We start from the raw sequence: 102,487 nt of genomic DNA on the forward strand, positions 1-102,487 counted from the left end.
AATATTCTACAGGAGCAATCGAGACGCAACCCAGTGGATAATCCCAAACACTTCTTTACTTCCTCTATTGCTTCCTGGTGGTCTCAGAGATCACTCCAGCCACTTCAAAGGGCCATCTAAACACTGATTTGGGAATCTGATCCTACCTGGTGATATGTATCAATAAGGATGCATTGGGTGACTGATCATAGAAAGCTCAAGTCAACTATTTTAAACAATAAAGACATTCTGCTGTCTCATTTGATAAGAAGTCCAGAGGTAGAACATTTCCAGAGCTAGTTAATTCAGTGGCTCAGTGACACCACCATGGATTCAGGTTCTTTTCTTCATGCAAGTTGGCCAACCACAGTGTGTCGGCATTTGTCCTCGGTGTGACTCTTTTGGTTGCAAGTACATCAAGCACCCTGTCCTCATCCAGCAAACTCTAAAACCATAGAGACCAAGATTGTGCAGCCCTTACTGTCACTGCTCTTTAAGATGGAGGAAAACTTTCCCCAAAGTACCCCACTTCATGTTTCATTGGTTAGAATTCAACCACATGCTCATCCCAAACCAGTCACTGGCAAAGAGGATAAAATGATTATGATTGGCTCAAACTAACCAAGATTTATTCTCTAGGGACAGAGAGGGGTAAGGTCTTCCATCAAACCATGGATGCCCAATATCAATCAAAACTGGGGTTCTGCTGGGAAGGAATAAGGAGCAAGAAATGGCTATTGAATATGCAATGAACATTCCACCAAGCCATGTGGCCTTGGGTCATTCATTTTCCCTCTCTATGCCTCAATTTCCTAATCTATAAAATGGGAAGAATAGACTAGAAAATCTCCAGGGCCCTCTAAATTACCTTCCCAATTGATTATGAGTGCCCAGTTCTAGTGGCACAAGATGCTCCCTCACTGACTGACATTTAGTGATCACAGCAGCATCAATAATAGCTTAAAACCTAGAAGTGGAGGTGGTAAGGTTAAGGTGTCCTTGGTGGCTGTAGCCTCCTCCTCCAGGTAGCCCTTCACAATAAAAAGCCCCACCTTGGCTTCTCTCAGGCCATTGGCCTTTCCAAGGGGATGCTGATGCCCGTCACTGACCAGACTTCATCCATCCACTCAGTTATTCATTCATTTATTTGCCACTGACAACCTCATATATTCCAAGCTCTGTACTGAGCCACCACTCTGCTCTACCATTACCAAGGGATAAAGTGTGAACAGATTTGGGGTAAGGAGCGGGGAATGCATGGAAGAAGAGCTGTAAGATCCAGGTCCCAGTTTTCCCTCTGCCAGCCAGTTAAATTCTAGTTTAAGGAAGCTTCCCAGGTTCCCCCAGCCCCATGTTCAACCTAGAATGCGCATGTCTCTGGTGGTCTGCCAGGAGAATGGGAAGCCACAGGACAAACATGGTGCATCTTTCTGAAGCATCAAGATAACACAAAGATTGGGGGAGAGCATGATTTAAGTAATGAAACTTGTCAATGGCTTCAAACATTAATTTAGATTGAATTAACCATAGATATAGTAGAAAGCTAAGGTGGCACAATTTTTTTTTAAGAAATAAGAATCTAAGAAATAGTAAGCTTCAAGCTATGGCCCACAGATAACCTAGAGAATGACAGACACTCATCTCCTCTGGTCACTATGGGAACCATCAGAGGAGATTCTGATAACCCATTCACTTAAACCCCTGGCTCTGCCACTTACCAGCTTGACAGCTCGGTATCCTAAGTATTTAACCTCCATATGCCTGTTTTTCCTTCCGTTAAAGGAAATCATATTGCTAAATGGGGTTATTAACCACAACTTCATTGAATGAGTGTAAGGGGCAGAAGTGATACTGTCTTGAAATGTTTAGCATGGAACATTGATAGTCATTTTTATTAAGTACTAAGTGCTACTAGTAAAAAAAAAAACTATATGTATTAAGCACCTACTACGTGCCAAGCACTGTGTTAGGCATTAGGGAAATAAAGGTACAGATGAGAGTATCTTACAATTAAGTGCCTACTTTTTGCCAGGCACTGAGCCAGTATATTTTTTATATTTTTTTATTTAATTGAATACAAATAATGCAATGCATGCTTTTCAGGTGCAAGGTGGTATGAGCACAGAACACTTATTGCTTGGAAATTCACTTCATTGGATTGTCATGGCTATGGCAATCATTTATGCTGCCCCAGGTGTCTTCTTGTAAAACCCATTCTCTTTCGTCTGTGACAATATTCTTACTAGACATGTGTTGTCTATATCTGGTTAACAAAACAAAGGGGCTAGAGACAACACGAGACTGACAGTCACCAAAACTCCACCACCTCTAATTTATTTAGCCCTCACGTCCAGCCTCCTGAGAGGCAGTACAGGAAGTATTTTCACACCTGAGCTCTGGAGTCAGATCACATGCCACAGCTGGAATTCTGGCTGTGCCCCTTACCGGCTAAGTAACCTTGGGCAAGCCACTTGACCACTCCAAGTTTCGTTTTTTCCTTTGTAAAACAGGAGTAAAAATAGTTCCTTTCTCATAGGATTGAATGGTTGTTTCTTATCTGTTAAGCAAGACAAAAATAGTTCCAACCTCATACAAATGACTGAGGTAACACACCTAAGCTTTTAGCCCATTGGCTGGGACATAAAAAGTGTAAATTAAGTGAAGCAGTAGCTGTTATAATAATTATTATTATTAGCTCCTTACTGCCCCACACAACGTTTTACCGGAGCCAGCATGCTGGCTCTTTTTGCTACTTGGTATGAGTCATCTCCTGTCATCTCCCATGAGATAAATATGAGAAAACTAGTGGGAGTCAGTGAAACAGAGAAGCAAATAAGTCCTCAGCCAGAATCATCCATCTTTAGGGATGAAAACAGAACTACCCCTTACTGGGCAGGTACCGTGCTGAACCCTTTATGCATCTCTTCATAGTTAATCCTCAAATTACTCTATGAAGAAGCCTCCCAGCCCACTGCTCCCTATGACTCATCACGGCCCTCTTATTCTTCCCCCAGAATCTAGAGGGGAAACATCTCCCCCGACACCAATAGTCATGACCCAGTTATGGGTTTCCCTGGCTAGCTGACATCCAACAGGATGACATCACATTATGCAATCAATCCTTACCCACAAGTGGGTCCATGTTAAATTCTTTTCAGCGTGTTTTATGTACATCTGTGTGTTTTCCATTTTCAGCCCCAATGAGCAAACTGTCCATTGGCTTATTAGGGTGCCTGTCAGATACATTTTTGCACTGTAACTCTTCAGAGACACAAAATCGTCCTCCTTCATGAATAGAAAAGCAGACCATTACATGTTGGTTCCAGAGGCCCTTCAGAATTGAGGAAGAATATCCTGGAGAAAGAGCTCATGGCAGAGGGCTCTGCACAAGAGAATTGACACTAGGTTTCTTAAGCTTTCTGGGTCTGAGCTCCCTTGTCTGCAAAATGAAGACTTTGAACCTCCATGGTCTTCAGGTTGCTTCACTTATCCATAAATTAATAATTACTGTGTTCCAGCTATATGCATGCCAGGCACTGGGATACCAGTGACCACGACAAGAAACGTCCTGCTCTCATGGTGTCTGCTTTGTAGTCACAAAGACAATAAGCAAAGAAATAACTTCAGACAGTAAGAAGTAGCATGAAAAAAAAATGATGAGATAGTGCCTTGGGTGGGGCAAGAGGAGTCACTTTCAATGGGATGGTTAGACAGGCCCTTAAGGAAGCAACAATGAGCCTGAGAATTCTAAGGGAAGAGGGCAGAGGAAACAGTTATAAAAGTTGTTGAGTTTTCATTAGGGAAACAATCTGGGTCTATGACAAAGGAGCCACTGAGCTGACCAAGATGAGAAAATGCTGTTTTTCCATACGCTGTCATAACATAGACCCTCCAGGCCCTGGCAAGGGCAGGACCTGACTCCTCCTCTACAAACATTCATAAGTGCCGACTGCATGCAAGGCTCAGCCTCCAAGTCTAATCACAGCCCAGAGCCAAGTGTCTGGAGGCAATGAGAGGAATGCGCTCTGACCTTTCAGAGTGGCAATGACAATGATAAATGAAGGGGCATTTGGATGCTCGCCCTTGACTATAAGAGGAAACAGGCAGACTGTGAACTGGGGCTCATGTTCTGAAGCTTAAGTTTCACCCATTATGCAGTTTCTAGGGTCACTTGTTGCCACAGAGTAGGGCAACTTAAGGACTGCCCTGGTGGACTTACAGACCCCTCAGCTGTCAGCATAGATCTCTGAGCTGAAAGCACATGGGCAACCTCAAAGCTTGCAATATCTTCTGCTGGGGGAGTGTGGGGGAGAAGGAAGGAGGGGGAAGTGAGGAGGTGAGAGGGACAAGGGACAGAGTAAGGAGTGGCCTGGTGGACATGGGGGTGACTGAGGCAATATAAAAGGCTGTGCTGAAAGTCAAAACACTTGGGTCACAGTTCCAGCAGTACCCAGAGGAGTCAGGTAACCTGTCCAGCCATTACAATAGAACCAGGGCAGCACCTGCTAGGGCCAGGCATGGAGCGGGCTCCTCGCTCACAGTATCTCATTTAACCCTCAACACAACCCTGGGGAAAGTACTATTATTATCCCTAATAGAGAGAGGGGGCTGCAAGAGATTTCACGCCTTGCCCAAGGTCACATAATGGCAGAGATGGAATTCTAACTTGGGTCAAGCCAATTTCAAGTTGTTAACTCATTGGTTATATGGGAAGGGTAATCACATGTGCTCTACCTGTCTCATGCATTTGTTGGGAGATCAAATGAGATGAGAAGGTGCTTTGTCAACATTAATGAGCTGTTCCAGGGTCTGCTGGTGCCAGCATGGTTCCTAGCAGTGCTGCTGTCTGCATAGGTTCCTGCCCCCAACCAACTACACACCTATTTCCCACTCTCCCACTATCTCCTGAAATTCTGGCCCATGCTTCTCCCCTGGGGTGGTGGCACATTCCGCCATGGCCGCCCTTCCCCGGAGCAGCAGCAGCCTTATCCCCAGCCAAGTCTTGGCACTGGACCCGCAGGATGGGGAGGGCATGTGGAAAATCTGAGGAGATGTTTTTCTTCCTTGGGAAGGATGCCAAACTGCAGTTTGCTGGCGTTCTGTAAATTATGCACCCAGAGAAGATTTAGTTTAGGAAGAAATGGGGGAAAGAATCCCTCGCTATTTGCTTAGTGAGCTGGGTTGGCCAAGCCAAAGCCAAACCCCACATATTTGGGCTGACTTGCTATGTTTACAAAACAGGCCCATGTTCCAGGAGATGACTGGGGAGGCAGCAAAACAGTCAGGAAGGAGGGCTCTGTAGGCCTCTCTCTGGCCTCCTTTCCATCCCCCCTCTCCAGCCCACATCTGTGGCTTGCTTTCTTGGGCCTGGAAGGCTGGGGGTGGGTCAAGGGAAAGGTGGGCCACCATGACCTCTTTTGCATGGTGGCTTTCTCACTCCCTACCCCTTCAACTCCATGAAGCCCACTGTCAGAACTGACCAGAGGACACCACCTCCAGGGAGGCTTCCTAAGCCCTGAGGCTAGGTCTGGGCTCTTTCCCAAGGGCTTCCTCAGGCTCCTTGAGGGCAGAGACCCCTCCAGTTTTGCTCACTGCAGTATCCCCAGGATGGTACTTCAATGAATAAATAAATGACTAACAGCTCTGGCCTCCTATATCCCACGCTGGGGCTTTTCCCTAGTTCAGATCCAGAATTCCTTGGATCTGAACAGCGACATCCTGGGTGTTGGGTTGTGTTTGTTTTGTGTTGCATTGTTCTCCCTTGCTTTCCAGTCGTATCTCCTATGCTTCTCAGCCTTTCATTAAATGCCGCATCAACAATGAACTGCTTGCAATTCCTCACCTGTTTCTGCCTCATGCCTTTGCTCAACCTGACCCCTCTGCGCCCACCCCTCCCTGCCACTCCTAGTCAGCCTTGAAGATTCAGTCCCAACCTTTTTTCATCCGGAAGTCTCCCCTAACCCTCCCCACCCTACCCTCTCTGTCTCCCCCTTTGGTTAGAGGTCTCTTATCTCAGATCCCATAAAAACCTTGCCACGCTTATCACTGTTTACATAGCTGTCCCTGCTCCCAGACTCCAGGCTACTTGGGAGCAGGGAACGTGTCCTAATTGCATCTATCCCTTGCCCTTAGCACAGTGCCTGACATGCAGCAGCTGTTCAATACATGCTTGCTGAATTAATTCATTAACTAACATATGCAGAAGCTAATAATAGCATGCAATGTCATGGGGCCGAGTGTGCATGAGATCCCAGCAAATGCTGTGAGCAAAGAGGAAGAAGCCATTGCCGTGGGCCCGAGTGACTTGGGTTGGGGAAGAAATGGTGTGGAAAGAGAAACCGACGGGGCATATAGTGCAGAAGGCAGAATGGAGGCAGGATGGAGAACGGTCATCGGGTAGCAGGGTGAAATGAGAAAAAGTCCAGGCTTTTAAAAACATAAATCAATCACGGCCTACTCCTGCTTAAAACTCCAGTGGCTTCTCTCTGTGTTTTGGGAAAAATCCAAACATCTTGTCAAAGCCTGCAAGGCCCCTAGATCTAGCCCAGACCTCAAACTTTGGAAAAGGGGAAACTATGTCCCAGAATAACAGTTACAGGGATGCTATGATCATAGTGTTTTTATTTAAAACGCTGGTTTTTGTCTAAAAAATTTTAGCAAATCATGTGTAATATTTTTTCACCACAGATGTATTTGCCTTCGGTTTGAAATCCCAAGTACAATTTTCCAGAGCTTTTTTCTTATGTGAACCAAGTCCTGTGAGCCTTTTACATAACACAGTTGAAATTTTTGTTTTTTCCATCATGACCCATTTGAAAGTTGCCCTATTTAATGCCGTAGGAGCCTATTTCGGGTTTGTTTATCTTTTAAATTGCTACGGGACTTTAATGTTACAGCCTTCAAACAGGGTCTTCTGAGAACTAGGGAGAGACAAGTTATTTGTTTGATCCGTTGCTAGCTGCTGAGGCCTCTCGTCATGCCAGTCACTGAGCCAGGAGTGACACCGACATGTTCCTTCCCACAAAGAACTTATGATCTGAGAGGAGAGGGCACACCCAGTATCAGGTGGTGATTTTCAAGGCAGGCACTGAACTGCCCACTTTACATACCTTATCTCCTACTCTTCCAATAATCAGGGGGTTGGAAAATATTACCCTCGTTTTATAAATAAGAAAACTGCAGCTGAGAGAGACCAGAGACTTACCCAAGGGTGGCATCAACTGAGTGGCAGAATGGGAACCTGAGCCCAGGTGTGCCTCCACCGCTGCACTTTGCCTTGGTCTAAAACAAAACCAGACTAGCCATACAAAGGAAGAGAAGCAATGGCTACAAACATTCTGAGTAGAAGCAGCTGTCCCACATTTCACCTAACCCACCCCTGCCCCCACGGAATGAGGTAATAGTTAACAGCTAACAGGTGTTGAAGATCTGTGCCTGCCCGGCCCTTTTGTCTAACTCTATTCCCTGTAATAACCTCCAAGGTAGGTAATGCAATTCCATTTTACAGTGGAGTCTCTGGAGATTCTCAGAGAGGCTAAAGAATTTGTGCTGGGTGACACAACTAGAGGCAGGGTCAATATTCAAATGCTGTCTTAAGGCAAAGCCTTATTCCCCTACTTCTCCCAGCTTAGATAAATCAATGAGCATCAGACAACTTGGTTTATTATAGCTCCAGGAAGATTACTGAGAAAGGATGTCCAAAATTGTGCTTAGCAGAGAAACACTTGTCCTGAGGCAGGAACTTATGGAAATACAGAGAAAAGACTTAGTTTCTAAAAAGGCCAGTAAGAACAGGCCCAGGACACTGGGAAGGAAGATCTCCTGCAGCATCACAGCAGAGCAGGGGAGTCTGTGGCTATCATCATCAATTCTAAAATAGCATGGCTCTCAACAGAGCCTGGGCCAAAGCCAGATTACCCCAAGGCCTAACTGATCAATAAACACGTTCTACAGTGAAAGGTATATAGTCAACTTTAGGAATCAAAAAAACAGCAAGAGCCACCAAGGACAATCAGAGATGAGAGCCCAGAGAAAGTGCCGACAGAAAGGTCGGAGAGGACAGGAATTGATACTGACAGAGCAGGACTTGTTCGACGCCCCCAGGGCTTGGCACAGAGCAGGCAGGTGTTTATAGCACAGTGGAGTTCCTTCCTATTCCAAGCAAACTGTATGCACCTGGGGGAGTGGAGCTGGAGACAGAGAAAAGAGAGGGAAGAAGAGAGACTTTAAAACGATGCTTTGACTCCACCAAACATTATACTCCATTATGAACGCATGCCCCTGAGTAAATATGAGAAGGGAGACGGGCCAGGTCCCCTGGGGATCTCTTAGTGAGAGCTTCACATGACATTAAAGGTGACTGTTGTGTTCAAAGGTATCTTTCATTCATCGTGACTTCTAAATGCAAGCCAATCAATTCATCTTGTGCTCATCCAAAGACAGTGAAATGTTTGAATGCTGAAAAATAAGATCTCTGTGACGGCCTGAGTGAAATACTGCAAAGGGTCACTTTCCAATGCAGAGTCATGGGGAATTTTGACTGCATAAGCTTTTAATCTTTTGTGCTGACTTTGGAACCATCCCCAGGTCCATAAGACTCCACTGTCTGGATGCCTGATACTCTGAAGGCCCAGGGCCCAGAGCCTGAAGTCTGACATGAACTGATATGTGTTTCATGAAAATTGGTATTGTTTTTAAAATAAAGACAGCTAAGTTTCTCACCACTAGCAATTACAGTGTGGCTGGATAACCCCACTGGGGAATGTATTTGGGGAGGATTTTCAGGAAAGAAAGAAAGGCATTTTCTTTTCCCCTATTGCTTCCTCCTATATTCCTTTACTCCAGGAAATCTGAGGTTCTCTTGCACCAATGGAGAGCTTAGGGGCTTTTGTTTTCCAAAGCTAGCCCTACTGGGCTGATACAAGATGGAATGGAAGTAGCTAAGGAAAGTAAAGGAGAGTTTCTGGAGGGAGAGAATGGTGGATAGAGGAGCAAGGGTAGCTGAGAGGCAGGGTCCTATACCCTGTTCCCATGCAGTGTCCCACAGAGCCCGGATTTTGGGTATGAGGTGACTGCCAGATGGCCGAGACTAAGCACAATGGCCTTGAGCCATGGAAATGGTCCCTGTGGCTGAGCCTGTGGTCAATAGGCTTAAAATCTGCAAGGGAGAGCAAGACTAGTACAATACTCTTCCAATAAGTTGTGTTGGGCAGATGGTGGAAGATCACAGCACCAGACACCATCAGGGAAGCAAAAGGAGCAAGGCAACAATGGAGTTACCATGAGCTATAGCTTGGGTGCCTCCCACATTTTCCCAGAACCAGGAATCTGGTACACTCCAATGCAAGAGAGGGAAGAAGCCCCACTAGTGGCTGACGTTGGATTTCTCCTTTACCTGAAGAATAGGGTCAGGGTGTTTGAGCTGTGTTACTTTCATTTAGAAAAAGCCATAAATGTATTGCTTCTTAAGCCTGAGTTCTGCTCCCAGTTTCTCCCTGGATATAATTATTGTGTCTAACAGTAGCAGAGTCCTCCTCCCTTTATATTTCCATGTGCAAAAGCTTCTGAGCTCTGAATATCATTAGGAATGGATTATGGAAAGGTCTCATGGCCTTTGGCTTTATCCTCAAAGGCTGAGACCTCTTCCACAGTCCCCTCTGGGTGTTCATTGATGTTTGCCATTATCCATTTCAACCTTGTGGAGAACTGAGTTTCTTTAAAAAAACAACATTGGTACACCCTCTAAATGCCATAGGTGACCTCAAGTGTGTGGGCTGTGTAGTGACCAGCATGACTGACACCTTTTAGGTGCTCAATAAATGTTTCTTGAAAATAAAAAATGAATAAGTGAATAAATGAATTAAGCTGGGTTTCTTACTTAATAGACTATTTCTCAGAGAAGTTTTGGATTTACAGAAAAAGTGAACAGAAAGTACAGAACATTCTCATATACCACCTCCTGCCCCCCACTACCCACCCCACCTCAGCTACATACAGTTTCCCCTATTTTTGTTTGTTTGTTTGTTTGAGACAGAGTCTCACTCTGTTACCCAGGCTGGAGTGCAGTGGCAGATCTCAGCTCACTGCAACCTCCGCTTCCCAGATTCAAGCAATTCTCCCACCTTAGCCTCCAGAGTAGCTGGGATTACAGGCATCCACCACCACGCCCAGATAATTTTTGTATTTTTAGCGGAGACAGGGTTTCACCATGGTGGTCAGGCTGGTCTCGAACTCCTGACTTCAAGTGATTCGCCCACCTCGGCCTCCCAAAGTGCTGGGATTATAGGCGTGAGCCACACCATCTGGCCAGTTTCCTCTATTATTAACATCTTGCATTGGTGTGGTACATTTCTTACAACTGATCGATCAATATTGATACATTACTATTTGTTAAAGCCTGCAGTTTACTATCAAGTTTACTCTTTGTGTTGTATAGTTCTGTGGGTTTTGCCAAACCCATGGTGTCATGTATTCACCATCACCATAACATAATAAAGAATAGTTTCACTGCCCTGAACACCTTCTGTGCTCTGCCTATTCATCCCCACCTCCCTGCTAACTCTTCACAACCATGCATCTTACTTTCTTTACAGTTTTGCCTTTCCCAGAATGTCATATAGTTGGAATCATACAGCACATAGCCTCTTTAGACTGGCTTCTTTCCTTAGCAATATGCAGTTAAGCTTCTCCCATGTCATTTTGTGGCTTGATGGTTCTTTCTGTGCAATATTTCTTTGTCTGAACTTACAAGTTTATTTACCCATTCACCTATTAAAGGACATCTTAGTTGCTTCCAGTTTTTGGCAATAATGCATTAAGCTGCTATGAACATTTGTGTGCAGATTTTATGTAGGAAAAATGTTTTCAACTCATTTGGACACATACCAGGGAGCACGGTTGATGGATTGTATGAGAAAGACTGTGTTCAGCTTTGTAAAGCCCGATTTTTTAAAAAACCAATTTCTAACTAGCATTATCTAATAAAATAGGGGGAGAGTGGTAAGTTATGAGTTTACTTCCCACAGTGTAGAACTATAAAGCAGGCCCTACTTTTATTGGTACTAAACAAACTGTTCAGACTTCCAAGTGTAATCCTAAATTGTAGTATACTTGGATTTGGTGACTAATATGCTACATAATTGCCCTTTGATTTCATTTTTGCCTTTTCAATTTGACTGCCAAGTCAGACTATCTGAGAAGGCCCCTACCCACAGGAATAATATATTCTAGTGGGAGAGACAGTGAATAAGTATACAATTAAAACCTATAATCAGGGGAAAGTTGCTGGATAGAAAAATATCACAAATAAGCAGGCAAGAAAACAAATGAGTTTTCCCATTAACTTATAGTAGTGAGTCTGCTTGGGGAGCTAAACTAGAATTTGGGGAGGAGGATGGAAGAGGGAGGGTAACTCAGAGACAATTTGGCTTCAGGAAGGTACAGTTAGAAGCTGCCAACGATTCAAGTTGCCCTCCAACAGGGGAAGGCAAGTATTTTAAGGGAAATGATTCATGTGTTGGGCAAAGAACTTTAAAACATGAAGACAGAAAACAGGATGTCTTTACATCTTCTGTCTCCAAAGTCAGCAGCCTTTTGCTTCACCTTACGTCATACTCACTTCACCTCCTCCAACTAGAAGAAGCTTGCCTTTTTCTTACCACCCCACACACGGCTGTTTTGCACAGTCAGTGCTCAAGAAGAGTTTACTGCATTCAGAGGGGAAGCTTTTAACAAAACACATATGCAAAAAAGGACTTCACTTTTGCCTTCAAAGTTTAACTACACAAAAATCAAACAAAACCAGAAATACTGTCCTCTTGGCAATTAAGGTTTTTTTTCCTTTTAGTGGTATTGGAATGAAACCAGCATATACATTTTCAGAGCTTTATAATCATTAACTATTCTCCACCATCCTGGGAATTGTGAACTTGGATGAAGTCCAAGAATCTTAGCAACAAGAGAGCAGCTCCCAAGCACAACCCCAGTCCTCCGATGGGGCCAGAATCTCCGAGACAAAGCACTATTTATCGACATGAACTGTCTTGCTTGCAGAGCTGGAATCCCAAGGACCGAGCTAATGAGAAGACTCAGAGCCAGGGTGTCATATGGAGTTAGGAAGGCCAAACCATTAACAGTCTGTATCTCTGTGCTCTGCCCAGATTGGAGGAGATGCAGAACAAACATGTACGGTGGCTTCTGAAGGGTTCCAACACTTGACACTTGAACACCAGGACAACCACTGTGTTTAACTCGGAGTGTGGGAAAGGACGCAGACCAGGCAATGTTTTCTGATTAGATGGGCAGGGCCCCGCCCGCATGGAGCAGCAGAGGCAGCCAACTGTAGGTCCAGGGGGCAGGAATGTTCACAAACTCCTAAGCATGATGGTCAGGGCTTTCTGCTTGATGAATCTGAGGGTGAGACCCAACCCCTCTCCTCTCTTTCTAAACATACCTCTTCCAAAGGCATTCTCTAGGGCCCAACTACTGGCGCCAATGAGAGATGCAACCTCAGCATAGCAGTAGGTGTCCCGTGATTTCAGAAGGATAATTTACTTCCCTGAAAACCCCTTGAAAAAAGGAGGTAACATTTTTCTGCCCTCCATCTAGAATTTCCTTTGAATGTTAGCAAGATTTAGCAAGTCAAGCACAGAAGAGGGCTTCAATTTATGTTAATGACAGCCAATGATCACCAACATTTAGCTTCACACAGAGCAATGTGCTAAGCACTTTACATTCATCATCTTACTTTATCCTCACAACTCTATAAATTAGCAACCTCACAAATCCCACTTTACAAATGGAAAAACAGAGGCTTAGAGAAACTAAGGTTGGCAGCTCTCAAAGTGTTAGTCCTAGGACCAGCAGCATAAACATCAGGAAACTTGTTAGAAATGAAATTTCTCAGGCCCCACCCCAGCCACACTGAATCACAATCTCTGGGAGTGGGGCAATCTAGCCTTTAACAAGCCTTGAAGAGAATTCTGATGCACACTCAAGTGTGAGGACCTGTGGACCAGGCAACTTGGCAAAACTACACAGCAAGTAGGATCTAAACACCAGCAGTTCGGCTCCAGAGCCCTGTTTTTAACCCCTGTGCTACAAATTTACCTGGACGCTAGACATAAGAGCTCCCGTCCTACCTACAGTCACAAACTCCAAATGTAGAGCATCAGCAGACATTAGTAAATGGTTGGCCTTTGAAAATGTCTGTCAGATTTATGTGGAGGGATAAAAGGGATAAGCAACCTGACTTTTCTACATTAAGGCTTTGGCATCTCACTGGCGTCATAAGGCACTGTCACATTCCTCATGGAATGAAGATTTCCTGCTTGTGAATCACCACTCTCTGCCCCTGAAAGAGGGCACACCCACAGGCTACACCCAGGCCTTATGGAAGCTTCATTTCACACCCAAGAAGTAAGGCAGATCAACTCAGTGGAACAAGGGAATGATGTGCAGAGAGCTGATATTCAAAACTAAACAATTAATTTCAAGGGCAGAGGGAATGGTAGAGGAAGAGATTTGTTAAAGAATACAATATTACAGCTAGATAGGAGGAATAAGTTCTAGTGTGCTACACAGCATTGTAGGATGATTATAGTTAACAATAACATAGAGTTTCAAATAGCTAGAATGATATCAAATGTTCCCAATACAGAAAAATTATAAATGTTTGAGGTGATGGATATGCTATTACCCTGATCTGATCACTATACATTATTTGTATCAAAACATTACTATGTACCCCATGAATATGTACAATTATTATTTGTCGGCTTAAAAAAATAAAATAATATTGTAAAAAAAACTAAAAAATTATTAGCGTCTGTATTAGAGTCTTGGGACTGCCATCGTAAATTACTACAAACCAGAAGGCCAAGCACAATGGAAATTTATTGTTAAACAGTTCTGGAGGCTAGAAGTCTCAAATCAAAGTATTGGCAGGTCTGTGTTCACCTGAAACCTATAAGAGAAGGATCCTTTCTTGCCTCTTCCAGTTTCTGGTGGTCCCAGATGTTCCTTGGCTTGTGGCTGCATAATTCACATGGCACTTTCCCTGTATCTCTTCATATCATCTTCCCTCTATATGTGTCTGTGTCTGTCTCTGTGTCCAAATTTTTCCCTTTTTATAAGGACATGATTCGTGTTGGATTAGGGGCCCATCCTACTCTAGTAATTATACATCCTAACTAATTATATCAGCAATGAGCCTATTTCCAAATAAGATCAAGTCTTGAGGTACTGGGGGTTAGGACTTCAGCATTCGAATTTGAGAGGGACACAGTTCAATCTATAACAACATCTATGTTGAGGGTAAGAATTAGACTACAGAAATTTTCATGCATGGTGTTTGCTGCAGGACCATTTCAAAGAATCTAAGACTGACATTAATGAGCCACCTACGTGAGGGCAGTTTCCATCATGGCTGATTATCAGAATCACCTGGTACTTGTTAAAACTAGAGTTTCCCAGGCCTCATCCTGTATATCGTGAATGAAAAAGGGATTCATGAATCTGTATGTTAACAAATGCCCCTGTGGTTCTGATGTAGTCAGCACCTCAGTGCCCTCAAATTTGGGAAGCACAGTTCTAGCCTAGTGGGATGTTCAACATTCTACCCCACGGGACAGCCAAGTCTAAGGTGGTACCCAGGCTCCCTGCAACACTCCAGCTCCATGATGTCCACGGTGAGCCCTAAGCTCAGACCAGCTACTCTGGAACACTCAAGGGGGAGTGCCCAAGACCTCCCCAGGTTTTTCTTTATTATGCTTAGGCCCTAGTCTGCCTGATTTTGTCCAAAAGGTTAGGGAAACCTGACTTCTAAGCCAGATGAATTCACTGGATGGGAGCCAAGTTGAACCAGATCCCCTGGGATCCATTTCCACTAATCAAATAACTTCTCCCCTTCAGAGAAACATAGGCAGGGCCATCGCAAACCAGTGCCCAATTCAAGGAGGAAGACACCAGAAGCACCTTCATAACTCTGAGCGGAGCCTGGATGAGCAGCTGCATGGAACATGGGGAAAGCAGGAGTCAGTGAGAGAAAATATCAGGCAGGGTCAGCACCACATCTTCCCTCCTAGGCCACACCTCCTTCCCCAACCTATCTCTACGGACTCCCTATTAGTAGCCCAAGACCAGAGAGAATGGCCATTGTAACAACTGCACTTGCCAGACATGGCGGCCAAGAGCAGGAGCCTTGGCCTGGGCGTCTAGGCTCATCAAGTAATCGTGCCTCTCAGAACCCCCATTTCTTCGTCTTTCTGCTCCTCATTTCTCCTAATGAGGAATAGATACACACTCAAGCCAGATGGCAAAAGGCAGCTGACTCATTATCATACAGGTCCCATGGAATCCAAGGGCAGGAAAGATTCCACCTGGCCTCATGGGAACCAGGAAGCTGTTAAGAACGATGGCTCTATCTTCCAAGGCCTGCATGACCCATCTCTCCTCATTATACCTCTTCTCACATCTCCCATTCTCTCCATCTAAGGGCTTCCCTGCCACTACCTCAGTGTGCACAGTCGTCATCACAGTTGCCTCAGTTCCCAAGACCTTACAACCTTTCAGCTCAGTTCCCAACAGCTCAATGGCTCAGTCCCTCAGTGTCCCCATTCTAAATTCCCAAGAGAGGAATCCAAGTCCATCCTGGTCAAGCAGGCTTCCTTCACCCAGCTAGCTGCAATTAAGGATAGGGCACTCAGTACAAACCAGGAGCCTCAGCAGGGCCAGAGAGGGCTGCTGGGGGGGTGGCAGGCAGCACCCCACAGCATGTCTACTGCAGTCATGATAAAAATACTCAAGGGGGATCCTCAGGACTTCCCCAGGTTTTTCCCCTTGATACATTTTTCCCTAGGAAAAAAAGTTACCCCCACTTGTCAAGCATCTATTGGATGACAGACACTGAGCCATGTGATACAATCCTCACTTCAAACATTCAAGGTCATTACTACAGACACAGAAATTGAGGCTCACAGGGTTCTGGTAACTTGTCCAGGACCACTCAGATAGTAACGGGTGAAGCAGGAATTCCAACTCAAGTCGGCCAGGTTCCACAGCCTTGCACTTGCCTATCTGCCATCCACCTCGAGGCGATTGCACCAGAAGATGGTACCATTTCCTCGAATCAGGATAAAAAGCAGAAGTTAACCATTTGCACTGCCTGTCCCACCAGGCTATACTGAAAACGACATGAAATCATGGACTGGAAAGTGCCCGGGGACACCTGAATAAAGACAAATGTGAAGTCTCAGATGTGCCTGTTACTGCCCTCCCATGGCATGGCGTTTGCTCACTGGACATTTCCCTGAGGACCACAGAGCATTTTTCGCCCCTTTTCTCTGTCGTCAGAATTAGTCAAGACCACAGCAGGGGACTTAGAAGCTCTCCAAGACCCCTTGGAAAGAACTGCCTGCTGCTTACAATCCAGTGGTGTGGCCCCCAGTAAACAGGATCTGAATTTTCAGCCCTGTGCTTGGCACTCCAAGGTAGGTAGCTGTTTGAATTGGAGTGACCTTCTTGTTTTTCACTAAAAAACTTAGCCAAAGGAGTTCATTAATTAGGCCCAAGTTGGGCATAACAGAGCACAAACCACCTCAAATGCAACTCTCAAATGCTAATGCCACCCTTCAAATCCCAAGGTGGGGGCCAACCCCTTAGAATATCTGCCCCAGAAGGGAGGTGGCTTTCCAGGGGTTCATCCACATCCTGACATGGAAGGGATGAAAGGTATGATCTGAGGCCATGGAACAGGCCATGTTCTTTGGCCCTCGTGTTGGTTAATTTTATGTGTCATCTTGGCAAGGCTATGCTGTCCCAGTGTTTGATCCAATACTAGTCTAGATGTTGTTGTGATGGTATTTTTCAGATGTGATTAACATTTACAATTACATTGACTTTAAGGAAAGCAGAAGGTACTCTATAATGTAGGCAGGCCTCATTCCATCAGTTGAAGGCCTCAAAAGCTAAAATAATGGCTTTCTGGGAAGGAAGGAATTCTGCCTCGAGAAATTCTGCCTGAGTTTCCAGCTTGCCAGCCTGCCCTACAAATCTCAGACTAGAGATTTCAATATCAACTCTTCTCTGAATTTACAGCATGCCAGTCTGCCCTACAGTCCCTTAAAATAAATCTCCCTCATTTCCTCTCTCACTGTTGCTCTCTAGTCATCTCTGAAGAATCTTGACTAAAGTCCTCAAACACTAGACCACCAATGGCAGCTGATGACATTCACCTCACACTGACTGAACAGCTTCTGCAGGTGAAAAGCAGATCATGCCGTGCAGTGCCTGGGTGCAGGTGTTATAGACCGAGTCCCCTCCTCCTCCCATGGGCCCCTGTCTTTCCTCCAGAGACAGGTTCTCACTTTGAAGCTTAGTGATTATACTATGCAGAAATGACCCCGGGGATTATTCCAATTTTTGGACACTCGGTGTGTGCCCCACAGACCAGCTGCATGAGCATCGCCTGGGAGCTTATTGGAAATACAGGTCAGGCCCCATCTCAGACCAGCTGAATCAGAATCTGCATCTTAACAAGATTCCTAGGTTATTCAGGCACACATAAAGTTTGAGAGGCACTGTGATTGAAAGCAGCCCCATATTCCAGGATGTACACTAGACAAGATGTTAATAGATATGGGTGGAGTTCCTCATTAAACTCTTGCCAGATCTGAGCACTTGGCAAAACTAATCAGGAAATAGACATTTCTCAGAACTAAATAACAACAGGTTACATTAATGAGGTTTCACTAAGTGCCAAGCACTGAACTAAGGACTTTGTATGTATTAACTCTCCCAGCAAACCTGAGGAAAGTACCATTAACATGCTCATTTTACAAAGGGCAAAACAGAAATACAAAAGATGTTAAGCAACGTGCCCAAGGTCACACAGCAAATAAATAGCTGAGTCAGTATTTGAACTCAGGGAGCCCAGCTCCATAGGCTTATTCTGCCTCTCAAATTCAAAACACAGGGTCCTGTCAATGTTATATCAGGTATATAAAAGAAGATCTAGCATGAAAATAATCGCATCTGACTGTGGGGTTTGAGGAATGCTTCATAAAGGAGTCAACTTTTGAAATGGTCTTTGGACAACAGGTAGGAGTTTGGTAGGTGTTATAAGCTGTGGTGTCTTCCATGGGTAAGAAGGCTGTTCCCATGAAACAAGATGGAGTTTTCTACACAGCCAGGTACTCCTACGTGGATGCTGTTCCCTCTAACTGGAAAATCCCCAGCATCACCCCTTCCTGCTTCATCTGGTTACCTGGTTTCTCCTGGTGGGTGTCCTCCTTCAGATCTCAGCCTTCAGAGACTCCCACACTAGGTCAGGTTTCCCTTCTGGGCCCTCCTAACGCCAATGGCTTTTCCTTCGTGACACCTACACCAGCTTATAATTCAAGTTACTAGGAGAGTGTCTGATTAATGTCTGACTCTCCCACTAGACTGTGAGCTTCTTGAGGGCAGGAACTATGTCTTTCTGTACTCACTTGTGAATGTCTGGGGGCTAGCCAGTGCCTGGCACACAGTCAGCACTCAGCACTCTGTAACTGTTAAGTGGATGCACAGCAAGGATTATCTGCATTTCTCAATCATCAGCACCCATCCCCTACATCCGCACAGAAGTTGGAGAATGGGCTGCAACCCACAGCAGGAAACCAGCCTCCCCTTGATTAATAAATGACAAACAAGAATGCTGCCAAACCTGCATACCTTGGGTTTATCCGTTTCAACTCATTCCTAATGTGAACTCACAATGAGCACAGACAAATAGCTGTTTGTAATCCTAACAGCTGTTACTTGTAAAAGGTTGTACTGTTACCCCCAAAGCATAAATCAGAAGATGGAAACTAAATCATGCATTTATATTAAAAACATGGAACACATTCCAACAATGCCGTGGCTTCTCCAAATCTCAAGATCAAAAAGGAACGAAGTTAAGCTGAATCCTTCTGAGTTTAAGGCACTGCGAGGTTAGTTCAAACACCAGTACCATTGACCTAACGGGCAAATTCTCCAGGACTGTATAATAGATTTGACAAATTTTTGCAAGTAAATTCTCTGTTCAGTATGAAAACCTTCTTTCAGAGGCAAGCACTATTTTGATAAGGAATTAATTTAGTGGTAAATGAAAGAATCCATTGCAATTCAGAGCCCTGCCTCGTGTGGTCAGCTTGGGAACCTATTGCAAACCCTTCATTTCAGGCCACTTGGCTACTAGACTGTTTAATAAAGGCATCTCTTTTCCAAATCAGGTTGCCATTTATCAAAGCTGCAATTCTTCTCCTGAGGGTCCAGTTCCATGTTCATTTGCTTGTTTACCAAGTCTCATTTAGTCTTTTTTAGCTCCAAATATAAATCTGTCTCCAACTTTGACTTAGGACCAAGGATTTCTAAAAGCAAGTCAGACTTCAGAATGTTGTTCTTTCCTGTAGCAAAGTCTTATCAGATCCCACCACACACATACTGATCTTGTGAAAATAAACTTACTGGAAAACCAATAAGAAGCCCAGCTTTGGGACTGGTGACAGTGAAAACAAATCATAAATGTAGCCCATAGCTACAGAAGGCTCTACTGGCAGAGGCTTCTTTTATTCTCCAAATATGGCAAAGGATTTGCTAAGAGACATTCAATTCTCCTGCAATTCTGGATTGCCCAAAGCAAATATAATTTGAAGCATTAATATCTAGTAGCCCAGTGCAGTCAGAGTTGACATGAAGTCAGAAATAACTGATTTCAGAAGAAAGGATTTCTCTAGACAAAGGAATGATTGCATTTCCAGTTGCCCTTTGAGACATTTGAGTCTCAAAAGGGCTAGTTTGTTCTCAAGAAGACAAAAGTTTTAGGATATTGGATGAAGAATTTCTTCAATGTGTTTTGTTAATCTCCTTGCTAAGTCTGAGACTCCTAAAGAGAAATGACTCATTTATGACTCAGTTCATCCTTCTGCTTCGTGACCTAGTACATTAAAGACAACAGAAAGGTCAATGTTTTCTCTGCTAGACAAGGTCCTGTCAAATATTTATGATTGAGGGCCAGGCTATTTACATCTAGGAAGCAAATTCTTCCTCATTAAGGACTTTCCAAAAATCTTCCAGCATTGAAACTTAAATTTAAGCACTTAGACCAAGAACCTCACAGGAGCATCCTGATGACTGAACTTAGCTGGTATATGTGTTTCAATTGGCACTGACTATTTTTTAAATTGAATTTCCGAGTCTTTGGACATGCCACCCCTTCTATTATACACCTGATTTGCTTCACTAATGTACTTTACCTGCTGGCTCTTGAAAGTATTTGAGTTTCTTAACCCTCATAAAGATGGAATCTTCCTAAAAAGTGTTGTGTCCTTCCCACTATTCTTAAACAGAATATCTAGAATATTGAAACCAACCCGATACTCCCATAGACTGTTCTTTTTGATAAACATAGAAATCGGCCCTTGTGCTGTTAAAGCTTAAAACTTGTATTTGTTTTATCTGAGTTCCTTCCTCCTTCAGAGCTTCTCAAAAAAAGTATCAAAGAATTGAAATGCACCAGAGCATGGCACCAGATGCCTCCTTGCCTCTCCCTAGTTCTTGTTTTCTTACACATTGTTACATTTCTTCCCTGCTACATAAACCCTTAGTTTTAGTCAGTCAGGGAGATGGATTTGAGACTGAGCTCCCATCTCCCCGATGGAGCACCCAATTAAAGCCTTCTTCCTTGGCAATACTTGTTGTCTCAGTGATTGGCTTTCTGTGTGGTGAGCAGCAGGACCTGGACCAAACCTCTGGTGTTTCAGTAACAAAATAACTTAACATTCTCTTAATAATTTAAAGTTATCACAGTGAAACTCAGTGATTATACCACACAGAAATGCCCTTGTGGATTATTCAGATTTGGGTTCAATCAATAGTCCCAGGATGCTATGCTTCTTGAGCTTTTTAAAGCTGCTTCATCTTGCCCCATCTATGTGATCATTACCTATTCCATTTCACTGTTGCCTCTGTGCCTGCCATCACCATAACCAAACACACATACACACATACAGAGAGAGAGACTCCTGACACATATAAATGCTTTCTAACCCTCCACTGTTCTGTGGTCTAGAAAACAAGAAGTTAATTTGATTAGAATTGTGTGCAGAATAGTAGTAAATAGGATCTGAGTTAGGAAGTCCTTAAGGAAGTTGTCTCTCTTTTTAAAATTTTTTTCATTTTTAATTTTTGTGGGTACATAGTAGATGTATATATTTATGGGGTACATGAGATGTCTTGATACAGGCATGCAATATGAGATAAGCACATCAAGTGGAGAAATAGGAACACTTTTACACTGTTGGTGGGACTGTAAACTAGTTCAACCATTGTGGAAGTCAGTGTGGCGATTCCTCAGGGATCTAGAACTAGAAATACCATTTGACCCAGCCATCCCATTACTGGGTATATACCCAAAGGACTATAAATCATGCTGCTATAAAGATACATGCACACTTATGTTTATTGCGCCACTATTCACAATAGCAAAGACTTGGAACCAACCCAAATGTCCAACAACGATAGACTGGATTAAGAAAATGCAGCACATATACACCATGGAATACTATGCAGCCATAAAAAATGATGAGTTCATGTCGTTTGTAGGGACATGGATGAAATTGGAAATCATCATTCTCAGTAAACTATTGCAAGCACAAAAAACCAAACACCGCATATTCTCACTCATAGGTGGGAATTGAACAATGAGAACACATGGACACAGAAAGGGGAACATCACACTCTGGGGACTGTTGTGGGGTGGGGAGAGGGGGGAGGGATAGCATTAGGAGATATACCTAATGCTAAATGACGAGTTAATGGGTGCAGCACACCAGCATGGCACATGCATACATATGTAACTAACCTGCACATTGTGCACATGTACCCTAAAACTTAAAGTATAATAATAATAAAATAAAATTAAAAAGAGATAAGCACATCAAGATGACAATAATAAATGCAAATTCTTCATCACCATTTTGACTGCTCAGAAATCATCACTGTTTCACAGGCTCTTTTAAAAAAGGTCAGTAAATACATGACTCCTGTCTAATGAAAAAAAAGTTAGCAATTGAAATTCTGAGAATACAATCTCCCATAAAAAATCAAAACCCACTCACTGAGCCAAACAAAAAGCATGCTCACTGACCTCCAATTCTTGGCCATCACTGCCAACTACAAAAGAAAGAATTAGAAACAAACAGCCACAGACGCTATACTCTTGAGTTGATGAGGAAACATCAAGAGCGCATTGCATCCAGTACTGTCATACAAGTCATTCACATAAGCAGAAAGCCACTTTCCAGTCCCTAGATAACTATGGCCAAGCTAGCCCAGCCAAGAACCTCTTCTCACTCTGTACTAGAAGGCCACAAAAGCAGCTCACTCAGAGGGGCTGGGCTGCCTTGCTCCTCTTAATCCAGTCAGGCTCACTGGCCATCCTCAGTCCAGGTTTTTATCTCTTCTCACTTGAGCTACTACGATGACTCCCCCAACTGACCTCTCTCTCTCCCTGAGCCGTCCGGCCACTTTTTAATCCTCTGCTCACATTGCATTGCATCCAGAGAAAGACAAATTTCAGTCTGTCTCCCTTTTACCTAAATTTTAAAAAGACTACTTTCCTCAACCTCCATCATTTGGCTACATTCAGCCTCATCACAGCCCCAGACTGTGGCCAACCACATTTCTCTCTGCTTTCCCACCACACCATAGTCATTGCCACCTCCTGCCTTTTTTCATGCTCTGTGGCTTCCAGAAACACCGTCTTTTCCTCTGTGTCTGTCCAAACTCCACCCATCCTTCATATTGCCACTTAAGAAGCTGTTCCCAGACACCCTATCCCTTAAGGGTGCTCCTTTCATTCAACTCCTTACAGCTCCCAATATTTTAAGCACTCCTTTTATTTTCCACTGTCCTAGGCATAGGCCCTGGCCCTGGAGTAGAGCAGGAATCTGACCCAAAACTTCTTTGGGGTCTCCTACTCAATATCTATCCCTCTAAATCCTAATATGTTCTATGAACACAACTGCCCTTGTACATGATGACCCTAAGAACAGCAAAGTTTATATTTGGAGAAACTGCAGACTTCTCCCAGAATGACACATTGCCCTTCAAATCTCACGGAGAAAGAGCGTGTGGGCCAAGTGCCCAGATATCTAGCAAAGAAAGGCAAGTCAGCCTCCTCCCTTCCCCCAACTCGCCACTCTTGCCAGACAGCATTTAAAATGCACTTCAGCGCGTTCCTCTTTTATTTGGAAAGGAAACAAGTCTTGACATTCTGTTTCTCCCATTTCATTAAGGACAGAGGTCATCCCAGGAAGGGGAAGGGTAGTTTCCAAAGAGAACTTGTGAGGGAGTGGAGGTGGGGCAGGGGACGCTCTCGTCCCTTCTCGTTAGCCCACTTTACCCTTTGAAGAGAACAAGCCCAGCTTTCACAGTGAATTATTTGCAGGGTGGCTTCTGCCAGGACTGGGCTCTCCCTAGCTGAGGCAATGCCCGGAAGGATTACATGATAGCTCAAGGACAGACAAGGTGTCCAGAAAGAACTGGCCGGAGGAGGTGACACTGAGACAGCCTGGAGATAAGGGGGTAGAAAAGGGAGAAGGGAGAAGGTAGGGGGTGTGTGTTAAATAGAAACTCAGAAAAAGCTAAACCTGTACATTTCTCTCTCTCTCTCTCTCTCTGTCTCTCTCTCTCTCTCGCTCTCTCTCTCACACACACACACACACGCATGCACAGAAACACATTCTTTGCTTTCCCTCCCCATCTGTAACTCCCCAAGGCATTTCTATAAATAAACGATAGGCCCCTGAGCCTGCAATAGGACCGTTATTAACTCTTGCAGTGTTCTGGCTATAAGTGTGTGAACACTTTTCCTCACTTCATGTTTTGCAAAGCCTTTTCCCATATGTAATCTCCACCTGACTCCTACATCACACACTTGAAAAGTCCTTTAGCTTCTCCTCATCATTCCCGTATATAGAATTGGGCACCCCACACCCACACTCTCAAAGTTCTTAGCCTTAAAGCTGTAAGTTTCAAGTTGGCTACTCCAAAAATTTCTTATGGTTTGAGCCACGTTATCTATTTTCAAAATTACCAAATATTGTACATATTTATGGGGTACAATGTGATATTTTGATATATGTATACATTGTAGAATGATCAAATCAAGCTAATTTAACAGGCTCATCAACTCACATACTTACGATTTCTTTGTGATGAGAACATTTAAAATCTATCTTTTAGCAATTTTGAAATATGCAATATATTATTATTAACTATAGCCACCATGCTGTGCAACAGATCCCCAGAACTGACTCCTCCTGTCTAAAAATGAAACTTCGTACACCTTGACCAACATTTCCCCATTCCCTATCTGCCCCCACCTATCAGCCTCTTATAACTACCATTCTACTCTCTACTTCCATGAGTTTGAAGTTTTTAGATTTCACATTCTAAGTGAGATCACATAGGATCTGTCTTTCTGTGCCTGGCTTATTTCACTTAGCATGATGTCCTCCAGGTTAATTCATGTTGTCATCACAAATAACAGAATTTTCTTCTATCTTAAGGGTGACTGGTATTTTGTTGTGTATATATACTAAAATTTTTATCCATTCATCTATTGATGGTCACTTAGGTTATTTCTATATCTTGGGTATTGTGAATAATGCTGCAATTCACGTGGGAGTGCAGATATCTCTTCAACGTATTGATTTCAATTCATTTGGATGTACACCCAGAAGTGGGATTGCTGGATCATATGGTAGTTCTATTTTCCATTTTTTCGGGAACCATCATACCGCTTTCCAAAATGGCTGTACTAATTTACATTCTCACCAACAGTGTACAAGAGTTCCCTTTAATCCAGAGGCCTTTACATGCATAATGTCACTTAAATTCCACAAGAATCCTGAAGGGTAAACATGATCAAGGCATGTCAGAGGAGGAAAGTGAAGCTCTAATGTTATGTTATGTGACAGGAGTGTAGAGTATGGGGTGCAGTGTCTTGAACCCAGGTCTGTATAGCTATAGTGCACGTGTTCTTCACCCCTGCCCTGAGGTCCTCTTCCTAAAAGTTCTTTATCATCTAAGATTCCACAGCATCTACCGGGGGGGTTTAGTCAGACATCTGGAATGCCAGGATTCATAACCAATTAAGCTTCCCCATGCCTATAGTGGTGTCTTTTACTTTTCACTTCAACATTTATTTTGCCAGACTCCATACAAGGTAAAGTGGGTAAAGCAGTCAATAAGACACACATGTCCTGCTCTCATAGAACTTAAAGTCTGATTAAAAGAGACGATTCATAAATGCACACACAATTAAATAAATGGACCAATTTGCCAAGAAGCTTCAAATCCACAGAGAATAAACACAATGTAGTTTTCATTTTTTTCCACTATCCTTGACTTGCTATGTCAAATCATCTCCTCCTCTTTCCTCCCCTTTAAAATATCTCACAGTTTCCATTACTTCCTGTCACTTTCAGCTATTCAGTTTAGTCAAGACCAGTTTAAACCTCCATCTCAGATCTGATCCCAAGCCCTCTGCCCTCCCAGAGTAGCCAAGACTTGCTGCCACTGGGGCTTGGCATAGATCCAGGTGGGTCTGCTCTGTCTCTGTTCTCACCTCTCTACCCACCTCATCAGGACGTAGTTCCCTCCATGGCAGGGGTGGGAAGGGGAAGGGGTGTTTGAGCTCTTCCTCCCCAGGCCCCAGCCCTTGGCACTTGTAGCCCACCTCACAAACTCTTGTTGCTTGGAGACCCTCATCCAGAGGGTGGCTATCTTCGGGGGGCAGAGGGGGGCACAGCAAGTCAGCCCAGGCCCAGTACCTTCCTCAGCATTCTTTTGACGCATGGGAAATCTAACCATCCTGCTGCGCCAAGCTGTGGGAAGGAGCCTGTGCCATGGCCACACCGTATTTCAGCCCTGCCTTCTCTCCCCAATGTTTCTCTTCTCCTGGGACAGGGCTGACAGCAGGACTGCTGCCCAGGCAGATGTCTAGCCAGTAAACATGACATTAGTGATCCCCTTAGCACCCCCAACTCTCCTTTGGCTTGGAGGAGGGAAAATCCCTGTTCCTGGTCCTGCTCCTGGGAATATGCTCACAAGGAACTCTGTACCTCCTCCAGGCTGAAAACTCTGAGCCCCTTATTCCAGCCCAGACTTCTCCTTACAGACCCAGGACAGGGGCAGGGTTGGTGGTATTAAGGCCAGTTCTGCCACTGCATTGCTGAAGGCTGGTTAAGAGCTCTCTTTAGAAAACCAGAGTGCTTAGCACTTTCTGGGTCACCTTTGGGCAATGGCAGCCATTCCAAGACAACAGAACAAAATCTCACTCACACCCTATTACATAGAATTCTAATTATGAGATGTGTGAGAAAGGAAAAGAACAGGGTGCTATGAGAGGAAATGCCCATGCTCAGGATCACACTTCTGGATCTCAAATCCCAGCTCTGCCCCTTATTAACTGTGTGACCTTGGGCAGGTTACTTCACCTCTCTGTGCCTCAGCTTCCTTATTTGTAAAATGGTGATGATAACAGTACATACCTCATAGGACGAAATGAGAAAATATAAACAAAACTCTTAACATAGCGCCTGTCACATTAATAAATGCTCAGTAAACGTAAGTTCCCTGAGGGATCCAGGCACCTCACAGGCACCCAACAACACTTGATGAAATAACGAATGAGGTAGTGAGACCCCATCTCTACAAAAAATTAAAAATTAGCCAGATATGGTGGCACATGCCTATAGTTCCAACTACCTGGGAAGCTGAGGTAGGAGGATCACTTGAGCCCAAGAGGTTGAGGCTGCAGTGAGCTGTGATCATGCTACTGTACTCCAGCCTGGGCAACAGAGCAAGACTCTGCCAAAACAAAAAACAAAAAAAAAAAAACACAGAATTACACTTACACATAGATCTTCTTTCTTTTTTTTTTTTTTTTTTTGAGATGGAGTCTCGCTCTGTCGCCCAGGCTGGAATGCAGTGGCGCGATCTCGGCTCACTGCAAGCACCGCTTCCCGTGTTCACGCCATTCTCCTGCCTCAGCCTCCTGAGTAGCTGCGACTACAGGCGCCTGCCACAGCGCCCGGCTAATTTTTTTTGTATTTTTTTTAGTAGAGACGGGGTTTCACCGTGTTAGCCAGGATGGTCTCAATCTCCTGACCTCGTGATCCCCCTGCCTTGGCCTCCCAAAGTGCTGGGATTACAGGCGTGAGCCACTGTGCCCGGCCTACACATAGATTTTCAATCCATATTAGAAAGGCTAACAAGGTCCATATTATGTGTAGTTTGAGAAAAGAGAGGGCAGGAATATATCTTACTTCTGTAGATTCAGTGCCTACCACATAGTAGAAGCTCAGTCAATCTTTTTTTTTTTTGCGTTGAACTGAAAATAATTATGTTATGCTGAAATCCCTCCCATGGAACCCAGGGGATATTGGTGAAATTCAACCACATGAAACTTGAGTAGTGTTAATGTTTTGTTCATAACTTTCATGAATTTTGCATATATTTCATGGCATTTACATTAAATTCATAAATAAAATCTTAAAAAATAATAATGAATGAGGGAGAATGGCTGGGAATACCTATTTTAGATGGGGTAGTCAGAGAAGACCACTCTGAGAAGGTGACACTTAAGCTTTGACATAGCTGATAAGACAGAAGTCAGCTGAAGAGCAAAGGGATCATATTGCCCTGGAATCAGATTACAGAATAGACCTAGAAAATTCGCCTTTGACATTTTAATACCATGTATAAATACAGGGTTATAAGATATTATTCCCTCTGGACCAAAGATTGTCATAACTCCCAGGAGCCAAAGTCCTCCAGATACCTCTGTCTCCATCACAGCAGCTCTAACTGTGCAGTTATTTGCCACCAAGGCAGTTCCTTTGGGGGTTTGTTTCCATTTTTTTAAAGTTGTTAGTCAGGACTTTGGTAGCAATGAGCTCAAGATCCTGGCTAGATGGTAAGTCAGATTTCACATGATCTAAATAGTCAGAGCCAGAGAGTGTCAGCTACCACAAGGAAGAGAGTATATCATAAATCCAGAGTAGACATATAACAAGCAGTTTATAGACTGGGCTTACCCAAAGATTAATTTTGAAGGTCATATCATCCAACAGAGTATATAACTGGACACTTGAGTCTGTGCATGTCTCTGGTTACAGCTGGTTTTAGTTACTTTGAGTCTGGTCAGCATTATAAATGGTCAGCATTATAAATGGCTGGGATAAAGTATCTGCCGGAGGAATTGGCATAAGCATGTGACTCACCAGCCCCTCTGACTCATGGGACACACAGTTGTCCTGAGCTATTAATCCATTGACAGAGCATGAGTGAGACAGAGGGGCTGTGAGAAGCTGTACTGACAAATAGCCAGAAGCACTCACTGCCCATCGTTATGACTGTATCCTTTTGTGATATGGAGCATCGATATCTTTTGTTGCTGTGATAGCAAGTTTTTGGCATAGGTGTGGCCTGATCATTGTTTTCAAGCACACTAAACCTAGATGGTGATATAATGGAATTGTTGACACTGTTCCCAAGACAGCAGGATGTCTCCACCCTGGTTTGATGGTGTTCATTTAGATAAATAAGGGCTGGGATACTGTGCTAGGAGTCAGAAAGGCAGTGTGGTGTAGGTGCCTGTTGTTGTAGGTGGTGGTATCAGCAAGGGGAGTTCATTACATGGTGCCAATTAGAATGTCCAAGGAGGTTGGTTTCCATGTTAAATAGGATTGACCTTTCTGTCACCCAGAAGCCCAAGTGTAAGCACTAAGAATCTAGAGAATAGCTGATCCTTCACAGAAACACCTAAGGATTTGGCTTTATTTCCGTGTCTGCAACAGCAGTGACAGCCCAATGGAATGTTAGACTCAACTTGATGCAATCTGGCATCTCAAAATCGTAAAGAAGGTTTGAAACAACACATAAAAATGAACTACTGTCATGAATTCAAACCACATCCTAAAGGATGCCAGAACAATGCTTTCAAATCCCAGATGTTCCAAAACAATTTATTATTCTTAAAGGTTATACAGGGAAGCAATCACCCCCACCCCACCCCCAAAAAAATAGGAAAAGAAAAGTCCCATATAGGATGCAAATGAAAACATTTCTACTGTGCTTGTAGGTACTAATAAAACCTGTTTATAATTTTCTATTATAAAATATTATTTATGGCCGAGCTCATGCTTGTAATCCCAGCACTCTGGGAGGCCGAGGCAGGTGGATCAGGAGGTCAGGAGATAGATTCCATCCTGCCCAACATGGTGAAGTCCCATCTCTACTAAAAATACAAAAATTAGCTGGGCGTGCTGGTGCGCACCTGTAGTCCCAGCTACTCAGGAGGCTGAGCCAGGAGAATCGCTTGAACCTGGGAGGCGGAGGTTGCAGTGAGCCAAGATCACGCCACTGCACTCCAGCCTGGGTGGCAGAGCCAGACTCCATCTCAAATATATATATATATAATATATACAATATATATTATATATATTATATATAATATATAATATATAATATATATTATAATATATATATAATATATATAATATATATATTATATATATAATATATATATATTGTATATATTATATATAGTATATTATATATATTATATTATATATTATATATATTATATATTATATAAATATTAATAAAATATATATTTATTTATATATAAATATATAATAAAAATATATAATATATAAAATAATATATAATGTATATAAAAGAAATGTTTGCTTAAGAAAGAAATTATTAGCAATAATTTGGATCCTCCTTTGTAACCCTCTCCAATTTCCTCCATCCCTCTACCCAGAAGTAATCACTAGGCCAAGTTCCACCTTTTATTTCCTTGCTTTACTTAATTATTTTCATATATATGAAATATATATTCATTAAATATATATGTATATTCAGTTTTGTGTGGTTTTGAACTCTATGTAAATGAATCATATTGTATATATTTTCTGCAACCTGCCTTTCTTGCTCAATTTTATGTTTGTGAGATTCATTCATGTTGGTAGGAGTAGCTGCCATTCATCTTCACTTATATTTTGTATTCCATTGAAATGATAGAATTTATTTATTCAGTCTACTCAGTGGATATTTGTGTTGATTTCCATTTTTGCTTTTACAAATAACACTGTTATAAACATACTTATATATCTCTTGATACAGATGTACAAGAGTTTCTTTGTAGGATATATACATAGAAGTAGAATTGCTCTGCATCTTCAACTTTACAGCGTCAGAGTGTTTCCCAAATGGTGGTGGTGGCACCAGTTTATACTCTCACCAGCAGTGTATGAGACCCATTGCTCACAAACTCACCAACACTTGCTTTTTACAGATGTTTAAATTTTTGCCATTCAGGTAGATGTGAAATAATATCTCCTTGTAGTTTTAATTAGCATTTCCCTAGTTATAAATGAGGTCGAGTATCTTTTCATATGTTTATTGGCCATTCATGTTTTCTCTTCTGTGAAGAGTACTCAAGTCTTTTTGCTTGTTTTTCTATAGGTTTTTTTTCTTATTAAGTATTGGACTTCTTTATATATTCTGGATACTACTCCTTTGTCAATTACAGCTGCTCCCAGTTTGTTGCTAATCTTTTCACTTTATGTTGTCTTTTGATTTTTTAAAAAAACAAAATTTTAAATTTTAATGTGGTTAAACCAATCAGTTGTTTCCCTTTGGTTTGTGTTTTTTCTTTTATTTTAGAAAGCCTTTCCAACTCCAAGGTCCTAAAAGACTACTCATCTCCAAAAGGTTTTTAATAACTTTCCCTTTCATCTTTAATTATTTAATCCCTTGGAACTGATTCCTGTGCAAGACATGTGGTGGGAGCCTGGTTTCATGTTTTTCCACGTGGATAACCATTTGCTCCAGAGCCAAGTACTGTGAAGTTCATTTTCTTTCCACTCAGCATCATCTCCAGCTCTGTCATAAGCCAGGTCTTCAGATATGGATAGGCTTCTTTCTAGGCTCTATATCTTGTTTCACTGGAAATTTGTCCATCCCTGAGCTAACTGATACACCCCACTGAATTAGTTACATAATTTCATAAGAAATCTTGTTACACTAAGATTTCTTGTGAAATCTTATTACACTAAGATTTCTTGTGAAATCTTATTTGTTACACTAAGTCCCCCATTATGTTCTTTTCCTTTAGAAGGCTTTTGACTCTTCTTGACTCTTTCTGCTTCGACATGAATTTTAGAAGCAATTTGTCAAGTTCTTAAAAACACACACACAACCAACCCATTGGTATCTTGGTTTTAATTGGCATTGCATAAAGTAGTAGATAAATATCTTTGTAATATTACCTTCCTAACCATAAATATGGAATAGTTTTTCATTTGTAGAGCTCTTTTAAAACATTTAAATATATTTTTATGATTTTTTCCCATAAAGATCTTGTGAAACTTTTGTTATATTTATTCTAAAGAAATTATATTATTATAATTATTGCTGCTATTGTAAAATAGCCTATATATAATGTATATATAAAAGGACTATTTTGCAATAGCAGCAATAATATAAATATATATAAACAGAATATATAATATATTATATATATAGAATGTATATATACACAGAAATATACCATATATATTGTTTATTGCCTATATAAAGATATTCAGTTCACTTCTGGGTGTTGATCTTTGTATTAGTCATCTACTGCTAAGCCATAAATCATCCCAAACTTCGTAGCTGAAAACCACAAATATTTATCATTTCATAGTTTGTTTAAGTCAGAAATTTAAGAGCAGCTTAGCTGGGAGTTTTTGGCTCAGGGTCTCATATAAAGTTGTAATCAAGATGTCAGGCAGGGTGCAGTCATCTGAAAGCTTGACTTGGGCTGGAGGACCCATTGCCCAGCTCACTCACACAGTGGTTGTCAAGGGGCCTCAGTTCCTCATTACGCGGGGCTCCCCGACAAAGCTGCTCATTACAATGCAGCTGCTTCCCCCAGCACAAGTGAATCTAAGTAAGAGAGAGAGACGGGACAACTAAGATGAAACACATAGTGTCTTTCATAACCTGACACGGAAGTGATACACCAACCATTTCTGATGTGTTCTATTGGTCACACAGAACAACGCTGGTGCAATATGGGAGGAGACCACACAAGGAACATGTGAATTTCAGAAGGTGGGAAGCACTGGGGGCCGTATTGTGGCTAAAACTACCATAATCTTACATCCAACGACCTTGCTAAATTCTCAGATTTATTCTAATAATTTAGTAATAGATTCTTTTGGGTTTTCTACAACGGGCAAACATATTATCTGTAAATAATGCCAATATTATTACTCTCCCTCCAATCTCACTTTTATTTCTTTCTTGCTTTACTCCACTGGCTCAGATTTTTGACATAATATTTTAAAGAGATAGTAATAGAAGACCTTCTCTTAAAAAGAGTTTCAACGTTTACCATAGTGTGATGTTTGCAGCAGGCTTTAATTGTTTTTCCTTTTGGTAGATATCCTTTTTTCAAACTAAGAAAGTTTCTCCTTATTTGTTGCTTGAATTTTTTTCATTAATAGTAGGAAATTTTATAAACATTTTTGGTATTTATTGAGTTGACTGTATGTTTTTATTCCTTTAATCTATTTATGTGGCAAATTAACATAATTGAAGTTCTAATGTTAAACCAATCTTACATTCTTGGAATAAGCCCAACTTGATCATAATACATTTTAAAATACATTATTGGATTTATTTTAATAATTTATTGGGTAAAAATTTTTTGCATCTACCTATTTGCAAGATTGGCTTATAATTTTCCTTTCCTTTACTGTTTTTGTAAGATTTCAGTATCAAGGTTATGCTAACTCATAAATAAGTTGGACAATGTTCCCCCCTTTTTTATATACTCTGAAATATTTTGTATAAGATCAAAGATATTTGGCCTTTGAATGTTTGATACAAAACATCTATAAAAACATCTGGGCCAGGTATTTTATTTGTGGGTAGATTTTAAACTACAAGTCTTAAACTACTAATCTTATATGTTTATAGGACTAGTCAAGTTTTCCATTTCTTACTGAGATTATTTTCATGCAATATACTTTTTAAGGAATGTTTCCATTTTATCTAAGTTTTCAGATATATTAAAGTTATTTGCAATTCCTTATTATTAATTTTTTCATTTCTGCATTACCTATAGTTATGACATTTAACAAAAAATTCCCATTCTAGTGTTCTCACTTTTATCTTCATTCATTTTCTCAAAGATTTGTCCTTTTATTGCTTTGTGTGTGAGCTTGTATTTCATGAAAATTCCTTGAGGCTTAGGCTGAAGGCACTCTTACAGAGAGCATGTGTGCTTGCTTTTACCGAGCACCTGGGTACTGCAACCAAGGACCATATTTATTTATTTATTTACTTATTCATTTATTTATTGAGACAGAGTCTCACTCTATGTCCCACACCGGAGTGCAGTGGTGCAGTCTCAGCTCATGGCAACCTCTGCCTCCCAGGTTCAAGCTATTCTCCTGCCTCCCGAGTAGCTGGGATTACAGATGTGCACCACGCCTGGAAAATTTTTGTATTTTTTAGTAGAGATGGCATTTCACCATATTGATCAAGTGATCAACATGCCTCAGCCTCCCAAAGTGCTGGAATTACAGGTGTAAGCCATGGCGCCCAGCCACCAAGAACAATTTTTTAATAAATTCTGGGCTTGAGGTTTTTCAGAGCACAAAGAATATGAATTCAGGTTGTAAATCCATGAGAGGGCCAGATTGTGGTTATGAATTTTAGGAAGAATTGATTGGGGCTTTTTTCCATCTATCAGGTTGGTGCAAAAGTAATTGCAGTTCAAATCATTATAACTAGGCTCAAACATATCTTTATTAATCAAAATAGGACCCATTACAATCAACATATTTTGCCAATGAGAAATGTTTGTTTATTCCCGTAGCATAAAAACTCCATACTTCGGTATTCAACAAACTCTTGAAAAGCATTTTCTGCATCCTGCTGGTTGTGGGAGCGTTTTCCCTGCAAAAAGTTGTCGAGTGCTTGAAGAAGTGAAAATAGCCAGTTGGTGAAAGGTCAGGTGAATATGGCTGAGGAGGCAAAACATCATAGCCCAATTCATTCAACTTCTGAAGCGTTGGTTGTGCGATGTGTGGTAGGCGTTGTCGTGGAGAAGAACTGGGCCCTTTCTGTTAACCAATGCTGGCTGCAGTCATTGTGATGTTCCATGCATCTCATTGATTTGCTGAGCATACTTCTCAGATATAATGGTTTTTCCAGGATTCAGAAAGCTGTAGTGGATGGGACCGGCAGTAGACCACCATACAGTGACCATGACTTTTTCTGGTGCAAGTTTGGCTTTGGGAAGTGCTTTGGAGCTTCTTGGTCCAACCACTGAGCTGGTCATCACCAGTTGTTTTATAAAACCCACTTTTTGAGATACATCATAATCCAATCAAGAAATGGTTCATTTTCGTTGCATACAATAAGAGAAGACAATACTTCAAAATGACTATTTTTTAAATTTTCACTCAGCTCATGAGGCACCCACTTTTCAAGCTTTTTCACTTTTCCAATTTGCTTAAAATGCCAAATGACTGTAGAACGGTTGACGGTGAGTTCTTAGATAACTTCTCATGTAGTTGTAAGAGAATCAGCCTTGATGACCACTCTCAACTGGTCATTGTCAACTTGCGATGGCCAGCCACTATGTTCCTCATCTTCAAGGCTCTTATCTCCTTTGCAAAAGCTCTTGAACCACCACTACCCTGTACATTTGTTAGCAGTTCCTGGGCCAAATGTGTTGCTGAAGTCGCGAGTTGTCTCCGCTGCTTTACAACCCATTTTGAACTCGAATAAGAAAATCACTCAAATTTGCTTTTTGTCTAACATCATTTCCATAGTCTAAAATAAACATACACAGCAAGTAACAAGTTATTAGCAAAAAAAAACCACAAAATGAGAAATGCCCATTAAAATGATGTATAACATAACCACATTTATCTAAGAATGTATTCCAATATCAAATGGTAAATCCCAACAATGCAAAAACCACAATTACTTTGCGCTCACCTAATATCTAAAGCTAATATTGAGACAGGCATCTTTCCTAGTTGAATTTCTCTGTAAAAGTTATGTTATTTTCTTACTGAGAGTGTATCCTTTCTAGGTCTTAGCTATACTAGATATTAACTGTGACGCTCCCAACCCACCCACACACCTTAATGGGCCCTAATCCATTGTCTTCTGTCCCCTTAGCAGTCACAGCTGTTAAAAACAAATGTTGGTAACCTGGGGATTAGCAAACAACTTCAGGACAGGTGCCAGCTTCGATACACGTTTACCTCTCTAAAGACCTGCTTTTTCTTTTAATTTAGGAGGGCAGAGAAGGCCTTTAAGGCCATCCTTACTCTTCCCAGCTCGGTCAATAATTTTAAAGATATAATTAGAACGCATTTTATCTAGCCTTTTTAGATGTTTTGTACTGGAGGATTTGGGAGAAGGCAATCTAAACTTTAACTTTAAATTTTAAAGGCCAAAGTCATCTTGGTCATGTTGTACAGGGTATAACTTTGAGGATGCTATCAAACACCTCTTTAGGTACTAGAATAATCCCTAGAGTACTTTTAGAGAGCAGAGGTGAAATAGTTTTCCAGCCAGGCTACCAGCCTAGTTATACTCTTCAATTTTTACAATAGTAAAGTATATTTATTCCCTTCTTCTTAGAATAGGATGAGGCACTGGATTAAATGCTTTATACAAGTTATTTCATTTAAGACACAACAGGTAAGGTTATGACAAAGTAACTTGCAATAAACTAATGCTCCTGATGAGAATAATTAGAAGCCATTAAAAAAATACCCCAAAACTTTTTTGAAGACATTAGAGAGTTTCTGAGACAACGAGGGCTTGAAATAAGCAGAAACTATAGAGAGAATCAAAGATCTGATGGACTTCCACTTCTGAACGTGAGAGGGGCTTTGAGGAAGATAATAATAACATATAGGTCAACTAAAAATGCAGGAAAAAAATACCAAAAAAATCATTTAAAGGCATTAAAGAGCTACTTAAATAAGTAGGGCTTTATAGTTAGGTTGAGCTGATGTACTGCAGCTATTTTTTTTTTCTTAGCTGAATGTATTTGCTGATTCTGGGAAGGCAAAAAGCTGAGAAGCTGAGTGTTGCCTGGGATGAGGGCCAATAGCATTGATAGAGCTATTGATGGCCTCATAGAGCAGGGAAGAAGAAAACTTAAGAATTCAGAAGTCAATATCCTGGTGAGGAGGGTGTATACAGAAAACTGAATCTAACACTCAGCTCATTTTCCACTCAAGATATTTGCCAAACTCTGAAGGGAAGGAGGCTAAGAGGCTCACCAGAAAGCCTGAAAAGCAGAGTGGAGTTCTGGCAGACTCAGTGTGCTGAGGAAACAAAGATTAGAGTTCAAAACCTTCCAGGAGGAGGAACCCTGGCACAAACATCAAACTCTCAGCTTTAGAAGGTCGTAGATTAGAAGCAGAGGTGAACCAAAGATAAATTTAGCTTTACCAAGACTGCAACTTTGCCTTGACTCAGTTCAATCCCTGATTGGACTGAGGCAAGCAGCCCTGAATCTGTCTGGCAGAAGAAAGAGTGGATACTCTCTGAAGGAAGATTATACATCTGGCAAAATTCTCTATCTTTTCATCTATTTTCTTGAAAAAAAAAATTTTTTTTTAAACAGGCTCTCACTCTGTCACCCAGGCTGGAGTGCAGTGGCATGATGACAGCTCACTGCAGCCTCAATCTCTTGGGCTCCAGGGATCCTCCCACCTCAGTCTCCCAGGTAGCTGGGACTACAGGCCTACATCACGACACCCAGCTAATTTTTGTGGGTTTTTTTTTTTTTTTTTTCGTAGAGACAGGGTTTTGCTAAGTTGCCCAGGGTGGTCTTGAATTCCTGAGCTCAAGCAATCCACCCACTTCGGCTTCCCAAAGCATTTGGTTTACAGGCATGTGCCACCATGCCCAGCCCTGAAATTTTTAATATCTACTTTTGTTATACATAATACTTGTCATTTAATCAAACATTATTAGAATACCAAAAGGCAAGACCACATGAAAAAAAAAAAAACAAGAAAAAAGTATATGACAGAATCAGACCCGCAGGAGATCAGATTTTGGAATTAGTAGACAAGTACTTTGAGATTAACTATCATTACCATTTCCAAGAAAAATAGAGGAAAGGGGGGAAAAGGATGAAAAATGAAGATGTTCCCAGAAAATTGGAAACTATAAAAAATAACTAAATAAAAATTTTAACTCAAAAATATAGCTGAAATAAAAAATGCAGGAATGTATTTAAAAGCAGAATTAGACATAGCCAAAGAAAGGCTATGTGAACTGGAAAACAAGTCAATAGCAAATATATGAACTGAAGCCCAGACAGAAAAAAGAGTGGGAAATAGAGAAAAGAGGATAAGACAGTGGGGCAAAGTGAAAACATATAACATATGTCTAATCAGAGTCCCAGAAAGAGAAGAGAAAGAACATGAGACAGAGGAAATATTTGAAGAGATAATAGCAGAGAATTTTCTAACCTCCACCTAAATCCCTACCTAAAAATATATATTTACTGAAACTGTCTTTCAATAATGAAAGCTGAAGATGTTTTCAATTAAACAAAAACTGAGAGACTTCTTCACCAACAAACATACATTCAAAGAAATACTAAAGGGATTTTTTTCAGGCCAAAGGAAAAATGATCCAAGATGGAAACACAGAAATACAGAAAGAATAACAGAAGGAGTAAAACACAGACAAATAAAAAAATAATGGTGACTGAACAAAACAACATGATCCTATCTCATGGGGCTTAAAGTATATTTAGAATTAAAATATATAATAAAAATGCAAATGATAGGAGGATGGTAAAGTGCTTAAGGTCCTAGCTTTATCAAAGAAGGTGTCAAAATGATCATTTTCACTATACTGTAAGAATAAAGGATGTGTGTTGTAATCACTAGGGTAATCACTAAAAGAAAAGAATCCGTAACTAATAAGTTAATAAACTGGAAAATATAGAATAACCAAAAAAATCCAAAAGAAAACCAGAAATGAAAAGGAACATAAACAAATGGGTCAAATACAAAACAAATAATAAAATGGTATACGTCAACTCAAATATATCAAGAACTGGGTTAAATACAAATATACAAAATACTTAAAAGGTACACTATGAATAAGAGTTTTGAGAAGTATCACAGTGTAAATGCTGTGACCACAAACTTTTAAGTTTGAGCTCAAGTCTTAGCTCCAACACTTACTAACCCTCTGACCTTAGACAAGTCACAAATCTTGCCTGTGCCTCAGTTTCCTCAACTGTAAAATGAGGTTAATAAGAGAAACCAACCTCACAGAACTGTTGTGAGAGTTAAATGAGGCTATAACTTAGAATCGTGCTGACCACGTAATAAGGGTTATATAATTATAAGCCACTTGATATGGTTTGGCTGTGTCCCTACCCAAATCTCATGTTGAATTGTAATAATCCTCATGTGTCAAGGGCAGGGCCAAGTGGAGATAACTGAATCATGGGGGCAGTTTCTCCCATACTGTTTTCATGGTAATGAATAAGTCTCAAGAGATCTGATGGTTTTATAAATGGGAGCTCCCCTGCCCAAGCTCTCTTGCTTGCCACCTTGTAAGACGTCCCTTTGCTCTTCCTTTGCCTTCTGCCATGATTGTGAGGTTTCCCCAGCCATGTGGAACTGTGAGTCCATTAAACCACTTTCCTTCATAAATTACCCAGTCTTGGGTATGTCTTTATTAGGAGCATGAGAATAGACTAATACACCACTGTTGTTATTAAGCCTCACAACAAGCTTGTAAATAATCAACCCATTTCATAGAGGATTAAATTGAGACTTGAGTGATAGTGCAACTTACCCAAAATTATCCAGCTGGGGTGTTACTATGAAGTGATAGGGTAGAGATGTGAAAATGTCTCCAGCACTCATGCTCCATGACAGCAGAAATCATGTTTGTCTTGTCTTGTTCATCACTATATATTCAGTGCCAAACACATAGTTAGTGCTGTATAAATATATGTTGGATGAATGAGTGACTCTTCCTACAGTGCTATTCAGATACTGTACTGTCCCAATCAGTAACACAGAATACTAATATTAGTACTAAGTCCTTATTTGAGAAAAGAATCTCAAATTTGAGATTAACACTGTGAAAAGAAAAATTTGTGGGGAAACTTTTTATCATTAGTATTAGTGACAATACATATTTATTTATTACATACTATTGGCCAAATACTTTGTTAACGCATCATCTCCATGATCTCACTTTATTCTCATAATCACTCTGTGAGGTAGGAATTGTTATTGTTCCCATTTTAAAGATAGGAACACTGAGACTTGGAGACATTAAGTCACTTGATGAAGGCTGCACCACAAAACTGGTGGGATAGAGATTTAAATCTAGTTCTGTCTGACTCCAGACCTAATTTCTTAACATGTGAAAAGTATGTGATTCATCTGCTTCTCTGGATACCTCAATTCTATCCTTAATTACAAACTGAAAAGTTGGCTCGTATTACCTTGGCCCTGTGAATAATTGTTTTTGAGTTGCTGCTGAAACAATGGGCCTCAACAATTTATGAATGCCTGTGTCAAGGGGAGCCATGAGATGGAGTCCCAGTATTCTTCTACTAAATGACTTGGTGTTTCAGAAGGCTAGACCTTCTCTAACCCCTGATTGAGTGGGCAGTTGTGGGGTAGGAATCCTGACTTTTCTGAGCCAATCATGAAGTCCCATTTCCCTGTGCAGAGACTAGTTCACGTACAGAACCATGATTTAATTCTGGTCAGTGAAACATAGGGGAGAGTCTGCAAGTCTGCAGTGGAGGATAAGAGAAGCTTCTGGACAAGGTTTATTCACCCATAAAAAAAGTGACACAAGGAAGAGATAGGCTCCTTCTCCTGGTGGGGCTATTGTGTCTGCTTAACATGCCTGGAAACTATGGCAGCCATTTTATCATTAGGAAGTTAGCACAGGGACAATCAAGAGTAATGAGGATAGGCTGGGCACAGTAGCTCACGCCTATAATACTGGCACTTTGGGAGGCTGAGGCGGGCAGATCACTTGAGGTCAGAAGTTCGAAACCAGCCTGGGCAACATGGGGAAACCCCCATCTCTACTAAAAATACAAAAATTGGCTGGGTGTGGTGGTGCGTGCCTGTAGTCCCAGCTACTTGGGAGGCTGAGGCACAAGAATCGCTTGAACCCAGGAGGCAGATGTTGCAGTGAGCTGAGATTGCACCACTGCACTCCACCCTGGGTGATGGAGCAAGACTGTCTCAAAAAACAAAAAAAGAAAGAAAAAAGAAAGAAAGAGTAATGAGGATGGTAAAATGAAAAAAACAGAAATAACCTGAGTTTAAGCCACTGACTTAACCAACTTTGAAAACACTCTACCTTGCATCTTGTATTGTAGGATAATCTATTTCCTTTGTAGTTGAAGATACGTGAGTCAAGGGATCATGTCACTTGTGCCAAAAAGCCTCCTCATTAACCTACTCCTATACACAAAAGATCAGAAAAGAGAAAAAGAGATAATTGATTAGTAAAATTAAGAAGTCCATGTCCAGGTTGTTTAGCAGGAGATGGTACGGGCAGGGCTGGGGGTATTGGAGAAGGGGCAGTAGGCCAAGCTCTACTATTTCTGTAATCTTCAGCAAATTTTAATCACTATGGAGCTCTATTTCACCATCTGGTTGGTTTTTGTTTTTTTTATTTTTAATATTTAATTTTTAATTTTATTTTTTATTTTTATTTAGTGTGTGTGTGTGTGTGTGTGTGTGTGTGTGTGTGTGTGTGTGTGTGTGTAAGTGGGTGGAGGAATCCTCTGAGCCATTACATGACTCTGTTCTGTGAATCGGGACAGTTGAAAACACTTCACACAGCTTAAATCAGAGGTCCTCAAACTTGATGCATATTGGAAACATCTGGAAAGTTTTCAGAACTGTCCAATGCACAGGCCACGACTTGGACCAATTAAATCCAAATCTTATAAGGTTCAGGGGGAGGCATCAGTATTTTGTAAAGCTTACCAGTTAAATCTGATATGCAGGCAAAGTTAAGGACCACTGGCTTAGAGGGACCATCCAAATCCAGGAATGGGTGTCCACTCATTGTCAAAAAGAGGGAAAAGTCAAGGCCAGGAGTCAGCAACAGTGCACATGGACTGCTTTGAGTTTGGGATCCTTGCCCACTAATGAGAGGGTTTTTTCAGATTACAGCTCCCAGTAGCTGCCAAAAAACTCTATGAGGAACCTAGAGATGAAAGCTGAGGAAGAGATTCTCCCTTTGCAGCTTGAAGGGTCACTCAAACTTGTGCAGAACTTTTGGATTCACATTGATAAAGATGCACAGTTCACTGCCACCCTAGAGTTTTCCATCCTTTCAGTCTGGGGATGAACTAAAAGGAGAGCCATCAATGTAGAGAGAAAAAAAATAGTCCTTCCTTAAATAACTAAATTAAACTTAATATTTTTTGGAACAGAATATCATGCATTCCAAATTTAAGTTATTCTCTCATGTTAAATTTTAAAAGCAAAGTTGCTTCTACTATTAGGCGAGATATCAGGATGTGAAATGCAGTTAATTCTATTTGATAGTAAAGCTCCAGGAACACCCTGCTCTTTGACCAGCTCCTCCCTCATCAGCTGCCCAGGGTCACCCCAAAATTGGGTCAAGCTGGTCATGCCTGCCTGAAAATAGCTCTCCTGAAAGAAGGGGGCTGCGGGAGAAGGGGCAACTCCATGGGAGATTTCAAGGAGGCTGTGTGAAGCAGAGGGAGGGACACTAAGTGACAAGTCACTGTTCAGCTGGCTCACCCTGGCCACACTACCTTGAACAAGTCACTTCACCTATCTGGATCTTAGTTTCTTCTTTTATAAAGTTAGGCACTTGAGCCCCATGGTCTTCCAGGTCCCTGTCAGACCCAAGTTTGATTTTTCTCCATCCCTTGGGAACAGGGCAGTCCACCAAACCATCAGCATAAATAGAGAGGAAACAAAATAGGGGCTACAAATTCCAGCTCTTACAGAGCTCGGCAGATAGTGTGAGAGAGTGAAGGCATGGGTAGAGACTGTGGCCAAAACAAGGCAGTTTGACCCATCTAGGATGCATGCCCCATCTAAGGGGCACAGCTACTATTCAACTTCATGTATTTGTTGCCATGTGGGGAGACCTTACAATTTTTTTAGGAAAAAAAGTAAACCCAGATTTTTTAATGTAGTCTGCTGATGGTTATATCATGGCAATAAATTCTTTAAAAATCCCGTGTCAAATAAAATACATCTGTACCCAGATACAGCCTGCAGGCCTGTGGTTTACAGCTCTGACATAGAGGATTCTATGATATGATAAAAGTTTATTCTTCATAATTGGGCCTTTTTAGTAGATTGGTCAACACTGTGCAGATCTTTCTTTAGATACACTGTGCAGATTTTAGGCAGAACTGGAGCAACAACTTAGGTTCATGGACCTGCTGCCTCTCACCCCAAGGAGCTGTGCTGCTCCCTTCAGTCCAGGACTGGCGCCTACTGCCCCTTCCCTATGCCCCTCTGTGCAGCTGGAAGTTCTGCCCGTTCAGGAACGTGCTGTAGCTCAAGATGTAGCAGCCACTCCAACCTTTCCCACACCAACTCCTTCCCCATTTTAAAGCTGAGACATGGCCTCCAACATAACCCTGACCCAGCAGATTGTGTGTGTGTGAGCAGAAACCATAGATGAGGACAGTCAGGGTAGGGGAAGAAGTAGTAGCAACAGCTCAAGTTATTGCCCCTGCTCTCCAGCCCTAATGGTCAGGTGGTAGGAAGTGTGCTCACTAATGAGACTGGGGCCTTGTGAATATCCTCAGTTGGATCCATGTCTTGGTCCATACTAACTCTGCTCAGTTGTTCCTAAATGAAAAATGAGAATGTCAGTTGAGTTTCTTATTTGACTGTGGCTTTGAGAAAGAAAATATACTCAGGCCTTATATCAAACACATTTATTCTTAAAGCGAGAAGCTCATCAAGGATAGCTAGAGGAGAGTGAAATATTTACAGTAGAAAAGTATGGATGCTAGCCAAACTTCAAATTCTGTCACTGCAGAGTTATTCCGATAGTACTTTTCCACCATGGCACATCACACATGTTAAAATTAACTGCATTCTTGTAACACCTCTCAATGGTTGTGCACAATAATAGAAGCAACATTCTGGGACTCTTTTTCTTAAGATCCTACAGAATGAATTTATGCACACACAAAAACAAGTATAATACAAAACATTCAAAACAAGTCACATCCATTTTTAAAAAAAAAAGAAAACAGCAAGATGAAAATAGGCAAGGGATGGGTTGCTACTTCTATGTGCAAGGTACTGGATTCTTGCATTGAGAATCCTAGTGTCGGGCCTCACGTCAAACATCACATCAAAAAAGTGTGCAGAAAAATGAGTCACCTTCAATATGAAGGATGTGAGTTGTGTACACTGACAACGGTCTCAAAGATACAGCATTATTGCAGGAGGAATGCCTGTGTACAGAGTGGACCATCTTATGAGGCCAAAAACTCATGAGTTACCGGATGACCATTCAGATATCTGGGTTAAATGATGACAGTTTTCTGGTTTAATCAAGGCACTTGCAAAGAGCTATCTTTGACATGACATGAAGTCCCTACGTGTTGTTAGCCATTAATGATGGCATGGTTTTTCTATACCAAGCATTCTATAACAAGAACCCAAGCCTGACAGTTTGATCACAAAGTCACTTATAACATCAGGACTACAAAGCCAGATTTGCTTAAACTTTCCCCAAATTATGATTTTTTATAGATCACATCTGAACAGAAAGGCTTCACTTAAGATCTTGACTCTCCAGAGCTATAATTCATCTTCTTTCTCCAATACCACCCACATTCTTAAAGGTTATTTAGCTTTTCTCCACAAGGATACGTAGAATGGATCTTTTTCCCCTCCAGAAATAATTTCCCCAGGAAAGAATTGTAAAACCAACTTAAAAACACAAAATAACCTTACGTTTTTCCACCAACAATGATCAGACCTCCCACTCCTCTGACTTGAGCTTCAGAGCCCTTTGTGTATACTTTTCACACATTCCTCATACCATTAACACAGCTTTCCATCACCATCAGCCATCCTTCCTCAATTTTTCCTTGCCCAACATGAAAGCTAGTGGATTGAGAGGGAAGGAGGAAAGGAACTGAAAAAGTATTACCTTTATAAAAATAGTTTTCAACCTGTTACTTGATCCTCCAAAGCCAAATTGGGTAGCATCATCTGTACAGACCCCAACACTAAATTCTCAAGTGTCTTTCTTTTCCATAGCCAGGTCTCAAAAGCTCAAATCTAAACCTACTGATGGAGTAGCAAAGGCTTCCTAAAATTGAGCAATACAGACCTAGGATTGCATGGGGGAATATGACAAGTCAAGACCAGTTACATTGTTGCTTAATTCATCGATAAGAGGCCAAGTTCTCCATTCTCCCCCAGCTCTGCCACTCTGGGAAGAGCCCACTAGCCAGCCTCGGACTGCCAAAGATTGTTGACTCTAACTCTGTCTTAGGAGACGTCTGGTGGAATGCACAGTCCTGGGGTGCCATCTGTGTCTGCACCCCATCAGGCTTCCATTGAACATGAACAATTCTATAATTCTGACCATCATTGTTGTCCCAAAAGACTTGCCCATTAGCATGGTAAGAAATGCAGAACTCAATTTTCTGCTCAGTTGGAATGACAGGGGGTAAGTCAATGGCAAATGAGAAGGTATCACTATCTGTGCCACCATACACATTTTTCATATAGACACAGTCTACATCAGTGTAGTTTTTCCAAGAATCGAAAGTGATACGGATCTGAACTTTCTTCTCAAAACTCACATTTTTTACTTTAACAGTCCCTGTCACTGTTCGCTCTTGCAATGAGCAGTTCTCCAGACAGACAAAGTTCTTCTGAAAGTGGCTCCGGAAACTTAAGTAATCGGTTGAAGGCTGAGGGAAATCTAAAATCAAGTTTTTCTCCTCGTGGTGTTTTAAGGCAGAGGAGATATCATTAAGGTCCAAGAGATCAAACTGGAGATCCCACGCTGGTTCTTCTGGGAGGTCGGAGAAGACATGGATCGCAGTGAGAGAGAGGCCCTTGGAGTCAGCAAACACAACGCGCTTCTTGGCTTGGTTGTGTGAGCACTTCCAGTCATTCTGTGATTTGGCTTCGTGTTTTATGTTGAGACATGATTTCAGGGGCTTTAATTTATTCACAAAATGTCTTCGTTGAAATTCATCGTAAGGGCCCAGGAAACTCTTCACAGGTGGTGAATGTGCCAAGCAAAGCCTCATGGCCACATCCACGGGCATGACCGAACTTGTCAAAGGACGTGGATCTAAAACCTGGATCATTCTGGAATGCAGAAGGAAGAGGGATTATCACCTGGATCGGAAATGCTCTTCCCCAGTGCCAAATACATATGTACTATTTTTGTGCTGACTGAATTATAGCCAGTGCACTAGATATCAGGCAGGTGCTATCATATGTAGTAAAAGAGAACAGTATTAAGTGATCAGATCTTCTATGTCTACCTCTACCCTTGGCCGGCTAAAGGCTGTTAATTGCTTAAAACACTTAGAGGGTGATGGGGGTCTCAGTTTCCCCATCTGAGAAATAAAAGGGTTCGATTTGATTATCTCCAAGGCAGCCTTGAGAACTGTGTGCTCTGTTCTGGACCAGTGGTCCTCAAACCTGTCTGGTCACTATGTCTAGGGAATTCATTTTCTTTCTTTCTTGTCTTTCCTCCTTTCCTCCTTCCCTCCTTCCTTCCTTTCTTCCTTTTTTTTCTTTCTCTCTCTCTCTCTTTCTCTTTCTTCTTTCTTTCCAATTCCTGGGACTCAGAACTACTGAAGCAGAACTTCTGGGGCTAGGGCCAAGGGATGGGTATGTTCTTAAAGCTTCCCAGGTGATTCTAATGACCAGACAGGTTCAGGAGCCACAGTTCCAGACCCTCTGCTCCCTCTGGCTACATTGGCTTATTTTGCTGCTAAATTGATTGACACTTCTCTGGTAAGGTAATTCACTTGAAAAAAAAAAACAAAAATAACATGCAACAGTTTTGAGAGTGAGAAGGCTAGAGAAGAAGTCAAAGAATCATCTTTGCACTTTGATTATCATGCTCTTATTTTTCACAAATAACCACTGAAATACAAGCCAACAATTCATATGCACTTAAAAACTATATAATTGATAATTCACCTAAAGAGATGCCCATGACAAGTCCACATTTAAGTGGAAAAACTGATTACCTGAAAGTTGGAGTGCTTTAAAACATACATTTTATATATATAAACTTATAAATATTGAAAAACTCTATAGGAAATACACCTTTCTTAATAATTTAATAATTATTATTTCTGGGTGATAGGATTATAGATTATCTATTTTCATTTTTGTTCTTTTTTGGCATTTTCTAATAGACATTTATAAGTAGAAAGACAATAAAGCCATTTAAAGTTTTAAACATGACTATGCTCAGCAATATTAAACCAAGAAGCATCTACAAAGAAGACTTTTCTCTGACCTTTAGCCCTCATCATATATTTCCAAGCTTATGGTATTAAGATTTTTTTCCCTATCTTAGCCTTACAAGTAAGAGGTGTGTGTATACTGTACACGACATTTCTCAGTCTGGCTTTAGTAACTCTCCTCACAGCAGCTCTAAACATGTATGCAAGTGGTCATTATCACAAAAGTGTGTAATAACACTCGCAGAATTTACTGTATTAGCTCTGGGGTTTTTCTGGGAGATCTGCAAACTTAGAACAAACAAATGAAAGCAAAAGCTATATTTGTGGGTCTAATAATAGTTAATAGGCAGGATTTTTAGAGAAGTCTTCTGCTAAGCTATGTCTGGAGAAGCTATTTAAAGTAGTTTTACGGGAGGTTTTTTTTTTTTTTTTTTTTACTTTTTGCATTTATAGAAAGACAGTTTTAGTTTGGGTGATTTCCTTGGAACTTTAAGTCCTGGACAAGAGTTAAAAGTAATCGTTTGCTCAAACTCTTGAGATTTTGCTATGGCAAACTGTGATAAGAAGGACGAATGAATGCAAACGTCGTCCTGTAATTTTTTTCCTCCAAGCTAAACCACCTAACCAGCAATGTCAGAGTGCTGTTCTCACCACTTCAGCTGCCCGAGTCTTTGGGACATTTGTGCAGGACCAAAAGAACAGCCGCATCCATGAGAAAATCCGAACTCAAGCTGATTCACGTTAAGATAATTTCTGCTTTAAGATGCTGATTACTAAAATAGGCTCTGCTTAAGAAATAGAGCCAAATTTCTACACCTCCAAGGCCTCTCGGTTGCCAGATTCAACTACGCAGTCAGTCCACTTGTCCTCCCCCTGGGGTGTCCATTTCCAGAGATGGTAGAACTGAAACGCCCCCCAACTTCCCCACAGCTGCGCGTTCCCCTGTGTTCCTAGCGCGCAGAGTTGCAACGAACCTACCTGGTGCAGCTCATTAGGCAGAGAGGCGGCGGACCGTAAAAGCCAGCACCCGCTGCCTGCACAAATTCGAACCACAGCTCCAGGCCTTGCCCCCGCGGCGGTCGCTGGGAGAGACTGAGGGCCCGGCGCCTAGAGGCCGCTTATCTGCTCCCAAGCACGTGACCCGATCCCTGGGACCAATCGCCGGGCCTCGAGCCCCATGGCGCGACCAACCAGCGCCCAGCTGGGGCGCGAGCCCTCGCCCCGGGAACGTGATCGCCCCGGGGCCGGACGTGCAGAGAGCTAGCTGGGCATCCCGGGGAGGCTCTGGGACTCCGCGGCCAGCTGGAACCAGCTGCGTAACGGGAACCCTGGGCTAGGGGCCGGGCAGGCACGTACCGCATGCAGCGGGCGCCGGCCAAGAGAGAGCGCAGCCAGCCTCGCCCAGGCGGGGCGCCAGTGCCTCAGGCTTGGGGCGGCTGTTACTTGGGAATAGCTTTGTGGGTCACTGCGGGTGAATCTGCACACAGAAGATGTGGCTCAAACCGAATGTGTATCGCATTTGAAATGTTTATATCGTTCATTACCCGGTGTATCCGCATTTCTCCCTCACCTTAGCCTGCGCGATCCCAAACTGGCTGCATGCTTTTCGATTAGTATGAGTTCACAGATGCACCACACAGTAGACAGCTGCCAGGAATTACCAACTTATCTAACAAATGTTGTTAGGAAAGCATACGACCCCATAAAACACCAAGGTGGCATTTAATTAAAAAACACTTTGTATTTCTGTCTATTCTTCAATTTTCTCCCCTGCGGGGAACACTAAAGCCGGAAGTGAAATGACCCTTTTCACACATACAGCCGGTCAAGAGGCAGCAGTCAACCCAAATCCCTTACTGAATTCTGACGTCCTTTGGCAGTGGTGTGGAAATCAAAATGTTAAAATAAAATTTAAAAAATCACGCCGTATGTTTCATGGGCCTTCTGAGCCACTCACTTTCGCTGAGGTTTCATTATTTTGATTAGTTTGAGGAATTTTTAGACCATCATTTACAACTGTAAAATTAAATGTCTAAGTCAAGTCTAAATTATTTTTATAAAACCCACATCCTAGTTTTGCTCCCCTAATTGAGCTATCCATTAGTCAATTAAAATATACAAAAATTCCTATGTCTTTTAAACAACTGTCAAACAGTGGAATTGTTAAAATTATTAGAGTGAAGAAAAAAATCACACTGAATATCACTGGGAAAGGCACTTCATGCCTGGGTTTTATTTTTGAAATGAAATATCTAACTAATGGCAGGTCTTCTAGCCGCTTTAGCTCAACCAAAACTAGCTGGAAGGTCTTTGGACTGACACTTACTAGCTACACGAATCTAGGCAAGTTCTAACCTCAGTTTCCTCAAGTGTAAAACGGAGATAGTAACGTTCTGAGGATGAAGTAAGATGGTGCCAATGAACAGACTCAGCACGATGCCCAGTGATTGTGTTCCACCCGGGCTAGTTCCCAAGTTTCTACTTGATCTCTCAGCTAGAGTTTTTACTCTATCACCTCAAGGCGCCTGGTGCCTGAGCTAAAATATTGAGAACAGCTGCTGCTTGTTGAGCCTTTACTCTGTGCCAAACACTATGTGCTATCAATTCAATCCTCACAACAACCCTATGTGATATGTCCAATTATTAATCCCATTTTAGAGAAAAGAAAACGGAGACACTGAATAGTCAGGAAATCTGCCCAGTGGATCACTTGAGGCCAGGAGTTCAAGACCAGCCTGGCCAACATGGTGAAACCCTCTCTCTACTAAAAATACAAAAATTAGCCGGGCATGGTGGTGCACACCTGTACTCTCAGCTACTCTGGAGGCTGAGGCAGGAGAATCGCTTGAACCCAGGAGGCGGAGTTTGCAGTGAGCTGAGATTGCACCACTGCACTCCAGCCTGGGCAACAGAGCGAGACTCTATCTCGAAAACAAAAAACAAAAAACAAACAAAAAAAAACCTGCCCAGGATCTCACAGGTAGAGCAGGGATTAGAGCCTGGCTGATACCAGAGCAATAACCGCTGCACCATATTGTCTTATTTTAATGACCCATCAATGGTTAGAATTATGGAGGTAGAAGGAGGTGATAGGCATCAAACTCTTTATTTCACAGATGAGGAACTGAAAGCTTAGACAGGTCAAGCTGCTTGCCAGGGGCTGGCTAGGTCTGAGCCAAAACTAGAACCCTGGGTATTCTTTTCCTCTACCCATGATTATATGTTGAGCTAAATAGTAAACATTACCAGTTAAAACTATGGAGAAACATGAATAACAATTTATGGTGATCGCATTTTGAGGGAAAGGTATCCATGCATAGAAAACAGAATGTGCTCTACAGAAATGTGAACAGTTCATTTTGGAATGGTGAGATTATGAGTGATTAAAAATGTCTTCGTTGTTTTGCTGCTCTGTTGTTATTCTTAATTTTTCTACAATGAACATACACGACTTAATTAAGAAATAATTTTTCAAGGGCGTTAAAACTCTGGGATTCAACTAACACATATAGCGTACTGCTAGGTGCCAAGAACTGTGGTGGAAATTTTCACATGCTTGTGCCATTTACTCACACCACCCTTTCAGCCTGTTCCATTCATACAGCTTTCTCTCCTGCCCCCTGGTGTTAGCTAATGCCATAGAAGTCACTCTCCCTTTCAGCTCCTTCAAATGGAATTCAGGGAGACCATGCTTTCTCCTAAAAGGACTCAACACTCACTCAATAAACCTCTAAACTGGATGATCCAGGCTTTTCACTTCTGTTTCCTTCCCAGCTTTTGCTCCCCTTCATTATTGAATGAGAGAAACTAGGATGGAATCAGTGTTCTTAGTTGTGGGTTGCACCAATGAAGACAAAGTAGAAAGGAATTGTGGGGAGTTGTACTATTATTCATAGGATTTCTCCCACTGTGGTTTGGCAGCATCTAAACATTGCTTGGTCCTACCCATCTTAACAATCAATCTATCAGCAGGAAATTATTGAGCTATGCAGTATTTCCAGCTCCATGCCAGGGGTTACAAAGTCTCAGCAGTCATAATCCTTTGACCTTGAGGAGGTTACAATCACTACTACAGAAAAACAAATTCATGGAATACCCAGCGGACATTTTAAGAAGCTACTAACCAAGGAGCTGATAATTGTGGGGCTTACACAAGTGGGTCTCTTAACAGCATTCACTCAACATGTTGCCTGAGAGCTGCCTTTGGAAAAACACCCCGGGGGGGTTGCCAAGTTGCCAACTCATTTTCTGCAAGCTTGTCTTTTTTCAGTGCCTAATCAAGAAAGTACTTGAGAATTCAGCCTCATAGTTATTAATATAAAAATGTCAGTACTTTAACCACAGTTAGTGGTAACTGAGAGAAACCTCATAAGTGATCTTGAAGATCACTTACGAAGTTTCAGTGAAAGAGTCAGGGAAGTTGAGAACTGTTTTTTTTTAAATTATTATTAAAAGGAGCAGGTTTTGCATTTTGGAGAAAAAAAAGGTGCCAATTCATTTGTCTCAGCTAATAGTAAGCGCTCTCGTACACTATTTTCTTCTTCCTTCTTTAGCTACATTCAACAGGAACTCCAATATTAAGTAAAAGGATACAACCTGAAAACCATATAGTGCTTACTTTGGGCTCAGCACTATTTTAAGCACTTAGAAATATTAACTCATGTAATCTTTATAAGAATCCGGTGAGGTAGAAATCCATTTCACAGATGAAGAACATGAAGACATCGAAGGGGCCAATTGTCCAAGATCACACAGCTAGTAGGTGACAGGATCAGGTTTCAAGCCCCTCTAGAATCCACGCTTCTAGTGTGTGAGTTGCTCTGAAAAAGACAAGCACCACACTGGTAGCTACCAAGACCAAAAAGCAGCTCCGAAGGCCAGAGAGATCCTGAAAGGAGAAGGCTCGCTGTGGAATATCTGTGGAAGCTTCAAGGAGGTAGCGGGAATTGGGAAGGCCAGGAAAATGGGAAGAACTTAAATATGATGTGCTATCATCTTTAGGGCATTTAGATGACTAGAATACAACTTTGTGGCTCAGCAAATGAGAGAGCAAATAAGATCACCATTGAAACGGTGCCAGCCACCCCGCCGTTCCACTCAAAGGGCATATTCCCAGAGGCAAGTGGGGAAGTGAAAGGACTAACAAATCTGCTTGTTGCCAAGTAGACTATGCTACCAGCCATTCCGTTTGCACTAAAGGGATTTTCAAGTATAATTTTCACTACTGGAAATTTTTTAGTTTTTACCTCAAACCCCATTTGTAAAATAGTCCAGTAAGAGTAGAGAATGGTCTAGGTGTGGTGGAAAAGCATAATTGTTAGCAAAATAAGGGGTTAAAGAAAGTGCAGGCCTGGGTGAGATGGCTCACACCTGTAATCCTAGCACTTGGGAGGCTGACGTGGGCGGATCATTTGAGGTCAGGAGTTCAAGACCAGCCTGGCCAACATAGTCAAACCCCTTCTCTACTAAAAAATAAAAAAATTAGCTGGGCGTGGTGGTGGGCGCCTGTAATCCCAGCTACTCGGGAGGCTGAGGCATGAGAATCACTTGAACCCAGGAGGCGGAGGTTGCAGTGAACCCAGATCGCGCCACTGCACTCCAGCCTGGGTGACAGAGTGAGACCGCCTCTCAAAAAAAAAGAAAAGAAAAGAAAAGAAAGTGCAGGACGCCGCCTGAAACATGTAGGTATCTCAGGTGAGGTGGGGAAAAGGAGAGGGGAGGGCGGATGAAAAAAAAGAATGCTATAACTGTATCAGGTTGACTTAGTGGCAAATGGATCATGTGAATATTACACACATTTGCTACACATGCTTTAGGACTTTAGAGAAAGGAGAGGCCTCTGGGGGTCAGGATGGCCAAAGAGGACCAGGACTTATTGAGTAACTACAAGGAGAAGAATTTGGCTAAAGGTGAGGATTCTGGCTGGGGAGCAAGAGGAGGAGAGGTCAAAGGAGAGAGGTTTTTTTTTCTAGACAGACTGTCACCTGTTGCCTAGTCTGGAGTACAGCGGCACTATCTCGAACCTCCACCTCCCAGATTCAAGTGATTCTCCTGCCTCAGCTTCCCAAGTAGCTGGGATGACAGGCATGTGCCATGACGCCCGGCTAATTTTTGTATTTTTAGTAGAGACGGGGTTTCACCGTGTTGGCCAGGCTGGTCTCCAACTACTGGCCTCAAGTGATCTGTCCACATTGGCCTCCCAAAGTGCTAGGATTATATAGGCTTGAGCCACTGTGCCAGGCCAAGAGAGAGAATCTTAAGTGTAAACATTTTTTAAAATCTGCTGGATTATCATGAACAAAATTAGAGATCTAAGTACTACAAAATGAAATAAGCAGAGAATAAAATAACAATCTGACTGTGGGGGAGGTACCATGCTTTTGTGTCGATAGTTCCATCAAGTTGCTGCAGTTTCTCTGTATTCATCGAAAGATTAGGGTGAATAAACATGTAAGTTAGAAATAATCCATGCAGAAATTATTAAAACACCTACTGAAGGGCATTTTAAAGGCTTTAATGTGAGTGTATGGAAGATGGGAAAGAGACGACTTGTTCAGGGGGAGAATTAGAAACTAGCCAAAATGTACGAAAATTCATAGGAAACTTCAACATCAGAAAAATCAAAATAAGAAGAAAAAGTATTTTTGAAAAGAAAAATGAGGAGATACTAGCCCTGTCAGCTTAAATTTGTTATAAAGTTAAAGTTTAAAAAATAAACTGGAATTGGTGTGTGTGTAAAGAAACAGATCAGTGAGATGAAAGAGTTCATAAAATAGACTACTTACATATCAGAATTTCATATATATGATACAGTGGGTAATTCTCATAAGAGGCGCTGAAGAACGGCTTATTCAATAAAAGGGCAGCTGGCTAGACATATAGGGTGGGGTGGGAGGATTGGGAGGATGTATGGAAGAAATTATTTTATTCACACCTCTGTGGAGGGGGACTACTGTGCTTTGATGGCACAGCAACATGTATGAATAAAGCATCTCAAGAGGGAATTCTGCAAAAGGATGGCTGGCCTGGTTCAACTGCCCTGCACGCTGTAATTTGGGTGACTTAGAGAGTTTTCTTTTCTTTTTTTTTTAGACAGAGTCTCTCTCTGTCGCCCAGGCTGGAGTGCAGTGACGCGATCTCGGCTCACTGCAAGATCCGCCTCCTGGGTTCATGCCATTCTCCTGCCTCAGCCTCCCGAGTAGCTGGGACTACAGGTGCCCGCCACCACGCCTGGCTAATTTTTTTGTATTTTTAGTAGAGGCAGGGTTTCACCATGTTAGCCAGGATGGTCTCCATCTCCTGACCTCGTGATCCGCCCGCCTCGGCCTCCCAAAGTGCTGGGATTACAGGCGTGAGCCACCACGCCTAGCCGAAGAGTTTTCTTTTTAACTTAGGACTTACGGGATAGAGAAAAGTACTGGGGCAATTACTCAGTGAGAAAAAACTCACTGAGACAATGTATTAAATATACTCTTTTTTTTTTTTTTTGGAGACAGAGTCTCACTCTGTCTCCCAGGCTGGAGTGCAGTGATGTGATCTTGGCTCACTAGAACCTCCGCCTCCTGGGTTCAAGCAATTCTCGTGCCTCAGCTTCCAGAGTAGCTAGGATTACAGGTGTGTGCAACCACACCCAGCTAATTTTTGTATTTTTAGAGGAGATGGGGTTTCACCACGTTAGCCAGGCTGATCTCAAACTCCTGACCTCAAGTGATCTGCCTGCCTTGTCCTCCCAAAGTGCTGGGATTACAGGTGTGAGCCACCACACCCAGCATAATGTATACTCTTAAGTACACATTCTTTCCTATCTCAAGTTCCTCCTTTCTAAGAAGCAGGAGAAAACTCTTCATGGGTACAGCTGATGGGATGTGTCAGCACTGGGTGGGCCTGGATGCTTTGTGTGTGTTCTCATTGTTCTATCTGGGCAGGGATGTGCACCTCTAGTTTTTTTTACTAAATATTTATATCGTGACTTTGCAATCTGTATTTTTACTTGAAAATCCAATAGCCTATGAGATGCAGAGGCTCTCTGCCTACCTAGGCCACTATTTACTCACCAGATTCATATTGTCCTGAGTAGTCTATTTTTTAGCTCTGTATCTGGTTTCTGGACTCAGCTGTGAACTTAGCTATTGGAGGGGTTTTGAAGACCCTTTGGCAGAGGAGTCCAGACTGAAAACAAGTCCCCCATTTGTAAGGTACCATAACACTTTCTTTCTCATATGACAAAATTAAACCTCTCCTCCTCTACGAGTCCACTCCCCTCACACACACACACACACACACACACACACAAACATATCACATCAACTTTTTCCTAACTCTGGACATAACTGTTAATAACTACTCGCTCCACAAGATGTTCAGAACTCTTTGTTCCTTTCTTTTAAACTGGAATGCTGTATTTTCTCCTTTAACCATGAGGAGAAAAAGCAGATCTGGTCGAAGTCAGAGCTTTGTGTCTATCAGAGAACTGTTTCTGTTTAGCTGCTAAATGGCTGGTAAGTGGTTGAAAGTTCCAACTGGGGAAAGTTGGAGAGGATTAACAATTTTCCAGATCCTACTGAGTCAACTATTTTTACTAGGGCTTTAATATTTTGTCTGAAGTGTAGTAAATTCTCTAGAATGTCAGCCACAGTTTTAAAAACACGTATTTTAAGGTCAGGGGTACATGTGCAGGTTTATTATATAGGTAAACTCATGTCACAGGGAGTTGTTATACAGATTATTTCATCACCCAGGTATTAAGCCTAGTACCCATTAGTTATTTTTCCTCATCCTCTCCCTCCTCCCACCCTCCACCCTCTGGTAGGCCCCAGTGTCTGTTGTTCCCCTCTATGTGTCCATGAAAAACACATTTTAAAGCCAACTTTCTCCAAGTCTTATTGCTGTCTATTAGCAAGGTATTAATTTTTTAAATGAACAACTATTAAACTCTTAAGTCAGTTAGTAAAACTGGCAATTATTTGAGATAAATGCTGTTACTTCCCCTGTCAAAAAAAAAAAAAAAAACTTCCAATAATCAAAAGTGATGATGTTGAGCAAAAAAGCATTAGGTCTTGCTTTCCTGTACACATTGTTGAGTTTTCTTTGTTACAGAAATTTGGAGCTCAAACCACTGGTGATTAAAATAAATTTTTCTTTCTGAAGAAAGAAGAAAGAAAATAAATGTTAAGAACAAACTATGAATCTACCACTGCTCAGTCCTTTTACATATTTTATGATATAATCACTGCTACAATATGACTACAATCTAATGGGTTTTTTTTTAAGTTAAATGCTATTAAATTAAAAAGAAGACGGGCCAGGTGCGGTGGCTCATGCCTGTAATCCCAGCACTTTGGAAGTCGGAGGCGGGTGGATCACCTGAGGTCAGGAGTTCGAGACCAGCATGGCCAACATGGTGAAACCCCGTCTCTACTAAAAATACAAAAATTAGCCGGGCATGGTGGCAGGTGCCTGTAATCCCACCTACTCAGGAGGCTAAGACAGGAGAATTGCTTGAACCCAGAAGGCGGAGGTTGCAGTGAGCCGTGATCATGCCATCGCACTCCACCCTGGGGGACAAGAGCGGGACTTCATATCAAAAAAAAAAAAAGAAGATGAAGAAGAACAGAGGACTATTGCTTAAAACAGGGCAAAAGATGATTAGGTATCACTTTATCTTATCTTGCTTCTACTCTGTCCCACCCCCAAATTCAAAGTTTTAATGCTATTTACAAAATTTAGTCTTCTTCATAGTTGATACTGGAAGAAGTTATTATTTTGCAAACTACAAACAGAAATGCAAGATCCAATTGGTCAAAATCACAGTGGCAACACATGAGCAATAACATTTACACGTGATTACCTCTTTCAACTTTACAATTGCCTTCATAGCCTTTATTTAATCTTCATTAAAACTCTGTGAAGCCACTCCTCTGATTTCATCTTGCAAAAGGGGAAACTGAGACCTGATAAGGCTGAATGACTATAGAAGGTTCACAATTATTAAGTAATTGGGTCAGGCTTCCAAGCCAGGACCTAACCTCATGTGTATACCTTATCTGAGTAGTTAGCTGCTTCATTCACAGATATTAAAGTAGGATCTAAGCATGAACATCTTGTTGGACACTTCTGTCTTCTTCACCTCCATATTTAATCAATCACCAAGTCCTACCTGCTTTGACCTTCTTACTACTTCCGAAAATCGATGTCCCCTTCTCCACTCCCTTGTCACTCATCATCCCTCACTTGAATTGTAATAGCCTTCGAACCAGCTTTTCCCAGTCTATCTTGTGTCACTCAGGTGCATGTTTCTCACAACCAACAAAGTGTCTAAAATGTAGTTCTGACCACAGAGTCTTACTATGGCTGCCCATAATCTCAATCTACTAAAAATAAACAACTGAAACAAACTGCTGACATTCATAGTCCTCCAGAATCTCTGCCTGTCTCACCGACTTCATTTTCATTTGTCATTCCCTATCCCTACTTGTACTCACAAAGTGCCCATCCCACCTGGAGCATCCTCTCTCCATTTGCCTTTGCTTGACTAATGCCCAGTCCTTCTTTGAGGCTCAGCTCAGATGTCACCTGCCCAGGATGCCTTTCATGCCCTCCCTCCACCAACTCAGGGACTTTCCTCTGTCTTTTCCATAAGACCTTGTGACTATTTTTATCATTTCATTTACCATCTACTTTTATAAAAATCTGGTTTGTGTTTATCTCCTCCATTCGACTGTAAGCTCCCTGAGGGTAAGGGCAATGTCTTATTCATCTGTGTTTCTCCAACACTGGGCACAATACCCAGCACAAACAACACACGCCTGTTGGGTAAATTGTATATATTAGTTACGAAAAATACTTGCTGGTTTCAGAATCCTGCACAGAAATTGAGAAGATGATGTTGAAACGATGTGAAATGATGTGATGTGAAATGAATGTGGTGAATCAGCAGGTGACAAGACCATGAACTGTCAAAAGATGCTTTCAGAAACAGTCTAAAGAGGAGTATTGACAAAAACTCTAAATAAGGATAGTGTACTATTAAGTTGGCAGTCGGGGGAAATGTTATTTCAAAAGTACCACAGAGCAGTGCCAACCAAACCACCCAATGCCCCAGACTCAGGAACCTCAGCAAAAGCACAAGTTGTCCTAGGACATGACAGATTTGTTTTCAGATCATAAGTCAAACACCAAGACCAGGACTGATGGAGACTTGGGTTTTTTTAAGGGATAACTCATCAGGAATTATTTTAATATATAAACCATTTGTCATCCTTTGAGTCTTCTTTGCTACTTCTGGCTATTTTCCAACTTCCCCTTTTCCTTGTGGGCCTTCAAATACCTCTTCCTCTCCTGTTTTCCAATGTCTCCTTGCTTTCTGCCTCTCATATTATTGCTTGTGGAAGATCACCACTGACATTAAAATTTCCTGGAAAATTCCACTGGCTAATGTACACTTCTAATTGTGGAAAGTACATGGGTCACCTAAGTCCCTCCCTTAATGTGCTATGTTCTCCTGTTTGTTTCCACTGTTCCATCTCCCTGGAAGTCCTTCACCTGGCCAAACCATATCCATCCTTCAAGGTCTGGCTCAAATGTCCAATGTTAAACTTCCCCCAACCCTAAGACAGAGACAGAATGCCCTGCTCTTTTATCTGTACTCCAGAGATGAATTTGCTTAGACAGCTAGGATAGCTTTTGTAGCACTCCATGTTTTTACTTGTTTATGCAACAATCTCCCCTATGAGACTATGCCCCACTGAGGACAGGCACCAAATATCATCCATCTCTGTATCCCTTACCCTTATCAACGCCTAGAAAATCATAGACACTCAAAAATATTTCTTGATTCCCAGGCAAACTGGCCGAATAGGAACAGCTCCAGTCTGCAGCTACCAGCGAGACCTGCAGCCACCACAAGGAGGCGGGTGATTTCTGCATTTCCAGCTGAGGTACCTGGCTCATCTCACTGGGACTGGTTAGACAGTGGGTGCAGCCCATGGAGGGCAAGCAGAAGCAGGGTGGTGCGTTGCCTCACCCAGGAAGTGCAAGGGGTCAGGGAACTCCCACCCATAGCCAAGGGAAGCCTTGAGGGACTGTGCTGTGAGGGACAAATCTATCTGGCCCAGATACTACACTTTTCCCACTGTCTTCACAACCCACAGACCAGGAGATTCCCTCGGGTGCCTACACCACCAGGACCCTGGGTTTGAAGCACAAAGCTGGGTGACCGTTTGGGCAGACACCAACTTAGCTGCAGGAGTTTTTTTTTTTCATACCCTAGTGGCACCTGGAATGCCAGCAAGACAGAACCATTCACTCCCCTGGAAAGGGGGCTGAAGCCAGGGAGCCAAGTGGTCTAGCTCAGCGGATCCCCTCCCCACCCCTCTCCCCACCCCATGGAGCCCAGCAAGCTAAGATCCACTGGCTTGAGATTCTTGCTGCCAGCACAGCAGTCTGAAGTCGACCTGGGATGCTCAAGCTTGGTGCGGGGAGGGGTGTCTGTCATTACTAAGGCTTGAGTAGGAGGTTTTCCCCTCACAGTGTAAACAAAGCTACTGGGAAGTTCAAACTGGGTGGAGCCCACCACAGTGCTGCAAAGCCACTGTAGCCAGACTGCCTCTCTAGATTCCTTCTCTCTGGTCAGGGCATCTCTGAAAGAAAGCCAGCAGCCCCAGTCAGGGGCTTATAGATAAAACCCCCATCTCCCTGGGACAGAGCACCTGGGGGAAGGGGCGGCTGTGGGTGCAGCTTCAGCAGACTTAAATGTTCCTCCATGCTGGCTCTGAAGAGAGCATCAAATCTCCCAGCACAGTGCTTGAGCTCTGCTAAGGGACAGACTGCCTCCTCAAGTGGGTCCCTGACCCCCATGCCTCCTGACTGGGAGACACCTCCCAGCAGGAGTCGACAGACACCTCATAGAGGAGAGCTCTGGCTGGCATCTGGCAGATGCCTCTCTGGGACGAAGCTTCCAGAAGAAGGAACAGGCAGCAATCTTTGCTGTTCTGCAGCCTCCACTGCTGACACCCAGTCAAATAGGGTCTGGAGTGGACCTCCAGCAAACTCGAGCAGACCTGCAGCAGAAGGGCTTGACTGTTAGAAGGAAAACTAACAAACAGAAAGGAATAGCATCAACATCAACAAAAAGAATGTCCACACAAAAACCCCATCTGATAGTCACCAAAATCAAAGACAAAGGTAGACAAATTCACGAAAATAAGGAAAAACCAGTGCAAAAGGGCTGAAAATTCCAAAAATCAGAACACCTCTTCTCCTCCAATGGATCACACCTCCTCACCAGCAAGAGAACAAAACTGGATGGAGAATGAGTTTGATGAATTGACAGAAGTAGACTTCAGAAAGTGGGTAATAACAAACTCCTCCAAGCTAAAGGAGCGTGTTCTAACCCAATGCAAGGAAGCTAAGAACCTTGATAAAAGGTTACAGGAACTACTAACTAGAATAACCAGTTTAGAGAAGAACATAAATGATGGAGCTGAAAAACACAGCATGAGAACTTTGTGAAGCATACACAATTATCAATAGCCGAATTGGCCAAGTGGAAGAAAGGATATCAGAGATTAAAGATCAACTTAATGAAATTAAGTGTGAAGACAAGATTAGAGAAAAAAGAATGAAAAGGAATGAACAAAGCCTCCAAGAAATATGGGACTATGTGAAAAGACCGAGCCTACATTTTATTGGTATACCTGAAAGTGACAAGGAGAATGGAACCAAGTTGGAAAACACTCTTCAGGTTATTATCCAGGAAAACTTCCCCAACCTAGCAAGACAGGCCAACATTCAAATTCAGGAAATACAGAGAACACCACAAAGATACTCCTTGAGAAGAGCAACCCCAAGACACATAATCATCAGATTCACCAAGGTTGAAATGAAGGAAAAAATATTAAGGGCAGCTAGAGAGAAAGGTCGGGTTACCCACAAAGGGAAGCCCATCAGACTAACAGTGGATATCTCTGCAGAAACCTATAAGTCAGAAAAGAGTGTAGGCCAACATTCAATATTTAAAAAAAAAAAAAAAAGAATTTTCAGCCCAGAATTTCATATCCAGCCAAACTAAGCTTCACAAGCAAAGGAGAAATAAAACCCTTTACAGACAAGCAAATGCTGAGGGATTTTATCCCACCAGGCCTGCCTTACAAGAGCTCCTGAAGGAAAAACTAAATATGGAAAGGAAAAACCAGTACCAGCCACTGCAAAAACATACCAAAATGTAAAGACGATTGATACTATAAAGAAACTGCATCAACTAATGGGCAAAATAACCAGCTAGCATCATCATGACAGGATCAAAGTCACACATAACAGTATTAATCTTAAATGTCAACGGGCTAAATGCCACAATTAAAAGACAGAGACTGGCAAATTGAATAAAGCACAGCATCAGTGTGCTGTATTCAGGAGACCCATCTCTCATGCAAAGACATGCATAGGCTCAAAATAAAGGGATGCAGGAAGATTTACCCCGCAAATGGAAAGCAAAAAAAAAACCAGGGATTGCAATCCTAGTCTCTAATAAAACAGACTTTAAACCAACCAACAAAGATCATAAAAGACAAAGAAGAGCATTACATAATGCTAAAGGGATCAGTGCAACAAGAAGAGCTAACTATTTAAATATATATGCACCCAATACAGGAGCACCCAGATTCATAAAGCAAGTTCTTAGAGACCTACAAAGAGACTTAGACTCCTGCACAATAATAGTGGGAGACTTTAACACCCCACTGTCAATATTAGACAGATCAATGAGACAGAAAATTAATAAGGATATTCAGGACTTGAACTCATCTCTGGACCAAGTGGACCTAATAGACATCTACAGAACTCTCCACCCCAAATCAACAGAATATACATTTTTCTCAGCACCACACTGCACTTATTCTAAAATGGACCACATAATTGGAAGTAAAACACTCCTCAGCAAATGCAAAAGAATGGAAATCATAACAGTCTCACAGACCACAGTGCAATCAAATTAGAACTCAGGATTAAGAAACTCACTCAAAACCACAAAACTACATGGAAATTGAACAACCTGCTCCTGAATGACTACTGGGTAAATAATGAAATTAAGGCAGAAATAAATAAGTTCTTTGAAACCAGTGAGAACAAAGACACAACGTACCAGAATCTCAGGCACAGCTAAAGCAGTGGTGTTTAGAGGGAAATTTATAGCACTAAATTCGCACAAGAGAAAGCAGGAAAGTTCTAAAATCAACGCCCTAACATCACAATTAAATGAACTAGAGAAGCAAGAGCAAGCAAATTCAAAAGCTAGCAGAAGACAAGAAATAACTAAGATCAGAGCAGAACTGAAGGAGATAAAGACACGAAAAACCCCTCAAAAAATCAATGAATCCTGGAAATGCTTTTTTTGAAAAGATTAACAAAATAGACTGCTAGCCGGACTAATAAAGAAGAAAAGAGAGAATAATCAAATGGACATGATAAAAAATGATAAAGGGGATATCACCACCGATCCCCCAGAAATACAAACTACCATCAGAGACTACTATAAACACCTCTATGCAAATAAACTAGAAAATCTAGAAGAAATGGACAAATTTCTGGACACATACACCCTCCCAAGACTAAACCAGGAAGAAGTCATACCTCTGAATAGACCAATAACAAGTTCGGAAATTGAGGCAGTACTTAATAGTCTACCAACCCAAAAAATCCCAGGACCAGATAGATTCACAGCCAAATTCTACCAAAGGTACAAAGAGGTGCTAGTACCATGCCTTCTGAAACTCTTCCAAGCAATAGAAAAAGAGGGACTCCTCCCTTACTCTTTTTATGAGGCCAACATCATCCTGATACCAAAATCTAGCAGAGACACAACAAAAAAAAAGAAAATTTCAGTCCACTAATCCCTGAGGAACATCGATGTGAAAATCCTCAATAAAATACTGGCAAACAGAATCCAGCAGCACATCAAAAAGCTTATCCACCACAATCAAGTTGGCTTCATCCCTGGAATGCAGGGCTAGTTCAACATACACAAGTCAATAAACGTAAGCCATGACTTAAAGAGAACTGATGACAAAAACCACACAATTTTCTCAATACATACCAAAAAGGCCTTCGATAAAATTCAACACCCCACTCATGCTAAAAACTCTCAGTAAACTAGGTATTGATGGAATGTGTCTCTTAATAAGAGCTATTTATGACAAAGCCACAGCTAATATCATACTGAATGGGCAAAAGCTGGAAGCATTCCCTTTTAAAACTGACACAAGACAAGGATGCCCTCTCTCACTACTCCTATTCAACATATTATTGGAAATTTTGGCCAGGGCAGTCAGGCAAGAGAAAGAAAGGGCATTTAAATAGGAAGAGAGGAAGTCAAATTTTCTCTCTTTGCAGATGACATGATTATATATTTGGAAAACCCCATCATCTCAGCCCAGAATCTCCTTAAGCTGATATGCAACTTCAGCAAAGTCTCAGGATACAAAATCAATGTGCAAAAATCACAAGCATTCCTATACACCAAAAATAGACAAACAGCCAAATCATGAGTGAACTCCCATTCACAACTGCTACAAAGAGAATAAAACACCTAGCAATACAACTTACAAAGGATGTGAAGGACCTCTTCAAGGAGAACTACAAATCACTTCTCAAGGAAAGAAGAGAGGACGCAAAGGGAAAAACATTCCATCCTCATGGATAGGAAGAATCAATATTGTGAAAATGGCCATACTGCCCAAAGTAATTTATAGATTCAATGCTATCCCCATCAAGCTACCATTGACTTTCTTCAAAGAATTAGAAAAAACTACTTTACATTTCATGTGGAACCAAAAAGAGCCTGTATAGCCAAGACAATCTAAGCAAAAAGAACAAAGCTGGAGGCATCACGCTACCTGACTTCAAACTATACTACAAGGCTACAGTAACCAAAACAGCTTGGTACTGGTACCAAAACAGATATATAGACCAATGGAACAGAACAGAGGCCTCAGAAATAACTCCACACATCTACAGCCATCTGAGCCTTGACAAACCTGACAAAAGCAAGCAATGGGGAAAGGATTCCCTATTTAATAAATGGGGTCAGGAAAACTGGCTGGCCATATGCAAAAAACTAAAACTGGACCCCTTCCTTACACCTTATACAAAAATCAACTAAAGATGGATTAAATATTTAAACATAAGACCTAAAACCTTAGAAGAAAATCTAGGCAATACCATTCAGGACATAGGCATGGGCAAAGACTTCATGACTAAAACACCAAAAGCAATGGCAACAAAAGCCAAAATTGACAAACGGGATCTAATTAAACTAAAGAGCTTCGGCAGAGCAAAAGAAACAACCATCGGAGTGAACAGGCAACCTACAGAATGGGAGAAAAATTTTGCAATCTATCCATCTGACAAAGGGCTAATATCCAGAACCTACAGGAAACTTAAACAAATGTACAAGAAAAAAACAAACAAACCCATCAAAAAGTGGGTGAAAGATATGAACAGACACTTAGAAGACATTTATGCAGCTGACAAACATATGAAAAAAAGCTCATTATCACTGGTCATTAGAGAAATGCAAATCAAAACCACAATGAGATACCATCTCATGCCAGTTAGAATGGCAATCATTAAAAAGTCAGGAAACAATAGATGCTGGAGAGGATGTGAAGAAATAGGAACGCTTTTACACTGTTGGTGGGAGTGTGAATTAGTTCAAACATTGTGGAAGACAGTGTTGCGCGATTGATTCCTCAAGGATCTAGAACTAGAAATACCATTTGACCCAGCAATCCCATTACTGGGTATATACCCAAAGGATTATAAATCATTCTACTATAAAGACACATGCACACTTATGTTTATTGCAGCACTATTCACAACAGCAAAGACTTGGAACCAACTCAAATGTCCATCAATGATAGACTGGATAAAGCAAATGTGGCACATATATATACCATGGAATACTATGCAGCCATAAAAAAGAATGAGTTCATGTCCTTTGCAGGGACATGGATAAAGCTGGAAACCATCATTCTCAGCAAACTAACGCAGGAACAGAAAACCAAACACCGCGTGTTCTCACTCATAAGTGGGAGCTGAACAATGAGAACATATGGGCACAGGGAGGTGACCATCACATACTGGGGCCTTCCAGGGGGTGGGGGGCAAGGGGAGGGATAGCATTAGGAGAAATACCTAATGTAGATGACAGGTTGATGGGTGCAGCAAACCACCATGGCACGTGTATACCTATGTAACAAACCTGCACATTCTGCACATGTATCCCAGAACTTAAATATAATTTTTAAAAAAAGTATTGAACTATCTTGCTTTATTTGCTCACTAAGGTGTCAAGTTCACTCCTAAAGTTAGGAAGACTGACTCTAATCAACGTTTGGTAGCATATAAGGAGAAATTTAAAGATTGGACTATATGACTATTAGGTATTTAATTACTTAACAAATATTTATTGGTCTTCTACTACAAAGCCCACTGTTCTCAAGGCTGAGGAAATAGTTTCCCACATACTGTGGGAAAAAAAAGACCACTGGGTCTTATGTTCTCAGGCTAACAGAGAAACTATGATTAATCCAATAATTATACAATTAATTATGATGCAATTTTCATAAGCATATCAAAAGATAACTAGAGGATGCCATGAGAACATGTGATGACCTAAACTGAGGGACATTAAGGAAGGCTTGCTCAGTGAGTGAGTGATATGCAGACTAAAAGTAGAAGAAAGCAAGCATCCCTAGGTGAAGGGGAAAGTATGGGGAGACAAAAAGAAGCCGCATATTTGAAGTACATGGCACCTTAGAGAAACTATACAAGGGCCTACTAGAGACTTCCAATTGCCCCTCCAGATGCATTTGCCACACACTTACAACCTATTTTGTGCCTGTATGAACTATATTGATGGCCTTCCCTGCCTTCTAGCTTCTGGTTAGATTCTGTCAACAAGAGGCCCTGGCAAGAGAGCAGAGGGTAGGAGGAGAATGAAATCAAAGTATTTATTCTCCCAGCTTCCACCCTGACAGGTGGCTATGGTTGGCTTCACTCCTCTACCTATGGCCATGGCTTCTATCTGGCGGTCCTCTCTGTGGAGCTGCTCCATGGGCCCTGCAATGGCTCTCTCCACTTTTCCTACAGACTAAGAGGTAATAACAGATCCCTGAGCTCTTACCCACAGGGGACTGCACCACCTCTTGTCAGTTTTCTCAGATCCTGTCCACACCCTTGTAATTACCCATTTTGATTATGCTATCTTCCTGCTAGAATGCTGACTGATACAAGGGCAAATAAGAAGCTAGATCATTCAGAAAGTTTTAAACTATTATAAGGGCTTTAGATTTTTGCCCTGAATGCCATGGGAAACCACTGAAGGGGTTAAGCAGATGAGGTAGGTGATCAAGTTTGCATTTTTTAAATGTACACTCTTTGGGTCATGTCTACACTAAAAGTCCAGACATTACACAATATATCCATGTAACACAACTGCATTGTATCCCCTAAATCTATAAAAATTTTTAAAATGCAAAAAAAAAATCACTCTAAGAGCTTCTGTGTAGAGAAGAGATGGAAGAGGTGCAAGAGGAGAAAGGGAGTCTGGTTATGAGGCAATTAGAGTCACAAAGTTGGCAAATGATGAGCCACAGTGGAAAAATCTGAGGCTGGCTACAGAGGTGTGACACAGAACTAGGAGGGACAAGGGAGCAACAGAAGCCCAGCAAGATCTTCAACGTCATGCACATAAGACCACCGGGCTCTCTCCACTCTCTTCTTTGCCTCATGGAGTTTATATTGCCCAGCTGCAGTGACCTCCTCACCAATCGCAGTGACTGCCTCACCAATTGCAGTACACCTTGTGCCTGGGGTACACTATCTATCTGGAATGTTCTTCCTCTCACCCAAATCCTAACCATCCTCCAAGACTAGCTCAAAAGATAATAAGTAACCATAGCTAACAATTTCTGACAACTTACTATTTTCCAGATATTATGTTAGCATTAGCTCATATAATTGGCCTACCTATGAAGGAGGTACTGTCACTCACTCCATTTTACTGATGAGGAATTGGGCTCAGAGCTGTTAAGTGCTCATAATCACACCACACTGGGCTTGAACCCAGGCCTGGATACCTTCAAGACCCTGTGTTTGATCCTGACCTAACACTGCCCCTGAAATAGCAATAGTTAACTTTGTTGATGACTTACTAAGTGACAGGTATTAAGCACTCCCTCAAACTGTTTTATTTGGTGCTGGTAACAACCCAATGAGATAAGAAACAATTCAAATATCATCTTCAGAGTATGAAACTAAAGCAGAGAAAGTTAGAAACTAGCTCAAATGCCACCTCCTCAACAAAGTTTTGCCAGATTCCCCACACTCTTGAACACGATTCCTCCCTCCTCTGAAATCTGAGGCACTGCAATTCATCTCCAATAGCATCACCACCCTCTGCTTCATATCCTTGCTGCTTAGCCTGTATCATCTTTTTATTAAAAGGGCAATCTAAGTCTGACTCACCGTCAATTACCCCAAGCGCCTGTCCGTAGTTTCCCAACGGCCATTCCCTGACAATTACTTTCTTCAAGTAAGCACTTGCAGTATATTAATGAATGAACACTGGAATGCCTGCAATGTGCCATCAAGGGACTCAACTAGTGATGAGTCACAGAGTTCCCCTCAGTATTTGCTTAGACCACACCACTGGGCCCTCCAGCCAGGGCAGAGCCAGTTATCTCACAGCCACTAGACTTCTGGATGACATTCAACATTAACCGAGGCACTATGTACACTGCCTGAAGAGCAGAAAAAAGAAATTCAATTTCTATTGATTATAAGTAGCTCATTAGGTAGTAAAATAACCATAGTGGTGGAGAGTTGTAGGTTTTGGAAGCTGTTACACCCAGTCCTGCTCTTCACTGCTCCATAAGCTTGATCCCATTAGTGACTTAACTTACTTGAACTGCAGACTCCTCATCTATAAAATAAAAAACAATAAGAACCACCTGCTTGGGATTCTTAGGAGGATTAAGTGAGACAATACATGAAAAGCATCTATAACTAAGGTGCCTGGCAGTAAATGGTAGTTATAATTAAATATGAAAGTAGTATATTCTGCATACTGCATTTAAGGGGTATCACTGGCAAACAGGAAATCTGAAATAGGACAAGAGGATTGTTCCATACGCTGTCAAAGGAACTGGAGGAGATGGCCTATGACATCTAGGAGAATGTACAAGATGTATCTTAATAGATCTGTAGAACTCACATGTGGAAGAGAAAGATGAATTCTGTGTGGCTCCTAAGCTGAACTAGAACCAGTGGATAAAGTGGTAAAGCCCAAATTTTGATTCACTATAAGGGAAGCCTTTCAAATGACTAGGCTGTCCAGTTGGACTGGAAAACTAGCAGGAGTTTGCTCATTGGACTTGCTCAGGCAAAGCCTGGAAGATACGTCAGAGATACTAAAGGCAGAAATGCTTCATGTGGGAGGTCAGCCTCAATGGCAAGGAAGTTTCATGCTAATGCCAAGATTCTGTTATTCTGTTGTCCGAAAATGCAAATGCACATGGGAAAGTTGAATAATGAAAGATCCAAAGGTTTCATGCACTCGATTATTAATTCTGGAGTGGCACAAATTAATCTATCAGCTGCAATGATTTATTTCCACCCACATCCAGGTAGACTCCTATTCCTGAATACTTACAAAGATGATTCAGAGCTGTCATCTTGGCATCTCTCCAGACAATAGACTCATAGTTTCCTAAAGTTGGACAGAACCTGTGAGTTTTTTTAAACCAACTTCTGATCAAATGTCTTTGAGCAGAAGAATAATCTCACACTCCTTAGCTGGTTAGCAGCGCACAGAGAAAAACAATCCCTACACAGTGGAGATAAACACATAAAGTGATTACTGTGAACATCCAAACTTTAGGCACCAGGACTGCTGTCTAGCGAGGGCTATTCTCTGCTTCCAGGATGGCGCCTTGTTACTGCGTCCTTCAGAGGAGCGGAACCCTGTGGCCTCACATGATGGAAGGCAGAAGGCAAGTCAATCAAACCCCGCATAAAGCCTCTTTTATCAGGGCCTTAATTTCACTGGTGAAGAAGGAGACCTCATGGCCTAATGACCTCTTAAGGCCCCACCTCTTAATCCTCACACTTTGGCCATTACATTTCAACACTCAAATTTTGGAGGGGACACATTCAAAGCATAGCACTCCCCATGCTTCTAGAAAAAGGATAGGGAATCACCAAAGCAGTTGAGAAGCAAAAATAGGTGCCTTTACTTGTACCTACAGACACAAAAGCAGGGACTATTTTTACCTATATTACATTAGGTATGCAGTTGGCTATGTTTTCGTAGATACCATGTCTCTCGTCTAAAGTCTACTTTGACTGATATTGATATATCAGACAAGCTTTTTCAAGATTCATCTTTTCATGGTATATCTTTTTTCATCTTTTTGCTTTTAACCTGTGTCTTTATATTTAAAGTGGGCTATTTGCAGAAGTATACATTTGGGTATGACTTGGTTTTATTTTAAATCATGTCTGACAAAAATCTTCCTTTTAATTGGAGTGTTTAGATCGTTTTTATTAATATAATTACTAGTGTGGTAGGAATTAAATCTGCCATTTGAGATTTGGTTTTTATTTGTTGCATCTGTTATTTATTCCTTTTCTTGTTTGTTTGTTTGAGATGGAGTTTCACTCTGTCGCCTAGGCTAGAGTGGCGTGATCATAGATCACTGCCGCAACCTTGAACTCCTGGGCTCCAGTGATCCTCCTGCCTGAGCCTCCTAAATCGCTGGGATTACAGACATGAGCCACTGCGTCTAGCATATTTATTCCTTTTTGCATCTTTCCTTGTCTACCTTAAAGTCAATTGAGTATTTTTAAAGAATTTTATCTCAACTAAATGCTTATTTCCCACGCTTTTTGGTGGTTTTTTTTTTTTTTTTTTAGGAATTGCTCTAGGGTTTACATTGTGCTTCTTTCCCTTATTGCAGTACACTTTCAAATAGTATTATGCCAATTTATAGTGTAAAAAATATAATGTTTTAACAGTATATGTATATTTCACTCTCGCATCCTTTATGCTATTGTTGTTGCACATTTTACTTCTAGAAATATTATAAAGCCTATAATGCATTGTTATCTTTTCTTCTGCAGTGTCAAACTTGCTGTTAATCCCATCTAGTAATTTTTAAATTTCATGTATCAAGAAATTCCATTTGGCTCTTTTTTGTATCTTCCATTTCTCTCCTTGCTGCATTCACGTTTTTCTTTAATACTTGAACATAGTTATATTAGTTGTTTTAGCATTCTTGTCTCCTAATTGCATCATCCCTATCATTTCTGAGTCTGTTTCTATTGACTGATTTTTTTCCCGGTTATGAGTCTTATTTTCCTTCTTGGCATGTCTAACATTTTTTTTTTTTTTTTTTTTTTTTTTTGAGACGGAGTCTCGCTCTGTCACCCAGGCTGGAGTGCAGTGGCGCGATCTCGGCTCACTGCAAGATCCGCCTCCTGGGTTCATGCCATTCTCCTGCCTCAGCCTCCCGAGTAGCTGGGACTACAGGTGCCCGCCGCCACACCCGGCTAATTTTTTGTATTTTTAGTAGAGACGGGGTTTCACCATATTAGCCAGTATGGTCTCGATCTCCTGACCTCATGATCCGACCGCCTCAGCCTCCCAAAGTGTTGGGATTACAGGCGTGAGCCACCACGCCCGGCCAACAATTTTTTATTGGATGTTCGACATTATAATTTTAAGTTGTTGAGTTACTAAATTATACTGTCTTCCCTTAAAGAGTGTTTGGCATTGTTCTGGTAAGTAGAAAATTTACTTGGGGTTGGCCGGGGGCGGTGACTCATGCCTGTAATCCTAGCACTTTGGGAGGCTGAGGCGGGTGGATCACAAGTTCAGGAGATCAAGACCATCCTGGCTAACATGGTGAAACCCCGTCTCTACTAAAAATACAAAAAAAAATTAGCTGGGCGTGGTGGCAGGCGCCTGTAGTCCCAGCTACTCAGGAGGCTGAGGCAGGAGAATGGCATGAACCTGGGAGGCGGAGCTTGCAGTGAGCCGAGATCGCGCCACTGCACTCCAGCCTGGAAGACAGAGAGAGACTCCGTCTCAAAAAAAAAAGAAAGAAAGAAAGAAAGAAAATTTATTTGAGGTTCAAGGCAATTGTTTGCCAGATTTGTTAGAGCATGTCTATAGTAGCCTTCACTCTATGGATAATTTAGCCCATTAAAAAGCTATGGTGGCCAGGCAAGGTAGATCATGCCTGTAATCCCAGCACTTTAGGAGCCTGAGGCAGGCAGGAGAATTGCTTGAGCTGAGAAGTTCAAGACCAGCCTGGTTAACATAAGAAGACTCCATCTCTACAAAAAATTTAAAAATTATCCGGGCATGGCGGTGTATGACTGTAGTCCCAACTATTTAGGAGGCTGAAGTAGGAGAATCACTTGAGCCTGGGAGGTCAAGGATGAAGTGAGCTGTGACCACGGGGCCACTGCACTCCAGCCTGGTTAACAGAGTGAGACTCTGTCTCAAAAAAAAAAAAAAAAAAAAAAAAAAAAAAGCTATGGCCATTCTAGGGTCTCTAGTGAATGCTCCAAATGATCAACAAGAACTCTCAACCCTGGCCTATGGGAACTCAGTGATCCCAGTCCTGTGTGAGCTCTAGAACCTTTTCAGCTCTTTGCCTATGCCTCATAGAGTTTCACTGTACCCATTTAAGGCTTAGTGTTCAGCAAAGACTCAGGGAGCGCCATGCAGATTTCTGGAGGGCTTTTTCTACATAGCTTCCTCCTCTCCAGAACTCTGCCCTACAATTTCCAGTCGCTTTAGACTACTTGAACTTCAGTCTCTGTCTCAACTCAGTGAGTCTACCATGTTCTGCCTGGGATTCCACTTTTTGCTTTGTGATCCAGAACGTGCCTCCAGGCAGAAAACCAGGACAATTATAGGGTTAGCCTCATTTGTTTCCCTTCTCTAAGGGATCACAGTCCTGTGATGCCTGTTGCCAATGTCTAAAGACAATTGATATTTTGTCCAGTTTAAGGTAGGTAAGTAACACCTTGATGGCCAGTAACAGAAGTCCTCTAGTTGTTCCTAATTTTATAAAAACAGTATTGTGCTACAGTAACCTTTGAGGACTTCTGTTTTTCACTCTATATTCTATTGCCAGGATTCATCCATATCTTCATATGTAGCTGTGAGCTATTCTTTTGACTGCCATGTAATAGTACGTTGTGTGAAACCACAAGTTACTTACCCATTCTCCTGTTGATGGGCATTTGGGTTGTTTCCAGTTTTTTGTTGTGATTATTTTTGTATATGTTTCCTGGTATATTTTTGTAAGAGTTTCTTTTGTATATTTAATATTTTAATTAACATTTTTGCTGATTGTATCAAGCCCTTTTCTGACATTTATTGATTACATCATTTTTCCCCTTAATTTGTTGCTGTAGGGAATTATATTGTTGGACTTCCTAATGGCAAACCTTTCTGGCACTCCTAAAATACACTTAGTTGGGGTCTATTATTCTTTCAACACGACTACTAGAACTACTAAATTTTGTGAGTCCAGTTTATTGAGGAATAATTTACAGGTAGTAAAAATCATACTTCTGAAGTATATAGTTTGATGAGTTTTGACAAGTATATTCAGTCATATAACCACCACCACAATAAAGATATAAACATTTCCATCACACCAAAATGTTTCCTCATACCCTTTCACAGTCAATTTTCTGTCCTACCTCAAATCCTTGGAAATTATTTGTCTGAGTTCTGTTTTTAGAGGTTCACCTTTTCCAGAATGTCATACTCTAAATAAAGTCATACAATATGTAGGCTTTTACAAATGGCTTTTATCACTCTACATAATGCTTTTGCAATTCATCCATGTTGTTGCATATATCAAGAGTTTTTTTTCCTTTTTTACTGTTGAATAGTATTGTATTGTATGAGTTCATCCATTTGTTCATCCATTCACTAGTGGGTAAACTTTTGGACTTTTTGTTTCCAGTTTTTGAAAACAATTAGAAATCCGTCTGCTGTACAAATTTAGGTATAAGTCTTTTTGTGGACAAATGCTTTCATTTCCTTAGGTAAATACCTAAGTGTTAGATTGCTGGGGCATCTGATAAGTTCAGCACTATAGAAACTGACAGACTTTTCCAAAGTATCTATACTATTTTGCATTCTCACAAGCAAGGTATAAGAGTTCCAGTTGCTCCAACTCGTCACCAGCATTTTATGTTGTCAATGGGTTGTTCAACTTATTATTGAGCTGCAAAAGTTGTTTATATATTCAGGATATAGGTCCTTTGTTAAACAGATTTTTTACCAATATTTTCTCTTAGTCTGTGCTTTCCTTTTTTTATTTACTTAATGTCTTTCAAATGCTTAACCCAAGACCACAAAGATTTTCTCCTATATTTTCTCCTAGAAGTTTTATAGCTTTAGCTCTCACATTTCTGTCTATAATCTATTTTGATTTAGTATCTTCGTAGATGTGAAGTAAGGGTTAAGATGTTATTGTTGTTCTTGTTACTCTTTTGTCCTTGTTTTTACATATGGAGTTTCAATTATTCCAGCACCATTTTTTTAAAGATGACCCTTTCTCCATTGAATTTCCTTTGCATATTTGTCAATATTCAATTGTACATAAGTATGTGTGGGTCTATTTCTGGAGTCTCTATTCTATTCTATGTTCTATAAAACTATCCTTTTGCCATTATAACGTGTTCTTCTTTTTTTTTCTTTTGAGATGGAGTCTTGCCCTGTTGCCCAGACTAGAGCGCAGTAGCACGATCTTGGCTCACTGCAACCTCCACCTCCTGGGTTCAAGCGATTCTCCCTGCCTCAGCCTCCCGAGTAGCTGGGACTACAGGCATGCACCACCACGTCCAGCTAATTTTTGTATTTTAGTAGAGACTGGGTTTCACCATGTTGGCCAGGCTGGTCTTGAACTCCTAACCTCAGGTGATCCGCCCGGCCTCCCAAAGTGCTGGGATTACGGGCATGAGCCACCGCACCAGGCCTCATTATAACACATTCTTGATTACCATGACTTCACAGTAAGTCTGAAATCATGTAGTATGAAAGTCTTCCAACTTTGTTTTTATTTTTCAAATGGACTTGCTAAAGTTTTACATAGAATTTTTTCATGTTTAGTCATAAGTTGAACTACAGAAGCATTTTGTGATATATATATATTAGGTTTTAATATTAAAGTTATGCTTGTTTCATATTATTAATTGAGGAACTTTCCATACTTTTTCAGAGTCTGAAATAATTTGACTAACATAGAAATTAACTCTTCCTTGAAGATTAGATGGAATTCCATTGTAAACAATTTAAGTAGGTTTTTGTTTCCTTAAAAAAGAAAATTTTAACAATCTTTTGCATTTCTTCTGTCATTTTTGGTGTATCTGAGTTTTTTATATATCTTCCTGTACCAATTTTACTCATTTATATTTTCCTAGAAAATCATCTATTTTGTTTAGACTTTCAGATTTACTGAGATTTATCAATTTACAATTAATTAATAAACTTCAAATGTATAAATATATTTATAAACATAGAAAACTGAGGCACAGAGAAATCAAGTAACATGCCAGAGATCATACAGCTAATAGCTGGTAGGGCCATGATTTGGATCTGGGCTCCAGAATCCCTGCATTTAACCACTAGACATCAGGAAAAACTGACATGTGACAGTTTTTCCTGATGTCTACAGTGACCTACATGTTTGGAATATCATTTTATAAAGTCTTTCATGATATCCTTATGAACAAGACAAAGAAATGTTAGGCAGCTACAAAACTTGTTGAACAACCTTGCCCAAAGAGAACTCCATCTTTAGCTTTCTTCTTTAAATCCATCAAGAAAGAAAATAAAGGACTTGACATAAAGATCCAAGACTTCCATGAAAACATAAAATATGGTTTCCAAATGTGCAAATGGTACAAAAGTGAATCTAATAGCTTAATGGTGAAAAGGAACTCAAAAAAGCCTTCACCACTGTAACTTAGACAACCAAACGAATGTAAACTGAACAGACTTTAGGCCCCACAAGAGCAAAGACAAAATATGTCTTATTTATCAATGTAAACAAAGCTCCCAGGAGAATCATAGCTGCTAAGTAAATATTTTTGAATATTCATTGAAAGAAAAGTATGCACATTACTGAACTTAAACAACTGCACAAGTTTAAAATGCAGATGACATGGTTAAACATTGAGACAAGGGGGAAAAAAAGTTTTGGTTTGCCACAAGCTGTGTTAATCAATAATGCAAGGGTGCAGAATTTGGCGACAGAAAACTTAAAACTAGATCTGTTTCCAGGACAAGCCACTTAAGCTCACAGTGAAATAAAGTTAAAAATTATTCCATTTTTTATTTTATTTTATTTTATTTGAGACAGAGTCTCACTCTGTCACCCAACCTGGAGTACAGTGGCATGATCTCAGCTCACAACAACTTCTGCCTCCAGGCTCAAGCAATCTTCCCACCTCAGCCTCTCATGTAGCTGGGACCACAGGTGCATTCCACCATGCCTGGCTAATTTTTGTATTTTTTGTAGAGATAGAATTTTGCCATGTTAGCCAGGCTGGTCTCAAACTCCTGGGCTCAAATGATCCACCTGCCTCAGCCTCCCAAAGTGCTGGAATTACAGGCATGAGCCACCATGCGTGGCAAATAATAATTCAAAAGATTGGTGTGAGCATAAGATCATTTATGTGAGAATTTTTTTGCAAACTACAAATGTTCATTATTATTGTTGTTATTATTAGATTATAAATTCCAACAGGAAGTTAAAAAGTACCTTGAGCTTAACTGTAATTTCTCAGTTTTGACAGGGTTTAGGGGACAGGGTGAAGATTTGAAAATGGTATGTATGAAGTGCCTAGCAGGATGTCCAAAATATATTTAACATTTTAAAAATCTTGGTATAAATGGATTATCCTCTCATACATATGAGACTGTATGCATGAGGGGACTCCAAAAAGTTCACGGAATCTGGGTGCAGTGGTGTGTGCCTGTAATCCCAGCTACTGGAGAGGCAGAGGTGGGTGGATCATTTGAGACTAGCCTGGGCAACATAGTGAGACCCTGTCTCTTAAAAAAGAAAAGAAAAGAAAATGTTAGTGGAAAATGAAATTAAAAGATAAAAATAGAAAATACAAACTGTATTTCTCAACATAAGCTCCATCAAGGTTAAGATACTCTATAAGCAATGATACCAGCCATATAGTCCATCCTTAAAGAACTGGGAATTTAACAATGTCAATGTGTTTTTTTTAAAATAATTAACTGAAGAAAAGTGGGTGCCCTTTAAAGATCTTTCTAGGATTAGAAAACATAAATAAGTCAGAAGGAGTCAAATCAGTACTGTAAGGTGGATGTCTAATGATTTCCCACAAAAACTCCCAAAAAATTGCCCTTGTTTGATGAGAGAAATGAGCAGGAGCATTGTCATGGTGCAGAAAGACTCCGGTGAAACCTTTCCAGGTGTTTTTCTGCCAAGTCTTTGGCTTTCTCAGAACAATCTCATAATAAGCAAATGTTATCATTCTTTGGCCCTCCAGAAAGTCAACAAGAAAAATGCCTTGAGTATCCCAAAAAACTTCTGCCATGACCTATGCTCTTGACTGATCCACTTGTGCTTTGACTGGACAACTTCCACCTCTTGGTAGCCATTGTTTCAATTGTGCTTTGTCTTCAGGATCATACTGGTAAAGCCATATTTCATCTCCTGTTACAATTCTTTGAAGAAATGCGTCGGGATCTTGATCCCACTTGTTTAAAATTTCCATTGAAAGGTCTGTTCTTGTCTGCAACTGACCTGGGGACAGTGGTTTTGGCACCATTGACTGGAAGTTTGCCCAACTCTAATTCTTGAGTCAGAAGTGTTTAAGCTGAACCAGTTGAAATGTCTATGGTATTGGCTATTGTTTTCTGGTGTTAATCATCAGTCCTCTTCAATTACTGCATGAACAATATTAATCTTTTCCTCACAAATTGATATGGATGGTCAGTCACGTGGGCTTCACGTGACTTCAACAGTCTCATTCCTTCTTAAAATGAGTTATCCATTTGTAAACTAATAATTTATTTGGGGCATTGTTCCCATTAATTTTTCATAAAGCATCAGTAATTTCACCATTTTTCCACCCAAGCTTCACTATAAATTCGGCGTTTGTTCTTGCTTCAATTTTTGTAGAAATCATCTGTTCTGATAGGGAATCATTTCAAATTAATGTCTTATCCTTCTTAATGCCTCAAGCTAGATCCTGTTCAGACATACTGCAACAATTTACTGTGATTTTATTTTAGTGCAAAAACATTTTGAAATGCATCCATGGTTTTTTCATAATATACATTTTCCATGATTTTTTGAAGACCCCTCATATAAGAATATATATGATCATATATATGTGTGTGTATATATATACATATATGTAATCACATATGTAAGGATATACGTTAAAATGTAAACAGGTTATATTGAATTATCCCTGAGTCACTATTCTAGATACAGAAGATACAATGGAGAATTACATGGACAGAACGCCTTCAGTTTTTTGTCATTTACTTCTCTTCAACTCCTCTCCCATTTACGAGGACCACTTTTTTAATTAGTAAAATGAAAACCAAACTACAGTATAGAGGTGATAAAAAGATCAGTGGTTGCCAGGGGTGTACAGAAGGAAAGGGAGTTAGAGCACAGCAGATTTTTAGGGCAGTGAATTACATTGTCACTTAGTAAAACCCATAGAACTGTACATCACACAGAGCAAATCCTAATGTAAACTATGGATTTTAGTTAATAATAACATATCTCTATTGATTTTCATTTGTAACAAATGTACCACACCAATGCAAGATGTTGATAATAGGGGGAACTGAAAGTGGAATGGGGTATATGGGAACTCTCTGTACTTTCTGTAAACCTAAACCAGTTCTGAAAAATAGTCTTTAATTAAAAGAAAAACTAAAAAAGAAAAGAAAAATCAATGAAAATTCTGGCTTGCTTAGATGGACACTTTCCAAATACTAAATTGCAATTGAGTTATTCTTCTTGGCAATAAACAACTTGTGGCCTTTTTTTCTTTTATAGCAAGAAATAACTAGTTGCATCTCTTTTTGACTCAAGTATATTGAACAATAACAAGAAAATGCCTGGTTGGGTATAGAAAAACTGCCTTGTTAGCTATTTTATTTATGATGTGTGCTTTAATATTTGTTTATATGCTAATAGTGGTTGCTTGGCAACTAAGTTTGGGGCTTCCTTCAGGTAGAAGTGCGTTGTCTAATAGCACCTCATTGTCTTCAATGCTGGATTTCCAAAGCCACCCACCATACCCTAAGTTATGGAATTCTTGGTTTGAATGATATTCAGATCTAGTTTTTTTCTTATTCATTCAACAACTATTTATGTAGAGTATCTACTATGTGTCAGTCACAATTCTAGATTCTGAAGACAGAGTGAAGAATAAAGTGAACAAAGTCCCTGTCCTCAAGGAGCTTATATTCTAGTAGGGTGGGGGGATAAACAAATATAATTTTTCAATGATAATATTCAGGTAAAGATGGAAATGAGTGCTATGAAAAAAGTAAAGTAGAGTAAGGAGATAAAAAGACTTTGGAAGAATGTTTCTCTTTGCTAGTTTATGAGTAGTTAGTGAAGATCTCTCCAAAGAGGTAATATTTGAAGATAGCTGAATGAAGTGAGGGGTGTGCCATGGAAATACATTTGTATGTGGGATTAGACGCATGCTATGGAGGAAAAGCTAGTGCAAATGTTAGGTTTTGAAGGGAAGGCGAGGGTTAAAGAAAGACACGCACACAGTAAGAGGGCAGCTCAACAGCAAATTCAGACTTTACGTCCAGCATAAAACCTACAGAAGTGGGGGACCAGCCTAATGCCAGAGCCCATTGCTGCTTACAGGCTGGGACAATTTATAGGTATGAGTAGGAGGGGTCTGGGCAGTAGGGCTTGCTTCCCGGCAGGATACTGATAAGATGTTCTTGTGATGAGGTGGTTCTGGCCCTTGTTCAGGTGGGATGTCATCGTGATATTCCTTGGACCTTTGTCCAGCAAGCTATGATTGGGATGTTTCTTTCTTTCTTTCTTTCTTTTTTTTTTTTTTTGACAGAGTTTCGCTCTTGTCACCCAGGCTGGAGTACAATGGCATGATTTCAGCTCACTGCAACCTCCACCTCCCGGGTTCAAGTGATTCTCCTGCCTCAGCCTCCCATGTAGCTGGGATTATAGGCGCCCACCACCACATCTGGCTAATTTTTGTATTTTTAGTAGAGATGGGGTTTTGCCATGTTGGCCAGGCTGGTCTTGAACTCCTGACCTCAGGTGATCCGCCCATCTTGGCCTCTGAAAGTACTGGGATTATAGGTATGAGCCACCACACCTGGCCTGGGATTTGGGCCTTTGTCTGCCTTGTGGTCAGGTGGTTAGGCATGATGTTTCTCAAGGCCCAAACCCTTGTGAAATGTTTCACTTTGACCAAGGTCTGCAAAATAGTGGGAAGCTTACAAAATGATGCAGTTTGGACTAACAGCAAAGACCCTGGGACAGAGGCATGCTTGGAATTTCCAAAGACGGCAAGCTGAGTAAGTCAGTGAGTTAGCCAAAGAGGATGGGAAATAAACTCAGAGCTATGGAAGGCCACTGGGGAATTTTGAGCATTTTTTAAAATGTGGCATGATAGTTGCTATATGGAAAGTAGACTGTGAGGGATATTTAGAGGCAAATGAAGAGATCAGGCAGACACTACTATAGTGGCCAGAAGAGAGACCGCAAACTGAATGAACCAGTCAGGTGGACAACCAACAATCCAGGTTTAATGGCATGTTCGATGTCAAAGAAAAACTACTATTTATCTCCAAATTAGAGGTAACAAACCAATTTGGGAAACAAAGACTAACTGATTAGGTAAAAGCAAAGTTCAGCAGTGATTTCTGTAGAAATCACTTTTCCCTAAGCTTCAGGGAAAAGCTGATTTTCTAAGCAATATTCTCCTCTCCCACATTACCGGAAATCTTTTTCACTACCTTAAAATCAATTTCTCTTATTGACAAGACATATCAGACAAAAGCACTTACTTACATTTACATCTCAGTAATACAACTTACATCTCAATAATAAAAATAATCTAATTTTTTAATTAGGCAAAAGGTTTTGAATGGACATTTCACAAAGATATACAAATGACTGATAAGCACATAAAAAAGCATTCAACATTAAGTCAACAGAGAAATGCAAAATAAAATCACAGTGGGATACTAAAAGACACCCATTAGAATGGCTAAAAGTAAAAAGACCAAAAATACCAAATGTTGATGAAGATAGGGAGCTACTGGAAGTCTCTTATCTTGTTGGGAGTATAAAATGGCACAATAACTTTGGGAAATAGTCTGGCAGTTTCATTTAAAATTAAATGTAGCCCCTACCTTATGATTCAGCAATTTCACTCCTAAATGTTTACCCAAGAAAAATGAAAGCCTGTGCCCACAAAAAGAAAATAATATACATATAGCCTTATTCAAAATGTTCCAAAACTGGAAACAGACTAAGTATTGTCAACAGGAAAATGGATGAACAACCTATAGTGTACTTGCACAACAGAAGACTACCCAGCAATAAAAAAGAATTCACTAATGATACACAAAATAACATAGATGAATCTCAAAAACATTATGTTAAATTAACAAAGCCTTACATTTAGAAGCACATATCGTAATTGTATCATTCCACTTGTTTTAAGTTCTAGAACAGCCAAAAATAATTTATGTATCTCTTTAAAAAGTCAACAGTGGTAAGCTACCTCTGGGTAGAGGGGCAGATGGACAGGGATTAACTGGGAAGGAAGAAGAGAGAAGTTCTCATAATGTTTCATAATGTTCTATGTCTTGATAGAAATTTAGATTGCACTGATGTCTACATTTGTTAAAATTCCTCCAAAGCCTGGCATGGTGCCAAATAGTCGCAGCTACTTGGGAGGATGAGGCAGGAGGATCTCCTTGAGCTTAGGAGTCAGAGTCCAGCCTGGCCAACATAGTGAGATCACATCTCTAACAACAACAAAAATCCCTCCAATGGCACATTTAATATTTGTGCATTTCACTATATGACAACTAACCCAAAAATTTAAAAGAACCATAAACAAAGATTGAACTCATGTTAATGATATTCATACTGAAGCATTTAGGGGTGAGGTATACAGATAGTTGCAACTTACTTGGAAATTCTGCAAAGTAAAAAAAAAAAAAGTGGATTGATGGAGAGATGGGGGGTGGATATGTGATAAAGTAAATGTGGCAACATGTTAACTGTAGAATTTAGGTGGTGTATAAATTCTTTTAACTCTTCTGTATGTTTGAAATTTTTCATATTAAAATATTGAGGAGGAAAATGTCAGTTTCTCCTATTTGAGTTTAGCTCTTCAAGGGCAGTAATTTCAAGTTGAATGATGAAGAATTATATTTTTAAAAACAAGCAGGAATTGACTCTCCTTAGCATAATGTTAGTATTCAATACATTTTGATTAATTAGTTAATTAATTTTTTGAGTGCAGGGAACTTTATTGATAGTACATGACAAAGTGGGCTTCCCAGGCCCCTCCTTCTTCAGGGGGGTCTGTGTGGAAATTGTAGGGAGGGGAGATTCTCAGTGTGGTGGGGAACTGAGTGTGGCAGGGACTCCCTAGCAGCTGAGGGCCTCTCTCTTCCTCTCATGCTCTCACTGCAGCTGGTGGTCTGGGGTCTTACTCCTTGGAGGCTTTGTGGGCCATGAGGTCCACCACCCTGTTGCTGTAGCCAAATTCATTGTCATACCAGGAAATGAGGTTGACAAAGTGATTGTTGAAGGCAATGCCAGCCCCAGCATTGAAGGCAGAAGAGTGGAAGTTGCTGTTAAAGTCAGAGGAGACAACCTGGTGCTCGTGTGGCCCAGGATGCCCATGAGGGGGCCTCCAATTCCTGCTTTACCACCTTCTTGATGTCATCATATTTGGCAGCTTTCTCCAGATGGCAAGTCAGGTCCATGACCAACACGTTGGCAGTGGAGACATGGAAGGCCATGCCAATGAGCTTCCCATTCAGCTCAGGAGTAACCTGGCCCACAGCCTTGGCACCACTAGTAGATGTAGGGATGATGTCCTGGAGAGCCACATGGCCATCATGCCACAGTTTCCCAGAGGAGCCATCCAGGGTCTTCTGTGGCAGTGATGGCATGGACTGTGGTTATAAGTTCTTCTATGATGCCAAAGTTGTCACGGATGACCTTGGCCAGGGGGGCTAAGAAGTTGGTGGTACAGGAGGCTTTGCTGATGATCTTGAGGCTGTTTTTGTACTTCTCATGATTCATGCCTATCATGAACAAGGGGGTGTCAGCAGAAAGGGCAGAGATGATGACCCTTTTGGCTCCCTCTTCTAAGACATCTCCAGCCTTCTCATGGTATTGAAGATGCCAGTGGACTACACAACATAATCAGCACCAGCATCACACCATTTGATTTTGGTGGGATCTCGCTCTTAGAAGATGGTAATGGGATTTCCATTGACGACAAGCTTCCTATTCTCAGCTTTAATGGTGCCATGGAACTTGCTATGGGTGGAATCATACTGGACCATGTGGATCATGTAGTTGAAGTCAACGAAGGGGTCATTGATGGTGACAGTATCCATTTTGCCAAAGTTAAAAGCAGCCCTGGTGACCAGACACCCAACATGGCCAAATCCATTTACTTTGGTCTTCACCTTCACCATGGTGTCTCAGGGATACAGCTGGTGCTGCATGACAAGATGCAGCTGTCTGTCTTACGGGAGGAGCAGAGAGTAATTGTATACATTTTCTACATGCCTTTCTTACTAATATATGGCAAGCATCTTTCCCTTTCATTAAGTATTCTTCTAAAACACCATTTTTAATAATAGAAAATTTGGGGATCTATTGCCCTCATTCTCACCTACATTGGGTTTTATCTTTTCTTTTAAATCTTTGCCAATTTAGGGAACGAAAAAGATATCTCTCCTTTATATTTTTTATTGCTAGTGAGGCTCTTCATGTTAATTGGTCTTTTATCTTTTCTATGAAAGTGCTTTTATTGGTGTATAAACACTCTATATATTAGAGTTGTCAGCATTTTTGTCATGTGTTACAAATGCATACACAAAAAATATATTTGTTTCAGATTTTTAATTTTAATACACTTTTTTCATCATGATGCACTTAGATCTCTTGAATTCATTCTTCCTAACTAAAATTTTGTGTCATATGACCAACATCTCCTCAATCCGCCTTCCTTTGCCTCTACCATTTTACTCTCTGCTTCTATTAAGTCACCTTTTTTACACTCCACTGTAAGTGAGAAAATGTAATATTTGTCTTTCTATGCCTGGTTTATTTCACTTAACATAATGTCCTCCAGGTTCATCCAGTTGTCACAGAAAAAAAAAAAACAGGATTTCCTTTTTTTTTTAAGGCTAATGGTATTCCATTGTTTATATATGTTACATTTTCTTTATCCATTAATCCATTGATGGGCACTTAAGTTGATTCCATATCTTGGCTATTGTGAATAGTACTGCAATGAACACGGGAGTGCAGATATCTCTTCACCACACTGATTTCATATCCCTTGGATACATACCCAGTAGAGGGGTTGCTGAATCATACGGTAGTTCTATTTTTAACTACTTTAGCAACCTCCATACTGTTTTCCATAATAGTTGTACCAATTTACATTCCCACAAACAAATTACAATTTTTATTCACAATACTTTGATATAAAATTTTGTTTCTTATTTATTGTTTGCTTTTTTACCATGCCACCTTCAAAGAGACCTGGAGACATTGCCGGGGGTTGGAAACTGACTTAATAAAGAGGCTTGAGAAACAAAAGAAAGAAAACGTATTAAGGCAAATGTTTTAAGGAGTAGACAGATCTAGTTTTAATTCCATTTCAGCCATTAACTACTAATTGGTCGAGTGATTAAATCTCTTAAAACCAGTTTCCTCTTTGGGGATTGGGGATAATAATACTTTCCCTGAAGTGTTGTTGTGAGGACCACATAAAACAAATGTAAAGTACCTCTCTGGGAATGCTTTTGCACTGTAGGTGGGAATGTAAATTAGCTCAGCCCCTGTAGAAAGCAGTTTGGAGATTTCTCAAAGAACTAAAAGTAGAATTACCATTTTACTCAGCAATCCCATTGCTGGGTATATGCCCAAAAGAAAATAAATTGCTCTACCAAAAAGACACCTGTACTCATTTGTTTTTCGCAGCACTAGTCACAATAGCAAGATATGGACTCAATCTAGGTGACCATCAACAGTGAATTGGATAAAGAAAATGTGTTACATATACACCATGGAATACTACAAACCATAAACCATTCACAGCCCCAGCATTGAAGGCGGAAGAGTGGTTGTCGATGGTGGCTGTGAATACTACACAACCATAATAACTGGAGGCCATTATCCTATGTGAATTTTTTTGTTTGTTTTTTGAGACAGAGTTTCACTCTTATTGCCCAGGCTGGAGTGCAATGGCACGATCTCAGCTCACTGCAACCTCTGCCTCCCAGGTTCAAACGATTCTCCTGCCTCTGCCTCCCAAGTAGCTGGGATTACAGGCACCCGCCAACACACCTGGCTAATTTTTGTATTTTTAGTAGAGACGGGTTTTCACCATGTTGGGCAGCCTGGTCTTGAACTCCTGATCTCAAGAGATCTGCCTGCCTCTGCCTCCCAAAGTGCTGGAATTATAGGCATGAGCCACTGCACCCGGCCTATCCTAAGTGAATTAACACAAGAACAGAAAACCAAATATGCATGTTCTCACCGATAAGTGGGAGCTAAAGATTGGGTACACAGGGACATAAAGATGGGAACAATAGACACTAGGAACTCCAAAAGTGGGAGAGGGAGGGAGGAAGTCGGAGAAGGACTGAAAAACTTCCTATTTGGCATTATGTTCACGTTATGGGTGATGGGATCAAAAGCCCAAACCTCGCATCATGCAATATATCCTTATAACTAACCTGCACATGTAACCCCCTGAATTTCAAATTAAAACAAATTTTAAGAACCTCCCTTGAGAGATAGCAAGTTGTAACTGTATGTAACCAAATGAAAAGGTGTTCTGAAACACTGCTTCCCAAATGTTAAAGGTGCATGTGAATCACCTGGGGATCTTGTTAAATGCAGTTTGTCATTCAGGACACCTGAAGCAGCACCTGAGCTGCTTCCTTTCTAACAAGCTCTCAGATGATGCTGATGCTGGTTGAAGATTCTAGAGTCTTCTGACAATGAGAATCCTTGACAAAAAAATTTAATAACCAATTTAACAACTGATGTCTGTTTTCAGAACAGTTGTAACTCATGGTACTACATGGAATTTGCAAGATGAAAGATGTGGCTAGCCCTTAGAGGATGCAATTTGAATCTAACATTATCTTAACAAGGTCAGTGTTTCACCAGATGAAATTTCAGTAGAGTCATGTTGCTATACAGGGAAGTCAAACATCTGATGAATAAGAAATTGTGCATAAAGAATAAAGAAAAGGATTCAGGAGCGGTAGCACACCTGTAGCCCCAGCTACCTGGAAGACCGAGGTAGGAGCATCACTTGAGCCCAGGAGTTCCAGTCTAGCCTGGGTGAGAGAGCGAGACCTCATCTCTAAAAATAAAGATAAAAATAAATTTTTGAGACAGAGTCTTTCTTCGTCATCCAGGCTAGAGTGCAGTGGCATGAACCCGGCTCGCTGCAGCCTCAAACTCCTGGGCTCAAATGATCCCCCCACCTCAACCTCCTGAGTAGCTGGGATCACAGACGGGCATCACCACATCCGGCTATTTTTATGATTATTATTTGTAGAGACATGGTCTTGCCCTGTTGCCCAGGCTGGTCTCAAATTCCTGGGCTCAAGCAATCCTCCTACCTCCACCTCCCAAAGTGCTGGGATTACAGGCCTGAAAAGATCTAATGGTCACAGTCCTCCCGATGATTTCCTCCCCAAAGGCCCACCCAAAAAACCCATCCAAAGGAAACACTCCATATGAAAAACTTGAGTTGTTTGGAGGAAACTAAATTGCAGTGTTCTGCGTGCAGCTTTCCCCTATAGCAGCGTTTCCCAGCCTCAGCCAATCAGAAGCATCACTTGGGTTACCTGCTACCACCCCTAGAGCGTGGGAGACTTTGTGGAAGGATACGGGAGAAACCCAAGCATCTATGTTTCTAAACAGAAAGGTTTGGGAAACCTGCCTCACTATGTTCATCTCCCTTTTTTTCAGTTTAGAATTCATAGCAGAGGGGAGCTGTACATCGTGGATAGAGGTTCTATTGTGAGGAAAACTGACACTCATCTGTGATACTCAGTAGCTGTGTAATCTTGAGCAAGTTATTCATCCTTCCTGAGTGTGAGTTTTCTCATGTGTAAAACAAGAATAAAAACGCTTCTACATAAGGTCATTGTAGAGATTACCTAAAGTCATGGATTTGACTGCTATTCGTAAACTGAATACAAATGTGATTGCCATAAATGCATTTACTATGTCAAATCTTCACTGAACAAAGCCGTTGAGAGGCCCTTTGGAATTCATTAGTGTGAGATTTTATCCACTTAGCAAGGTGGAGTTGGTAAACTAAAGGTCAAGTTGACATAAACCTGGATACAAGCCCAACTTTGCTTTTATTGTTTGAGCCCCCTCGGGGAAAGACGGCAACCTTCCGGTTCTCCACTGTCTCATCTGTAAAACAGTGATGATGGTAACTCCTGGCTACCCGCTTAGAGTGGCTTTGTAAATGATGCTACCTGAAGGTGGTTTGTAAACTCTAAAATGCCGCACACATTGTTGATGCCTGTCACGAAAGAGCTGGAAAAGCCATGGCATCAGTTTTCAGATCCACTAATACCCCATCCCTACCCCACCCATCCTACCTAATCCCTGTCCCAAAGGGCAAGAAGGCTTGCTGGCAGGAGGGCTGGGGAGGCAGCACTTTCCATCAGCAGCTCAAGAAACTCAAGAACACTAAGAGTTTCTGGGGCAAAGGTCAGTCCCCCAGGGTGGGCTTGAGGGGTGGCTGGTCAGCAAGCAGGGATATCGGCCATTGTTTGCACCTGCCATCTGTGTTCCCAAGTGTTTAGTGATGGATGGTGCCAGACATTTCCCCTGCTGCTGCTGCTGCTGCTACTGGCTGAACCTGTCATAACATATCAAATTTCAAGAGCGGAGTTATAGAATCTGTGCCTTGGAAGGAGAACAAAGTTTGAATATCTGTGGAGTTGAGGACAGACTTAAGAGATTAGGAATGGGTAAGGCCCTGCAGCAGGAAACTGCCCACGATGACTAAAAGTGAAATTGAGTACAGTTTAGAGAATGCCACTCAGAGATAGGAATCAGGACAGGAAGTGGAGAGATGAGGAGCAGAGGCTGTAAGCAGATGGGAAGAGGGAGTGGCGACCAGAGCTAGCAAGTAGAGCATGGACAGATTGGCTGCTCGCAGCCATGGCCGCTTCCAGGGTGGAATTCCAGGAAACCCAGGAGTGGGACTCAGCAGTGAGGTTTGGGTGAGGTGGGCTAAGGAGACTCAAAACCCAAAAAACAGCCTCCATTGCTTCTATTTTTTTAGATTTTTTTCAAAACTATTTTTCTTACCAAATTTTACTGACTTAGAAACCAGCAAGAAATGTAATATCACATTTATTTACAGCCTAGAAGTAACAATTCCTGCATACGCTGTCCTCTCATGGTATATCTCCTCATAATATACAGCATTAAACAGGATGACCCTTTAACTTAAAAATATACTGAATATGCCTTATGGGGGTGAAGATACATGTGGCAAGAAAACTATAGCTTTAAATTAATGGTTCTCAAACTAACTTAAATCAAATCATTTGGAGGGCTTGTTAAAACATCCAGGGCTGGCTCGATCATAACTCACTGCAGCCTTGACCTCCTGTGCTCAAGTGATCCTCCTACCTTAGCCTCCTGATTAGCTGGGACTACAGGCATGTGCCACCACATCCAGCCAACTTTTTTTTTTAATTTTTTGGAGATTTTTCTTAAGTTTTTGTAGAGATGCCATCTCACTTTGTCACCCAGGCTGATCTCAAACTCCCAGCTTCAAGGGATCCCCTCCCTCCTCAGCCTTCCAAAGTGCTAGGATTACAGGCATGAGCCACAGGGCCCCACCACAGTTTCTGATCCATTAGGTCTGGGATAGGGCCTGAGAACTTGCATTTCTAACAAGCTCCCTAGTGATACTGATGCTGCCACTAGAATCACCATCCTGGATAATTAGGGATCCTTGACAGGAAGAGAAATAAAAATACACAGACTAGATTGGCAAATATATTTCCTTAACATTCCAGTTTTCTAAGTTGAAGCTCAGACATGTCACCCCTCCCCAGGAGATCACTTGCAATATTAGCCAGTTTCTCACTATGTGGAAAATATTCATAGAAATGCTGAAGGTAATCCTAAAATGGAATCCTAGAATGGTTCATTGAACCAGAGCCACAGCACAAGGTGGAGTCCACTCAGATGCTCTTGGGTGTGGTGACATTGAGATCTGTCCCCGATGGGGACAAGCCTATCAAGAGCAAGGAACACAGAACCATCTCCCTCAGACAGCACTTCCAAGTATGTTACCAAAATCTTGGTCTTTGAATCCCATGTTAGAGAATTTGTCATCCATTTAATCAGTCATTTAGAGAGTGATCCCTCTCAGGACTATATAGAACCTGCTTTCTGAGGACACAGACTCTATTAGACTTAGGACAGTCAGTGCTTTCCAGTAAAAATATAACACAAACAACATATATAATTTTAAATTAAAAAGTAAAAACAGGCCAGGGCAATGGCACATGTCTGTAATTCCAGCACTTGGGAGGCTGAGGTGGGCAGATCGCTTGAGTCCAGGAGTTCGAGACCAGCCTGGGCAACATGACGAAACCCCATCTCCACAAAAAAAATACAAAAATTTAGCCAGACGTGGTGTTGCACACCTGTGGTCCTAGTTACTTGGGAGGCTGAGGTGGTAGGATGGCTTGAGCCCAAGAGGTGGAGGTTGCAGTGAGCTGAGGTCGCACCACTGCACTCCAGCCTGGGTGACAGAGCGAGACCCTGTCTCAAAAATAAAATAAAAGAAATAAAAAGTAAAAATAAGCAAGTGAAATTAATTTTAATAATATAATTTATTTAATCCAATACAGACAATATATCACTTCAACATGTAGGCATGATAAAGCTAAATGAGCTATTTTACACTTTTTATACTAAGTCTTCAAAATCTAGTGTGTATGTTACACTTACAGCACATCTCAATGTGGACCAGCCACATTTCAAATGCTCTATTGTCACATGTTGCCAGTGCCATTGCAGTGGACGATACATTGAGGGGTTGCTGGTCAGCAAGCAGGGATGAACTCCTTATAGTATTAGAGTAATTCTGGATGATATTTTCTTAATAAGATCAAATTTATCAAACACCAACTACTTTTAATCATTACTTTTCCCTGTGTCATTAAGCTCCATCAGACTCCCAAAAGCCTCCCTGCCCCAGAAAATGGCTCTCTGTGACCGTCTGATAATTGGCCCCTACTGTCCATTCTCCCTCTTTTCCATAGTAATAAAAATTTTAGCTGGACAGCTACCCAGAATAATACATTTTCCCTGGCAGCTAGGTGAAACCATGGAACTACATGTTGGTCAATGAGATGTAAACAGAAGTTCATGCAGCACCTTCTTAAAGAAATAGCTGGCATCACTCTTTGTCCTATTCAATCTCTTTCCTCCTTCTCATTGGCTGGAATGAAAATCTGATGGCTAGAATTAGAGCCACCATATTGGACCATGAGATGACTGGGAAATGGAGGCCACACAGTTGACTAGGTGCCAATTTCTGGGGATTTCATGAAGAAGAGCCTACTTCCTGACTTTAAAGTAAAAGAGAAATACATTTCTACCATGTTTAAGTCAATATTGTTTGTCCAATTGTTACAGCTGAACTTTAACCATTTCACATTCCCAACCATTCATCCTGGCTTGTGAACATATAGCAGAAATCCCCAAGAAAGGAGCTAACAGATGTATTGTGCATTGTTAGCACAAAATAAAACTAATAAGAGCTAATTATTATGGAGCTCAAACTCTATCAGTAAGTAGCCTTATGTTAAGTACTGTACATATCTCCTTTAATCCTCGCAACAACCTTTGTGTATCAATAAGAAAATTTAAAACAGATTAAGTGACCTGTCCAAGATCACATAGCTAGAAAATGTGAAGCCAGAATTTGAATCCAGGTCTAGATGACTCCATAAACGAAGTTCTTTGCTAGGCGTATTCCCATCGGTAGACTCTGCACCATACAACAGGAAGATAGAAGGGGGCACATACCCTATTTTTCTTAAGTCAACAGAAGCTCTGAATTTAAACTTGAATTCACATCCTTCTCCTGGCAAAATTCAACCAATCAGTACAAATGTGAGAATCAGCTGCGTTCTGTAAGGTATTTTTTTTTTAGGGGAATAAGGTCACATGACTTACAGCCAGTTTCCTAAAACTCAACTCCCTTTTGAGACCTTTGGCATCTGTTCAGGTGTTCTATTCTTTTTGCCATTTTAGCACTCTAAGGATTAAAAATTGACATATTTAGGGTAAAACATGGTGCTTATTATTGAATTTCTGATAAGCATATATTAAATATACATTATTTTAAGAATCATGGAATCATTTTGTGCCCTGGCTTATGAGCAGGTCACCAACAGAGATATCTTGGAGCTCTGTTACTCATTTCCAACAGTGCCACAAATAAAACTAATAACAGCAAATAACTATTGAGCACTTACTTTAACAGACCTTATTTTAAATACTTGTGTACTTTTAAGCTTACAACCAAAAACAGTGGGTTCCCTGAGTGTGGAGCTTGTGTTGTATTGGTCACTTCTGCATCAACATTTCTTATCACCTTACCTGGTAAATAGCAGGTCTGTGATAACACCTTGTTGAATGAATTGTCAGATACTCCTTAGGCCACATCACATTCTCTCAGCCTCACCTGTCCCTTGTTCCAGCTGCTGCAGAGACCAATACTACATTAGGCTCTGAGCAACTTCACATAGGTAAAAAGGGCATGCCTTACCTGCACTCGATGTTTCCTGTTTCTTGCTCTGGGGGTTCTCTTTTGACACAGAGGTCTGGGGCACCATGACACCTCCCCGGCACCTGTGCATGTGCAAAATGAAAGTATGGAGGAGTTAACATCTTATGGGAAAAACCTTTGACCAGTGGGAGACAGGAATCAATGAACAGATTGCTCTTTCTTCTCTCCAATGGACTATTCTGACACACAATTTATTTGGCTTCTCGGAAGACAGTTGTGATGGTCCCTTGGGATCAAACAATTAGCAGTGACCAACTTGGCAACACACCCTCCTATTGACTCCCTCCCTCCCTGCCTGCCACTCTTCCTTTGTCCCTTCATCCTGCTCTAATAGAAATAGCACATACATGCTTTATCTCAGGTTTTTCAATCTGGAGAGCTTAGACAAGACAAAGAAAGTGAATTTACCTTTGTATACTTTGTCTAAAAACATTATCCAGATGAATCATTAACCACTGGGCCATCTTACTTTAATTGTCAAATTCAAATCAAAAGAAATGATGGACGCCATCTTCCAGAAACACGTAACCCATGACCATGGATGCCAATGGTAGTTATTTCTATAGGCCCTAGGAGTATGGCCCAAAGGCAGCTGGCCCCATTCTGATTCCTGCAAAAGTCTTATTTCTGCACAAGAAGCACTGCCTCTAAAGGATTCTTTGAGGGCAGGACGATGTGATATTGCTGTGTCAGGGTTCATAACAGAACACTTAAAACAATTGTTTACAGTACATGGTGTCAGAGAGATGCCTGCAGCTAATGTCTGAAAATTACACAAATCTGGACATTTATTAATTTACTAAAAAGCAGCAAATGTAAAGGGGCTGATAAAGCAAACAACTAGCAGTAATAATAAAATAATAGTTGTCATTTTTTTTCTAACATTTATTGAGTATTTACTCTGTGCCAGGCCAGGGTTTCACTGTGTCTTCACAAAAGCCCTGTGATAATACTATTAGTTCACATTCACATTGTGTCTTCACAAAAGCCCTGTAATAATATTATTAGTTTAATTTACAGCTATCTGAAGGATTTCGAAGTTACTAACTTACCCAAGGCCTCACTGCAAGGAAATGGAAGATGGCATTCAACCTTCAGACTTCTTTTATATGGAAGAAGAATAAATTTCTCTGTTTAAGCCAGTGTTGTATTGTTGTTATATGTAGTTTCTGTTATATGTAGTGAAAGCTGTTATGCTTACCTAATTACAAGACATTTCTAATACTCCTTTTGGTTCAAGCCCAATCAAAAAACTGGGGAAATAGGCCAGGCGCAGTGGCTCACACCTGTAATCTCAGCACTTTGGGAAGCCAAGCCAGGCAGATCACTTGAAGTCAGGAGTTCAAGACCAGCCTGGCCAACATGGTGAAACCCCCATCTCTACTAAAAAATAAAAATTAAAAAAAAAATTAACTGGCGTGGTGGTGCGTGCCTATGGTCCCAGCCGCTCCCGAGGAGGCTTAAGCACAAGAATTGCTTGAATACAGGAAGCAGAGGTTGCAGTGAGCTGAGATCGTGCCACTGCACTCCAGCCTGGGAGACAGAGAAAGATCTTGTCTCAAAAAAAAAAAAACTAGAAAAATCAACCCTACTGGACATTCAAAATAGTTGTAATCATAAGATACTGAGGGTGCATCAGAGAAAGGAGAATCAATTACCATCTGATATACGGAAAGGTATATCACAGCAAAAAATAAGCCACACAAGAGTTCCAAGGCCTTTTATAGGAATAATGACTATTTTTTCCTCTAACCCTAAAACTGACACATAGGAAGTGATAAACAGGAATGTACTTATTTGCAATAAGAATTTTAGAAAATAGTTATCATATTTCACTACTTATTCACTTAACAGTCATTTATTAAGCCCAGGGGAAATACAGAGATGAAGAGGTGAGACCTTCCTTGTAGGAGGCCAGGCCTACTAAAAGAGGCACCCAAGGAGACAGCCTACACAGTGTGCAGAGTGCTGTGGTCCAGAGAGCACAATCTAATGTTGAGGGAGGAAGGAAGACTTTCTGGAAGAGACGATACCAAGTTGATTAGGTGTCCTTGGGAAAATAAATCTGGGTAGGGGGTGGCAGGGGGAGCAGAGAGAGAAGCAGGGCATGCTGGGAGAACAAAGTAGTGAGGTTTGGTAGGAAATTTAGGGGGGAGAAGATATGAAGGGGCCAGGTCACTGCAGTATAGAGAAACCACATCATGAAGACCAGGCACTAAGGTGTCCAGACCACCTCAAAAGCTATGAAGAGCTGCAGAACACTTTTCAAGGGGGAGTAATGTGAGAATCATTGTCATTTAGAAAGATCCGTAAGGTGATTTTCTTCAAGTGAGCTCTCTGACCCTTCCTGCTCTAACACTATGAATCAAGGAACTGGTGCAATTTTAAAATAACAATAACTTGTCTGAGTCTAGACTGTTAGGAACCTGCAAGTAACTCCTGCTGTCATTTGGGAAGCTAATTTGGCTCACCACATATCCATGCCTGATACTGTTCTATTGGAACATGCCTGGTGGCCATGCCTAAGTTGGGAAGAGAGATACTACTTGCTACGTCTAAATGTTTGTGTGCCCTCAAAATTCAATGTTAAAACCTAATCCCAAGTGTGATGGTATTTGGAGGTGGAACCTTTGGGGAGTAAGATTAAGTCATGAAGGCAGTACCCTCATGAATGGGATTGGTGCCCTTATAAAAGGGACACCAGAGAGCCTCTATTCTTTATGCCATGTCAGGACACAGCTAGAAGGCACCATCTGTGAACGGGGAAATGAACCTCATCAGACACCAAATCTGCAGGCACTTTGACATTGGAATTCCCAGCCTCCAGAACTGTGAGAAATAAATTTCTGCTGCTTATAAGCCTCCAGTCTGTGGCATTCTGTTATAGCAGCCCAAATGAACTGCAATAGTACTATTTGTTTCGGATACCAATTGAAGCAGAAGCCAGGAGCAAAAGACTAGAGCTGAGAAACAGTAAAGCCTTCCCTGAGTACCCAGTCTAAATCAAGACTTAGGATTTAAGAGCACTCAGTGATAACATGATGTCAACTAACTAGATGGCAGCAGAGGCTGAGGACCCAATGGGTGCCCATGCTCACTGCCACCAGATGGTTCTTCCAAGGAAATTCTCTTTATATTTGAATATTATCTGCAGACTCCAGGGGGCCTTCTAGGGGATAGGACCTGGGTTGGACTCCCAGTGGCTCCCGGTGTAATAAAGCAACCCTTGTACCGTTCCTTGCCCCTTTCCGCATACATTGGCCAAAGCTGGTGGGTCCCTCCTCAGCAACCACATGCCTCTTGTCACATAGAGTAAGGTGCAAGAAGCCAGGTGCCAGGCAGGGACAAAGTCTGGCCTGCTCATAATTGCATCTCAGCACTTGGTACAGCACCAAGCACATGACAGGTACTCAAGAAATATTTGTAAAATAGATGAACAAATGTATCAGTCAATTGTGCCTTTGCATATAGAATAATAGCAAACACATATCATGTTTACCATGTGATCTACACATTTTACAAACATTTTATCCTCAAAACAACATTATATGAGAAGTACTATTATTCTCCCCCTTTTACAGATGAGAAAAGTTAGGCAAAGATAAGTGAGTGACTTGCCTAAGGTCACACCGCTTAAAGCCTAGACTGGGTATCAACAACAAAATTTGTCAAATGAATAAATTCTAGCATTCGTGGTTTCTTTAGGATCCCATTATTTTGTCCAATTGAGGTAGCTGTGGGGGTTTTTTTTGTTTGTTTTTATGTTTGGTTTTGGGTGGTTTTTTTTTTTTCCTTTCTTTCCTTACCATCTTATGGTGCTGAAGCTGTAGGTTTTAGTTGTTAACAGGGTGGCAATACTAAATTTGCACATCTTTTGGATATGATTGCATTGCACACACTGAAAAAAGGGAATGAGGCTCAGCTGAGAGAAAACCTTAAAATCCTCCAATGCAGTCTCATTACTCTTAGAATAAAACTCAAATGCCTAGACTTGGCCTGTGTGATGAGGCCTTCTATGTTGCCTCTGTCCTCATCTTGTGCCACTGTTCCCCCAGGTCCCTAAGGTCTCTGTCACACTAGCCAGCTTTCTGCTCTTCAAACAAGCCAGGCATGTTCCCCTTCATGGGCTATACCTGCTGCTTCATCTGCCAGGAATACCACGGGCTTTCTGTTAGCTGGATATCTTCTCACCATTCAGGTCTCAGCTTAAATGTTACTCCTCAGTAAAGCCTTCCCTGAGCCCTAATCTAAAGAGTGACTCCCCAGCTCCCATCTCCAACTCCATCTGACCTGTCAATCTCTCTCTATCCCATTAACCTACTTTATTTTCTTCATAGTATTTATCACTAACTGAAATAATCATTTTTGTCGGCTTGTTTGTCTCCTTATTTCTTTTCTCTTCCCACTTGAGAATTTAAGATCTGTGAGCTCAATCTGGGATGCTGGCAGCATAAAGAAGGTGTGCAGTGCATATGTATTGAATAACAGATGATTCAACAAATTACTAAGCTTTGCCAAGCACTGGCCATCACCAAGTCAGATGAGGAGAGGAGTCTCAGATCTCCATGCACCCCATGTCTCACCGCTGGAATCATGCAGAATAAAATGCCCAGGCTTCTGGAGCTTCTGTGTCAAAACTCACTGATGACACCTGATTGCCCCAAAGACAAGGCCCCCTTGCAAATTTGGGAGATTAAATCAGGAAAACTTTGGGAATAAGGGGGATAACTGTGAAATCAAACCAAAGAGAGGGTTTGGCACCACCATGGATGTTGGAAATCTGTGGCGCCACCTCCAAGTACCTGAAGAAAGAGTTGGTGCAGCTTCTATGACCATCAGGGAGGGCTTCCTGTTGTTGTTGTTGTTGTTGTTGTTGTTGTTGTTGTTGTTGTTGTACATTATGCAGCATAAGATTTCACATTTTCTAAAAAATCCCTCCAATTTAAAAACACAGTTTGGAAGCCACTTCTTTAGAGAATTTCTCCTGATTATATGCAGAGTATAAATGCTAGAGGAGAATTTTTTTTTTACTTAGGTCTTTCTCAATAGTCACAGCAAAAATTTTAAATGTTGCCCTTCCCAGTTAGAAATTTGAAAACTTCAAGGCCAAATGCCCTGCCTGCTCCAGCTTGGAGGCTGAGGGAGCTGAACACATTCATCTGCCCCCTGTCCACCCATCTCTCCTCACCAGGTGGTGGGTAGGCTCATTGTCTGCTCCAGGCAAAACACATTAGAAATGTAGGGCGCTCAAACGTGCTACCTTGACGTGGGTAATTTTTTTCCTGCAGGAAGAGAAACCAGGAATATAATTGCCCTAGAAATAACTCAATCAATGGGCATCCTACGCCCAAACCTCTCCAGGGGCCCACGCTTGCGAGGCATAAAGTAATGGCATGCTTGCCAGCAGCTAATGATGCACGCCAGCCCCCCAGAAGGCTTCAGTAAAATTTCTCCTCACAGCCACTGTAATGATTTGGAATGTTTTGCCAAAACTAAATGCCTTCCTCTCATTTGCACTTCATGCCTTTAAGCTCCCAAGGTGCCACTGCCCCTGCCACTGGGTGAAGAGTGGCAGGGATTTTGCAGGAATGCTCCCCAGTAGCACAGGCCTAGAAACACAGAACAGCCGCCCACACACTTCTGCGTTGTGACTGCCGCCTCACTGCTGCTAGGCAAGATAATTGGTGGTGCTGGAATGTGGCCAAGATTTGGCAGGATGCAGAGCAGGCATCTAAATTGGGGTGTTGGTGCCAGCATCAAAGCTCTGACCATGGGGTAGGAGCCAAGGTCACCACGAAGCTCAGTGTGACCTTGGAGGAGAGGACACCCCTCCCTGTCTGTGCCCTGAGTCCCACTCACTCAGCTTCCATGCCAGTTTTGTGCCACTCTTCCTACATACCAGGCTTTAGCTAGGGCAGCAGCGGGAAGCTGTTAGGTGACACATGAATCCTGTAAGGTATGCAGGTGGCGACAGCATACCACCCACAGGTTGGATGGTGACAGTCACAGCTATATATAGGGAAAGGGATTACCACAGCCCTCTGTGGGTACTGCAAGTACTGATACATGGGCCCTTTGCATTGTGCCATGGAACCTGTTAGCAATGTAAAATTTGTTCTGTGCCAATTGGACACACGATCACTTTTAATATTAGCAGGAGGGAGAACAGAATCTGACATTTAAAGAGAAAGAAAGAGTCACACCCTGGTGATCAGCTGAATGATTGAATCCAACAACTAGTGTGTCTGCAGCTTTTGTTGGAGGCTCACCCTCACCACCCTGACCTTAGTCACTGAATTTTCATCCCGAAAGCCCAGCCACAGCCCTACTCCTGAGGTTGTATGCCACTGGGGGCAGGGAGGGAGCGCTCCCTTGAGTGGAAGATTTGAAGTGGAATCCCTACCACTCTCAGAAGCAGAGGCAGGCATCCCATTTCACAAGGGGGTGCCAAGATACCATCTGACCCAGGACTCAGCTCACAAAGGGCCTTAAACTTAGAATTTTGAAATTATCAGCAAAAAGAACTTATAGCCATAGAGATACCCTGACAAGAGTGAAAAAAACTGGCATTCAAGACAAAACTCAACAGTGTCAACTAGATGACACTGCTGGGAGTACATTAAAACAATAACAACAATAATAACAACTAACACTTGCATAGTGCAAACTGTTGTAAGAATCTAGGTACTTCTCTAAGACTTACGTTTAACCCTCACAAAAACCCTATGAGGAGATCCTACTATGCCTATTTTATAGATTGGAAACTGAGGTACAGAAAGACCACATCATGTGCCCAAGATCACATGGCTAATAAATGCTAGGCCAGAATTTGAACTCAGGCTGTCCAGCCTCCAGTGTCCCCATGCTGAATCACTATCCTCTGAAGTAAGGGTTTTTAAAAATAAATCCTTGCTAATAGCACAATCACACTGCAATGTTACTCATTAAAAGCATCTACCTCTTAGCATGGAAACACTTGACATTTCATCATTTTTTAGTATCTCAGGAGTCTCTAAAAGGCTTTAGGTCAGGCTAGAAACAGCCTTTCTTCTTCCAAGGATTGCTCTTACTCTAGAGAAAAGTAACACACAGGCCGGGCATGGTGGCTCATGCCTGTAATTCCAGCACTTTGGGAGGTCAAGACAGAAGAATCGCTTGAGTTAAGGAGTTTGAGACCAGCCTGGGCAACATAGCAAGAAACCATCTCTACCAAAAAAAAAAAAAAATGTAATTAGCATGGCGTAGTGGCACGCACTTGTAGTCCCAGCTACTCGGGAGACTGAGGCAGGAGGATAGCTAGAGCCCAAGAGTTTGGGGCTGCAGTGAATTATGATCATGTTACTGCACTCCAGCCTGGGCCATGGAGTGAGACTCTGTGTCAAAAAAAAAAAAAAAAAAAAGTAACACACTTCTGGAAAACAATCATAGAGCCCCGTGTGTGAGCCTTCTCTATGCTGCAGAGGCACTCTTTATTTGGCCATGTCAGGTCCTCAACTCAAATCTCTCCAATTAAGGAATGAGTGAGAGCTTCTCTGTTCCTAATAACATGATGCCAAGGCTCTCTGAGGGCTCAAGCCCTATCCTAGCCCCTCCAAAAGCATGGCAGCATCGGCGCGGGAGGGAAGTGCAGGGCACCTCGGCCAAGGTGCTGAGAGGTGTTGAATTATGATCCCAAGTATGCTGGAGGAAAACACTGTGTACAATTAGTATTTGATATATGGACAGTGGGATTTAATCACTCACAACACAACTGTTAACCCTCCCCAGGAAGGCACACTAGGCACTGTAGAAACGGAACTGAATGAGGCACACAAGGGCTTCGAACGGAGGTAACAAACACAGTGACAAATCACTCCAGTACAGTGTTGTTAGGAAAGTAGGTCATGGCATGGACAAGCGCTGCACGAGCCTGGAGGAGGGGGTTTCCCATTTTGCATAGAGAATTTGTAGAAAGCCTTTAAGGATTTGCAATCCTTGAAAAATTTGCAGTCAGCCTTTAAGGATGAGCAGGTGTTGACTCAGCTCAGCAGAGAGAGCTGGAAGAAAGACAAAGGGAGACTGCAGGAAGATGAGTGACAGCAAGGCCCCAAACACCATCCAATCTGCAATAAGCCTTCTGCCTTTGAGCAAACTTGCCTGTTAATTAACTGACTTAATGAACATTTACTGAGTACCTTCTATTTGACTCATGATACTTGAAACTTTGGCGGGGGGGCGGCTACCTGGAATTCTTAACAAATGTTCTAGAAAGATAGAGCTAGGTATTTCTCAACTAACTCTTGTAATGCATATTTATCTTCCAAAACTGAAGTCAGCAGGGGCCATAGGAAAAATGCAGAGTTAGGCACACTCGCACTCTACCTACCCCTCCTTGAAGATGGGGACGGCAACAGGGTTTTAGAGCATCTCCATCTTCAAGTTTGACTCCTGCTCTGACTCCTTAGATTATGTCTGTTGGGTTGGCATCCTTTTTAGGACTGTCAGCAAAAGATCCCACTCCCAGTGGGCCTTGGGGCATGCCTGTTCCCATTAGAGCAGCTATTGATCAGAGACAGATGCCACCATGTGCAAGCACAGTGAGGTTGCCACGTCATCTCTAGGGACGTTGGATGCCAATCTGGCTCTTTGTTCTTTACCTCTTCATTGCCCCCAAATACTTTAGAAAAAAAATATGCTTGCATTGGAAGATCTAGTTTATATTTTGGTGATCAAAGAATTCTACATCTCAAATGGGCCTCCTTTATTTACATTTTTTAGTGTGTGTATTCTTTGAATACTCATCTCTCCTTTGCATCTAACTAACTCCTCGTCACCCTCCAGACCTCAGTGCAAATGTCACTTCCTCCCAGAAGCCTCCTTGGCACTACCACCATGCCCCAGACAGAATTAAGGGCTGCTTATGTGGTCCTATCCTTCTCTGGACTTCTGCCTTTATCACAACACATTTTAACTGCTGTTTTATTTATCTGACTCCTGATGGCAAATTATAAAATTCTGTGATGGTAAATCTCCTTGTTCATCATTGTATTCTCAATCCCCTAATACAGTGTAAGCAACATATTAGGGAGTCAGTAATTATTTGCTAAGTTAATTTATTGTTTAATCAATACTAATGCTTTAAATGACTACACATCAACAATAAGTAATTTTGTTACTTCAAAATGAAGTACATTCTGCTCTTTAGATTGTTCATATTTCTTTAGCGAGCCTAAGGGTAGAAAAATATAGGTATCTCAGTCCTTCTGAAGGGCTTCGTAGAAATCCCAAATTTAGAACTTGCACAATTTAGGAGTTTAAATGAAAAAGTGCTGTAATTCCTAGTCCCATTTCCGACTGCTAGGGAAACTTTAAATCAGATTTCCAACAACATATGGTAGAGCTCTGTCCCTATTCCCTTCCTTAGTTCTCCCTTCAAAAATTTATATCATATGGTTCACTTTCCTTTTCTCCCTCATTCAGGAAAAGGTATATGAATCTTGCTATTGTGGCTGTCTGTTGAAGTTTGTCAGAGAAGTCAGGGTCAGGGGAGGGGCATACAAAATTGATTTAGGGTATCAGTGAATCAATACAGTGTGTTAGTAGATCTCTGCCCCACCACATTTAGGATAACCTTGATGAGGTTATGCCCCTTTTTTTCTTATTTTATTTCCTATCTCAATTTTAAAGATTGATACACCTTTAATGAATTGTTAGCTACAATTTTAAACCATAAATAAACAGCTCAGCCTACACACTTCTCAAGTTCTTGAAGTGTTCTCTTTAAATGCAAATAAAAGAGCTCTCAAGTCCTTGGGAGTAAAGGGTATGAAAAGGGAGCTCTTAAGGGAATCATAAGAAATGCATAATTCATAATAATAATAACAATAATAAGGATCTTTCATGGGACTCTTTCTGTCTTGGTAGTGGCTGACGCCAACCAAGCAAAACTTGCAAAGGACATGGCTAGCCCGGTTTTATTACCCTTATCCCTCATATACCTCTGAGATCTAAAAGGATTGGGGTTGAAGTATGATTGGAAATTGAAGCATTTCTTTACAAAAAGTTGTTAGAGAGTTAGGTACTTTCCTCCCATCGTACTTAGAGGGTTTGACATGTGTTCATCGAGTCTGCAGAAGGCAGTGAACACAGTGGACTAATCTGATGCATATTGGAAAAGCAGTGTATTAGTCTGTTTTCACACTGCTAATAAAGATATACTTGAGACTGGGTAATTTATAAAGAAAAAGTTCAATGGACTCACAGTTCTACGTGGCTGGGGAGGCCTCACAATCATGGCAGAAGGAGAAAGGCAAGTCTTACATGGCGGCAGGCAACCAGAATGAGAACCAAGCAAAAGGGGAAACCCCTTATAAAATCATTTGGCTGGGTGGGGACATAGCCAAGCCATCTCAAGCAGAAAGGCAGCAGCCAGTAGCCAGAGCAACTGAATGGAAGAGTGGCTGAGCGCAGACACACCAGTATTCCCAGTGTTTTTTGGACAAAAGATACATGAATATTCTCTGTGAACCAGAAGACTGCTCAGGAGAGAGAACTGGCCTGGAGGGGGCTTCAAACCTAAGCTGGGAAAGGACCCAGGATTCTGGGGAGCTGAGGGAAAAAACATAAACAGTCACAGAGAACATGCATCTGAGGCATGACACAGGCAGTACAGTCTAATGTTCCCAGTGTAGGCCTCCAGAGAACCCACAAGTACAGCTCCAAAAAGATCGGCTTTGAAATTCCCCCGAGCCCAGAGTCAGCTTGAATCATCCGCCACAGCCAGCAGAATCCATCACCATATGACATTGGTGCCAGTCAAATTTGACCTTTCCTGTCCCTGACATGTCCTCCCTATTCCCTCTCCTAGTGAGTAGCTGGAGCTATGGAGAAAGTAGCAGGAGTTGAGGGTGGAGGACCAAGGTGAGGAAGTCTAGAGGAAGCCAGCCCTGCCCTACTCCAGGCCCAGCAAGAAGAATCTTAAGTGAAATCTAAAGTGTTGATTAACACCTATGAATGGATATTTTTTTACTGAAATGAGATTATCTTTGTGACAATAAGTAACTGGAAAACTTTTTATTATCTACAGGTGACTAGAAGCATCAGGGGACCTGCCCTAGACACGCCCAGAGGGCAGAGGGGAACTAGTTCCAAGGAGCAGGTTCAAGCACATGGTGGGGAAAAGAATGAAGCTGTTTTCTCCTTGTGCCCTCCAAGGTTCTCCTCTTACAATATACTACTTACCTCGTTTCTCCTGGAATTCTCAATATCCTGCTAGCCCAGCAGGTTGAAAGATGTCATCAGCACGGTGGCCAGCTGAGATCAAATCCCATTTTTGCACTTAATGGTTTGTAGGAAAGTAGACAGAATGCTATCCTCCACGTACCTTGATTCACTTATCTGTACGATGTGGATAATCGTAGGATCTACCTCATGGAGCTATTGTGAAGATTTAACAGCCACAAAGATCTTAGATCAGGGTCTAGCTCATGGTAAGTGCTCAATCAATGATAGCAATTATCATCATCCTCTTCATTGAAGACCCTGATGTTCATCAAAAATTTAATGCTCATTAACCTCTAAAGAAAAAGGAAAAGAGAAAGAGATGAGTAAGCATTTGGAATCTTGCTCCACCCAGAACAGAGCTGATGCCACTAGATGTGAGTCCCTCACAGGGCAACAACATCCTCTTTTCCAGAATTCTATCTCCCA

At 41.4% G+C, this 102,487-nt stretch overlaps 1 protein-coding gene, 1 long non-coding RNA gene and 1 pseudogene across 2 annotated transcripts; all 3 read right to left on the reverse strand.

Annotated features, from left to right (window-relative positions):
* Positions 1-43,039: 43,039 nt before the first annotated feature.
* PPP1R3C (protein phosphatase 1 regulatory subunit 3C) lies at positions 43,040-47,964 on the reverse strand. The gene is made up of 2 exons (XM_507911.7): positions 47,561-47,964; positions 43,040-45,464 (listed from the first exon to the last, which is right to left on the reverse strand). Exons 1-2 carry the CDS (start codon positions 47,572-47,574, stop codon positions 44,525-44,527), a joined length of 954 nt encoding a protein of 317 aa, XP_507911.2. The 5' UTR covers positions 47,575-47,964; the 3' UTR covers positions 43,040-44,524.
* A 33,240-nt stretch (positions 47,965-81,204) lies between these two features.
* On the reverse strand, positions 81,205-82,462 carry LOC740003 (glyceraldehyde-3-phosphate dehydrogenase-like; annotated as a pseudogene).
* Positions 82,463-90,778: 8,316 nt separating this feature from the next.
* Positions 90,779-102,107, reverse strand: LOC134807196 (uncharacterized). The gene is made up of 2 exons (XR_010146984.1): positions 102,020-102,107; positions 90,779-90,861 (listed from the first exon to the last, which is right to left on the reverse strand). It is a non-coding gene; the product is annotated as an uncharacterized LOC134807196 (long non-coding RNA).
* Between the last annotated feature and the right edge of the window lie 380 nt (positions 102,108-102,487).

The sequence above is a fragment of the Pan troglodytes genome, chromosome 8 (assembly GCF_028858775.2).
Source record: "Pan troglodytes isolate AG18354 chromosome 8, NHGRI_mPanTro3-v2.0_pri, whole genome shotgun sequence".
In the NCBI taxonomy this organism is placed as follows: domain Eukaryota; kingdom Metazoa; phylum Chordata; class Mammalia; order Primates; family Hominidae; genus Pan; species Pan troglodytes.